This window comes from Tauraco erythrolophus, chromosome 12 (genome assembly GCF_009769465.1).
Source record: "Tauraco erythrolophus isolate bTauEry1 chromosome 12, bTauEry1.pri, whole genome shotgun sequence".
NCBI classification, from domain to species: Eukaryota; Metazoa; Chordata; class Aves; order Musophagiformes; family Musophagidae; genus Tauraco; species Tauraco erythrolophus.
This window is the reverse complement of record NC_141476.1, coordinates 3,975,694-4,119,872: the sequence shown is the minus strand read 5'-3', so window position 1 is coordinate 4,119,872 and position 144,179 is coordinate 3,975,694. Positions and strand designations below refer to the sequence as shown.

General features: G+C 40.7%; 1 protein-coding gene across 1 annotated transcript; it reads right to left on the bottom strand.

The window, feature by feature from the left end:
- Positions 1-54,293: 54,293 nt before the first annotated feature.
- CNTN3 (contactin 3) lies at positions 54,294-107,853 on the bottom strand. Its single transcript, XM_086619315.1, has 19 exons — positions 107,763-107,853; positions 94,039-94,242; positions 93,630-93,732; positions 92,459-92,643; positions 84,250-84,386; positions 81,862-81,991; positions 80,491-80,641; positions 70,176-70,303; positions 68,594-68,769; positions 64,718-64,835; positions 63,775-63,933; positions 63,532-63,681; positions 62,717-62,787; positions 61,535-61,769; positions 61,251-61,366; positions 60,453-60,639; positions 57,022-57,134; positions 54,967-55,135; positions 54,294-54,394 (listed from the first exon to the last, which is right to left on the bottom strand). The coding sequence occupies exons 1-19, from the start codon at positions 107,833-107,835 to the stop codon at positions 54,294-54,296; spliced, it is 2,706 nt and encodes a 901-aa protein (XP_086475441.1). The 5' UTR covers positions 107,836-107,853.
- Between the last annotated feature and the right edge of the window lie 36,326 nt (positions 107,854-144,179).

Below are 144,179 nucleotides of genomic sequence, written 5' to 3'. Positions count from 1 at the left end.
TATGGAATAACATGTTCCGGAAAGAGCATGTGGACTTGGACACTTGCAGGAACAAAACAAAAGCTCTTGAAAATGTACAAAAATCCAGATACGTTGAAAGTCAGAGTGAGAACTGAGCAACAGCCACTTTTACGGGATGCTCAGAGACTATAAGGGATGCTCACTTTTTTTTATAGCTGTGAATTTCTGAAATATATTGAAGTTGATATGAAATACATAGCATTTACAGTTAGAGGCTTTGTTGATCCTTGAAATAGTGGTGTTCTTTGGCTTGTTAATCATCCAGAAATAGCTACAGTGGCTTTCCAGGTACAAATATCGGTCATCTGTATGCTTGTGAACAATCTTTCCTGCTTCAATGAAAGTTTATGACTGCTGACCTGATTGTATAGCTTCCAAGTAGATTTAGTATATATTTTTTTCTAGTACAGGAAGTGTCCTTTACATATGCTTTCTAGAGAGAAAGAGACAAATATCTTTTAGTCTGTGGTTGTGGAGAATGGAGCCATGACCAGACTAAAAAAATCTTGCCCGTTGGCTGGGTTGCTGTAACCCTGGGAGCACGTGCTCTGTGCCACTCCTTTATCTCATCAGACGTCTGGTATGTTGTCTTTAAGGTGGTGCATGGGAGGTAAAGAACAGGTGATCTGTTGATCCCAGGGATGGAGGTGTAGGGTTGCTCCTTTGCAAAACACAGGTGGATTTAGGTCTAGAAACATTGCTCCAGCCTCCAGTTTTCCCTGAGAGGTCTGAGCCAACAAGAAGGTACACGCTGTGTGGTTTTAGGTGGTATATTAGCAGGTAATTTGCATCTGCAGCTAACTGGGAGCGACACGTTCTGTGTCCGATTCTGCCTGGGAAAATCTAGCACTGCAGCTCCAGAACAGGACAATCCTTTTCCAACAGCCCGTATTTCTACTGCCTCCTTCTGCAGAAGATGGAAACTAAGTAACATTTTCTTTCTTTATTTTTTTTCCCCACGGAAGTAGGTCTTGTCCAAAACCTCATTAGCTGTTGCATCTATCATGTCTTTAGGAAGTACTTAACAGCTCTGGGCCCTGCAGGCTCATCTCAGTTAGTCCTTTTTGTGCTGAGAAGGGATTACCAGGTAGGACTGTGGAGTGGAAACAGTTTGCCAGCTTCTCTGGACTCACAAAACTGTGACTGGTCAGTGATTCACACTGAGAAAGCAGGACAAGCTGCTGATGTGGCTCCCCCAGCCCCACCTGCCCTTGCAGCCAGCACCAGAGACACTCTGCATGGTTTAATTGGATTTGTAGCTGCCTGCTTCAGCTGATGTCTTCCTCACCAGCTCTGTAAGGGCTCTCCAGACTTATATTAAAAACATGTATCTGGATTGTTAGTGCATTAAAATTGCACTCAAGGGAATGAATTAACTCCATAAAGGCATTTTGCACTCCTCAGCCTGGCTCCTGCTTAAGGGCAAACTGCTGCAGACTTTTTTGGGGACCAGGTACATACAGAGACTTGAAAGATCTTGGCAACAGCAAAGCAGGAAAGCACACTTCCACTTACGAACGACCTTTCATTACACTCCCCATGTCGCCTCAGCCTGGCCCTCTCCACTCTGCTATTTTAGCCAGGTGTTAGCAAGACAAACCCTTGCTTGTTGCTAAGTGGCTATTTCCAACCACCACCATCAAGTCAAGACGGTGGGTGGTTTTCTTCATGGATTTCGTGAGGGCTATAGCTGGTGAAGCTGTCCAGGAACAAAAAGAACCAAAGAGCAGCCACCTGGGTATCCTTTTTATCAGCCTTTCCTGGTACCTTTTTAGCAATAATCTGAAGGAAAAATAGTTTAAGGGTAAGAAACATTGAATTAAAGAGATAATACCATAGTAGGTTGTTGATTACAGTCTAGCATCGAAACTAAAGGAGCATTGTATTAAATTATTGTCATAATTTCAATTCTCTTTCCCCAAAGTGTCTCATTAAAGGCAGGCAGGTCTTTGCAGTTAACACTGTCTTTTCCCTCAAGAGTCCCAGCCTCTCGTGAGCATTCCTGCGGGGATGTGATGGTAGAGCCGTGGCCTGGGTTCGCGTGCCGCGGAGGCAGGGCTCAGTGCTGCTGTGGGAGGATGAGATGGTAAAGCCGAATCATCTGCCTGTGTGGAGGATGCTCTCCTACACCTTCTGTACGTGAATGGTTTAGACAGTTGGCAGAAGGTAAAGATTCGATATTCTTTCAGAGACAGTCATTTAGAGGGTTCGTAATAATACCAGCAAGTTTGTGAAGTAAATAGCCTTTAAAAATATGGAGTTTCAAAACTTTTTTTAAGGATTATGTTTTCGTCCTGCATCTCTATAGATGTGGCAGGGTGCCCATGGGGTGAGAAGTTGGGCTCCAAGGCCACGTTGGATGAGGCTTTGGGCAACCTGGTGTAGTGGAGGGTGTCCCTGCCCATGGCAGGGGGGTTGGAAGTAGATGATCTTTGAGGTCCCTTCCAATCCAAACCATTCTGTGATTCTATAAGTTGCAGGATGCCCCGTGGGGGAGGGTATGGTCCAGAACTAGCTGGAAGATACAGTCACCAGAAGTCTTACAAGGGAGTGGAGAGTAGCCGTATTGTGCGTGCTGGAAAGGTTGAGAGAAGCATCAAAACTGTGGGGGTTGCTGAGCAAACTGGAACTCCATCACTGTAATACTCATTTGTCACTAGAAAAGCAGTTTCTGTCTGTACGTAGTGATTTTTTCATATTGACTTGATAAAACATGTTTCCCCAAAAGTGTTGCTCGTGGAAAAAAAAAAACATTTGCAAATGTTACACAACAGGAGTTCTATTCCCCTAAGTGCCCTGTATCTGTTTCCCCAAGAGGGTGCGACTAGCTGTCAGTTTGATACAACTTCATAGCAATATCTAAATTCCTAAATTGCTTACATGGCCTTTGCTGTGATAGAAGTGTAAAGATGAGGGACGAGTTAATCAGTGAATTGCTAATTTACATTTAATCAATAACATCCTTAATAAGTACATGTTATCAAAGGGAAATCTATAAATTGCTCTGCTATACCCTGTTACTACGTACAGCAATCAACATTCACACTGTTAATAAAATATATTGAAATTTTATTGTCATGTCTTGAAATAAGCTTGTATTCACCTCTGGCTTGAGTTATTTCCGTTGTCTTCAGTTGATATGATGAGGGACACTCTTTTCAAGGCCTTTGCATCATGCTTTTATTTCAGACTGGAAGGTGAATTTAATTGACACTTCTCTGATACTCGGACTTGCCTCGTCCACGTGGCTTACACATGAATTTTCAATTCAATTTCAACCTCAAATGGGAACAGCCACAAATCCAAACACCTTGCTGAAGCTGCACAAAATGAATTATGTGGATAACAATATTTCATCAGTCTTGGAACTCGGCTGTGTTTTGTCCAAAGCAGTAAAACTGTGTAAATGAATTGCAAAGTCACCATAATATTAATGACTTGTATCTCATCCTTTAAAAGCAGGATGACAGGGGGCAGAGGAGAGAATTGCCTCTCCCCTTGGTGGAATTTTTAGTTTATTTAAACCTACAAACAGATATTTTATTTTTTTTTAAAAAAAAAGCTTCATAGGATTAAGTAATTTCAAATATTTTTCTGTCAAATTTTTTTGTAAAACACGAGAGAGCAATAGGATTTGGGGATACAGCCTCTGCACCTTGGGATCTGTCTGCTTCCTTGTTGTAAGATTAAGATGCTTTTGGGTTGGGTTACCAATGGAGCCAGGTGAGGCTCAGCTGTGGCAGCAAATGAGGCTCCTTGAGCTAAACTCGCTGTTGTTCACCCATTAGACTAAAACCTGCCAAAAATCAAACCAGGTATGTCGAGAGTTGGACTGGTGGAGTGGAGCCTCAGCTGGGCTTCTAAAAAGATCCAGTTTTGGCTCTACTGCAGCATGGCAAGAGGTCTTTGGTTGGTCTGGACAAAGGTCTGTCTCGTGAGGAATATTTCTGAATTTCAGAGAGGCAAGAAGGAAGAACCCCACAGGAAAGAAATAGGAGTTGAATAAAGTGCCTGGCCTTGCTCAGCACGCTGGGCTCTGTGGTTTCTTGTGGAAAGGACCCCCTTTTCCATGGCAATGGGGACGGTTTCTGCGGGCAAGGGGGGAGCAGGAGGCTGTGCCCTTCTTGCTGTGTAAGCTGCAGTGAGAAAAGCAAAAGTTAAGAGTCTGTCAGGGTTGAGTTCATAAATGCTTTGGCAGAGGCATCTCCCAAGTGACCCTGTGGTGAGAGCTAGTCCCCTCTGGCCTTCTGCTCCCTGGATTTTCTATTCTTTATAGGCTTTATTCGAAACCTGTCATTACTCCTGGCCACAATGGGCTTTAGGTCAGTCTTGGGGGTCTCTCGCAACCTTTGTGTTCAGCCAGGAGCTTGGGTCAGCTCAGCCACAATTGGCTGTCTTGGCTGTGACTGCCAACCTTCTTTTTTTTGCTTATTTTCCTTAAATTTCTCTCGCTTCAGCCAGCCAGCCCCATTCACTCCCATTGGCACTACAATTCCTCCCCACCTCAAGCATTTTTGAAGAATAAGCTTCAGAAACAAGAAAGGAAGGAAAAACAAGAAAAGAAAAAACCTCACCCCTCGTTTGGTATTTTAAAGCATTTTGATCTTGGTTTTCTTTAACTGCAGTTTCAGATTTTTGTAACGAACTGATCTGGAATACCTGTATGTAGGCTGGAATCGTCAGGAACTCTCTGTGTTGGCTTTCATTTGCTTCTTCCCATGTTAACAGCAGAGGAAGTGTTGGCATCGGGTTCTGATGGAGCGGAGCTGAATCCAGACTGTGCTTTTGAAATTTGTAGCATTAAAACCCTCCTTGGGGCATACACACTGGATTTAGCAGAGTGCCTTGTTGTAGTCAGCCTACTCAGTTAGCAGCTTGATGACTATGTCTTGTGCAGTAACATGCTATAATACATAGGAATAATGCTGGAAATGTGGTTTCCTTTAAATGTTTCAAAGCGTTGTATCATCAATAATAGTTTCTTCCTGCTTTTTCTGATCCAATCCCTAAATTCAATAAGGCTTCTATGAGAGCCAGTCTGACCCGCACGTGATTCTGTATCAGACAAGTATCAGTTGTTCTCTGTGCATTCCTTTTGCAAATGATTTCCTGGATTAGCTGAAGTTGTTTGGGTTGAGGTTTACAGAATACAGCTTCATATATTTTCTAGAAATTCTTATCAATGTTTTCTTGATACTTCATTGAGTATATTTCATCACTAGATTCCCAGCTGTGTTTCTAAGGACTATGTACAACGAGGACTGTGATGTAACAGCAACATATAGTTCTGAATGTATGATGCAAACTCTGGGCTTATAGTGGAAAAAAGTGATGTTACTCATAAACGTTAAACATGTATTTTCAGCTCTCACATTACAAACTTACACTGGCAGCTAAGTGGATTGCAGTTGTGTAAATGAAGATGCATTCAACCCGGTTTTGTTTCTGTCAGCCCACTTATCACACAACCTTAGGGCATAGATGAGAGTATTCAAATATGATGTAGGGGATGTCATGCTAAATCTGGAATTTGCAGTGGGAATCCTGCTGCCACCTGCTGTCAGCCAAGAAAGCAGTTGTTTCTCTTTGCGGCACAAACAAAATTGTGATTTTGACCTATTTTAAAAAAGTTAAAACTTTTAATTTCCAAATTTTTACTTATGCTAACCATCACATTTCAAGCTCTTTGCATTTTCTCCCTTAAGAAGACATTAGTTTTATAACTTCTATTTCTAATTTGTTTTCTTATCATAACAGGTCTGTTGAACATCTGTTTGGCATTTCATTTTTAATATTTCCATAAAATGCAAGTGCGGGTAAATTGCAGGGTGTTATGTTGATGGCTTGCATTTATTGTAGGCAGGATTTGGGGAAGTGGAAGGCTCATCAGCAAGTGAATTTGAGTATATTATTTTGTATCCCAAAGCATTTAAACACGGACTTTAAACCAGACAGATGTTGATATAGAAGGAGCACTTTGAACATGACTCAGAAATGTTTGCGTCTGCAGTTATGTTCCGGGCTGGCGCATCGGCAGAGCGAGCGTGGGAGCCTCTGGGGTAGACGTACGAGCTGTTGTTGTAACGAGCAGTGCGTAGTGTCAAGTTTTCAGAAGTACATAGTTGGTATTTGAGCCAAAGGGTAACTCTGGTACCTTTTATTTCAGGCATCAAGTTAAAGTGTGAACAGGAGTCTATGCGTATGCAACTTGAGAGCACCTGAGTCGCCCAACTACTTTCAAGTTCCACTTTCAAACATGATCTTGACGACTTTGCCTGTTTATAAAGGTCTTGCTGAGTGAATTATATCATTATAGGTACGCTTTCAAGACCGGTTATGTTGCTTTAAAAGCTTGTCCAGGAGGTGCAGATTCCCTGAACAGGTATAAGCTGTAACTGGGAGAGTGCTCTTATGTTGTAAGAAGTTTATGCTAGAGCTCTGCTATAGCTTCGCTTTTATGTGGTTACAAACCACATCTTTCTAGTCAAAACTGCTAGACAGTAGTGGGTTTAAACCTAGACCAAGTTTATCTATATCAAAATTAAGACTCCTGGATTCTGGTTTACTTATTTTTGGAAAATAGATGTTACGTTCCTTGGGCACGTAAGCTCATTTTGTAAGTAATTTTGAAATCATCACCCTAGAGGTCAGTAAATCTGGAGAAAAACATAGCCCTGGATTTCCTTGCAGTCCAGCACTAGTGGGACACAAAGTCAGTTGGACCTGGTCAGAATTTTTTCCCTGCCTGCCCTTCTGATGAAAAGGTAATGCTGCCCAAATCCTGCTATCCTGGCAAAACAGTGATAAATAGCACAAGAAAGCTCTGCAGCCTCTTAGGAGGGCAAAATATTTAGATAAACTTCAGGCAATTTTCAGCAGAGGTCCAAAACTCAGTGAGGTAACCACTGTGGAAAGCTCCTCAGCATCCCTGATGAAATCCATGCTCAGTTATCCAGCGGAAGAGAGGTCTCGAAGCTTGACAGTTCTAGAGCATTTTTAGAGAGACACCAGAGCTGGTGGAAATCTGAAAGACTTGAGTCACATTTGGTCCACTGAAAGTTGCCTTCTTGATGTCTGTTTTGAAATATTTCCATAAACCCTGTGAGGCCTCTTGCTAGAGTGGAAGGATGTTTCATCCCTCAGGCTGAAGGGCTGGTGGAGTCGTCGTCCATCAGCAGTGCCCACGAGACAGCTCTTCCTGATGAGCTTCTCATCAGCAGCCGGCAGCTGCCTGCTGGGTGAGGATTTTTGTCGTTGTTTGTTTTGTTGTGATGCATTAGCAGCGTTTGGTCAAATTTTTTCTGTCTAATACGGTTGTTCATCATTGTTTTCGGGATGACGTTGCAGCTGTCCTGCCATGCTGTTGTGGGTGCTGTGCTCCTGCCACCGGCACTGCTGTCAGCGCCGTGGTTGCCAAGTGATGACACCGAGGGGCTTTTTCTTACTTATGGAAAGTGGGTCTTTGTGGAGAGATACAAACGTAGCTGTGGTTGCATGCAACCTGCGTCCTCGAAACTCCCCTCTGCACTGTTTAGTCTCTGAAAAGTCTCGACCTGCCTGTAGGACTGACTCTGGTTCTTACTCACAGGAGCAAAACTGCCGTACCAGTGATTCAAGGAGTAGCAAGATTCAAGGCTATTCGTTTCATGTGTGCAATAGTTACCTTTTAGTCAATACAGAAGTCTCTTGCCACAGCCCTAATTGTCTTCAGATTGAGGCTTTCCTGCCCTTTGCTGTGGTGCCATCTCGAGTGGCAGTGGGAGCACAGCTTCTGTACCGGCTCGTGTGTGGGAACAGCTTGTCTTCACATACTGCTTAAAAAGAGCTCATTTACCATAAGTGATACGTGCTGCTCTTTGGGCACCACTGCTTTAGAAGAGAGTCCTAATTATAATTCATCAACATACGTAGCCATACGTATGTGGAAGGTAGAAATAGCATAGCTAAAATCAACTAAGGCTCAGCTGAGCGTGGTGGCTTGCGGTGGGTATGTACCCTGTGCAGATCCCCACTGGGTAGGCAGGAGAAATCTTGAGCACAGGCAGTGTTTAAGTTTAATATAGTGTTACTGCTAATGAGCAGTTATCCCTGTTAAATGGTCAGGAATTGGGCACCTGTAGTTAACAGGCACAACGAGTTTGCTTAAGCTGCTTTGGGTTTATATCTCAGTGAAAGCAGTATGTGGTTCCTGGTGTTTTTCCCATTTTCAACAGTGACAGCAGATCCCTGCACCAAACATGTAGCCTTACACTCTCCTGGTGCTGCATAGGTTGGCATCATCAGTCGTGCATATACTGTGTTGAGGCTGTAATGTATGTTTTAGTATTTATGTGCCTAAGGCCTGTCATTTAAAGCTTGGCTTCCTTTTTTATCACTAATTCTCAATATTGAGGAGCACTTATTCCATCTTTTGAACAAAAAAGTGGTACGTAAATCCAGGAGATGAAAACGGCATGTGATAGCAAGTGAGATTCAGCGTTGAGTTTATCCATGAGGCTGATGGGTGGGTGTATGTATGTATGTATGTCCCGTTCTGCTCATAGCATCACTCGCTGTCCTGGGCAGGACATCAGCATATACCTATACTGGGGATTTTAAGCTAACATGAACTCAAAGTGCTGCAAATCTGTGTTGAATTCTTCTTTTTGGCATTATAGGCCTGATCTAGAGCTCCTTGAAGCCGTTGAAAAGAGTGCCTTTGACTTGAGCAGATTTGGATGAGACCCTGAAATCTGGAAGAGCTGAGTTCTTTTGTGTAGTTATCCTAACAAGTAAAGCTGAAACGAGAGAATACTGCTGGTGTTATAGATGGAAGGTACTATTTACACAGAAAAAGAATCTTCTTTTTCTTTGCCTTTTTTTGCTCTGATTTCTGATGGTCACTATAGCAACAGGAACCAAAGAGATGAAGGACTGCAAAACATGCACTTCACTATGACAAGTTCAATTTACAGCCAGCTCAGCAATGTAACAAATCTATGTCACACTTAATGAGAATCTATGCAGCAGGTATGGATCAGCGTAAGATTGCGATGTGCTATGAGGTAGGGAAACCTGAGGTTCTATATATTAATGAGTCTTCCTCATTAAAGACACTAGGATGGACTGAAACATTATAATTAAGCCTGGACTTTTGTCAAAGCGGCCCTAGTCTGTCATGGATAACATAAATTTTACATTTAATTTTTTTTCAGCTCGCCTGGTTTTGGCACTTTGGAGGGTCTCTGGGTATGACAGTGAGGGGCACGCAGGGCACTGGGCTGCAGCAGGACTGCGGTGCAGCCTTGGCACGAGCCTCAGCTCGCGCTCAGACAAGGCTCCACGCAAGTGGATCAGCTGCCTGGATCCCAGGGGGATCATGAGCATTTCAAAAAGCAATTCATTTGTACAAACGACTAAACTGGAAAAAAAATAGCTCAAAGACATCACTTGTTTCAAAGATGAAGGCAGTTACAATGAGCATCCATGAGTGCTGAGGCAATTGCAGACTCCCAGTGCTGGGAACATGGCAGGGCTGTCCCGAACAGCAGGATTAAGATCTTGATCAGACTTGAAAAATCTGGCTTTTTTTTTTTTTTTTTTTTTCACATTTACCAGACTTTGATTATCTTGCAGATTTAAATGGAAGGCTCTTTAGTGTAGGAGCTGTGTCACACTGCAGCAGATGAACTCTCATTTTGGTACCCGGCCAAAGGTAACTGGTTGGCACGTGGTTCCCAAGTAGTTCTTGAGCATTTAGGTTCTTTCCCATGTTAGGACTAAAAGTACTTAATGGGGGAAAGAGGGAAAAAAAAAATAATTGCTCATTTTGAGTGAGAACTGCTTGGATTTAGGCTTTCTGTGTAGTCACGGTCTGGTTCAATGTAATTTTTGTTTAATGCTTTGTTTCAGACAGTGTCTGTAAACTGTACATTCTGTTTTGGCACCCAGAATAGATAGCAGCAAAATAATTTGAGTTTTACAAAAAGAGACTGCAGGCCAGTGAAAGGAAAACTAGCTCTTGCAGGGTACCTGCTAAAGAATCACAGCTCACGAGCTTTAAAAAATGCTGTGAAATAATATGCTTCCCTGGTTACTAAAGCTATTTGTGTTGGAATTGCTCTTAAAATATTGAGTTAAAATGTACATAAGCCATGGTGGTTTTTGTTTTATACTAAGCAAGTTGAAGTGATACAATCAGAATGGTTTTTGTTTCCATTTTGCTAATTGCTGAGGCTATGGTGTTTGCAATGACAGGATGTTTATTATCATAGCATTATGCACAGGGCAGAAATGTGCTGGGAAGACATTGCCTCACGTTGTGCTGGGGGGCAGCCCAAAATGGTAGGTTGCATGGGATTTTTTGGGCTATCCATCTTACACCATAGAGCTGTCGTGGGCTTTGGTAGAGAATGGTTCTGTTCAAGGAAAATCAGATGTAGGGGTGGTCGGGGGGCCACAACCCCAGCCTGAGCCCCAGCTGCACACAGGTACCCGCGCTGCATCCATGAAGGTGGGGCTCCCCGACTGTGCTGAGACCGCTCGCCCTGGAGGCCCTTGTAACAGGAGGAGAATATTTCATCAATTATCTGTGTTTCTGCACCTGGCCGTGCTGTTGAGTGCAGCATTGAGCCATTTCAGCCAGTCGCTGTGTGCACATGAATACGTTTTCCAATGGCTTTGCAGGGGGGTGAGGTTGTGCCCATTGCACTCGGCCACCCAGGATTAGCCTCCACCAACAGCTGGTATCTGGAAAAAATGCTGTGGACATTCCCATTCCTGTTATTCCTTTTACAGGGAGGTGCGTGGCCACAGTAAGTCATCCATCTGTTCTCGTGGCTGCGTGCCGGGGTCCAGGTGTGCTGCTCTTTGCAGAGCAACTCAGAAGCGTTACAAAAGGTGGACTTCCACATGAAAAAGTCAGTACAGTTGGATTGTGGAAGGAATAAAAGCACCTTCGGACACCAAGATTATCTGAGCTGTGTATTTGCATGATATATAAGGCCTAATATCATGCTGGTTATTGTATAAAAAAGATCTCACCCAGTAACCTTTTATTATTTTTTTTCTTTCTTTTTTTTTTTTTTCCCCCCTCCTGTAAACACCTTGATTTTCACTTTGCTGATTAGGCCATTTTGTGCATTTTTGACTATTCTCTCCAGCACATCTCTCCTCTCTGTCCAACCCCCTTTTCTCCGTGTACTCCCCGTTGCGAATGCGAGCGCTACGGATCAAGAGGACAATCAGCTGGAGAACAATATGACAGCAGGTGGGTATTATTCGCTCTCCTCAGCTGTGACTCAAATATGTGTCAGTTGCCAAACAAAAACCTGTTTCAGCCTAGAGGCGAAAATAGATTGATACGTGGGTAAATCTGCAACAATAGATAACTTTTTTTCCCCCCCTCTCCACAAATCCGCATTTTTTTCTCATGCTGCTTTTATGGATCCGATTCCTAGCAGCTGTAACTTCTGTTCCTGGAGAACGTACAAGGCTTTGTTGAACTAGATCAAGCATTATTGTTGCAGTAATTACTGTGATGGAGCAGCTCAATACTGTACTGGGTTACGCATGCTGCTGATGTTATGGCTTACTGGTAGGACTGTACTTGTGCAGAGTCTGTATGGGGTAAGGAGTATCATCAGAAGATAGAGGAAGGAGATTCTGTCAGAACAGGATTACACCAGAAAAGGTTTAAAAGGTTTGCCAGGCAAGCCAGCTTGCCTTCAAACCATCAGTCTATCAAACATCAGGAGCTGCGTAAACCGGATCAGCCTGATCCCACATACAGCCTCTTTCTTGCTGTCTTAACACTATCATAAACTTAACAAACACTAAACTGTCTCCTCTGGAGCTGTTGCTAGTCAGAAGATGCATGCTGGTGTGACTGTGCACTTTGAGTTTGGTGTTGGATGAGGGAGGAGGCAAGAGCATCCCACCATCCTGCTGCTGTGTCCATCAGTGCTGCTCTCCTTTATCTCTGCTCTGTAACTTGGCTTCTTTCCGTTTCCGTGCCTCGTTTGTCTGCACAAGTGATACTGTTTCTCAAAATTTCTGGTCAATTCTTTCTGCCCATGTCTGTGCAACCTGTGATGACAGTGACCTCTTCTCAGAAACACCCACTGCGCTGACCTCCCTGTCCCGCTCAATGGAGCGGCCAAGGTGCATTTCGCTCCGGTTGACCTTACCACCTCATCTCTACTTGCTCACATTTTCCACTCCAACACACTCAGACTCCTTATTCTCCCTTTCATTTCTCTTCAAAACTCTTCTCCTTCCTATTTTAATCTTAGAATTTTTCACGTCTCCTGCTTCCCCTTTTTTCCTCTTCATCAGTGCTGCTGCTTTTCTCCCGTAGGAGAACCTTATACTTTGCTCAGAAATGTTCCTCTTGCCCTTTGAATTAATAGTTTGATTTCCTTTCTCTTCTCTAGTCCGTGCCCTAGTGAATATTTGTTGATTTTACTTTGAATGCTCATTAAATAAAGTACTTAAATAAGCACTGGAGCATGGATTGGGACCCCAAGCCTCCCCTGTCCTGGATGAATGCTCAGAAGAGGGGCCTGATGATGGTGATAAAAAAATAATAAAAAACAATTCTGGAAAAACAAATCTTCAGTTATCCTATATAAAGCAGAATAGCTTCAGCACAGCCTGCAGGCTGGCAGCCAGGGCAGTCTTCTGGGAAACAGGAGGTATTTTGTGTCCAGCAGCAGAGACGAGAGAACGGAGCCCAAATTGCTGAGCTCCGCTGTCCTGTCTCGCCTCCGCTGTAACGCACCGCTGATCCCTCTCCCCCTTCTCATGTTTAAAGAAAGGTCTTTGATCCATGCTACGAGGAGTCTGCTCAGACCTGCGTATCCTGAATGAAGCAGTTGGCTCTGTGCGCTCTACATCCAACATCTAAACCCCCTTCCCCACTTGGCATTGCCTCCCAGCTAAGCAGGCAGCTCCTGCAGGTCATATTTCTGGTTCCCACCTGTCCCTGTGTGTTCTCTTGGGTGAGTAGCTCAGGGCTGTGAACCCCCAGGGAGTACCCAGGTGGCTAAAATGTGTGTTGTGCAATGCCAAACCTGGGGCAGATGAGTCCATCCTGGATCTGGTCCCTGTGAGGGATGTTGTGCGAAGTTCATGGTCTGGGTTGGAGGGAGGCTTAATGCTCTCTGGAGCCTCTTGGCTGCGGATGATGATGTTCCTTGCATCACAGTAACGTTGGTCAAGTTAATTGGCTGGATGGGTCTTAGCTTCTGGCTCTTGACCCTAAGGACCCAGTGCAGGGCTGGGCACCCAGCGACTTCTTCGTTGTCTCCAGTTGTGTCATCTGCTCAGTAATGGCAATATAACCTCTCCCCACAAACGCAGCCTCACATCAGGAGCTGTGTAATCTTTCCCCTCCCAGGAGCAAACCCTGTAACTACTTTAAATCTGCAAGGGGATAAGGAAGGCTCCAGCTGTGGGGTCTGGGCGTTAAGGCGGAGAGGTTTGTGGTTGGAGCCACACACAGCATTTTGAAAATCCACCTTCTACTATCCTCTGTCCTCTGCTCTTATCTCTGCTTGACGTTTTACCTTTCCTCCGTTGTGATCTTCAGTCTAAAATAATTGAAAAGCAATATAAACTGTCTTATTTGTCTTAGAACAAGAGTACCAGCTTGTTCTACCCTTAAATTCTCTGAGGACTTGAGGGGAATTTTTTCGCAATACTCTTTTTTTTGAGTGAGCAGTATAAAGTTTTCTAATGTATATAAAACTTTTGATTGCTTTCTGTACTCTCCAAACAAACGATCATGCATCCCTCCAATCTTTCACTCTTTATGGGATATCATCTTGTGCCTCTTCTATTTTAAGGATTTTTTTTAGAGCAAGCGCTCTGTCTCTGCTCTGCTTTCATCTTGCCAAAAGCTCGCTGCATCCTCTCCATGCCTCAGGCTCAGGACTTGGCATACCTTGGTTTTCTGTGATACCTTTTCAGATCAAAGTAACTTTGTCTTGAAAAATGGAATAGGTACTGAATTTGTTTTATTTTTAGTAGGAGAATTAAAAATTACAATCCCAGCATTAATCTAGATGGAACGTTGCAGCTGAGTTATGCTCAATGTCAAGATTTTGAATTTTTGTCCCATTTCAGGAAGAGTCCAAAATGTCACATTCTCATAGAATGAGAAAAGCTTTGAGATATTTGTTTCTGAAAAACACTTTTCAAATTACTCATATATTTCACTTTCCTTAATTGTTTGCTTATATCGGAATACGTTAACCAAAACTTATGATGCTTTTCATTTATTCTTGAGCCTCGTGTTGCAGTTGCGTTTACTTTTAGCTAGATAGTTTAAACCACAGATATATCTTGAGATCTTTGGTGCATTGTCATAACAGCTTTATAATATTTACCAAAGTAAATTTCTTTCTTATTAAAATGAAACAAACAGTTTGGGGTATCATACCTCAAGGTTTGTGATTTGTTTCTTCATTTGCCCCTGGTTTATATTGCATGAAAATACAAAACTCCAGACTGATAGGGGATGAAGCTGGAGCAGTGGTTACTGTCCTCATCTCTCCCACCAGGTCTGGAAACCCCAGGAAGCCCCTAAAAATTAAAATTAAAAAAAAATCCCAGATAGTACCACTCAAAAAAAAAAAAACACAACCAAAAAAGCCTTCTTGGCCTTCAGCCTTTTCTCTGTCCAAACCTGGGAAAAGCAGATAAATCTCACGCAATTTCTGGATGCTAAGTTAGATGAAGGAAGGAGCCATCAGAGCCCGCATCTTCACCAGCTACTAAAAGTGTGTGTAGACTTCTGATCTCTTACACCTTGTTTTTTTTTCTTCTTCTTTTCCTGTGGCTTTTCCTTTAGAGATGGCTAAGCAGGATCTTTGCCCCATAAAGAACACGTGAAAAAGAGAAGCTGAAAATGAGCCAGGGAGCTATGAAGTGGAATAGCAAAACGGTGAGGTTTGTTAATCACAAGTAAAAGTACTTAGGAGTGCAGGAAGAAGACAACTGTGTAAAACCAATCATTCAATCAACCAAACTACCCTGTGCTTTAATGGCATTCATTCAGAGCCACTTAATAAAACCGTTAAATTAACAACTCAAATAATAAGTAAGTCAGCTCGAACAAGTGAATTTTCAGCAGGAACGTGGACAGCTAAAATAAGCTCAGCACAACAACGTACCGCAGCCATGAACAACCCAGCCGAAGGGAAGTGATGCCTCTAACCCTTGAGTTGCTGGGAAATAGCACTTTTCCTGGTCTGCACCGAGCCTTACAGACCATGGATATAAATGTTTTGTGGGCTCAGAAGTGGGAGCAGCTGTGGAAATGGCGTGAGCTGTGAGATGGAGGTCCCTGGGCACAGCGAGAGCAAAGCCAAGCGGTGCAGAGCCATGTCTTTGCAGCATCTGGCACGGTGCGGTGCAGGTGTGGTCCTGTGTGGAAGTGGGATGTGGGGCAAGGATGGGAGAGCGCTCAGTATGTTATGGGAAAAGCAATAGGCACGTGGATCGGGCACAGCCAGTGTAAAACTGGCTCAAAAAGGGGCTCAAATTCAAGAGAAGAACAAAAGATATTTTGGCTACTCTGCTTGGCATCTGCCTCTGCAAGGGGAGAGGAAAAGCCTGGAGGTTTGGCAGAAAGAGGTTGCAGTGATCTAAAGGAAGAGTTTAAAAGAGGAGAAGGAGGAAGGGATGGGTTTTGGCAGAAAGTCAGAGGATTTGGTCAAAGTGCAGATACCGGTGGAAGCGAACAGAGGAGAGATGGTGGTCACCTTTGGTGACTTTCCTTCGGTGCAGGGCAGCCTGTGAAATCAGCCACACAGTTGTGCAGCCAACTTCCATAATGCAAGTCTGAGCTGTGCAATCCCTTGCATTTCCTTAATGCCTGTGTTCTCCGACTCCTGCGATTGGGTGAGGAGCTTTGTATTATTTTGAAGTGTGCTTCTAACTCTCAGTAGTAGATGAAAACCTGAACAAGGTAGTCTAAAGCCAGGAGGCAAATTTAAAGCAATTGAAAAGCATTTAGTGAAAATCCTGATAATTTGAGGTCTTCATTAATTTTTTTTTATACTTCTCTCTAGTATTTAATTTCACCTCTCAATCTGTCTGGAGCCATCCTATTTTACCCATGCAACATCCATTTGACTGTAATTATGGTTGTGTCATTCAGCTTATGTTCCACCCCCTTAGACATTCTTTTGGCAAGGGGAATTTTACATAGAAAGTGAGAGTTGATCAGCAGCCAGATTTGAAGTATCATGGAAGGATACCGAAACTGCTTGATATTCCTAAGAACTCTGGCGGCTGCTTTATGTGCGTTTTAAACCATGCTGTGCTTGATGACCTTGTAATGATGGAGTCTGAAGGGAAACGGAGACTGAATCATCACTTCTGAGACTGATGGTTTCAGCAGAGGCGGCTGCTCTGAGCGCGGTCACGGAAAAATAGCTGTTGTTCAAAGGTCAGTATGTGGATCTGGCACGGGGCCCAGACACCTAAAAACATCTGCGAAGCTGCTGTGATCGCTGCTGCTCAGTGGGATGCGGGAAGAGTTGGAGACGTGGAGCCAGACGTGCTTTGCCCCCGAGGGGCTGCGTTTGAGAGCTGTGCCTTCCCACCCGCGGCTCTGGGGGTGTCCCAGGAGTGACACTGACACACAAACGGTGTCGTTAGCTGATCAGAGTCAGGATTACTGCAGAAATTGAAATCAGAGGCAGTGGTGGGGGAGGTGTGTTGTGTTACAGTTGAAGAACTGAGTCCCAAACCCTGGTCGAGGTTCAGGCACCCAACCCCAGCTGATTCACAGGTAGATCTCAGCTGCTCTGTGAGACCGTTTAGCATTGCCCGTGTGGCAGGGTAATGGGACACTGAGGTACCGAATGGAGCTCAGTCTCAAAAACCAGCCCTTGATTCTGGCATCTTTGGGAGCTCTGTGTTGCTGAGTGCCACTCACCCCCACATCGAGAGAAACGGCTGCTTTATCCTGGACTGTGGGCAGCAGCCTCGACCTTTACTGGGATCTAACATGTTCCTGGCGTTTTTCAAATCTCTCCCTTGAGCTCCCAAAATTGCCTGATGGCATGATGCCACCTCTAAGCTCTCTGCCAAGCAGATGAGTTGCCAGCCTCCCAGGTGCCTGCCGAAAGGCCATACTGTCCCTCCTCGTGCCAGCTGCTCCATCCCATACCCCTGAATTCCAGAAGCCCCGTAGCTTCCTAAAGCCCTGTGCAGGGAGAGCTTTGTGCGTGCTGAACCCTCCATCTCTGAGCCTGGACCCAACACGAGCAGTAGGGCAGGTGTTTGGGCAGAGGAATGAATTGCTGGTGCAGTGGGGCGGACCTGGCAGCATCCCAGGGAGAAAGCAAGAGCAGGGAATTGGGAGCAGAGTCCCCACAAGTGCCAACAACATGCCTGAAGGGAGACCAGCTGCTCAGATGGGCAGCCAGATGCCAGGACCTCCAGAGTCCCAGGCAGCCACTGGGAAAGGCAAAGATGCATCACCCTGAAGGTTTGTCTTTGGAGATGCTGGCTACTCTCTGGTCTTGAAATTAAACAGCCTGTTTTTCAAAAGATAGCTGAAATATTTTGGATACTTGCTTATATAATTAGCTGCTCTGGATACTGTGGCTTAATTATTCTGGATTCCACTGTTAAATAATTAGAGCTGTCTTGTTTACTAGCAAATTTTCTGTTTGTTGCTCCAGGGTGATTTGTTTTATATTAAATTAAGTACCCAGGGCAAGTAGCATCCAAGTATCCCAAATGCCAGCAAAGAATTGGTTTTGTTTGTTTTGCCTCTGGGCAGTTTTGAGATGTTTCCAGAGTGGACACTAACTGTCTCTTGGTTTAAAATATCTCTCTCTCCCTAAAAAAAAAAAAAGCTTTCTTCTGCTTTTTTTTCCTAATGTTTTCTCTTTAGTTCTGTGTTGCCTGAACTGTACTTGGAATAACTTCCAAGCTGGAGCTTGACTTGAAAACTTTGTCTTTGCCCCTGCACTGCTTGGATAACACGCAATGAGATTTGCTTCCCCCTTGGGACGTGTGGTGTTGGCTCTTCTATCAATTCATCGAGTTGACTGTTTCTTTGTGTTTTGGGATTGCTGTTGCAGGCACAGCTGCTCAGGAACACTTTGATGAGATTTGTGGGGAAAAGGAGGAAGGTGAAGGGAGGGCCAGGAGTCAAATCGTAGGAGTCAAAATCATTTTTTACGAAGGTTGTGGGTGGAGAGGAGAGTCCTCCTCCCACCTCGCTGCCCTTGCGGGCTGGTCTCCATCTGTGCCGTTGGGGTGGTCTTGCTCAATGTGGTCTCCATTGATCATGGGGAATGGATGAGTTGGGGCACAGAGAGGTAATTACGTGGTAGAGCAATTCCAAATCCATGCTCAGGTAGAGGGGAGCGGTTTCATGGAGCTCTGTGTGCGCCTGGTCTTTGGGCTGGGAACACAAACCTCTGCCTTCACCTTCCTGCTGGGCATCGGGCTCCTTTGACCTCTTCCCATGCTTCTGCAGAATTAGAGCAGTCATTAAAATATGAGTATTTTTTGAAGAACCCATTTTTTTATCACCCAGCCAGCTCTGACTATAGCTCTCTGTTGACAAAAACTACAAGTACATTTTGTCAAGAATGTTTTTTATTTTAGATGAAGAGAAAAACAAAGCAAGAAAAGACATAAGCAGAAAGGCTTATGTCCCTCATTTATAAATGTCTGTGCAGAAAACAGTGTGAGAATAACATGACCACCGCCCTTTTCTGCCAAGGCCAGAAGCTGGGCTTTTGTACCAGGTGCAATACATGAATCAAAGACGTAGTATTGACACAGAGGAGTAGGAAGAAAAGCACTGCAATACCACGCAAGATTCCCTTTCCCTTGCAGTGGCCAGCACCTGCTGCTTCTGAGAAAAACACAGGGGATTCTCTAAGGGATTTTTTTTTTTTTTCTCCTCCCACGTGGAAATTTGTGTCACCTTCTTTATTTTTTTTTTTTCCTTAATCCTCTACAATATCTATTTAGATGTCTGGGAAGCAGGAGGAACACATGTCCTACTCCGGTAAGACTTGGCAGGGAGTTCAGAGTTTTCTAAGCAATGTGCTTACTCAGTTATTTTTAGCACGTTATTACCAGGCTGCTTTGGTTTATTTAATGTATGATATTGACTCCTTCCCCAGCCAGCTGTGAAGCTGCTCTCCCTGCCTGCCGTGGAGCTGGGCTTGTGGAGCTTTGCCGGGGAGGAGCTGCCTGCTCTGGGCTGCTGCCAAATGGCAAGAGCATCACTGATGCTCCTTTGTGTTTTGCCAAGCCTGATACTGGGCACCAGAGACCACTCTTCCTCAGTCTCTTGATAGAATTTTCCACTCTCAGGTATAACTTTCTGGTTTCTGGATCCCACTGATGTAGCTGTTAGAGCTCCCAAGCAAAGTCCTGGAGAGTTACTGTGGCTGCGCTGAGCCGGGATAACTGATTGCCTGTGTCCTCTGCCCATGACAAATACAGGCTCGTACCCCAGTGAAATACGTTTATGTTAACACATTTTTCTTCATTTGCATTGGACTAAAAGTGTTGGTACAGGCAGCTTAGTGAAATGTAGTTGCTTGTTAATCCATGGCAACTTAATCATGTGTCTGGGCACTAGCTGTACTGGTTGGGTAATTTACCATGGCAGATATTTGTTGCATTTATGGTTTTCAGACAACTGATACCGTTTAGTTGGAAGATAAACATTTCAAAACCACACGATGATTTAGGAGCCCTGGGCAAAATGTATGGGAGTTGGGTATCTATACTCGTTTAAAGATCTTGCTGCATATTCCTATTTCTAAAATGTGGCAGTGGGCCAGTTTTCATAGGTATTTAAATACCGACAGATGCACTTACAATAAAAATCCTACTAGGTGACTATCTGCAGCCTTAGACTTTTAACTACTTTTATATACCTAGCATTTAAAAGCTTAATTTTCCAATCTCATTTATTTGAAATTGTTTAATGAGTCTATGTTGCTTTTAACAACTCAAGATCTTAGTTCAGACAGGTATTTCTAAAAAAAGGTTAAGAATCATCATCATCAGGAAAAGACCCTGAAATTGAATTTATTTGAAAGGGCTTTTTGGAAACCATTCCCTTTTCTGTAGCAGAAACTTTTAAAAGTACAGCTGCAGAAAGTGATGCTGATAAATAAAGAATGTTTCTGCCACCTGTGTGGCAAAAATGAGCAAGGTGTGCTTTTTCCCTAGAGGTAGAGAGCTTGGGCAGAGATGCATGAGCTTTTGTGCTCTCCATCTCCAGTGCCAATGGATCCATCACTGGATGGATCATTGGACAGCTGCCCTGGACAGAACTGGGATGAAGGTGGTGCACCCCATGGGAGATGCTGGTGGTGAGAAGCACTGCTGCACCCCTGCACTGCCCAGAGCTACCGAAATTGCCAAGGCTGGACCTGCTCTTGCAAAGAGTTTGCTTTGAGTTTGGTGCCAAGAGGAGGATATGCCTCAGGGAGAGAAAAAACCCTAAAGTTGAAGAAAACCAAGTGTTTTGGGCTGTGGATGGTTTTACATGTCTTTTCTGATCTGCGGAGTTGGGAAAAGACTCTCTTTTTGGGTTATAAACTTCTGCCCCGTCGTGTCTGTGAATTTCAATAGATTGTTACTAACACTAAGTAGAGAGAAATGTGACTTTTTTATAGTTGTTTATTTTTTAATCAACCCTGAGTTAAGCCTCTGCATACATCTGTCATCAGAGATCTTCTTCCTTTTGCACTTAATGGCCTTTCCGCTGCCAACCCAAAGATTGACTCTACAGGGCTGGCATTTCTCCAGTGTCAGTTTTTCTTCCTGTCAGCTTTTTTCTTCTTTCATTCTTTTTTTTTTTTTCCCCCCTCTTTGGTGACAGTATTTCTCTGTTTAGTTTCTTTCTGTGCTAGACTCTTCCACCCCGAAAACCCTGTGCAGGGATTTGCTGTGCATGCTAAGGAGAGATAGCAAAACATGCTTGAAAGTGGCTTTAAATGCTCAAACACATGGGGGACATTAGCTAGCAAAGGAAACGTTTTACTGTAAAGTAATCTACAGTTCAGTGAATTTACAGAAATAAATTTGACTGCAAGTTAGGCTGGAAAGGTATAAAAGCGTGCTGGAAGGAGGGGTTTGCCAGAGGAAAACTGCATAAATGGCCACTCTGGAGAAGGAAGAGGGCAAGGTAGCAGCACAGTAGGATGTTGGGGGGAAATACACACCTGTGCCTCTATTTAGTAGGGTCTGTTGGATGTATCTATAGCACTATTTTGCTTTTTATTCCTCTAGGACAGGCCATGCAAAGATGTTCTGCTCAGTGGACTGGGAGCTTTGGGAGAGTGAGGACTGGCAGGTGATTTGTGTCTTCCTGCACTGGAGCAGGGTCTGTACCAGCGTTTCCAGTTGGAGATGCGCTGGTAGAGAGTCAGAGGTGATGCACAAGCCAGCTCAGGTAATGACAAACACGGGGACACATGACATGGATCTTGGGCTTAATTTCATTCCATGTTCATACACCAGTGCCATTCATTCATACATCAGGGTCCAGGAACCTTTTTTCCCTTATAATACCTATAGCAGCATTTGCTGTTGGCAGCTCAGCTCTTCGCTGCTCCGGATGCCTGTTCCAGTAGGCTGAAGTATGCTTGCACGTCCTGTGGTCCTACCTCCTTCCTGCTCTGTTCTTTATATGACAAGCCTGACACTTGGACAGGATCTGGACGGAGGATCTGTCTCCTGTATTGGTCCTGGATGTGGGAGACTTTTAGGGTCTGTTGAGTCCGCAGGGCTGGAGCGTGTGTACCTGAGTTTTCTGCAGCCCGAGTCTGTGCCGCTGCGTCCTGGCACAGGGCACGGGGCTTTGCAGCCTCCACATCATCAGCTGGGACAGAACTGTGACGTTCTTGCCACGCAGAGACCACCGGTCATGAGGACAGCAGCTAGAAATGATAACAAGGCATCTAGGGGAAACGGAAAAAGGGGGCACCTTTCAGATTTTCCAGATGAAAGGTCCGAGTACTGCTCGTATCCGAGTTTTTCTACCTGCTTCAGACAAGGTAGCGAGCAGGCTGACAGCGTGAGCTCAGAAGACACCATGAGCTGTCAGCATGCTGATTCACTCTGACAATAAAAAAAAAAAGTCTGGCTTGGACATTTGCCTCAGACCTTTTCGACTTTGCTGTATTCCGCAGGGCAGCCTGTCCGGAGCTGCGCAGATGCAGCAGTGCCGGTGCTGGTTCAGGCTCAGCGTGAGCAGCTGTGGCTCTCCTGCCTTGACAGAGTTTGTGTTTTCCAGTGATCAGATTTGGCCCCAGCTTCCCCAGCTCCGTGCTGTAGGAAAGCCACAGGCAGGAGACGTGCTGTTTAGATGACACGGAGTTGTTTTCTAGGAAAGGCGCTGTAGTAAGTGCTAGCAGCTTTATTGGATGAAATTAAATGTATATCATCCTAAATGATGGCGGTTTGTAGATCTTTACTTTGGCGCATTATGGAATTTATGGAGTGTAAAACAATTTCGGAATCGACAGCGCAGAGATCGGAAAACGCTGTTGTACGTTTGGAAACGCAAAGCGACGTGCCAGTGTGGTGCCAAGGGGTGCTGCGGGGTCCTTCCCTGGCTGTAAGGGAGAGCAGAGCGGTTGTGGCAAACTGTGACCGTCCCAGTGCTCTGCCAGCTCCGAGAGGAGCAGCTTGGTCAGTGCCCATGAACCATCCAGTGAATGATTCAGCTTTTAGCTGTGGAAGTGCTTAACAGCCCTATACAGTTCTGTAAATATCATGACCTTACTGGGGAGCTGAGGGTCCCAGGACAAGGCGTGCTGGTGGGGCCGAAGCTGGGACACCAACCATGTGTCTGGCTGCCAGGTCCAGTTTTAACACCCATTCAGTCACCTCTTGCCTTTGCAGATTCCTTCTTGGCTGTCCTTGTAACTTAGGGGGAAAAAACAGTTATACACTGATGGAGATGGTTTGAATTTGGCCACTGGGAGATGAGGGTTCTGCTGCAGGTGCTCCTGGTAGTGGGAGTTTCTGTCTTGCACTTGTTTAGGTTCAGGTGATAAAGCAATGATTCCCTCTAGTATTGCATGGATGGTCTTTTTTTAAACAGCAGCAGCTTTCCATTTCCAAAATTGGCAATAAAGTATTCGAAGTGTGGGAATTTATGGAAAAATGGGAGTGTTTAATCCAGACAATGAGAACTGGCAGCAGTATATTGAAATATTGGGCTGGTATTTTCGTGCAGATAAGGCTATAGATAAGAACAAAGATAAACTGATTTTTCTTAGTATCTGTGGCAGTAAAACCTCTTTTCACTAGAAGACTTTCTTATTCTCTCAGAAACATGGAGATAAAAGAAGGCATGCAAAATAACTCAGCAGAGTCCTCGCTGCAGCCCAGACCCCAGCAGATGGGAATGGGTCCTGGTGGGGCGAGGAGAAAGGGTGAAGCCAGTGGCGTGTACTCAGCAGAATGGAAAACATTTTAAAAACTACTGATTTGGGACTGTCCATGGGGTTATGATGTGAACATTTTGGCATTAATAGAGAATTCAAAGACAGTTGCTGGCAGAAAGAAACTTAAAATAGCCCAAACTGGTAAAATTAGCAACAGTGGAGGAAGCAGCAGAGATTTCAAAAGCAGGCACTTGGGAAGCAGAGACAATAAAACTCAGTAAACAAAATGCAAAGCTGTTTTGGAAGGTGGTTAGGCTCTTGAGAGGTGTTTCCACTGTGGAAAGACTAATTCTGCATCTGTTAGTGCATTTGAAATGGCCCAGGGCAAGATTCAGAGGAGGATTTTTAGGCATTGCAGCTTAGTTGAGTGCAACAGATTTTGAGCCTTTGTAGAAAGCACGTCCTCACCTTGAGCCCGTAACTGCCCACTGTATGTGGTGGATGAGTTTTCTTTGATTTATTACATTTAATTGGAATTAAACAAACAAATAGGTCTCATGTTTTCCATGGCTGTGCTATAGGCAACCTCCAGCCTTCCACTTCCAGCAGAACAGTCTGGAAACATGGAAATACTCCATTTCTTGATCAGCTTTACATTACCTTCGACATAGCACTTGTAGGAGCTTTCCCTGAGTGAAATCTCAGTTCAGGATTTTCTTTTCTCAGAAGCGTTTCGTTACTGTAAGGATTTACCTTGGAGAAGAAGCCAAAGAACAGTTTCTTTCAAGTTTGGACAGTAAACAGGTTGTCACAAGCAGATTTCTCAGTAAGAATAAATTATTCTAGCAAAAAATTATACAAGAAATTAAGTTGGTGTGAAATGTGGATGACTTTTTTTTTTTTTTGCCCCTGTTGACACTATGTAAGGAAGAGGCTACCTGAACATGCAAATTAAAATGCTTTTCATTTATATTTTTCATGGTGGACTTTAGTTGCTATTTCCTTTTCCATTTTCTAGAATGAATGCTTTCACTTCTTCTCCACCTGAATATTTGCATTTGTGTTTGATTTCCTAGGGCCAATTCCCCAAGCCGTATCCCAGACCTTGCTACCCTTGGTCATGCAGAACAGTGTCTGAATTCCTGAACTGTGCCGTCCATTCCGCTGAGGCACTTTATAGAGGCATCATTGCAAGAAAAGTCTATATTTTCCCTGTCCATCCAATTACCTTTCTGAAGAAAATAGCTTTTTTCCTAAAGTCTTTAAAATAAATTAGTGTAAGGCTTAAATTGATTTTTGTGGGTTTTTTTGGTTTGTGTTTTCGTTTTTTGGGTTTTTTTGTTTGTTTGTTTGTTTGTTTTTGTTTTGGTTTTGGGGGGTTTTTTTGGTTGTTTTTTTTTTTTAAGGCTGTCAGCTTTAAGATTTATAAAAAAACCCAGAGCTTATTCTTTGGCAACAAATTGTCCCTGTGACAAACCAGCAGTTACCCATGGTAAATTATTCTCCAAGAAATCATGGACATAGTCTCATTGCTTGACTGGAGGTGGTAAATGCAGAGTTTAATCCCTCAACTGTTTAAAATTATTTGCATGGATACACAACCATACGTGTACGGCAGTTTGGATTGCCGTGCCTTTCTATAGGTGCTTGCAGCGTGAGCTGACTGCTCCTCGGTGCTGGACAGCAAGGTTGATCCTCTCTTTGCCTTCATCCATCTTTACTTTAATGTTTTTACTTCTGATTGACAACATATTGCAGAACGTTGGCTCTGAATCCAGCGCTTTCTCTGAATTCCTGCTGCTGCCTGGAGCCTTTTTGAAGGCTCCTCCAGCCTCACCCTCCACATCTCCAAACCCCAGCGTGCTTAAAGAGGACTTTTACGAGGACATAGCGTGAACCCTGTAGTGCGTGGCGAGGAGGTTGAGTATCGTGTGCTTGCCTTTGGTGCGAGGTGTGCTTCCAGGAGGTCGTGGCTGTGGTTGTCACTGTGGCCCCCAGCCACCACATCACGTGCCTGAGTGCTTCCTTAAGAGCGTTCTTCACCTACAGGTACAAAAGTCTAAATTTAATGAATTTCTGAGGCTTCACTTTCAAGAGTAAAGGACCCCACTTAACTCTGAGTGTCTGGCTGTAACACCGGCCAAAGTCAAAGCGGTTTGATCCCTACATTGAAAGCAGCTTGACCAGTCCAGGTTACAGATGGGTCCAGTGAACTTCCCAGCGATTCTGCTGTTGTAAAATTCCCTGAACAATCCATAGTTGCTTACATTTACAATTCGCTTACTTGTTATTATTATGTTAAGAATTAGTGAAGTTGCTTGAGAATAATGTAGTTAAATTGCATTACAAGCATGGTTTTGGCACTGATTCTGAGGTCTTTATGTAGTTTCCTTGAAACATAAAGTTTTTCTGAGTAGTTTCCTTGCATTTAATCAACTGTCTGCCTGAGCACGAACCTGAGTTTTGCAGAATCAAACCCTGTATTTTTGTTGTAGGCTTTGAAACTGTGACATTGCCGTATGTGTTGCATGACAGCTGTCATTTTTATATTAATAGTATAATCTATTGAGAGCTTTGATATAAACACTGTAATTGATGTGTTTATGACAAAGAATTGTAGCATTTAGTGCCGGAGGGTTTAGCACTGCGTCTGAGCAGCAATTCTCTAGCATTCCCATTTATTTCTCCCACACTCGTGTTTACCTTGTTTACCCACATCCTGGAACGTCAAGTGCGGGACACCTCAGTGCAGGCCACTGTGCTTAACAAGATGAGATTTAGCTACTATGCCTAAAAGCAAATTCCTAGATGGAGTGGAGATCTATGCTGATGCTACTATTTTTCTTCTGAATCAAGTGGTTTCAACACTGATTTTTTTCCTTCTGTTCAAAGGATATTTCAGCATGCCTTTGAATTAAGGTGTTAGCTGGTTGGTGTCTTGCTGCAGACCCTGGAGTAACTCAGCGTGGCAGAGCTGTGGAGCTGCAGTGTCCCAGTGAATTGTCAGTGTTTTGGTGGAACGGCAGGAAGGTGGGAGGTGGGTAGGGCGCAACCTGTCGATCCCTTTTTAAATACTGTTGAGAGCAGTTGCATTGGGAAAGCGGAGTCAGGGAAGTGAATGTTGCATTTGCTGCAGTTACAGCTCACATCTCACCCGGATCTAGTCTCAGGCTTGCTCCCCAACTCACTTGCCATGCCCATTAAACACATGTAATAGTCTGTAGGCTATCTCTCCAGTTCCCAGGGGTGGGAGCAGAAGAGCAACCCCGAGGTGGTTTGGGAATCTGCTTCTGACCACCCCTTAGTAGAGAGTTGCCACTTTGCAGTGGAGACAACGGTTTTACTACTTGAGGGGTACGATAGCCAGCAGCAGCCAGCGGCATTCCTGGCTGAGCCCGGGAATGGGGCCCAGGAGTGCTGCTACAGTTCATCTGAATCCTTCATACGAAGTGGCGGTTCAGAAGCAATTAGGGTCCCTGCCAGAGCTTGGCTGCAGCGGTGCGGAGGGCACTGCCAGGGAGGTGACAGGTCTGCTCTCTGTTCGTGCCCACCAAATGCTCCCCTGGCTGGTGGGAGGGACCGTGGCCCGCTGCCACCGTCCCCAGCAAACCAGAGCCCAATTATGGAGCGCTCCTGCCATGCTCCATCCCAGCATCATTGCACAAGCGGATGTCAGGGATGTCCCCCTATCCCTTGCCAGGAGTGGAAAGGTGGCCAAGAGGAGCAGAGAAATGTGTAGAGATGTGACAGTACATGACTTCCCAAATGCTCCAGCCAACGTAACTGCGCTCAGTTCTCCTAATCACGTGTGTAGTTTCTGGCACCCTCTCCAAAGAAGTATGTTTCCAAACACAGGCTCACGGTCAGTGGTACCATCTGTTGAAAAGGGTATTAGCTCCATTTGCATGCCCTCGTGCCTAATTTGCAAATGCAAAAAGTGACCCAGTCGCACATATGCTACTGCAGGTGAGACTCGGCCTTTTAGCTTTCTGAAAATGAAGCCACAAACGGCCACAAATTTTGATGGTTTTCCAAAAGATGTGCTCTCTGTACCATCTCAGTGCTGGGAGTGGGCAGCCCTCCTGTTCAGAGGGAGTGTTGCTGCTACAGCCAACCTGGCATCACACAGCATCGCCCTTGCACCTCCTCCCAGGCGTGTGATTCTCGTTGAAAGCGATGTCAATCAAAGTTGATAGTTTCTGCACTATTGTGACACCTGCAGATCTATTCAGAAATAATCTACTGACATGCAAGTATAGGTTCCTAACTCAGAAGGGAGCAAAAGAAGGAACAGAAAATTGCCTTTGTGCTGGATTTAATGTTTACATCTCAGACTTTGCCAAATAGGTTTGTTATTTATAGCAATAGCAGCAGTAATATTCATCAGTTGCCATGGACATCCGAAGCTCACCAAATACAACACTGAACCACAATCTGCACTGGAGTCATTTTAAAATGCTTTCATGCTGAGTGAAATAGTTTGTATTAAATTTAAGAGTAAAATGCTAGGTTTCTCTAGTGCTGTTTCTGGAATTTCAGATATAAAAATGGAAATACTTTATTGGAAATTTAATGGGAAGAGCTGTATACAAGAACTCTAAAGAACTTATTGTCACTAGGCAGCATTTATGATCACAATTTACTGTGCTTAGAAAGCAGAATGTATAATGAGAACATCTAGAATTCCATTAATAAGGATATATTTTTGAAGAGCTGAGAAACTAGATGGAAAATAAAATTTTGTAAGTTAACGTGTAATGGAAGTGTGTTTGGGGTCAGTTACTGCCTTCTGCATTTTTGGCATCTTTATTTGAAGAGGTCAGTCGGTGTGTCTGATGCGGAGGGTAATCACACATGCAGACCACTGCTCTGACCAAATCCTCCAGTTCTGCATTTGGGGAAGCAATCCTCGTTTCTGAAATACCAGACCTCCAAAATATTGCTAGAGATGCAAATCTGTCTTTGTTGGGATAATTTGGGGAGTGAAAAGACAGAGCAATTATCCGAGACTTTATAGGCAAAGCCTGTGAAAAGGGTTGAATCTGGGCAGGGAGATCTCAGTAGATACTTACTGGTTATCCATTGAAGCTGGACTTCCCCTTCCCCAGCCCAAAGAACAAATCCAGCAGTAAAAGAACAGCTGAAAGCTGTCAAGCTTTAATACCTATAGATAAGGTCATTCCTTAGGGGAGACTTGCTCAAATGCATAATAATATAACCAGGAACTGTAAAAGGCACCGAGATATATTAGAAGATAAAATAAAGCAGACTGAAGTTCAAACACAGAAAAATCTAAGCTTTTGGAAGGTAAAGTGTTTCCACAGATAAGTAGAGGCTCTTGAGTGAGGAACTGCTAGAAAGACCTGGGAGGCTGGTTTGATCTTTGGGGATTAGAGTTTTAAGACTTACATGATATAGATTATGGAAGAGGTGGGTTGTGAGAGGAGGGGGCCCATTGGAGGTGAAAAATCACCTGCAGGAGTGGATCTTAAGCCCAAGTCACTTGCTGCAGTGGTTGCGGGGTCTGAAAGGGCTGGAGGGACCGAAGCATCGCTTTGGCCAAGTGGGTGAGCTGCAGATAACTGGAGAGCTCCCCAAGAGCAACCCTAAAAAAAAGCAGCCTACTGTTTTATCCTGTGGATAAAAGTATCTGTTTTGAAGGCATTCCTCTACTGAGCCTTTTGGATTAATGTTGTTACTTTGTTGTTGTTGTTGTTTTTTGTCTTTGAGTTTTTTAATACAGCATCATATTGCAAATCCCCGCAGTGGGACTATATTTTGGGGTGAGCCTGGTCTGAAAGCTATGGCTGAGGACAGCCCATGGTTTGATAACGTGACAATACATCCATCTCCACTGGGAAATGAGTCCAGTGCTCTGCAGTTTTAGCTGGCAGGGCTTAGTTAAACCCCTTTTACCCCTGTGTGTGTGTGCCTGAAGCAAACTCTAGCACTGGATTTTCGTATCACGTTAGTGGGTTCATCCTCTCTCATGGCTCGGATCGGGTTGTGTTAGTACTCATCTGACTTTTGCCAGGCTGTGTTCTTCAACACATTTTGCATTTCATCTGGTGTTTGTGCAGGGGCCAGGAAACCACAACCCATAGTGGGGGAACTGGGCTCAGCATCGCCGGCCGGGCTGGGAGCGTTTGCTGGTCGCTTGGGGTGATTGGTGAGAGCACCAGCAGTTTGCAGTCAGGACATAAGTACTGTTTTTAGAGGGGAATCTGCTGATTTCTGAGCAAGCTGAAGGCTGCCAGGACCTATCAGCACTGGGATGGGAGCGGGTTATGCTTTGGAAAAGTAGTAAAGGAAGAATTCAAGGATCAGTCTTGCCAATGAAATGTCTCAACTTAGTCTAATACTGTAAAATTTTAACAGTTCAGTGGTTCAAGACACAAAAGTGATTATGAGCTGGACTCGGTGAAAATGAGCTTCTTAAAAGTACTATTACGTATGCAATTGCAGAGTAAGGATTGTTACAGCCTGTCAATAAAACTTTTGGTACCGGCCTTTGCAGGTTGCAGATTGCTCATATTATTATCCAGGCTCCTTCCTGCTGCCAAAACAGCCCGGGAGCTCGTCCTTCTGTAATAAGTTTTCTCTTTTCTTCATCTTTACCTGAATGGAGGCTTGACAGTTCTCAAATAGACTTAGATATACTGCAGATATTTTATAGGTTTAGCATGTATTGTTGTGCACAATGTGTAATTGTATTTATTTGCCAGCAGTAAAGAAGTTGTAGGAATGAAAAAAACCCACATCACTGCTGTGTTCTCGTCCTTTTCATGCAAGGCGGTGTGGGAGAGATTCCTTTCTTGAGATAAAATTGCAACATATGAAATCCCACACTGAGCACTTCAATGCACTTTTACAGGCAAAACGAAATCGAACAAGAATGGGAACAAAACTCACTGTTTCTTTTGTTGACTTTTGCTTTTTGGTAAGGCGTTTTTCGTTTACAAACTTTTGCCAGACAGAAGCAATGCGGGAAGTGAAAGCAAAGGGAGAACTGTTAAAAATAATTGTCTGCATGCCCTTAAAAACTGGTGTGGTTTTAGTCCTTCAGATACTGTTCCTTTTCCCTGAAGTGTAGGGCAATGTGGCTAAATAAACTATCAGGATTATTTATGATCATCGGAGCTACCGCGTTAGTGAAACAAGGAGAAAACACGGTGCAAATGATCCCGCCCTCGCTGTGCTGCTGCGTCTCCTGAAAATGTCCTACTGCACTTCAGGGTGTCTTTGGGCTGCAGAGGACCCCAGCAGGAGACGTTTCCCTCCCTTGATCCTGTTTGTAGCCATTCTTCCCAAATATGAGCACGTTTTGTCTAGACAAAGCACACTTTTGACTCCAATTTTAGAGCTCGCCTAGTTTCAGCTTTTCTGAAATATTTAGCTTAGCTTTCTGAAGGCAAGGAAACTTTGGCTCTATGGAATTCAGTAAAAATTGGTCCTGTCTAAGCAGGGATGCTCTGACTCTAAAAAAAAAAAGGTTTACTGAAACCTCTGTGAAAGTAGAGGAGTCATCAGTGAGTTATTTTAGGGTAGCACAACAGCGATGTTTTGTATTCAGAAAGCTTAACTCCAGCAGAAAAGTTGGGGAATTATCATTTGCAGATAAATCTTGTATCTAAATTGTACTTCTTGGCTGCTAATTTTACTAATTAAAATATCTATCACCCATGCACGGCCTCAGACTGATTTAGAAAAGGAAGATGACTGACTTTAATTTAATGAGGAGTTGTACACGAACCGCAGATTCTTATCTGAACGGCTGTGCTGTAATTTATCTCTGCGCTACCACCGGAATGTGCCGTCGAGGGAGAGATGTTAAATGTGTGCTGAGTGCAATTGGACAATAATGCACATTTTTACAGAAGTGTGTGGTGATGTGGTCACTGAGCCACGGAGTGCTCTTCTACATTGGAGGAACGTGTGTTGATAGGACAAGGAGCAATGGTTTTAAACTAAAAGAGGAGGGTAGGTTCAGACTAGATGTGAGGAAGAAATTTTTTACAATGAGGGTGGTGAAACATTGGCACAGGTTGCCCAGAGAGGTGGTAGATGCCCCATCCCTGGAAACATTCAAGGTCAGGTTGGATGAGGCTCTGAGCAACCTGATCCGGTTGACGGTGTCCCTGCTTACTGCAGGGGTTGGACTAGATGGCCTTCAAAGGTCTCTTCCAACGCAAACCGTCCCATGGTTCTGTGATTCTAATTCATACGTTTGCTTTGGAGCCTCAGACAGTGAGACTGCAAAACCTACAAAGCAGTGTTTGCCTACAGCATTGCAGCTCAAGTACGACGGTTTTCATGGAGCTTCTCATCAGATTTCTGTTCGCGTGTCTCCTTGGAGAGGAGGGAGCGGAGGAGAGGGGCTGTCAGCAGCAGAAGAGGTTGCAGACATCCGTGGGAGTGCTCGGTAGGAGACGTGGCTTTGTAGGAAGCACGGCGCTGCTTTCCCCGCACAGCAGCGGGGCAGAGGCGCGAGATGCCGTTCACCTCGGCAGCAGGACATCGTTGGCGCTGTGGGGAAGAGGCCACCCTGTCTCCCAGTGGGGATTTCCACGTGGGATACCCACCTTTATGCCCTTGCTGGCTTTAGGCACAGGGCAAATCCCCTGTGTTTTCTGCTCTGCCTCTGCATTCGAATGGAAACAGCGTTCCCTGTTCACTAATGTGCATCATCAGTCTTTCAAAGATGCTTGATTTCTGTTTGATTCTTAATTATTATAATAGTTAAGGCACTTAACATGCTTTAGTGATTTACTCCATTTAATTGGATGTAGTGATTAGAATATCTTTTATATTGCCCTCACTGCGGTTTTAATTTAAGATTATAATCTCATGGTCCTTTTCAGCTCCTCTAGCTTTCATTTAGAAGCTGCTTTTTCTTTTCTGATTTCATTTTGTTTATTCGTTTTTCCTGCTGATTCAGTAAACATGCTTCTAGGATGATTTCTTTGAGTGTGATAATAAATTCTTTCGTTTAATGCAGACACTAATGCATTAAAAAAAAATATGAAAATGATGCATGAGACTGTATGCAGCCTCTGGAGTTGTCTGTTGCATTTTGCAGTCATTTATTAGAATTAAAAATAAATAAACACATAAATATTTTCTTGATGGGGCCAGAGGGAACATGAAATAAGGAGAAGGAAAATGATAAAAGTAACATCCTCCTTGTGTGTGCTATGTCCTGCCTTAGTAGATGGGTGATGTACGGATTAAAATGTTAGTGTTACGACCCCGTGTGTGAGATTTTTGGTATTATGACCCAGTGTAGGAATTGTTTTGTTGAAGGGAATTGAAGTCCAAGGGTGTAGGTTCGGTCCCCACTGCCCTGTGCTGGGGGCACCAGCAGAGGCACTGGGGAGGAAGATGGAGAGAAGAGGGTGCTGGGAGCTGGGCTGAAAACCCTAATTTTGTGTAATTTGAGAAATGAGCAAGCCCTTCTCTGGGGGGAGAATGGTGGATTCTCCACATTAGTTGGAAGTGTAGAGTAGCATCTTCTCTTTTTCTCTTGGTGATGCACAAAGTCACACAGATAATCCAGCTGGCTTGTCACTGTAGGAATCTGTAATATCTGTATTTTGTCTCCTTTATAGTGCCAAATCCCAAGTGTGCTCCATCACTATCAGTGCTCCTTTCAAAGGGAAAGGGCCAACACAGACACGGGCAGAGATGATGCTCAGAGAGTTTACAGGTCCAGCAGGAGAGAAGCGGTTGCTTTGTAAGAAATTCCCATTTGCTATTAGGCTAAGAGAGCCCAGAGATCCATTTTACAGACTTTTCTGTGCCCAGAGGTTTGGCCACCTGAAAAACATGGAAGCACTTTATCTGCTTTCTCTTCACCAGCACAGATACTGTTATTTCAGCACCAAGCATGTGGTTTGCTTGAATTCTGACAAGCTACTGTTAAAAAAAAAAAAAAATCCTTATCCTTAAAATGTAACAGTGATCATCTTCAATCAGAATAAAAGATTTGGTCCCCAGTGCAGTGCTCCTGATCCTGCCCAAAAGTGGCTGCTCAGAGAAGGCAAACAGGGCTCGTCACCCCCTGTGCCCCTCCAGCTCCTCTGCCAGCGGTGCTGGGGGCTGGAGATGGCTCAAAACAAAGGGCCTCTTCCTTGTTCTGTCCAAGACAACTAATTAGGTGAAAGCTGAGGGTACATGCAGGGCTTCAGAAACAGCCTTTGATGAATTAGTTATTTAGCCTGTCTGATGGCACTCCTGTGCCACTGTGCTGTATCACCTTCCCGGATCGTGTGAATGCACCTTCCGAGCCGGATCCTGGTGCCTTCAATCGCTGCTAGCTGAACTTTATTCTAGGAAGCATCCCAGTGAAATCAATTAGGTTTTGTGCAGAGCGAGGTGCTGCTGAACACGATTACGGGTACCAGAGCCCGGCGCTGGGTGACCACGGCATCGGCTCTGACCGTACGGAGCATCGCGGTGCCCAGCGAGGGAAACGGAGACTGTCCCTACGTTAACATGAAATATTAAAATGGCTCCAGTGTTTGGAGCTGCCAAGAGTTGGGCCTGTAATATGTGTCCTAAAGCAGTCAGACTGGTTTTATGAGTGCAAAAATATTAGCAAGTCATTGGTTATTTAAATGGAATCATTTAGGGCTCATCTGGCTAATGAGGAAGAAAAAACCGAGCCGAACACTTCTTTTCAGTTTTACGGAGACGTATGGGATCAGCTGTTCATGGAGAGCTATCAGTGTACGTACCTCGTTAGCTCCCTTGTGTAAAATTCCTTATCTGCATCTTATTAGTCTTTCATTAATTAAAGTTACAGAATTCAGTACTTTTTGTTAGCTGTTCTCTCCGCATGAAATTTGGCTAATTCTTCTACTATTGGAAACAAAGCTCAAAGATTGAAGTTTATTCTTCCTGTGTTCTTTCAGTTATTTATTTCATATCGCTGTCATGCATGGATGAATTTATATGATGCTCTGATGACCTTTAGAAATTCTTCTGATTAAATGCTGTTCTACTTCATTATGACATTTCTGCACTTGTACTACCAGATTTGATGTGTACAGCTTAATAACACAACCAGACATGAATGCTAATAACTTCACAATTCATTGCATTGCTATTTTTTAATGTAGATGAATTTTAAAACAAGTTTCTCTTGCTGCAGGCTTACATGAATCATATAAATTAGAAGGTAACGAAATAACATATTAGCATTTGTTAGCCTGGATGCACAAATTCTGTAGTAACCATTTTAATATGTACTACAACTTTTCCAGCCTCAAGTTTAATATGTACTACAACTTTTCACCCTCGATTTTTCAACCAACATCGTAATTGAATTGGTTTCCTTCTTGCCTAAGGATAATGACTTTACACTGATGGAATCGTTATTAGATTCTAAGGATTATACTGATGTTGCCTGTTTTACATAGAGCTAAAAAAAAAAAATCAAAGTTATTCAACTGTAAAATACTTTTACACAAAGGCTACTGTAAGTCTGAGATAGATGAACTAATTATTATGTTTAGAGTTGTTGTTAATATCCAGCATCCATAACTGGAGCAAACTTCTTGACGTAGCTCTGTGTGGTGGATGTGGAACGCGTTTGGAAAGCCAGCCCAATTGCATGTCCTTGAAGTCTGGCAGGTGGCAACTCGCTGTTGTGGAGCTGATGCTGTGAAAGCATGTGTTCATCGAGGCAGGAGCTGGCTCCCTGCAGATGTGCACAGAAATTCCTTGGAAGCTTCCTAATCCACAGGCACATCCTCTGGTAGTGGGACAAGAAGCAGAGGAAAAGTGGGAGAGGGGAAAAAAGAAGGCATTACCTAGGGGACAAACATCTTTACTGGTAGGGACCTGGTCATCATTTTGGTTTGTGTTTGGAAGATCTGCCTGTGCTCCACCACGTCTTCCTAAGTGTTAAAGCAATGTTTTACCTGGCCCAGGATAGGTGACAACCAGCTCACCAGCATCTGCCATTTTCTATCTGCACATCCAAGCACCACTTTGCTGTTCTTGGATGTATGGAGAGAAAAAATAGTCCAGGTTAAGCATAAATGATAGATTTCTGCTATCCTGAAAAACATCAACATTTCATGGGTGATTACACTTTAGGCTGCAGAAATAGCTGTTGAATTAATTGATTTTACAGTTGCTTCCTGATGTGCTAAGTGGGTGTTGGTCAGAGTGGACGTGTCAAAATCACATCTTCAAAAGTCTCAGTGATAAAAGACTTTTACCTATATCTTTTGAGTCATCAACAATTAGAATACAATCTAAATATGTGCAACCTTTAATCAGACAAAAGAGGAAGAAAATCTTTACTATTGCCTTTAAATATATTAAACGTTTTTGCAATTTTTACTTGTCAAATATAGAAGTATCTGGAACTGAAATTAAGCAAGTAGTCACTGACTTTTTTTAAAGCTGGAAATCAACCTCAATTAAAAAAATATTTTAAAATCATGTTTCTTTAAGCATCCATTTAAAAATCACTTTAAATCATAGGTGAGAGACCAGTCAGCACAACTTCAACGGACTGCTCTTCTGCATGATTTTAAAAAGCCTTCATGCTTCGTTACTGTGGATGGATGTCACTTCTTAGGTCAGGAAACATGATTGCTTTCCCACACTTGTGCTTCAGTCAGTTTTATTCACTACAGAAAACAAGAATAAGGAGCAGCACCAGTTGTAAAGTTGCACTTACTCAACTAATTGTATACGGAGTGGTCAATACGTGAAATCAAATGCTATGTCCGTGGTGCATTAAGACATTATCAAACTACGGTGCTTCTTGGCTGCTTTAATATGCCTCGAGGTATAGCACACCACTCGTTACCTGTGGTTCAATAGCTTCTTTAAGCTCAGATGTAAACATGTCTTTAAAAAACAAAAAGCCGACCCAAAGCTAATAGAGCTGCATTGAATTCATCTCAAATACATGTTAAATTTTCTTGACACCATTACCCTTTTCCTTTGGAAACTTCAGAGTGTTCTTGGCTAATAAAAAAATAGGGGAAAAAAGCTTGTAAAAACAAACCCATCTACTTTCAACCTTTTGCTCTTTGTCCTGAGTATTCACAGCAAAGGAGACAAAATCCCATCAAGCTTTCTTTTCAGCATTACACAGTGCTTTATACTGTTTTCTATGCTCGTGTTTTTGCCTGTAACAACAAAACGGAGTAATTAAGGTGGTTCTAGCAAAGTTAAATCAAGATGATACAAGATCCCCGGATTTCAACCCAGGCTCTGCGACTGATTTATTAAACAACCTGTGCTAAATTGTTTAACCTATTTGCTGCTGCTTCTCTGTCTTTAAAGTGAAGGCATTAAGCCTTACCTGCCTGTAGCATCAGTCACAGCACTTGTTGACTTGTATTTGCGTGTTGCTTTCGAAATGCAGCGCTCCGTAATGTCATAATGAAGTAGTAGTTGTACTACTACTGAGAGTAGCACCTCCTCTCTTCTTGGCTGACAATAATGTGCTCAGGCAACTCAAAGAAAACATCTCTTTGTGCCACAGACAGAAATGTCCCTAGAAAATCCTGAGGCTATTTCCAGCTGCTCAATGGTGTTGATATGGACCTGGCTCATCCTTTGTGAGGACAGAGTGACACCACGATGCAAAGCCACTGGTGAGTCACCAATGAGCTTCAGCAGGATGGGAACTCAGCCACTGTCTTTTAGTTCAAGGTCTAAGTCCATGGCTGCACGGTGCAGAGCAGGCAAGAGGGCACGACCCCACAGCCCTGGTGTCTCTGCTGCTTGTATAATTTTCGTGACTGATGTCAACTTTGTTTTTTGTAGAAGAGTAAAATCTGTTGTTGTTGCAGTAAAACCTCATTATAGACATGGTGTTACATTTCATAAGGGATCAGTTTGTGAAGCATCTGTTACTGCTCTGTCGGAGAGGGTGGAGAGCAGAATGGCAGAGAAGCTTTAAGTTGAGTTGGGGAGATCAGACGTAACTGGCAAGTAGCTGAAGACTCGTCATGTGCTGTAATTAAAGGGCTACTGTCAAAGGCCAGAGAGGCATGAAAACGTACATTCCTCAGCTGCTGTCCCCTCTGGTGAGTTCATCGTAATTTTCAATCTTTGGTGAAGAATTGAATTGTGAGATGGAAAAGGGAATGTCTTATTTTAGCGAGACCTCAGTATCTCTTAGTGCTCTTCTGCAGGGATCCAGTCTGCACAGGCATGGGAGGAAAGGAGCTGGGTCCTTGATGTATCGCTCAATCTCCCACATGATCTTAAGGCCTCTCTAGGGGATCCGCTGACAGCAGGAGAGGGCAGGCTGGGTACCCTGGTCGGTGGACATCAACAAGCTAATGTGCTCTACCACTGGGTTCACCTATAGCCATGACTGGAATTTCCACTGGGATAGAAGCTCAGCTGGGTGGGGATAATCAAGGTAAACATAGAGGTTTCCAGGATGGATTTCCTTGGCAGATGTCAGATATCTAGGAGACTTGAACGTCTTCTGCTTTGGTAGCTATAAAGCCTCAGAAACGTAAGGAAACTTGGACCTCAAGCTTAGAGACAACCTTTTCCTTGGCACAAGTTATCCCAATGGGGAGAGGTATCAAGTGTGTCTAATGGACAGATGTGCTCCTATGGAGACACGTCAACGTTGGTTTTTACTGTTTAATGCACACAGTTTAGATGGCATGCATTAATCATATTCCCATTGCCTTTGGTATGTTAATGGGAGAAATAGGCTCTTGGTTTCTTTTTTTCTTTTAAAAAGAGAAACCGGGTTAGATATTTTTTTTTTTTCAGGATGCGTTATATATCAGCAGCTAATGAAGAGGAAATAATGATGACTCTGCACTGTAATATGTGTTAGAACACTAATTAGACTATAGCAGAACTGCTTATGGATGTCTTTTAAACACCTGCTTGGTAATTTTCAGCCCCATGTGTTACTCCATTTAACAATGCATACATGATGGGAAGACAGAGTTGAGACTGAAATATGAAACACAGGACACATCAACCTCCGTTTTTGGTTTTTGTTTGTCCAGCTTTACATATGTTTCAGAAAAGGATAACGTGGATGGTCACTGAACAGCCCATTTCATGGCCTGGACTTTCTATTGCTGGTTGCAGGGAAAGGGAAAGGAGTCAGATATGTTGTTCCCTAATTTCTCTGTGACCGTACAAAGGCGTTATGGTTTCAGGGCAAGAATTCTTGATTCAGGCTGTTGTCTTGCATGTATACTAGGCCAGAATGTTATGTATGGCGTCTCTGACATTTGCTTATCATTGATTTAGTTTTTGAAACTATTAAAAGCTGTACATCTGCAAAATTATGTTGGCCTTCAGTTTTAAAGCTATATTTTGAAGTGTTTTTCTTTTACTGTAATAAGAAACCACAAATATTTCTACTCTATATCTTATTTGCTTTTACATTTTTGTCCATTATGTAAATAATTGAATTAGAAACATGAATAACAAATGTGGAGCCCTCAACCTCATAGCCTACAATGAGAATAATAAAAGAATCCAAATTATAAAAGTAGTTTCCGTATTTCTGTGATGTGCCAAGGCTTCATTTGTGGACTTTGAACTTGCACTAAAAGAACTAGATATTGTCAATAACTCGTTCATAAGAACGTCAGTCCTAAGATAGCAAGTGCTTGCTTTGCATTTTCATACACAAAATATTTCTAAGCTGCTTCCATATTACAGTGCTCCGCAGTGAAAACTGTTGGCCTGAGAACATTTATAGTTATGCTAAATGTTATATATTTATAACATTTTGTACCATCTCATTTTAAACGTCGTCCGTGTGGCGGTACCCCATAGGAAAGCAACTTAGGGACGTGGCCACAGTTTCCATACTTGTCTCTGGAATGAAGCCCACTCTCAGGAAACGTCTGCGTGGGACAGCTTGGTTTGTTCAGGCTGGAGCACGTTGGCTGAGGTTTGAGTGATCCCTGCCTTTCAAACAGCGGGACAGCACACGTGCAGTTATTTTCAACCTAAGGCTTAGTGGGTCCCTTGTTAAAGGCTATCGAATTTTGATGGTTTCATTCCGAATGATAAATTGAGCTTTAAACCGATGATGCAAAGTTGCCATAGAAAATCAAGGATGTGCAAACATTTTAGTGGTCTCAGACTAGTGCATAAGAGCACTGATTCAGTTTGTGACTTTTTTTTTTTTTTAAACTTCTGTAATGACGACTCCTGGAGAAGTTTTGTTTGCTGGTTATACAGTCTTGAGCCTTATTGATAATGATTCCTGAGTATTCCCCAAATAATGAGTCTCTGTGGTGCTTCAGCTTCTTTTTTCTCGCTCCTCTTTCCAAAGGCAATCTTCCCTGACCGTGCCATTAACATGTTGTAAGATATGGAGCTGCTTGCACCTGGAAGCCTGAGCAGACCCCAAATGAGCATGCTAAAGGTGAGCAACTCTGATTTGAGCTTTTTAATTTTTTTTTTTATCTTAACCATGAAAATTTTCAACTGATGCACTAAATCCTGAGATAGTTGCACATTTAAACGCAGTATGACCACGTTTCTCATAAAATAACGCATTTAAAAGTAATATGCAATATTTCCATTTTATAGGTGTGTCAGAGGGAATTTTTTCTCTATTTTGAAATTTTGGTGCTATCTGCGGTTTTATATAACCCTATTTCTGGTGGCCATTGTGAGCTACAAATGTTTCCACCCTGTACGTAGGATCAGTTTTGCCTTACACCCAGGGATGCTGCTGCTCTGTGTAACTTCTGCTCTGTACCCTAAACGTGGCAGTAAATCTTGGGTAACAATGCAATACGCACAGAGAGGATATAGATGAAAAGGAGAAGAGTGCTGGGGAGGTTCAGGGGTGCCCATTGATAGTATTTGAGTCCCAGAATGGTACCAGGTGAGGGATAAGAGGTGAATGCAAAGTAGCATCAGATGCCATGAGCCAGCATGGTGGCCAGGTGTGGATTTGTTGAAGGGAGAGAGGGAAAAGGAGAATTGCTCCTCCTCAGTGTGCGATCTGATCCAGACCATGGTTCTGTGCTGTATGGCAGATGTATAGTGGGAGTCCTGGAGGCAGATAAATGGAGTCTTTCAAGGTGCTTTGGGACTGGGAGGGCTCTGTGGTGCTGGGTGACAGGGCAAACCTCCGAGACTTGGCAGTGTCAAACGTTATCGTCAACGGATGCCCCGGGGACTGCATGGATGAGGATGCCTTTGGGTAGGAGGCCTACAGGTGGGAAGTTACAGAAAACTTTCTCCATGTGTAAGACAAGGGACTTACCTAGATACAGAGAGCAGCTAAAAAAAACCTCAAACCCCAAGCAATTTTGTCACGATCATCAGGTGATCATCACCTAAGTAGTGGTCTCAGCACCGTCAGTGCTTGTGGAGGCAACGAAACAAAGTGTAAATGCATTCCCGCAAGGGGACCAGGAGGCCAGAACTTGAGTCTTCCAAAGGCCCAGGTGGGCGTTTTGCCTTGCTAAGCAGGTCTGCTGGCTTGGTGACGGCAGCTGTCCCTGCCCACTGCCCTGCGTCACACTGGCAGTGCCCCCGAGAGTAGCTGCTGCCAGACCTGAGCTCACCCTTCAATGAGGCGCTGAGCAAGCACGTCTAGGATTGGTGAGTAAGGCACGCTTATCTTTGAAATAATGTTCTTCTGAGGTTTGGCACTTTCCTTCAGTTATGTGAGAAACTGCCTCTCAGTACCATCAGAGGAAGAAGAGGGAGGGGGGAAGGAGGGCATCTTGAAAAAGGCCTTTTTAAGTCCCGCTGTATGCAGTTGTGCTGGGAAGGCTGAGGGGTTTTTGCCTCTGCTGTCAAGTGTTGGGGTATGTGTGAGATGAGAGCTGTCCTCACTTCTGTCTACTCCTTTCCTTACGCCTTCTGAAGTTGTTCTCCACCCCCAGAGGATATGGGACCATGTGCTGCCTCGCCAGTGTGTGAGATAAACGACCAGTCCAGAAGAACTGCAATAATAACCCTCTGGATGGTATCTACTCCTTTATGGGGTTGAATCAGTCTCTCCAGGGGTCCTTCCCTACTGGGTCCCCAGTGCATTTCAGGTGAATCCAAAGATCGTAGCTTCTATTGCTGTTTAATTGCTCATCTATATCAGCAGTATACTTAGGCATAACCTGTATCAATCAAATCACAAACCCAAACAAGCCAACAATCATTTGAGTCCTTTATATATTGGCAGGCAAAAGCAAGCACTCACCTCTTATCCGTGCTGCATACATATAATTTTTCTGCAGCCTTCATCGGCGCCAGGAATTCAATAGCTGAGACCAACATTTATGTCAGTAAATCTAGTGTGTAGCTCTGCCCCTTTCCTGAATATTCAAATACGCTGCCACATCAGTGGTTCTCATTTGGAAGATAATGACAAGGGTCATAATTTTATTCTTTATCTCCCACTTCACCTGCTCCTGAGTGCCGAAGGGAGGGAGGAAACGGCTTACTGGGGAGCTCGGTGGTGTTGATGACAACCTTGCAATGCTCGACCGTTTGTTGAGGTGTCATGGGAGGATGAGGAGGAGCGAGAAGCTTAGCTGAGCATCCGTGCCTTGCAGCTCTGGCTGGTGCTGGTGAGGTGGTACCACCGATGGTGGTGGGAAGGAGATGATGAGCGTTAGCCCTGCCTGTCCCTCCAGCCGCACGGTGCAAAGCCAAACGGCAGAATTGCTGTGTCAGGTAGGAAACCTTCAGCCTGCTCAAAAATAGGTCTGATTTCTGAAGATGAGAAAGGTTAAAATTGAGTTTAAATGTGTCGAACTTCCCTCAGGGCTTTTTTGTGAAAAGGACAGTGGGTTTCGTGCAGTTGCTTTCCACTCGCGCTGCATTTACGTGCCTAAAAAGATTCAGCTGTCCTAGTTCTGACAAGTGCTAAAAAGCTCCTGTTAAGGTCACCGATATCAGAGATGTGTCTCTCATACAACATCCCAGTGTATCGGGGCCACCGTCACTGGGAAGGGGGGCCGATGTCAGACACTGTTTGCTACAGACGGGATTGTGACCCTGACGTCCCGGCACGGCTGAGCCGCCGCTTTTGTCACCTCTTCCTCAGCAGCGCCGTGTAACGCCGCTCCAGCTGAGAGCAAAAACCCTCTAAACATGCACGACCTTTAAATTCGAGCTACAGCTAAAAGATCTGCTGCTAACTAGGAGTCTGGGGGTGCTTTCATGTGTCTGAGCGTTCAGGGAGTAGATGTAGCTTAACGTGCAAACGCAGGGCTTCCTGCGGAACGCCGCTGCTTTTCCACATCTCTCGTTTCACGCTGGTGCCGCTCTGTGCCCTGCTGTTTCTGGGAAAAGAGCCTCTCGGAGGAGAAGTTTCCCACAGACAGATGTGGTAAAAAAAAAAACAACCCAACAACTTATAGTTTAATTTCTAAAATGCATGGTGTCTATCTGCAACCTGGCAATCGGCATCTTCTCTGCTGCTGGGGTTTAGAAAACAGCCGGCTGCTCCCTCTGTTTTCTCTTTATGTGTTTGTCCTCATCTATTTAAGCGATAGGTCCTGAAGTCGGGAGCCAGGAGTCCTGCCCTGCCGTGGGTGTGCAGAGCAAGATATTTCCTCTGTGAACAGTGATGCACCTTTTGGCACGTTCATTTGAGCATCTCTCTTCTCTGCGTTCGAGTTACTGTGCTCGCGTAACGGAGATGTTCTGCACGTACAGGGAAATAGGTGTCCAAATGCTTTTTTTTCCCTATGGCTGATGAAAAATGCCTCAAAAGCCCATGTACAGCAGCTGTCTGGCAGGTCACTTCCCACGAGGTTACAGGTGGGACATGCCACCGGCGGAGTCCGCTTGCTGCACTAATGTTTATCTGGCACTTCAGATACCTTCCTTGAGCCGCCTGGACGTCATCATCTTCTGTCTTGAAAGCAATGTACAATGCATTACTGATGGGTGAAATACAGAAAAATGTTTGATGTTTCTCTAATACCTTACACTTTTATTCTCTTCTCATTTCAAGTATTTCCCATTCTCTGCCGCTACCATATAATTCAACGTTTTAAGCATATTGTTGCTCACAGTGTCTGCTTATATTTTTAAGCTTGTCTGGTTATTTTGACAACAAGAGACATCATAAATTATGTAAGCAATTTCTCTCCTTACAAGCTGGTCCCAGCCCTGTGCTGCCCCGATAAGAGCAGCGAGACAGAAGCTGCGTTAGTAACGGCAGGACTCGTGTGACTGCACTTCAGCTGCACTGTGACCAGAGAATAGAACACGTGGCACGTTGGAAATGAATTGAAACTGCATAGAATAGGAGGGGGAAAAAATCCAGATCCAAGCCTGGCTGTGGTGCGGGGCTCCTCTGAGATTTGGGAAGTGTGATTTATGGCGGTTTAATCTTGAAGCTGTGGCTGTGACCATGCCATGGGCTGTGTGTGATGGAGCTTAGTTAGCACGTCAGTCCAGGTCTAGAAATTGGGGTACCTTCATCTCTAAAAGCATCCTAGATGTGGAGCTGGGAGTTCAGGCAACCGTGGGCAGTGGTGGGTGTAAGAGAGGGCTCTAATCCATGAGGCTTCAAGAAAATCAGAGATATTGGGTTAAAACCCCTTGGGGAGAGGAGAGACCTGAACCTGTCCCACACTTCCTAGCATGTGCTCCAATTAAGTAGGAAAGCAGCCACAAGCAGCAGCATCTTGGGTCTTTCTTGATCTTGAAGAGCTGGAGTTCTGCTATTTGCTTGAAGGAGAGGGAGGTGCTGGAAAACGATGCCCCACTCCTCGTCTTGTTACCTGGTCTTTTATTAGACTCCACCATGATGTTGGTATTCAGAGGTCACCCTCCTGACCCTTCAATCACCTTTTTCATATTAACAATCATTACGGACTAATTGATAATCTCGAGGACTGGCAGCAGTTATCCGGGACAGATGGCCCCTGCTGGGACACCTCCGCCTCTGATAGCTCCAAAACATAAGTCTCCTCTTTTCAGGAAAGCCTGTACCAGATGGGTCTCATTTAAAGCCTGGCCTTTCTCATTTCTTCCTAGAGGATAGCTAATTAACTGCAGAATGGATAGCTCTGCTCCTCTGAGGGCAGGCAGAAGCGGGTGTTTGATACGGAACCATTTATGGGTTTGGTTCCCGCGCATCAGTGAGAAGAGATGATGAACTTGTTAGAATAAATATTGATGAGTGTATTGAACTTCCCGTTATTCTGAATTTACCAGAGCTGGCTAAAAAGAGGCCAGTTCTTGAGAAATACGTTGTGAACCAATGTCTCTCTTATCTCGTTTTTATTACTGCTCTGCAATGACCATCCCTAAGTCAATTTGTATTATCTCTCATCAGTCCTATTAGCAGACTACTGCCAAAATCTGTGGTCACAGCTGAGGAGCTCAGAGAGCAGCTCGGAAGAGGAGGTTGAAGTAAAGGTCTCATCTTGCTTTTGGAGGGCTCTTTGCACCAATCCAACTGTTTCTGGCAGTCGTTTCCCAATCAATAGTCGGCTTTGTCATTTGGAGTTTGAACCTTTGGCTTATTTGGTTGGGCTCCTTCTGGTCCTTGCTTTGCTGCTGGGAGGAGGCGTCAGCCCCAGGCTGCAGTGGGACGCTATTGTCTTCTTCCTCTTGTGCATCAAAACGACTCCGAGATATTCTTCTCCTTCAGGCAGGAAACCCTGAAAACTCTGGATCTTTTTAATTAGATGTATTACAAACTGTGCTGATTGCCAGCCTTGGCCCTCTTCTCTTACATGAGCTATAAAATACGACTTCTCCTCCCCTCCCCAATTGAATTAAAAATGCCCTATTTTTATACGCTCTTTTACAAGCGTGTCTACATGGTAGAAATGAGGAGTTCTGGCTTATCTCATGTTATGTAAATATTTCTGTGCTTCTAGAATAAAGTTTTTCTTTCCCTTTGATCCAGCTTCCTTGTAGTCAGTTTAACCTTCAGAAAGAGTCAAAAGAGATTCATGGAGATTGCCACTGGCATTATTCCTGAGGAAAATTTGAGAGGGAAAAGAAAACTCAAAATTACTGATATAAACAGCTTATTTAGAAATGGATGTGTAACTAAAGGAAAAGGTTGTCTTCTGGTGTCTTTTTAAGGAATTTTTTGCTTAAAATAGCTGGGAACAAATGTAAAAATAGTATTTGCCATGTTTGCATAGTGTTACAAGATGAAAATGGTGCTTTTCCAGCAGCCTGGGAGGTGGCTGTGCCCCATCTCTGTGCTGTGGGCAGGATCTCCAAACCCCATCCCATCCCCTGGGCTGTGCTGGAGGGACAGGGTATGACCAGAGTGGGATGGCTGCAGGACTGGATCCACAGCATTCCCCTGGCACACGCACTAACCAGTGGGGACCCTCACCATGTCCGACACGATCCTGTTCAGCTGCAGTTGTTGAACAGCGTCGATGGAGAAAAGGAACTGTTGGAGTCTGGTTATACAGGATTTTCTCAACAAGCGGATGTTCCTGGTGAATTACTTTTCTTAAAATGTTAATTATGCTTCTTTAGAAGTATGCTGAGAGGTGAAGCAGCTCAGGTCAGGAGGAGGGAGTGGGAGACTTGGGAGAAGTTGCAGTCTCCAGCGTGTTTTGCTCGTTAACCTTCTAAGTGGAGGAGGCAGTTTGAAATGCTGCTGATGTGCTTTGCCTGCGGGCACTGAAATGGGTCTTCGAAATTTATATATGTTAATGCCATCTATAAAGTCATATATATGACTTACATTTATATGGGTCATGGGACAGAGCACCTTACAGGGACGTGGTTTAGTGTGGACTTGGCAGTGTTAGGTTAACGGTTGGACTTGATGATCTTAAAGGTCTTTTGCAACTTAAATGATTCTGTTATTCTATAGGAGCGTATACATAAGATGGAAAAGCTGTAGGTATGGCTGGAATGAGATGAGTCAGGCTCCTGGTGGTGAGTTCAGCTTTGGGTTTTGGCTGAACTGTGCCTGTTTTGGTATCAACTACTGTGAAGGTGAGGCTGGAGCTCGGTCATGCCCATGGAGACAAGAAGGGGATCGGTGTGGCTGGAGGGCAGGAGATGCACCCATGGCACCGTTGCAGGGAGCTGTGTGCCGATACGGCTTTGCTATGCCCCAAGGAAGTGGCTGGGGACATCTGCAAGGTCCCCTCGGTGCAGAAGCCCCCGCGTGCTCTGCGTTTGTCCGGGCTGTGCCATGGGCTCCTTCTCTGCCCGTGACACGGGGTTACCACCACGGTGCAAATGCTGGAGCCTCAGACTCTGACGTTTCTCCAGCCCATCTTTGAACAGGCTGTGCGGCACATGGGACTTCACCCCCTTCCAGCACCTCTTTAATGAAATACTCTCAGTGGTGTCAAGTGCTGCCGTGTTAAAACCCGGCCCGAATCCGAAACCGGATAATCACAGTTCTTTAGCGATGGTGGTCAACCTCGTAAATATGAATGAGTGGAAAATACTCTAAAATTGTGCTTGGGTTGATAGACAAAGATTAATATTCGTTGTAAATGAAAGAGAAGTGACACTTTGCATAGTTCATATATGAGAAGGATTCCTGGAGAAAACGAGGAAGATTTTACTGGAATTATTTTTATCCCTCCGTACCTTTGTGACTGGAGTTTTAGCTGATTGCTTTGGGCTGTGCTGGGGGGGGAAGGGGAGTTAACAGCCTTTCTGAAAGAAGATTTTAGGATAATTTCAAACTCCCACAAGAAGAGGTTGATTCTAGTCTTCACCTGTTTCGTAGAGATTTATCATTAGGACCCAAGCACTACTACTAATGGGAGGAATAGTTAAAAAAATGTTTAAGTAACAGTTAAGGATGATTACACAGAAGATGTAATAGTAGAGACGTTATTCGGCAGTATTTTGGGCAGAAAGAATGGTAGCAGAAGGTCTGACTGCACTCAGGTTTCTGTGCCAATGATGGCATCAGCATGATTTCCTATCTGAGAAAATGTATACGTGGGATTTATATAGGTCTTGTATACATGTTTGTATGGATGTTTATCAGGTCAGCTGCTAGTACCTCTTTGAAAAAAAGAGGGCCTATATTTTAAAAACTAAGGAGAGGACAATGTTAAAGTGATGGATGTGAAGGCAAGAAGGAACCACTGCGAACCACCGCTTTGGGTGTCTGCCTGAAGCCTTCTGGTAACTCTTCTGGAAACACGGTCAGAAGTAAAACTTGGCTGAGCTTTGTTCTGCCTTGGTCCTCTCCTATTTTAGAAGGGCTGATGGATCAGTCAAAGTCTGCTGAAATTGGGGTAAGGGTTTCAGAAGCCCTGGCTCAGACCCTCAGCACTGGATACTCTGATTGTTTCAATATAGGTAATTAATGGTACTTTATTTTTCGTGTTTCCAAGGCAACACCAAACCTCAAGACATTGTTTTCCAGTACATAAGCAGAAGCTTTTGGCTGCTGCAGAAGAGTTTCCTTTTGTCTTACACAAAGCTGCTGTAAAGGTACCAAAACCATAGTCGATTTACATCCTATATCCAAAAAGTAATGCCGATCAGATGCAGCTGATGGAATGATCTGTTCTGTGGAACAACTCCTTCAATCAGCTGAGAGCTCTGCTGTTCAAATAGATAATTAGTGTTGTGACAAGTGTAACTTTAAATGCCTGAGTTCGGTGGCAATGTTAGGAAGTGTGACAAAAATTAAATTATTTGTCTGCTTTAACCGTGGCCCTCCTTGGATTGCTAATGAGATGAATGCTTGTTAAACACATGTCCTTTCTGATAGACTCCTTTACAGGTCCTCAGTTGGGAAAATGATTTATTATTTGTATCATAAAGGGCACGAAAGAGAGGGCTTTCCATTATTTTCTCTGACTCGTTTCTTTTTATGTCTTTAGCTGATGCAACAGGTCATTGCTTGTGTTCCAGCATGAAACAGAAAGATCCTCTAAAATGAAATCACCAGGGAGAGCAATCCCAATGAACACCTTTCCTGCCCGTCGATATTCCTTCTAAATTAATGGGCACGAGGAGCGCATTTAGGTGCTCAGATCTCAGGGGAGCATTTGCAGTACCTTGTCTGGCGGTGACAAAATATAAAATAAAAATCAATCTGCACTTCTATTTAGGGCTGCAGAGCAATGAGTTCAGAGTGCCTGAGAATAAGTCCCTGAGCTGGGTGCTCTGAAAAGTTGCTCTTTCCTGATGGACAATTCTGAGATGCCCCCCTGTCCTAGGAGTTGCTTTGAGTTGAAGTTATCATGGGCCGAATTAATGAACGTCTTGAGATTGCATCCTTTCTATTGGCTCCTAACGAGATGCTTTTGAATCTTCCTTTTTCAGCATTTGCCAATGCCGTGATGTTCTCCCACCCAAAGGGAATTAATCGCCGAGATGGAATGAAGAGCACAGCACAGAGAGCAGGCATGGTCCAGACCTCACAGGACTAATTATGCTCTTAAAGGGTAAGAAAATAATCTCAGGCACATTGGGAAGGAAGTGTCTTAGTAACGCTACACAGGGTTACTGGCATGTCTCCTGTATTTGTGCATTTAAAAAAAAAAAAAAGAGACTTTCCAAGCTAATTCTTGACTAAAAAGATCAGCAAGGAGCTCAAGAAAAGAAATTTATTACCAAATGAGTTTATCAAGTTTCTTGACCCTTAGAGATGGGGAAAAAACAAAGGGACTTGCACATGAAGAAGGTCTTGTGAAATTCTAATAAAAAACCACTCTCATGCACAAACTGAAGAGTCTCAGAGTTCAAAACCAAAGCAAACGAAGAGCGTGGCATGAGTTGCAACAAGCGCCCTCGCAGACGCTGCAACACGGCAGGTAAAGCCGATGAAAAGGACCCAGGAAAGGAGAGGGGAGGGTCTGTTTATAGAAGTATCGAAGTGCTGGGGAGGGAAACTTTTTGATGCACCTAATGAGAGGCAGGACAGAGTCAGAGGACTGGCAATACGCAGCCACCGTCAGCAAGAGGAAGACATGAAAATACTCAAAATTAGTGACAGGCGAGGGTTATTGTAGCCTGCTACTCTCTGTAGTTGTGGAGAGCGTATGTACGCGTAGGCGTACGTGTGTACTCCGAGGATATCTCCTAGAGAGAGCTGTGTTCCTCTGGCAAAGATGAGGCACCTGCTACGCCGGTCAAGGGCTGCCAAGAGCAGCGCTGGGGGATGCACTGGTCTTTGGGAGGGGGGCCAAGGGAGCATCCATCTGCAGCCCCTTGTCCGGCAGCCAGTGCTCCCTGATGGAATGGTAGTGACTGGTCCCACTGATGCTAACGAGGTGTCGGCATCCTTAGCTGACCTCGGGAAAGACTTCCAAGCTGAAGGTGAGACATTAATAGCACCTCTGAGAAACAGCTCCCGTGTGCGTGGGGTGCAGGCAGCCTCCGCTTCCTGGGGCTGTTGAAATAGATGTTCAGCTTGGAAAGAGACAAATGTCCATCCTTTCTGGTAGGCTGTGTGTCCCGCCTCCCGGTGAGAGCCGGGCTGTGCGCACGCCAGGGAGGCAGCTACGAACCGTGAAAACTCCTCGCGGAGAAGCTCTGTTCCAAGAGGCTGGGACTGACAGCCAGAGGTCCGGTGAAGAGCTCCACCATCTCCCCCATCGTGCCGCAGCGTGCACGACGTGTGCATCACATCTGAAGAAACAGCAGTGCCTCTTTTGATCAGATAAAACAATAACGTGCATTCAGTTAAATCTCTGGCTGCTAAACATATCCTTTTTTATTGCTTTTCAGGAGTTCAAAACATTAGCATAAAACAACCGAGGAGGTTGTTTTTCCTAAGAGGGCGAGTGCCTGTTTACAAAGTCATTTTATTTTCACAATATTCCATTGTTATTTATTTCAGACAGAAAGCTGTCAGATTAATGCACTCCCTCATGCAGGACAGCTTGCTTTATTGCCTGTTATTAAGATATAACATATATAACCTGACAGGCACTGCCCACGTCTGCATTCCACCAGTGAAAGGCAAATTAAGTAGAAAATGGAGATCTCCAATATTTCTTAGGGCTAAAGTGGTATTGGTTTATAACTCGTTTTGTATTCATAGGAGATCCTGCATGTTCGCAACGTATCGGACAGAGTAAACTGTCCAAAGAAAAAGGCTTTTTTTAATTCTTATGCCAGCTAACTCTGAGAAATTCAGGTGTTAGAAGTACAGGAGTCATCAACAGGTGCCACATTACTCAGGTGGCACAAGAAACCCTTTAGAAAGCAAATATTGGGGAAATAGTGGTGCAGGGTGAGGAAAATTTAAACCCACACCTAAAATAACCCAACGAACAGCCCTTACCCTCCAGACCTCCAAATCCCAAACCACAGCACTCCTGTTGCCTCTGGTACTGGCTTCCAGCAGATGCCGTCACAGCTTCCAGAGGAGGAACATGCAGTTGCAAATGTTTGGTTGGTGTTTTTTTTTTTTAAGCTGTATCAAATTCCTTTTACTTTGGTGTGCATACCCAGCTGGTGGGAGGACTCTCGTGTCCTTTCTCCTTTCCACAATGGGTTGAGTCATGGTTCCCCCAAAAAAACCCCAGCGAGTCACCCAGTTTCGTGTTGTGGGAACAGTTTCCAGAGGAACCCTGCAGAAGCCTCCGTGGTGGTGCCGCTGTGGGTGCTCGCCCTCCTCGCAGCACCAGCAGGGAGCTGCAGAAAGGTCCCCCCCAGGGTCTCACCTTCCTGTTCCTCCTCCCAGCTTTTGGCTTTGCTCTTGTGGCCTCCAGCATTGCTGAGCAGCCTGGAGGACTACAGCTACATTTTTAGGCAGCGTATCGAAAAAAATACACTTTACAATAATAGTGTTTTCCTAAAATCTATGACTCAAGCCTGCTATTCTTTCCTACTGGATTTCAAATAATAGGAGTCGTGAGTGATAAAGTGCTGGCTATTTTTGGTGCAAGTACAAGTGGAACGGCAGAACTACCTTCCCCATCACCAGCAGTTCCATACAAGCGATGTTATTCACATCTTTTCTTATTATTGATTTTTTTTTCCTTGTTTTTCTCCCCAGGACAGAATTTCTAAACTTGGTTAGCCACAGAAGCTGCTCTGGAAAAGCCTGCAAGAGGTAGGTTGGCTCAGGGACACCTCGCCTTATCCCTTAATGTCTCTTCACCTTTTCCTCCTGTACTTTCCCAATAACAACTTATTTTTTTCCAACTCTCCCTGGAGAATCAAGTCATTTTATTAATTAACCTGAATTAACCTGAGATGAGGAACAAAGAGAGGGCAGTTTAAAGGACGACTGATCTGAACGTTGAGGGGGGACACAGAGCAAGGCACATGTCCACCTACAACCATCTGAAGGGGAAAATCTGGCAGTTTTGCTTCTTGCATTACACTTGTAAACGTGTTGGGATTATTAACCCTTCCTGCAACATCTGGATCGTCTCCCTATTAACGCAGGTAGAAGCTATACTTTAAAAGCTTAAAATATATAGTTCTGTTTTCCCAGTGAGAAGGTTTTAGTGCTAGAAAGTCTGGGGCTTTATGGGAAGCTGCAGTCTGTAAGGAATAGGCAATTTGCAGGGGAGAACAGGCCATGCAATTTAATGCTAAATAGTGATATACTAAATAATTATAACCAACTAACTCTTCAGCATAATTATGTTGGTTTTTTTTTTTCATTTCAGAGGAGAGGAAACAGCCTAATTGGATAGATGGGAAAGGGAGGGGGCTCTTTGTCCATTGTGCTGCAAACCTGCAGGCAGAGTTATTGCTCAGAAGCTCAAGCTGAGCCTCGAGTCCCTGCCCCTGCCCCGTGCATGTCTGAATTCTCTAGGGCAAGACTGGGACGTATTTATGTCCTTAATCCTCTTCTCCCTCCTGCCCTGCTTTCCATAGAAACAGGCCTGGGTATGTATGTTAGGATTTTAGTCTTAGCACAGTAAAGCTACGGTGAGGGAAACCACTCCTATCCTGCCAAGAAGTGCCAGTTAGCAGAAATACTATGAAGAACGTAAGACAAGGATTTTTAGATGCAGTAAATCCCCGTGCGTGCAAATATATGACATAGACAAGCAATACTACTTTGAAATATTTCAGTATTCCTCAATGTAATAAATATTTTATTAGAGTAATAGAAAAAATGCATACAGATAACCATAGGATACACACACAACGGGAAGTTTAAGGATAAATTTCAAACTTTTCAATATGAAACAAGGTACTCGGTACATATCTCATGGAGATATATAACTAGAAATTAAATAATACAATGTAATCGCATTAAAATGGCAATACAAGACATGAACAAGAATTTTGTGGAACAAGAATAGAAAGAGTCACCCTTTGTTGCATGAAACATACTATATATTTACTAGTAACACCTGTTTTTCCATCTCCCACCCGCCCCCCTGGTTTGCAAGTGTCTGAAAACATCACTGGTTAGCCACATTGAAAAGCAACTAGCCATTTATAACTATATATGTACAGTATATACAGATCTTGCTCACTTCAACAGTTAGCACATATTTTCATCTGGATGTGACACTAATAAGGTAATTTGCTATTTGAATGCATATCAAGGTATTTTTCCTACAGTGCTACCGTAATTTCATTAATCCTGGTTCTCTCCCTTTATAGTTCTGTGTGTTGTAATAATACTGTGAGATTTAAAAAAAAAAAAGTCTTTAAGATGTGCTTTATGTCACATGAACACTTGCTCTACCATGCATGTAGACAGCTCTCTAAAAGGTGTCTAAAAGGCTGATTTGACTAAATTCACAACTACAGAAGTCAAATGTACCAGGTTTAATGTCTCTTTAATATATTGCTATGAAAGAAAGCATAGATTTCTCTGTAATAGCAAGCCTGAAGTGTCTTTGTGTAATTTTTTATTCTAACCTATAGTATTGCCATAAACTTACCAGAATCATGTGACAGTAATGGGGTGGGTTACAGCGCCAGACCTGGTGAAAATAGTTTTATATTGGTTAAAGAGCAGCAGGAAGGGGAGTTATGAATGTAACACTGAATTAAGGATGAGTTTAGAGTGCAGTGCAGTAGACAAAAAAAGCAAGATAATCTGGGGCTGCATATTTGGAAGCACCACATCAGAAGGAAGGGAGGTGGTAGTAGTAGTCCCTTTTCATAAGGCCATGGTGCAACTGCATTTCAGTAACGCTTACAACTGGGCACTTCTGTTTTAGTGAAACACGCTGACAAGAGTTCAGAGAAGGGCAAGAAATTGATCCTGAAGGTGGGAGAACTTGATTATAAAGAACCTGGTGGGGATATATGGAAAGTAACTTTGAAGTTTATTGATGGAGAGGAAGGTCAGGTGCTTGAAAAGGTACATAAATGAATGCTGGGATAAAACTGAGAGCCGCCTTTGAAACACGGCTGTGAAAACATTTCTTAAGAGCAGTAGTGGAAGCCCTGCCTCTTGGACACCCCAACACGGACTGTGCAAAACTAACATCTATACTGTGCCTTTTCTCTACCTTCCAGCTTCGATTTCTTGCTAAATTTAGAATAACTTATGTAAAGGGCAGTAAGAAAACGGATCCAAACGTCCTGGATTATGACACTGTCTTAAGAACAGCCACTTGGTCGATGTATTTTATCATCTGATTGAAACACCGTGTCTCTGATTCCATCTTTCATATGCAGAATGATGTTATCGCCACAACATAGAACGTGCCCAAAACAATTCAGTGTCACTGCAAAAAGGGAGTTTCTCACTGAGCTAAGCTCTTCCTCGTAACTCTGATCGTAGTGCCACTGCTGTCCCTCTCTTTTACATTGTGTCTGAAGTATGTAATATGTAAACTCCTTTGGTTCAAGTATTAAGGCATTTTAGATTCCCTTTTAAAGGATTTGCTAAACTTTACATGATATTTTTACTTCAACCTACAGTGAAATATAAAGAATTTAAAAACACGTCAGGATAGAAGAAAAACATGCATTAACCACTGCAGTTGTTTTTTTTAAAAAAGCACTTTTCTGTAGTAATGGGTTCTTTTTCTTTTCCCAGCAAATGAAAATGTATCATCACAACACTGAATTAAAAGTCAAGGAAAATATTGTTGGTAAGAAACTGGATACACTGAAGATGTTCAAGGCTGATGGACCAGAACCTCTTGCATCCATACCTGTGACACATGAAAAAGGTCAGGATTAAATGAAAGCATGAGTATCTGCTATGCCAAATATTACTCCTCCTAGATGCTAAGCAAAAAGAACTGTAAACTTCTATTTCTCCAATTAAAATTTACAAAAATACGCTAAATATTTTTGAACTAGAGAAACGTACTGCAAAATGCTGACACTATACAAATGGTCTTTACTTTCAAAGTAGTAATAAAAAAAAAGGCAAAAAAAGTAACGTTTTTAATACCAATTTACATGGTAATTTACCAGTTCAATAGAATGAAGTTTGTCATGCATAAGGGCATGAAGACTGTTAATTGCTTTTCTTTTTATTACCTTATTACCATACAAGTATTAATTTTTTTTTTCTTCTCCCCATCAATAAGGACTCACTCCCTGCACAGACAAGCTGTGACAGCTGCTGGGGTGTCAACTCCAAATTCCGTAACAATTCTCTGCATCAAGGCAGAGACGTGCCTCTCTACGTGGTGGCAGGCATAAAGGAGGTGCTGGTATTGGCTGGGGACTCTAAATAAGCATGTGACAAAATAACAGTGGTCCAGCTTCAACCTACTGGCTAGTCTGGGAATCAGGATCTGATCACTGCTAGTGCCATCTCCGCCATCAGTTGTTGCTTTTACTTCTATAATGTAATCCTCGTTAAACTGGAGCAGAAGTTCAGCTGTGGTCTTGTCTGTGCTCAGCACGTTGGCACTGGTCTGACTGCTGGTCCTGTACAAAACCTGCAATGCAAGCAGAGAGCTGTGTAGCATGTCATTTCTTCCACTTGGACCTGCCCTGCCATTTTTATTGGTGTTTAATCTTAGAAACAAGGTTTCAGTCTTTAAAAAGATGGGATGGGAGAAAAGATCAGATTTTCAGCAGAATTACATTTAAAGAAAAAAGGTAACATCAATCAAGCTCTTTTATTCCAGCTTTAATCTAAAATGGCACAATGTATAACGATAACAATGAATAATATATCCTGTTGAGTATCTTCATAATGTATTGTTCTATAAATTACCCCACCATTTGGAATCTGGCACTATCTAGATCAGCTTCTTAAGCCAATACGTCGTTTGGGAAGGAGAGAACCAACCAACACTACAGACTCTGCTGGAAGATGTTCTGCGAGTGCTGAGTGATTATTCTGTCGCAAAACTTAACTGCACGGGGTGTCCTATGTGTCAAAGAACGGGAGCGACCTCTGAACATCACAGCCAGACTCTGCTCGATGTGATCAGGGAAGAGGAAGGATTTAAGAGCAACATCAGCCTCTCTCCTGTCCTGAAGGCTTGATGAGCCCAAAGGGTCCCTAGTGCCAGCGGCGAGGCTGGGCACAAAGAGAGGTATGTCCTGGTGGAGCTTAGAAAATACGTGGGTCCACTGCGTTCACCTGGCAGAGTTTCAGGAATTTCAAAAGCAGGTAGGCTTGGGAGTGTCCCATTGCAAAAACCAGCAATCCCAACTCCCCCCATATCATGGCAATAATGATGAAGTAGAAAAAAAAAAAAAAAAAGCAAAGTCACTGGAATTACACACAGGCTGCCACTCTGGAGAAACTCTCCAACTTTAAAAAAAAAAAAAAAAACAACTTTAGTTTGCACTGCACTTGCTTTTTGGGATAAAAATGACCCCCTAAGTGCTTTACTTCAGTAAAAATTAACCAGCGTTATCAAAATTCAGCTTATCCTCGTGTACTTAGGAACGTTTGTTATCCATAGGGGAACCTGAAATTGTTGTGGGAGACAGAGTATGCAATTTGAAACTCTACATGGTGTATTTTTAGGTCAGCTACTGTCTATGAAACGAGGTGCCTTATCTAAGCTGTAAACATGTATTTCTTGCCAATATAACTCAAAGCACTGCACAGTCACATCTTGAACATGAATCTTATATGCAGGATGTGGGATCCAGCTGTATCAAGAACATCCTCAGTTCTTCTCTTAAACGTATTTAAGGTATATGACATATTTAAACAATATCTGTACATTTGTGCACTGATCAGATTCAGAGTAGATGTAGCAATGTAATTTCTATCAAGGCAATGAGGATGTCCCACAGTAGGCAAGAAGAAAAAGGTTTAAGAGTATCAGTTTGATATACGTAGTTCTAATAAATATACCCAGCAAGAAATGGAAACTATACCCATCAGCTAAATCTTGGATTATCTTATATGCTTGGTAAGCATTATGTATTTATAGTAAGTGTTATGCATGTAACAAGTGTTGTATAACGTCCATGTTACAACATCCAAGTGTTATCCAAATATGTAAGTGCTATATATCTATAGGGTGTGTTATACATGCGGTCAGTGTTATACATGTTACAACATCCAAGTGTTACACGTTTGGATAAGTGGATCCCAAGAGGTGGCAGCAATGCCTGCAGCTCCTGGCTTTGTTTGCACGAGGAGGAGAAGGCGTTTAGTGAACCATTAATGGTAAAAGGACCACCAAAAGGTTTATGAGACATTGTTAGAACATGATTTAAATCTACAAAAAGGAGACACTGCTGAAATGGTTTAGATGTGGTATTGTGCATCCTGTGAACTCACTGCCTTGCAAATAGACAAGGAAAGCAAACTATGGATTGCTTTCAGGTATTTTTTTGGTCTGTTTTCACTTACCTTATAGCCAGTCACCTCGGACTCGTTCTCCATAGCTCTTACTTCCTCCCAGCTGAGGATTACTCTGGAGTCAGTGACATTCCACACAACATTTCCTGGTGGTTGACTGGGTGCTTCAAATATATAATGAAAGTATGACTTTAATTTAATTGGCATTAGTGATTTATTCCACAGTAGGAAATAATAGTTCAGGTAATTGACTGTCATTACATGTCGGATGCAAAAGGAACTCTCATGCAGCCTCATCGTTTGCACACTTTATGGTTCAGAGACTAAATTGGAAAAATGGAAGGAAAACCAGAATGGCACATAAATGTTATTTCTGAAGTTGCATTATCTGTTGATGGCTCTTCATTAGATACAGCCAAACAAAGCATATGTCTTAGGACATGGGTGATCAATTAGAACAAACTCTAATGAAACCAATGATGGCAACAGACAATTTCTTGTTTTAATATATTGCTAAGAATAAGCAAATGCTTCATAATAGAGTATTTGTTAGACAAATGTAGTCTTAGTGAATATTCAAATGTACACGCTATGCTGATTTACTTTAACATGTCTGTAATGTAAAAATATTTGACAGGTTGTTTTTTTTTTCTTTTAACTCAAGGCGTGATTTTCAACTGCAGTCTGTTTCATTTCAGTATCTGCAGTTGGAACAATAGTGGGCTTTGGCCAACAAAATCTATTGGGGTTTTCTTGTTCATTAACAATCTGAGACTGTTACTTTCAAAAGGAGCAGTATTCCTTTGGCTGTACACTTTAATATATCTTGAAACTGCCAAGCTTTCAGGGAAGGCAAAGGTAAGCACAAACCTCTTAAGATGCCTCAAGTTGCTTTCCCAGAAAATGGGTCATGAAGTGACATAATCGACGATTAAAATCTTTTCTAAATGTGTTAAGGAAAACAATTTACTGTTGCTGTCACCTAGTGGAGGCAACTGCTGCTTAGGTGGACATGCTTTGATGCTGAAGGTTCCAGTGTTAAAAACACTGACAGTGGTTTTAAACACTCCTCTGCATGTGCTTATGGGTTTTTTCCTTCCCACCCCCTCTCTTATTTTCAAACTCTTTCACCCAGGTAGCTCCCTACCTTCTTTACTTGAGCAGTCAGATCAACACCCACCTGACTGTACTACTTAACACAAAGAAGACACAAATATGTAAGAGCGAGACTTAAAAGAATTATTCTCAAGTCAAACAAGTCACAGATACTTTTTTCTGCAGTATTTGCCTTGCTCTATATACTAGAGAGGATCTAACCTGATGCACTAATAGCCACTTTTTGTAAATGTAAGAGGAGATTTTTACTCCTGAGAATTGAGTATTACAGCACATATGAATAGTTTTCACACTGAGATATTAAAGCTGAATTTCCAAAGAAATGAGTCATTCTTTTAAATTCACAACAAAATATTAATCTGACATCTGAAAAAATGAAGAGTAATTATATATAAAAACCATAAGCCTCTATCTGCCACTTGACTTACAGCAATGATTCAGAAGGCTCCAATTCACTTCACATACCCAAATCTCCAATAATCTTAAGTGTTCAGAACTGCAGAATTTAATTTGTAATAGGTCAGATCCTGAACCACCACGTCACGTAATCACCATGTCCAGTGTCAAGCATGCAAATAGCTACATGGATTCTTTCTTTGAGACTCCTCAGATGCTTCAAGTTGGTCATGCACAGTAGTATTTCTCTGAATTAGAACCAATGGACAGAACATTCTGTTGTATTTTAAGACCTTCTAAATACAAAATAATTTTAACATCTTGCCTTATAAACTTAGGCAAGTCTTCCCCAGTTATTTGCCATTTTCGATAGCAGTATTTTATAAAACAAAACTACTATTTTGGGCTAGGAACATGAAGATTTATTTCAAATATAAAAGCAAAGATACTTTAATGGTCAAAGAATAAACACTGAATTTTCAATCTTGAAATATACTGCCAACTGAACTTAAGTATTTGTGTTTCTTGGTATGGTTAATAGTTCCTAAGAAGTAGTTTGTATGTCATGAGTGTGAATGCAAATGCAATGTGCACAGCAATCCTTCACAGTGAAAAACACATCAGTCACAAACATTCAAGTTAGTTAAGGTAGAAATGGGGATTGATCAAAAATCACACATTTGAATGAAAAATGAGTTTCTACTGCAGCGGTACAGAGAGTTGTCTGTTAGTTCAACTAGTAGATAGCAAAATCCCTCAGATTGTCACTGTACTGCAGTGGTTTTTGCTCTCTTTATTCACCAGCAAGATACATGGATGTAGTGCAACTATTTTTTCTTTTTAATTATTCCAAATAGGAGAGATCTTGACTAAGGGCCTGATCCAGCTCCTGTTCAAATCAGTGGGATCAGGCGCCTGTCCAGTTTGCTTTTGCACATCTCAAAGGCAGGTGGTCACTAAAAAAAGGACTGAAAAATCACTGAGCTGACCAGGCTAGCGCAACCTCTAGTGAGCAGCCAGTAGGCACACGGCTCGTTAATTGGAGAAAACTATTCATCACATGTCAGGTACAGGCTACAGGCAGCAAGTTCCTTGGTATCAGCCAATTTCTGGTAACGATGCATATAAGATATTTAAACTCTAGCAAACATAAAATAATCTGAGTTGGTTTAAGTCCTTGGTGACAGAGTGTGACACTCATTTCTGCATTTAATCATTTCTGATAAACTAGCTTATTTCGTAATATTGATGATGTGACTACTTTTGGTAGAAGGACGTTAAGACTATTCCAGGGAATCTGACCTTTCAGATAGATTTAATTGTACCTTCTTGTGAGTCTGACAGAAGTACTTCAAGATTGATGATCCTGATTCTGCGTTGTATTACAATGCAAGAGCATACTAAAAATATTTAAATTTGTAGACAAAATAGTGCAGCCTTTGACAATCTGTTCTCCAGCTTAATTTCTCCTTTTAATAGGAAAGTGGCCTCTTGTGTAATTTGTTCAACAGGAAACAATGTGCATGAAGGATTGTTTTGCATGAATTGTATGAGGATCATTGCATTTCAAAAGCCATGCCCTAGAGAACTTATAAATATGTTATAAAACCCTGAAAAATTCAACAAGTCTCTCTTTTCCCTTCCAAATAACAGAAATTTTTCTTTTAAAATTCTTCCAGTCACTAGAAGAATAATAAAGGTTCTATGCAGAAATCATATATCTTACTTCAGCTCCACTGACATAGTCGAGTTTTACTTACTCATCCTGCTAAAGTAGCAGAGGGTAGAAAATGGAAGATCTATGCTCGATTTCATTGTGTTACACTTCTAGTCTGTATGAAAATTTAGGTCATTTATGTGTATTGTGAGTCTCAGGAACACACCTATTTTTCATTTGCTTGCCAAGTGCTTACACACCATTATGTCTCTCACCATTATGTCTCTCCCCACTTTAAATCCAAGATACTTACGTGTCTTTTTTGTGGTAGCATTTACTGTGGCACTAAAGGGACCTGCTCCAGCACTGTTGTAAGCACGGACAGCTGTGTAGTATGCTAAGTTGCTCTTCAAACCTGTTATTCTTATTGATGTCTCATTCCCTGCAGCTTTCACTCTATTTGAAGATTCTTCTTTTCCACCATTATTCCAGTACCTAACCTAGTAGATATAAACCAAAACCATTTAAAATTTTGCATGGAATGGATTGTTCACCCATAGCATTGCATTTGACTCCTTTACGTGCATTTTTTTTTCTCAGATGAAAAAGGTAGAAATACATTGAAGTTTCAAAAATATGTTTACTACGTAAAAAAAATTCTTATCTATCAGCCTTTCACGCTTGCTGCTCTTTTGAGTGCGACTGTAGGAAAAAGGAACCTGAAATATTAGATCTTGCTTGAATTAAAAAGATGACAAGAGGAAAATCATTACTTCATCTAAAAAGTAAACAAGTACAACTCAGAAAACTGTATCTTACAAAAAATCGTGTCTTTGGAAGCAAATGTAATTCTGAAAAAATACGTCAGTTTGAAAATACTGTTAAGACAGATGCATGATTATCAGCACAGGAACCAAACACGGTTTCATTCTGTGTTCTTTGTTTTCAGAGATACTTGAAAGAAAATACTGTTCTTCAGGGTGTAGGTGGGGCAGGACGAAAGCAAGATACGTGGTAATCTTTTGTGAATTTGTGCTGCTGTCCTACAGCCTGCATGGCCCTTCTGGCTCACAACCCTTTACAAACGGGAGCGTATTTTAAAGGAGCTTACCTCGTAGCCCAGCAACCTTCCGCTGCTCATCTTCCAGGGAATGGCCTTCCAGGAGACCTCGATGACTGAGGACGACAGACTCGTCGCAGATACTCCGGAGGGTGCTATGCTGGGCTCTGGATTCGGAAATCAATAAATGAGAGATGAGCAGCACTGGTGACTGTGGAAATAAAAACATCTGTATTCAAAGCAATCTCATTTAACTGTCGCTGTATTCTCTGATGAAACATCTCATGTTAAATAAACAATCAGCTCAATCATCGGGAGATAAATCAATCACATACCTTCTTCAGCTGAAAAAACTGTGGTTACTGAACTAAAGGGCCCTTCTCCTTTATTGTTATAGACACCAACTTTGACTTCATATGGCGAAAAGGGCAAGATGCTTTCATTCCTAAAGACGTATCTGGGTGTATCGGGAGAGGTGACAACAGTCTGTATCCATGTTGTGGTGCCAAAGGGGCGGAAAGCAACAACATAGCCAAATCCTTCTCCATTTTGTAATTCTTCAGGGATGGGCTGTGAGAAAAGCACAAGATGACAGAAGTCCGTGATGTTACTTAAAACACTGGAAATATTTTGCAGGCTGAAAATACCGACAGACAAATGTACACGACTGTAACCAGGTTCTGCTACTGCATTTGGGATCATTCCATCAACAAATTAACTCTGGTACAGCAGAGCAAAACGTTTTCCTCTGAATGTGTTTTAAGGTTTGTACTTCAAGAAGAGAGCAACTTTCAGGTGTGTTCCTTGTTTTCCAGTAAATATACTGTTTTAAGACACTCCTCAATAAATAACTTTGTTTTCCAGTTTCTGGTCACAATACATAGCCATAAAAAAATTAATAATTGCTTAGCCAATTACTATAGAATCACAGAATGGTTAGGGTTGGAAGGGACCTATAGAATCCAGTACTACCTTTGTTCAGTGGCTTATACCTTCCTCTGATGTGATTATTATTAGGTAACCACACAGAGCAGTATATGTTTCTAATAGTATGTGAACATTTTTTAACTCTTGAAAAACAGGCTAGGTAATACACAGCAGTACTTGAGCGTTTGCACTGGCAGGCACACGCGTCCAGAGTTAACGGTAAGAAAGCAAGAACTGCAAAGCTGCACTGAAAAGAAAAGCAGCATCCTGGGCTCATTCCGGGCTCAACCTTTGAGCAACACCCCTTCTTCTTCCCCCACCCTCCTTCCCCCTTCTTAGCTAAACGTTTCTTTGAGAACAGAAGCAATCTCAGACAAGCAAACTGCACTTCCTACTGATTGCTGCCTGGCACAGGAACACGGGGGAGCGCAAGAGGGAAGGCAAACGTGCATAGCTCACGTTCCAGAACGTTACCGAGCACATATACATCCTAGATGAGAAGCGGCTGCAGCCAGGGAAATTCATCTTTTAAGCAACGTTTGAATGAAAGCAATCATTCTCTGAAGAAAACGGCTTGCCAGAAAACTTACATCCCATGTTATGACCAGTTCAGACCTGCTGCCTCCTCCCCCACTGACTTCAGATGGGGGAATTTCAGGAACTGTGAAAAGGAAACGTATAGCTGTCTACACAGGGTAGATACAAGAGACGACATCACATAACGTTAACCTCGTGCTCGGAAGCTAAGCCAGTTGTACTTGTATTGCTTTTGCAAATCGAGGTAAATGCTTTTGAGGCAGAGCGGGCAGTCCTGGAAAGCCCCGACACCATCCTGCACTCACCTTGCTGCTTTCCGATGGTTTTCTGAGCACGTGGAGAACCTCACTAGCTCACAGACTGAACCCTGCACGCTAATGCTTATGAACTTCTAGAAACTAGAGGCCTGCTTCACTTTTTCTAATAGGGTTAACTTATGCAGATGTATTGGGCAATGGCCTTATTCCAAGTAAACTCCTGGGGTTTTAATTAATTGATGCGTTCTTCCGAGCCACATGCTTGTTACGTGGAAGGTGTAAGCTGATCAAACACTAGCAATGAAAAAATGCTGTCAAAGTTAACCTCTTTCCATCCATTAGTACCTTCAGACTCCGCAGCACCGCCTGAACTGACAGACTTTGGCATACTAAATAGAGCATAAATGTGTTTAGATGTTAATGCTTCTGTGATGTTCAGTAATGCAACACAAACTGTCCCACAACTAAATGCAAAAATCATGAACAAACCAGTTATAGGCTTTCTATTCAATGGTAATTCCAGTCTTTGAAAAGAGGCAAGGATATGAACGCTCCTTTTTTGTCACTATTTAAGATTCTTGAATTAAAAACAAATAGAAGAACCCACTAACCTGCCTCTTCAGTTCTTACTTTTTCTGAGGGTAAACTAGGTTCTCCACCTCCTATTTTGTTACTGGCAACTACGCGAAATTCATATTCAACCCAAGGATTTAAATCCACTACCGTGGTTGTGAACGTTTTTCCATCGATCACATCTGGAACTATTAAAAACAAAAAGAAAAAAGAAACTAAGAACATGGTGTTCCTGGTCTTAAACATTTCAGCAGAACCTGTAGCAAGAATTGTGTTTTTACCTGTTGTAACTCGCTGCCAGCCAACTGAGAAAGGTGTCCTTGCTTGTATGGTGTAAGTGGTTACTGGGCTGTGATTATCTGTGCCTTCTTGCCAGGAGATCTGAGCCGTGGTATCAGTTATTTCATCCACTTTCACGTGTTCAGGGGGCCCAGGTGAGCCTAGAATCAGATTGAAAAACAGATGATGTTTTGTAAAGCCAGTGCCCTGGAAATCACTAACATAGCAATATGGATTCCGATTTTATCAGCGCCGTGGGAGGAAGAAAACAATTCAGCTTGGAATAAGAACACTTGTAATTATTGTTTTACATTCACTAAACTTCACTCTGCTAATCTAATTCTGACATACTCTGAACTGCAGCACAGATGACAGGATGCTGTTTGTTTTTGCAAGACCTTTGTTCAACATGATCCCTCTATCTTTCCAATGTCTTTTACTTTAGTCCTCGATGTCCTCTTTTAATCTACTAATGCATTTCTGTTGCCAATTTGTTATCTACAGCTGTTTTACTGTGCACTGTACTGTAGCCATTTTTCAGCACAACATCCGATCAGCACCCCGAGCAGCAATTCTGTCAGGTGAGGTTTCTGCTGCCTTCCAGAAAAACCTGATTCTGGGCATCCTGGCAAAAACGCTGGGTTTTGTCTCATCTGCACCAGAAAAGGGAGCTGAAGTAACTCCTCTTCCCTCTCATCAGTGGCTTGAACGACTGTCAGTGAGAAAAAAAGCGAAGTCAAGATTTATTTATCCTTCAGCTCTTAATTTCTCTGGGAAAAATTAAGTTTCGTCCAAAAACTGAGCTAAGATTCTCCCTAACCACAAGGCAGAATCACATAATTCAAGTCATAGATGAACTGGGTTTTGTAATCTCCAGTACCAGTTGTTCCTGTAATCTACAGTATACAAAAGTTACAAAATATGGTAATTGAAGCTGAAACGTACCTCGTACGATAAGGTCTGCTGCAGATGCTACGCTATCCACTTCTGTCTTCACCATACAAACATATTTTCCACTATGTTTCAGCTGGATGTTTCTGATCATTAAATCTCCTGATGCACTCTGTCAAAACACCAAGTTCTTATTAAAGGAAATGTACTACCTTGTAATTTAATATTAAGACTCTATTTGTAAATGGAAAAGAAATCAACCAAAAAAAAAAGTTGCTCAAAAATGGGCAGACAGGCTGCAGGACAGCAAGTTATGACCCATCAGCTACTCCATGGTAACTGTCTGTAAGCATTTTCCTAACAAACATGGGTGGTGTCCCTCTTTTATGGGAGGAGTAAGCTACAGCAGTGTTAGCTTGTACTGGGAATTGTACCTCCTGAATGCTGTTGGGAACCATGAGGAAAGTCAGTGCTCTGTGACCAGCCATTTGTTTCAAGGCTGTAAGAAAGAGAAGAATGTAGTTTCCATGGCTATTGACTGATCTGTCTCCTAGACAGAAATTTTAAGTCTCGTTATCACAGACTTTCAAGGAGTTCAAATCTCTAAATGACAAAGCTGAATTTGGTCCATTCTACAGGTTATTGCGAGCACACTTTTAATTTAAAGCTCGCAAATTTTGGGCTAAATTCAATGATTTCACAAGTCTAAGTTCTATTCTTTGTTCTTCACTGAATATTTATTCTTCCCCCCCCGGTCTCTCTCATGTCATAGCACACGGTTCATCTCCTGTATCAAGGGAAACATACATAAAACTTGAGTGAGAACTCTAACTTCCTATCACGTTAGGGCTCCTTAGGTATACTATTTATTTTCTGCTTCACTGAGCAGAGAATTTGATACTAAACCTTTGGTAGCCAGTGTCACTTCAAAAAAAAAAACCCTCCTCTTTCTGTCAGCTGAATTACTGCTTTAACCCAGTTCATTGTATTTTCCAGGTGAAAAATCTTGCAGTCAATTTTTAAAAGGTTTGTGTGTGGTTTTTTTTTTTTTTAATTTCTTGCAGAAGCAGAGTTTCATTTGAGGACAGAACCCTGTTTTGTGGGTATTTTCATCTGCTCTGGCCACATAACTGATTCTTGGGCACAGTAGTTTGGGAGAAGGAGGAAGACAGGATTCTAGAGTTTATTTTAGTCTTAGAAAAAAATTAACAACCTTTCTAACCTTTTGATTACTTTTTTTTTTGTTTCATGCTCACACCCACTATTTCAGTGTTAATGATGTCTCACTTCTTTAGTCAACACAAATTGAAAACAATTCTGCTTGATTCCCTCCCATGTGCCTATAAACACAATGCCTGGTCTTCGAGGAAAGCACAGATGTCACCATTTGCAGGACAATCCAGTGCCAATTGCTTACAATACACTACAAGTTGAGTTGAAGGCAATCTAAAAATCCATCTAACTTGATTGGAAGTGGATATTCAGGGAATGACCAACAGCAGCAGCGCTCTCACAAGCAAATCATGTTCTATATGAACTTATTTTACCAAACCAAATTCAAACCATCTCAACAAAGGGGACTGTCAAAAAGGGTAATTTTACTTGAACTAAAAAACGTAAATTAACACTGCATTTAAATTACTTGTGGATATTTTGGGGAGGAATCCCAAAGCACTGGGGAAAACACAGAAACCTGCAGCAGCAAAGAGTTCTACTGCAGAAGGCCCCCTTGCCTCCCACGGCTCTGCAGAGCATCAGTGCTATCCAGTCTTGCCTCGCCAGATCACATCTTTGTCAGTGTGGACAGGTCCAGGTGACACAGTAAGGTCACCTTCCTCTCTCCACGCTACACAGAATACAAATCCAGAGTAGTCCATGCAGAATGGACAGCTGCTGAAAGTGCTTTTGCTTCTCCTGACTGCATAACAATCTCCATACAATCTCCATAACAATCTCTGGGCTCTATAAGCAGGTGATACCCGGAACAGTTTAAAGGCAAGCTGTTCAAAATTTTGGAATCTGCTTGGTTTGCCATGCTTTTTGTATAAATCACCTGTCTAACAACAACAACAAAAGAGCAGTAAGACAGTGTTACATCCTATATTTTTCTAACCATCTGGAAGACCAGGTGGTGGTCCCATAACGTTCCCACTATCTACTACATGTCGGAGACCTCAGGCGTGCGTGACAGGACCACATCGTTACACAGAAATCTATCAATTGAAAAATTATTTTCCTTTTGCCATGATTACGACCAAGAAAGCTGAAGTTATTTTTGTACAGATATTTTCATTTAACAAATACACACTGCAAGTGTTGGAAGGCTTATAACATATTTATGCTTAGTTACTTAACATGACTCTCATATAAGTCCCAATGAAATTATTCCGTTGACCTTAATGTGATACAAAGCCCATAAAATAGTTTTGTGGCTCTCTTGGTAACCTATGAAGTTTTCTACTAACGAGCTTCAATCCCTCTTTACACAAATACCTGTATGTCTACATTGCATAAACCCATCTAATTCTGTCCCTCGTGACAAATTTCCAAGTAAAACGTTCTAGATGCGTAGTTCTGAGTTAGCCAATACTTACGCTGGGTTTTTCTTCAGTACTGACTGAGAATTTTTAGTGAGAAACTACTTCTTGATACTTTTTCCCTCAGAGGGAAAAAAAAACCACCCAGAAAAGGCACCTAAACATGGCTTTGATTTGGAATTATGCCTGTGATTGTTTTAGGAAAAGCTGGAATTTTTAGTGAGAAAAACCACTGCGTTTTCCAACCAGCTTATGAAGTCTTAATTGAGCCAGTAAAAATGTCAGATTCAGGTTTTGGTATGTTTTTAACCTTTCCTTTCTAATATTACTATTTGTATATACAACCAGAGTACAGCTGGGGGGAAATATTACTAAATAAATAAAGTCCATGTAGCAATACTGGAAGGTAACGGGCTATGAAATCGGAGCATTCCCATTACAGCATGACAGATGGTCAGTTTGTAATTCTCAAAACATTTCTGTGAAAATGTACATGATCTATGAATATCTCATGGCTCCTACAAGGAAATCTCATCATCTCCGCATGCACTTGTATTTAATCAGTTGCAAACTGCAGAACAATCTGTGTGTTTGGTGCCTACTGATTAAACGCTAAATCTCTCGACGTTTTATAGGCAAAAAGAAAAAAGTTAGGTGCTGAAATCTCACAGTTTCACAGGCAGCAGTGTCTAACCCACAGCTATTCCTCTAGAGCAGGAGATCTGGCAAGATGCTGTGGAAGGAGACTTTATGAAGGCTTATAATGGCCAGTTTGATGCTGATGCTCAGCTGTTTGGTTTGTTATCACTTGGCCGTGGATTGCACCGTAATAAGGCCTTTTGCTGTAATTGATTTCATTCTCTGGATACATCCTTCATCTGCCTTAATGCTTTACTTTTCATGCTTTGATTAGAAGGCTAAATTCTAAAAAGCATTAATGTCACTGCCCCCAGCAACATCTCTGCATCCTGTGTAGGCAATATTTAATGAGCTATACAGCTTCTCACCCAGGAAGGCTCAGGCAGAAAGTTGAGGGATACAGGAGGGATACAAGTGCAGGAAAAATATGGAAAGGGGAGATTTTTTTTTCAGCTTTAGGCTGAAGCTCACAAAGTCTGCAGCAAATTCCTTCATCTGTCATTGCTGTGTTTCATGTGATCCTGGGAAAATCACGTGGGGTCAGATGCAGATACACAGGTAGGCACTTGCAACACTTCACATCTAAAAGATAAGGTGCCTGTACAACGGGTGATGTGCAGCAAACTAGCTGGAGGATTTACCTCCAACATGGAAGAAAATTCTACACCAATAAAAGAGGAGAAACATCCTAATTCTACCATGCTGAAAAAAAGAGAAAAAGTAAGCCTGTCTCTGCTGCATAAGGCAAACTCACCCCTCCAACCTTCTCAAAATGAGAAGCGTCTGTCTTGAAGTCAGTGAGCGTTCCATTGAAATACCAGGTGAAGCTGATGTCCAGTATAGGATCGTGCTGAACCTGGCAAGGCAAGACGACACTTTCTCCGACAGTGACATCCATGTTGGAAGGTGCCAAAGTAATCCTGGTTGGCTCTGTTGAGAGCAGAAATATCAGTTATCGGATTCCTGTATTGCTGAGCTTTGCTTGCTACTAATATTCTACCACGTTCTTCAAATCTGATTAGTGACAGTCATTTCAAATTATGCAGCTGGACTATAAATGCTGCTGCCTGACCCCTCTCGTTGGAGCGTTGTGTCCTTGCACATTTACCAGTGGGAGCTACTTGACTCTGAAAGGTAAATTTTAACCTGCTGTGTACAGGCCAACATAAACGCACAGCAATGAAATTACCAATTTGAGAGCGTGTGTGGTTCTTTCTCAGCAATAACACTCGTGTTTTGGAGCAGGAAGCTGTAGTAGCAGCCACTGGGAAAATTGAGAGCTAATAAAATGTGGAAACTAGAGGGAATCCACATAGGGTGGAATGCGTTGGGTATTTGGGTCCATATATCATATGGAGCATAAACAGTGTCATTAAGAATTGCTGCTTGTTATTCCAGAATCACACCACTAGAGAAAAATTTCAAGTACTGTAAATACTGTAAAAATAAAATTTCATTCTAGAAATCTTTTGTATATAATTCTATTATTTGTCTACAAAGGGGCATGGATCATTTAAGAGCACAGACCATAAATGTAAAGCTGTTAATTCACTGAACACAGTAATTCTGTTTGGATCTGAGAGATATATAGGATATGTAATACAGTAGGATATTAGATAATTCTGAGTTTGGAAAATCGGATATTCCAATCTTTAAAAAAAAAAAACGAAACATAATGAGAAAAGATAGTTTTCAGCTAAACTTCACAGACTACTCTTCCTTTTAATCCAGTGTCTCAGCAGCGAGGAATGGATGACTTAAGAGGAAGGGGCAAGAACCCTTTTAACAGCAATTATGTATACAATTCATTTTTGAAAGACTGTATTTTACTGCCCGTAGAGCCCCTGAATGCTCCTGCAGCTGGAGTTTCTGCCACATCTTTTTCCATAAGCAAACGGCATATAGTTCCTCAAGGGCTAAACAGATTGTGGATCGGAACACAAAATTACCTCAAATAGTTTTTAACTGCCATCATTTTTTACTCCCCCAAATTTAAAAAACCCACCAAAATTTAAAAGCATATTGCATTATTATTTCAGATAAGCGAGAGAGGGGAGGAAAGTGTTCAGAACTCCCTCACATTGGAAGAGTGACTTGGTGAAAGAGAGAAAAAGCCTCGGTCTCTTTCCTCTCAACTGATAAAAGATCTGTAACAAATAGCCTTTTATCTTTATATATTGTTAAATATGGAACTTCTCACACTCTCTGTTTTCTACCACATTTAGTATTTTTTCAATAAGCAAACTCAGACTCTACATCACTGCAGACTTGTGTTGCAGAGTTTGCAATTCAATTTACGTCACCTCCCAGATGACCCTCCGGTCCAGCTCACCTACCTGTAACTATTAGGTTTGTTGAGCCACTGGCTGTTCCAAACTGGTTTGTTGCCAAGCACGTGTAGCTTCCAGCATCAACTTTGGTCACGTTGGCTATTCTTAGTCCTCCATCATTTAATAACACGATTCTAAAAAGATGATGAAGAGATTTTAAAAGTTGCAGCATTACTTTGTAGATAAAACGCTGTAATACTCATTCTGTTCCCTCAGATATAACAAACTGCATCAATTACCAACCCCATGTTTGAAAATTTTGCACCCATACACTGACAACATACAACAAATTTGAACCCAGCTGTATATTACTCACCATTTTGGACATCAGTAGAATCAATGTTTACGATATATGCGTGTGCATATGTATGTCTGTGTGTGTGAGACAGAAATCTCACATTAACTCAATCTTTTTCAGCTGCATCGACCGAAACTAGAAAAATTTTCAACGGTGTTATGTTGTTTACCTCATGCACTCTTGTATGGTAACTTTGAACTACGTGTCTATCATTAGTCTGATGTTGCAACAGGATTTTTCCGAAGCAATCCACATTTTGTCCTCCTCAGGATTCCCAGACACAATCCTAACACATACTGCATGGAAGTCAATAGCTCATTTGCAAAACTGACTCTCTGCAGTAGGATTCAGCCCATGGAAGTATAAACTCCGTATTTGTTTAGAAAGCAAACTGAGTCTTCACACTGTTGCAGACTTCTGTCTCAGTTTATCACTGATGCTGAGCAGGAGTGATCTGCAAACATGGAAGAGGTATGCTTTGTGGAAGGACTTGAAGGAAAGAAAATTCCCTCCACCCCCCACAAACATCACCAGTGAGAATCATGCCTTAAGGACAGATAGCATGGAACAAACCAGAAAGATCCTTACAAAAGTTGTGGACAAAAGACAACTTGCATTACTGATATAGACAGAACACCACCAGCATCCCAACAGTAGAGATGACATCCTAGACAACTGCACTACAGGGATGTAAAGGTAAGGCTAATATGACTCCCTCTTTCCCTATTTCTGGTTTTCCCATCTGTCATATACTTAGATGCAGGACCTTCTACCAGGTCCTCCCTAAGATAACCTGGAGCAGCTGTATAACCAACTGTATATAAAAATGTCCAGAATAATGAACAAAAAAGTAAACAACATTTTCTTGGTACACCTAATTCTATCTGCAATCACATCAATCCATTCCAAAGGCACCAAATGATTCGCAGTGAGCCTGTTCTGTCGGTTCCTCAAGCACTGTAGCTAGAAGGCATTTTGGAAGTGCCCCAAACACCCACATTTAGCTACACAGAATTAACAGACAGCAAACAACATTAACACTCCAGGTGAACCTCTACCCAGATTAGTTGGAGTCTTACACAGTTGTCAGAGTAAGTAGCAGCTGAGGAGGCAACAAATGTCCTGAAGTTTAACATTGCTATCCTTCCCCTTCTCAGAAGAGTCAGGAGGATTTCGCCTTCTCACTTGCACGTTCTTCATTATTAACCTGCCTCTTTATTCAGTACAAAATTAATTAAATACTCACTCCTGCTGCTCTTTTTATTTCTAACATACTTGAAACAAATTAGTGTCAGTGGATCTCCATCATTTGTCCCAACTTAGATTCAGTTCTCTGTAATGAAATGCACATTACAAAAGGCAGATGGAGAAGTTCACTGTGTTAGGTGGGAATTGCCACACTGTCTTCTCAAAACTTGTCCCAAGCATGGGATAAGCAGGATGCTCACTGGAAAAAACAGGTTTCTTGCTCTTCTGGCATTCCCAAGCTGCATCTATCGGCTCAGTGTGAGCAGTTCTCCATGTGAAATCCCCTATGTGCTGCGCTGGCTGATGAAGGATAACGCAGGCTTGAAACCGTAGCACTGGCTGCAGGGAAGTCTGGAAAGACTTTTAGGACTGAGGGCAGGCATGGCTAAGACACACCTGGTGAATGCACCACCTTGGATCCAACAGCACTGCCAAAATAAAAGCTGGCCCATAAAAGGTATGCAGTAAGCTGCACTGTCATTAATTATTTATATGGATTTATATTATAAATAATACAGTATTACAATGTGTTGGTTTTTTTAAAATAATTTGTCTGAATCCGTATTTCAGAGGATAATTAAGTTGGGAAATAAGGGCAGCAGAGCACGACTCTGAAGTCTGATGGGTTCACTGATCTTATCCTTCCCCCTGAACTTCTCTGATCCTCCAAAACCACGTTCATGAACCGCAGACCACATCACTGGGACCAGTGGCTCTGCAGTGATGTTGCTCCTTTCCCTGAATAGCAAGTTCACCTGATCTTCAAGGCCGCATGGAGACTGCATCTGAAACGCCTGACAGCAGGAGCCTGGAGTCCTTCCACAGCTGCACTGATGTTACAGCACTCTTGACAATGAAACATACCCCAGAAATAAGCACAACTTTTATTTGGTTTTCTTAATTATTTTGAATTGCATTTTATGTTTTCTTAAAAAAAGGTGTTGCAACACTCAGCGTTGTACCTGAGATACGTTTCCTTTGGGCAGAGGTGATACAATAATGAAATTAACAGATGCAAATTCTAAGCGATAACAAGTCACTTTGCTGTCTGTCACAATGACAGACAAAAGCATCTTATTTGGGGGAGAAAAGAGCTATAAACAGATACTTTCATCACGTTACATCTGGAGATAATTGTCTTTGAATCTTCCAAAGTGTACTGAGGTCCCTGAGCCAACGCGGTGGCATTTGAGGCACATTTGTAAGGAGAGTGTGCTTCATCAGCATCAGCACAGCTGACCTCCCCGAGGCTTACCAGCTTGTTCTGGAGAATTCTTAAGAAATATTTGGCTGCACTTTATATTAGATGGAGCATTTATAATTAATTAACTCTTACAATATGGTCTATAGGTATTTTAAATGTGTTACAGACATGATTAATACTTTTTATAGGTAATTATAATGACATCAATAAAAGGTGTTAAAATATATCAATTATGGTTGCAAGCAAGCTACTGAGTTGTGGGATGTTCTAGCTGTCTGTGTATTTTCCAAAGGTTTGTATTGCACGATCTATTTTGAAGCAGTTTCCAGTAGAAAAGATGCAAAACCAAATAAGAACCCAACGATGCTGACAAAGCCCAAGATCAAACAAAGGAAAAAATACGACTGGGGTATAAATCAGAAAATGTCTATTGTTTAATTAAAAATGAATCACATTTAGAGTGCTCTGAGCTATCAGCAAGTGTAGCTTACCTAAAATAATTAAGCAACAGGCTTATTAAAAAATCAAGATATAATTAAGAATCAAGGTGGGTTTTTTTCAGAATTAAAAAACAACCAACAAATCAATTCTAGAAAAAAAAATTATTGTCAAAATAAAATCTTTACTGGTAAATCGAAAGGAGAAATGCTTTACTTTTTCAATTACAAAAGAGTAAATGCAGCACGCCTATGAAAACACTAAACCCAGGAATAGCTCTACTCCTTCCTGCTGAAACATTAGACAAACTGAAGCTTTTAGTATACTTAGAATTATTAGATATTCACACAGCGCAATAGAACAAGTCTAATGTGGCTGGCCCACTGCCAGGAAGCCATCGAGATCTCTGACACAGAAAAATAACACATCCTTTGGCATTCCATGTATCTAGAAGAGTTTTTCCCAATGCATTTTGCTGAAGGTCAGCAATTTTCAGAGTGAATTCCATTTGCGACAACCTGCACTGAGAAATGGCAGAAACTTTTAGCCCTGTAAAATAGAGATAACTGGTGGAATAATGCTTTGGCACATACCATTTGCATGACTGGAGACTCATTTAGGACCTGTTTGGTCATCAGATCAAAAACATCACTGACAAAATCATCATCTCTCGCTAACTCTTAAGCAAAACTGTGGCAAATGAATCTTTGAGAAGATTCTTTTTTTTCCAATAGTCAAAAGGATGGCATTAAAAAACCCGACTAAACAAACCTACAACAGCCAAATGTCTTAACTCATGCCCGTGCTCTTTGACTGAGGTCAACAGAATGGGGAGAGGGATTAACCCACTTCAGGGTTCTTGACTTGAGAGGACCACGTTGGTAAAGCTATGAGAGTTCTCCTGTCCCACCCAAACTAGGAGCATGTGTTTGGCATTACATGCCTTCCAGACAGCTGAGGGGCTTCAGTGGTGTTACAGTCTCCATTAATTCTGCCCAGTATGTCAGGTTCTACTCATGACATTATAATTAGTTGTTAGTTATCTTAGTCATAACCAACCATGGAGAAATCTAACTGTGAAATGAGCACACGTACTTCTCATACTGATGGATTATTTTACTATTGTTACAGACTGCACCAAATTTTCCTGTTGACAGATACCTAAAACAAGTATCATCTGGGACTAGAAGGCAAGTGGTGCTCCAGGATGCCAAGCTGAGATCTGTCACCTTCAGTATCAGTAGTGTAAGACCAGTCAAGCTATTCTGCATTCACTGTCCCCACACCTACTCGCTCGGAGAACTGGGACAGCATTATCTAGAGGTTTGCATAGTTTTACCTTACTGCCCAAAATCCTGTTGAATTGAAATGTTGGTGCAGTACCACCATGACTGAGGGCCAGAATACGCCTCAGGATCCAAGACCACAAGGCTGCCACCTGAAATTTCGTGTCATTAATGACACTGTCAATGAAAGCAAATTTGCTCGTCTTCCTGTGACAATCCTTTATTACTAAAATAACAGACATAATCAAACTAAGTAATCACTGCCTTTTTTATCAGATTATTCAGCAGAAAAGCCAACTATTTAGATCCTTATTGATATGATTATAAACATAAACATATTGCTTTTCAGTTCATAACACTTCAGTACAAAGGAACAGTGGAAAAGTGGGTCAAAACTGCCTTTTTATATATCAGTCAAATTCCAACTAAATTAAACCAGATTAATTAACAAGAAAGTCAGCAAAAAAAAGCTCCTATTGAAGTACTGGTAAGTAAGTGCATTACTTTCCACATCACAGCATTTTAAACTGTAGCGCAAAATGAAATAAAAATACTTAATTCAAATATTAGGGATGATAAAACCAGTAACTGATACTTCCAAGAATCATGCAATGTTTTGTCAGGAATTATTTCTCCTCTTTGCTTTCCCTCTTAGTTTGACATCACTTTGCCACAATAAAAGATGCTAAACCTGGAGGCTTTAAAGACAATTCACTGGAATGTCTTTTAGTGAAGTTAAAGTTTGCAGCATCTTTCCATTCTTTTCTAGCCTTGGTAAATCTAGAAACAGGAATAAAGGTGGATTTGTTTACAAGAGAACCACCACTCCACAAGATCTCAAAATCCCTATTCCTTGTATTAATCTGTTTCCAGTCAGGTGCCTGAGCCAGAAGCACAGGACCCACTACAGCCAACATGCAGCAACTGTCTAGTACTAGATATCAATTAAAAATCACAGACATACATAAAACATTTAAAGAAATCTTTAAAGGGATTATCTAGGTTGCAGCATATTTTGATGAGTTAAACAAGCATCAAGTGTGTTTAACGTTGGTTAAATGTCTAATCCTCCTTTTTTTTGAGGATAAAACAAAAATAAAAGCACATCCATCTGGAGATGGAAGTGTCTCAGGCAGCTTTTCAGCACAGGAGGTGGTTCATGAAGGCAACTACGGTTTGCACCCTCTGCTCTCTCTACCCAAACACCCTGGGAACTATGGTCTGCTATGAGTAGATGCTGTTCCAGATTCATTTGGTATACACAAAACCTAGTTGTGGCTTAATAACTGCAGATAAAATATACTTTAGAGAAATTTTTTGAAGGCCTTATAAAATGAGATGGTTGGTAAAGAACAGCCTCAGTAAGCACAAGCTGCTCCCAGTGTGGTGGTACAGAGTGTAACCATAATACAGGGTGAAAACTGCCAGGTAATCAGGTACCCTCAGTACCTGATCTGACAGTAAAGACGAGAGAATTCTTGCTAATTCTTGACTGTTATGCTCATTACATCGCCCAAAATTATTTATTTCGAAGGTCAAAAACTGCATTCTGGTGGGAAGCATTTCTTCCTTCAGTACCCAATTAATTTAATTCCCATTTTCAGTCTTTCCTTCTAAATGTTCTACAGTGACCTCTATGCTTTCACTTCTCTCTGCCTTCCACTGCTCTTTACTGTCTAGTTCTCTTTATTCAAGATATTCTAAAAAAATTTCACACATTTTGCAAAACTAACATGAAGCAAGATTGCATTCTTCCACGCTCAGTGATTTCTCAGTCCACGGCTCATGAATCCATTTTGAATTATATTTTCTTCCCTCCACAAGATGTATCATATTCAGCTCATTTAATTAAAATTTACTGAGTCATTATCCAAATCTTCTACATACTGAAAACAGCACCATTTAAAAATAAATTAAGAATACAAGCAACAGTGCCATCAAAGTGAAAATCCTTCAGGCTTTACTACAGTAATGTGGTCAGTATTTCCAGCAAAACAGAAGTTCTCTTATGACAAAACACTACAAATACATTGAAGTAATGGATTATTTGTCTTCATTGCTATTATTCAAACGGGAATTTTCTTAAAACATACTGATTCTATCCATATTGCTGCATCTTATGTGACACTTTCACTTTTACAGCTGACATTTAGGCACTAGTTCTATCCTGATGCTAAGCTGTTTGGCCTCTAAGCCTTCCACTAAGCCTTCCCAGTACAGGTATGGTCCAAACCAGCATGGTCTAACCACGGCATCTATACCAGGGTATTGATGGAATGTGCTGGCACATCCTCAGAAGAGGACACACTCCAACATTTTTGTGTGCTTACAAGAAAACCAAAACATTACATTGTTCCTGTTCTCCACCAACGCTGAATAACTCCACTACACCACAGGGAGACCTACCAAAATCAACAAGAACACGGTTTTAGCTACTCAAGGGCAAATAAATTTGGGAAACTATACATGTATTTATCCAGTGCAAGAGCTGTTCCCTTGCAGGAACTGACTTACAGAGACAAAATAACTTGCTGCACTCTTCGAAGACTCTGATTTCCCCGTTGCTCTTTACAAGCAAATGGCAACTGTAAGGGAGGAGAACATCAGTCTCCATCTCACACAGTGTCTGTCTCTCCTAAGGAGTGCTCTGTGCACCTGAACCCTACCACAGGTCTGAGCTCCAAACGTAACGAAGCTCATTCTGCCTCCCCTCTCTCCTAGGTAAAGAGCACGCTGGGCCTGTGTGGTCAGCACGACTTTCGGGAACTCGTTCCTCTCTTTTTCTGCAATTAGAAAAGGCACCCCCCCAACAGACTTCTCCATTTGAAACGTAGTTAATGGCTGAAAAACATAGTGCTAATTGGAAACCCTTTCCTGAATTGCAACAATTCTAGAACTCCAAGAAATTCATGAATTGCAATTATTCATAGCCGACAGTAATGAACGCCAGTGCTTTCTGCAAAGAATCACATTTCTGCTTTTTTTCTGAAGGCGAGTGTACGTTATTTAGATTAATTCAGGATTATTGGCCTGTTATTATATTTCCTCTGTAAACCATTTATGGTGGGCTGTCAAAAGTACAGCAGGAGCCACTTTGGACCATATCTTGGAAACACTTGGACTTTGCAGAACTGAAAGCAGTAATTTCATAGAATCACAGAATGGTTTGGGTTGGAAGGGACCTGAAAGATCATCCAGTTCCAACCCCCCTGCCATGGGCAGGGAAACCCTCCACTACACCAGGTTGCCCAAAGCCCCATCCAACTTGGCCTTGAACACTTCCAGGGATGGGGCAGCCACAGCTTCCCTGGGCAACCTGTGCCAGTGCCTCAGCACCCTCAATGTAAAAAATGTCTTCCTTGTATCTAATCTGAATCTCCCCTCTTTCAATGTAAAGCCATTGTCCCTTGTCCTATCGCTACACACTGTTGTAAAATGTGTCTCTCCAGCTTTCTTGTAGACCCCCTTTAAGTCCTGGAAGGCTGCTGGAGGGTCTCCCTGGAGCCTTCTCTTCTCCAGGCTGAACAACCCCAACTCTCTCAGCTTGTCGTCATAGGAGAGGTGCTCCAGCCCTCAGATAATCTTCATGGCCCTCCTCTGGACCCATGCCAACAGGATCATGTCCTTCTTATGTTGGGGTCCCCAGAGCTGAATGCACTGCTCCAGGTGGGGTCTCATAAATCTAAGCAGGCAGCATTGTGTATGCTCAATACATTTTCAGAAACTGAACATTACTTTCTTTAGCCTGGTACCATCACTACGAAAACTACTGTGGTCCCAGTGAAGAAAGAGCTGCACAGATGAAGATGACAGCAAGTGCCCAAACCTTTTGGGTACAAGGAAAAAGCTCTAGCCTTACAATGGAGCAAATAATGGTCCCAATTGCAGCCTCCAAAAATTTTAATCTGTCTGGTAGGATTTTCTGCGTTCAGAAGTTCCAAAACAAAACCATAACACGGTGTTTTACAGGAAGAGGACTGGAAGAATTTCACCTGGTTCAGAAATAGGTTCTCGATGACAGGCTAAGCTTTGTGCAACCTAACACAAAGTCCTGGAGGAGCAGGGGGACATTCACGAAATCACACCACGTGCCATGGCAATCCTGCTTCAAAACCAAAGCGTTCAGTTTCCTCAGTCTCATGTCTGGACTTTTGGACACTTCAGCGATACTGTTAGCCCTGAATTACCCTAATGAACACAGGGTGATCGCAGAGCGTTGCAAGAGGAACACTGGCAGTCATCCCATCCTCACCGCTCCCAGGCAAACCCTACGACCTGCTGCGGCTCTGGCTGTGACTGCAGTCTGTATCCAACTCGGATACTCCAGCAACTGCTTGGAAAGGCAGTAATCCCTAACGCTGGCGAGCTGCAAAGCAAAATGGCTGCTCCAGAGCCCAGAGAGGTGCACTTCTGCATAGCTCAATTACACAATTTAATCAGTAGGCTTGTGCAATTTTAGTTTATGACTAATTCAATAATGCTTTAATGGTTACTGCTGGAAGAAATATTTACATGTTGTTGGAAGTCAATAGCTGAGGATATAGGTGAATCACAGACGCTTCACCGAGAATTACCAACACCAAAACACATTCACTATCATGTAAACACTAAAGAAACAGCAACCTACGTTATGGCTGGCATATAAAGTTCATGGTTGCTTGAAAAACACCTGAAAATGCATTTTCATTTGCTTTTCCTGTTTTCATCTCAACAACATGCACATGAAATTAAGTACACACATGAAGAAGTACATTTATAATGAGTACACGTCTCATTTTCTTTCACACACCTCTTAGTTCTCGAAGTCATACAACCTTAATCTTTTCAATCACTGAACTGACTAGAGATCCATTAGTCACGCTTCTAAGTATTTTCATCGACCATCCCTCATCTACCTCTACCACGCATTTCTGAGAAAAGATGACCAGCACTTCACATAACATCCAAGGCAATGAATTTTTGTAATGGTATAACAAATTTTCTAGTTATTTTCTGTTCTGTCTCATGCATATCACTACTTTATTATTTAACTGATAACGCACACTGAGCAGATGTTTACACCTACCTGTGCCCAGTGATGCTTGCATCACTTTCCTAAGTGCTTGCAGTTAATTTACAAGGCTTAGATACAAGTGGTTTTACTGTTTTGCTTTTTCTTTCCAAAGGGTATTACACATTTGTCAATATTGATTTTCATCTGTCACCATTCAGCTCAAGTGTTTGGGTTTATGAGTCTATCTTGCAATCACCTGGAAAACCTTGCATAATTTTTGTGTGTGTGTGTTTGTCACAGTTTGTCACAATACTGAGTCATCTTTGTAATAACTTTTCCCATGTAAACACACACAGTACTAGAACAGTAAAAATAAAAATATTACAAGAGTAAAAGTGCTATTCTGGACCTCCCAATTATTAACTTTTGCCAGCTGCAAATTTTTTCTTTTTAAATCTCCTTTTTTCTCTCAGCCACATTATCACCATGGCTGTAATATGCCTCGTCTGCCTCCTTGCCAGCATTTTCAGAATATTTTATTGAAGGCTTTTAGTACTGTTTTGTAAGCTTTGCATTTCCAGTTTTCTATCAGTACCTGCTTCTCTCTAATCAGGCCAAACTCTACATTAAATTGAAAATAAAAGTTAGCCCTTGAGCTTAAAGAAAGCTGTATCCATGCACTCTCAGGGCTCGGATACAATGACAATTAAAAGGCAATCAAACAACTCCCCTCAGCTAGACAGACTTCAGATAGTCTGCACAACTATTTGGATCTACAGACCACATTATTGCATAGAAAGACATAAACAAGCTTTTTTTAAGATTAAACCAAATAAACCAATATAACTTGATACCTTTCATTTTCGTGTAGCTGCTCACCTCCCTTCTTCCAGGAGCATTTGGCCTTAGGGGAAGCTTTTGGTTTGCATTCAAAATTAACTGTGCTGCCTATTTGAACCTGGATCAGTTTCTTCATTGGATTCTTGGAAAAATCTGGAGCAGAAGCTAAAACAGAAGGGATAGGATAGTACTAGTGAAATAAAGCACTTCTAATTATATTAATGATACTACTATTTAGCACTTACACAACTCTTCTTAGATTCCAAACATAATTAAACCCATGAATTAGTTAGTTCAAATGGATCTTTTACTGGACAATTCTGCATTTCTCCTCCTTACACTGGTACAAAGCGAAGGTCTCCGTTGTGCAGAGCACGTCTCCTAACGAAGCACGCCCAGAAGATGGCAATTACTTCATCTGAGCTGACGCTCACTGAACCCAACGAGCGTTAAGCACTTGCCCAACTTTACGCTTTGCTGAACGTGAGCGTACATGACTTGCCCAAATCCAGGGAGGGCAGTCAACACCAACAGTCTCATTAAAACTCAAGGAACTAGTTGGCTTCCAGTTTTGTGTGGGAGTGCAGTGTCGGATTAGATACGTTAGATGACATCAAATTACAGAGCAGCTCGTTCTCAAGGGGCAGAGTCTGCGTTAGGTAACAGTTTAGGAAAGTCACACGGCTTCTATCCAGAGCAACACTGAACTTTTGAGAGGAAATCCAGTATTTCAGGCGACGAAGGCTGAAGGAGCAGTCTGCTGACTGACTGGAACCTAACAATAGAAAGGAAACGGCTCGTGTCCCCAAAACACACTGCTCTCACAGGCTTAGTTTTCACATCAGTCTATGCTGGAGGCAGAAATCGCACCAGCGTGGGAGCACACAAGCGCGGCACTTCCCTCCAACGAATGGATGTCACTATTTCACACTCAAGCACGCACCGTTGGAATGCCTGAATGACAACCCCTTGTGCTCTGGATGAAGGGCTGCACACAAGAGCATCCTATTGCTTTTAAACGACACGGCTCCCCGGCAGCTCGGGAGCCGCAGCGCAGAAGGTGAGCGCTGCCTCCAGACCATGGGAGCATTTTTAATCTCTGGGCCTGTGTCCAAGCCCCCATCTCTGCTCTTTCCCTAATTAATAATTTAGTTGTGTTCTGTTTTAAAGCAATGAATGACTGGACTGCAAATCCTCTGGAAGCAGATGAGTTAACCCCTGGCTACTGCAGAGAAAAGGATATTAAGTGGACAAAAATGTTTTATTTCAGTGATAGCATCTGAGTGAGTTAAATCTGAGATCATGAAGAGATGGAATGAGGCAGGTGGAGGGTGTGTGGAGAGGGAGAACGAGGTTTGTGTTTTAGTGAAAAAGGAAAATCTTACCTACAACCCTGAGCTCTGCACTTGAATAGATGACACCATGTTTATTTTCAGCTATGCACTGGTATCTGCCAGAATCTGTCAGATTTAGATTTGATATTGTAAGTGCACCGTTTTCAATTTGGATCCTTCCCTGAATATTAAGAAAAATATCTTTATTGATGATATATTTCCTGTGAAAAATTTAAAATAATTAAGAAATATAAATAGGACAGCATAAACACAATAAATGGGGTGAATGTAACAGCATAATCATGAGAACTGTTCCAAAATAAGTGACATGACCGCATCATGGTATGGCAACAGCGATCGAATACGGAGACTTGGCAACACAACGTATGAAATCGATTCTTCAAACTTGCTCAGTTTCACAGAGGCTTTGCAATCTCAAATGCCTTTGTATTTCCGCAGAAATATGGACAAAATCACACTAGGCTCCTCATGACAGACCACAGTATCCAAACTATACAGATGGCACTGGCATTTCGCACTATTTAGAGATTTCACACATGCCATTTGCTAATGAGCTCTCTGTAATACTATGCAGAAAAAATTCCAGCAGTCATTAAATGGAAGACACATATTTAAGTGCCTTAGAGCCCACAAAGATACTGAAGCATAGGGATCTTCTCACCTTGCTTATTCTTGGAAAGCTATATGAATTATGGTAAGAAGAGACTAATTCGAAGGATGGAGTGGTATGAACTGGTGAGAAAAGGAACCAGTGACAGAGACAAAACCAAAGGAGCTTCTCCTTTGGGGAAAACCAGAGAAATAATAACAAACCAAAGAACAAACTATATGCTCAAAAACCTTTTCTGTTTTTTTTTTTTAATCTGGATGTGGCTCACTAGGCTGAAGGCAATGGTACTTACTCTTTGCCTTTTCTTAAGAGCATGCACTTACAGTTGGCCCCACTGCGGAGTGACTCCAGCTGTCTATGGGCCAGCCAGGACAGATCAGCTCAGCTCCTTCCTTGACAGGTCCCATCCCAGCTTATTGCAAAGTGCTCAGTCAGTTAGACAAAGGACAAAAGCTATCCCAAAGAGGAACAAGCCTGAGTCTCCATGTCTTGAGCCTCTCTCTAGCATCCCAAGCTGCTCTTCTCACTCCTCCTTACAAAAGATTTGTTTATGGAGAAGGGGAGCTAAGCAGAACAACTCCAGCAAGAGATTTTTGTGGAGGAGACTCACGACGAAGGAGGATTATTGCAGTAAAGGACCTAAAGACCACTGATGACAATACACACAGAACGCCCCTTCTGATGCCTACTCAGTGCCGGCTTTCAAAGAGTTAGCCCTACAGTTTACAACCCTTAAATATTTCCAGAGTGTCACACTGCTGCCCTTACACCATGGCAAAAGGTGGGACATCAATGCTCAAAAGTGGAGAAATGGGAAGACTGAATGAGAGAAGGTATTTTTGTACTTACTGAGGTAAAAAAAAATGCATTACTTGAGTGACGTGTGATATGGTAACAATGCTCTTAAATCACCGAGATGAGATTTTGTACTCCCTCACTTAACCTGTCCACAAAACACTGCCATTCCTTTTAGTGAGCATAACTATAGCACTCTGAATGGTAAGAATTGTTTTTCAGTGCTTAGATCATTTTTCATAGCCATCCACTGAATTCACTTGGGCAGCTGCTCTTTCTTCTCCGTCTGTGAGTGTCAACGTTGAGCACAACGCATTGGCCAAGGGCAAAATACCTTCCCACAATGGGACTGTGCCCATAGTTTATATTCCTGATTGCCTGAACTGGGCAGTTTTCCCAATGAAGCAGTGAGAATTAAAATCAATATGGGTATCGGATGCTTTTCCGTGTTTCTGATCCGGGAGAACACGTATTTCATCTTCCAAGTACAAAGTCTTTTCCCTGTCACCAAATGCATTACTTTCCATTAATTTACTTTAACAATTGTATCAAAGCAAGCCTATGTTACATTACTGTTTATATTTCACTCTTTGTGTTAAGTAATGGTGAACTTTTAGGACTTTTGTCTTTTTTCATCAAGAAGCTTGAATATGCTTTCTTATTACCTCTAAGGAAATGCCTATGGCAAGTATAACAAAACCATTTAAGTCCTCTATCTCTCATTTATGGTTCTTAATGCATAACCTTAATTAAACTTCCTTCTCCAGCCTTTCCTTACATGCTGATTTCCATGGTTTTATCATTGCTTTTAAATCTCCTTTTAGCTGGGATATTTTTGGACAACATAATTTGTCTGCATATTTCTGGTATTGCAGCTTTTGAAGTTTCCATCTGGATGCTCTTGACAAACATACGAAAACAAGTATCAAATATTTCTCTCAACTAATATTACATGGATTGTATGAAGCATTGTTAATTTTACATAGCATCGTGTTTTCAAAACAGAATGTTACCTCTATTGACAGTTGGTCTCCGTTCTTCAGCCACCTGTACGACGGCTTGGGCTTCCCACTTGCTCTGCAATCCCAGTATAAGGTGTCCTCCACAGCAACTTCAGTATCTTTTATCGTCTGGATCCAGTGAGGTTTTGCTGCAGATGAAATACACATCAACAACGAAGACCCTAACAAGTTACTGTCCCATATCAGAATCAAAGCGTTAATTTGCACGGCACTCATCGGTCTTCTGCATGGACTGGTTTGTACCACCAGAGATTCTCAATGGTTCTGCTTCAAGTCACCTAATGAAAGAAATTACTCACTCTTCCTTTTATACATTTTTATTACAAGCAGTAAACCAAAAGAAAATTGAGAGTACAGATCACTAAAGCCAAACTAGTGAAACCAGTACGAAACTCACTAATGATTAAACAACACAACTTTGAAATTGAGGGAAACGCAAGATAAAGAAATCAGTGGTGATACTGGAATTAAATAATTAATGTAGCTAAATCATCAAATTAATACTGAAGAGAATCCTTTAAGTCCTAAAAAAGATGTAATGGTATGTCAGCTTTTGTTCTAAATACCATTTAAATTGTTTCCTAATGCTAGTCAGTACTTAACTGGATGAATACATGGATATATGAGCCTGTTTTTGAAAGCATTAGTTATTAGCACAGCATGTGGTGATGCAAACCAGAATATGGCCTTAAGGAAGTCCACAAAATCACTCATTTTTGTACAAATTTGTGATGTAATACCATACATCCTTCAGAATTATCTAAAAGACAATTAAAACTGTACAGATACAGTTTAAAACATCTGTTACAGCTTTCATAGAGTAAAAAAAAAAGCTCCCTTGGCAAATAAACATCACTGCATGAAAGACAACAGTAGTTTATTCTTTAGTGCTATTTCACACAGCAGCACAACACTTTTGCTGCTAATTCAAGTGACTTTTCTTAGAATTTATTCAATGTACTAGGAAGTTTATAATCTCAATATATGCTATTTCTCCAAGAAAAGATAAATTCTGGACACTCCATTTGGAGAAAACAGGCAGGATGAAATGTGGTTGCAAATATACAGCTAAGGGCAAAGGAATTTTCTGGAGTCGATTTGATTACCTTAACGATTTTCCTACATTGTTAATTTAGGAAACTCTCCTATCATTCTCATATCAGAACAACTAGTTAAAAAAAAAAAGTCCCTGATGATACAGGAAAATATCATTATTTTGCAGATGAGTTCTGGCAGCTCAGAAGGTCAGATTAATTCCCGTTGAACTTCCTACTACAATGGAGTTACAACAGCAATTAATTCAGACCAGGGAAATTAATGACTCGCCTATGGCCACAAGGGAAGTCTGCGGCACAGCTGAGAGCTGAACCTGTTCCATTGCCACAGGCACAAGACCAGCAGACCAACGTTTGGATGAGGGCTGGTACTCATTTCCTTTAAAAAGATTCATTCTTTTCTAGCACACAAATTCTCTCTCCATCTTATGTTCTACAATACAGCAATTAAGATCACAACATGATCACATACAGTAACACACTTTTATGATAATGAGGATTAGTACTATATATGTTTTATGTAGAAATACTCAGGATTAACTCCTCACAGAAGAACTTTCTGCAAGGTATTCATTGAGATATTAATGTAGGAGGTATTGGAATTCAACCAATATTTTCTGACAGCAAAACCTTCTGTTATTTCTTTTGTTTTGCACATCTCTCATGCCCCATGGCAATTAATGCCTTTCACTGATTTGGGGATGATAATTGTTTTTTACAGTCTCTTTATCAGGATCAGCTCTGAAAGACGGGATAACCTGATCTTTGTGTCAGACAAATGCACTATCTTACTGATGCTAATTCTGGTTCAATCTCGAAAAGCTGATGTTGTGACACTGGCGCTTAAGAGCCACTGTTTCACCTCACGTTGTCATTTGGCATATTTGCCCCACATGTGTCAAAGAGATGAAAGCTCAGGACTCCACATCAACATGCTTCCTGCACTTTGCACACCTAAATATTTATGCAACGAGCAACAGGGCGTGAATTATTGATGGATCCATACATGTGCAATATTTCACATCTGCTGCCTATCTCCACTTGAGAGTAGGTTAAATAGAGTCTATTTTCAAGTTCAAGATCTTGGATTCAATTCCATTAATAGGAAAAACATTGTCTACGCTATAAATCATCATTTTAGGACTCTTCATGTCAAACAGTCTCCATAGGAGAGCTTCCCAAGTCTCCACAGCAGATATGATAATCTGGGTCTTTTTGGAAAACGTGGGAGCAAGACAACCACTCAAAACAGAAATGAATAGAATAGAGAGCTTCCTAAGCCACAATGTGAGAGATTTATGGTGCTTGTTCATTCAAAAGAGAGCGCTGACATAGACTTTAGTGATATCCTTGAAGAAGCTTCTTTTTCTCTTCAAATTACTGATGGAGAAATTCAGCAGAAAGAAATATATCCTTTTCAATCTGCCGCATCTCAAAGTCTTTAAAAAAGGCTGCATAAGTATTAAAAACACTCTGAAAAAGAACAATTCAACTAACCAGTTCAACATTGAAAAGGCAGCTAAACAGGGGCAATTCCAGCTGGGAATATTCCACTGAATACCCTGAATCTCGGCCAAGGTGAAGAAGGTCCACCTTGCAGCAGCTGAGAAAAGCACAGACAGAAGGTCACACATCGTAGATCTACACACCCTCTCAAAACAGAACACGACTTTCCAAGCCCAGCCCTGCCCTTTTTATTGAGCTCTGCCTAACTGTACCTAAACGATTTTGAATACACAGCTTTATTCCTCTTGAGGTCTATAGTCACTGCTGGGCAAATGTTACCTGCTTAGAACATTTGGTTCCACCACCACTGCCACATCTGTGCTCCTGAAGGAAGACGAATGACTTGGTAACAAAGCCCCATTCTCTCATGGAGCTACTGCATTGGCTTGATGTGTAACTTAGATCTTCCTGAGGAGACACCACTCCTTCCTCCTTAAGCAAGGAATACACAAGCAGGCAATGTATTTTCGTTGAGATGAAAAAAAGACTTATGTCCTTAAATTGACAGGTTGGAAATGAGTTTTAATGGAGTTTGTAATGCAGGGTTTGAGATTGTGACAGAAATCCATACTGTGTGAGAATATTAAAAATTCTTAGCAACTTGCTGTGCAATCTTCATGAAAGATTCATATAAAGTTCCCTTAGGACAAAATACTTGTAGGCAACTGATTTTTTCAAAGAAGGTTAGCCGTCAGCCTCATGGTCAGTCACCTGGAAAAGCACCAGCCTGTATTTTGTTTGCTTCAGTTGCTTTTGCCCAAAATATTCCTTGCAATACTTGTGGTCCCACAGGCAAGAAGTGATACAAGTGTGTAACTTCATAAAATTTATCCCAGTGAGAAGACTCAGTCATCTTTTTTTTTGGTGGCTACATTCACCCTTTTCTTCCAGCTAATTAGGCCAGGCAGGTCTTCCTGAAGAAAACTCTTGCTTCGTTACATTCTAGGGCATCCCTCTAGGCCATAAGGAAAGGAAGAACCATTTTTCGAGACTTTTAAGAAATCCTTCGCGATGACTGCTCTGGGGGGTTGCATTTGAAGACCAAATGCAATGAGTGACTGCAACAAAGCTCTTGGAAGCAATGGCTGAAGAAGTTGACACTTTTCAGAGCCTGTGCTGAGATCTAAATTGTAAATAATTTGTGGCATAACACACATGATGCATGTCAATATGTATTTTTATATATGATTATGTGATTTCCTTCAGAGTAGGAGACTCCAATAAACATCTCCTTCTAATTCTGTAAGCCACAGGAATAGCATGAAGGAAAGGCAGATCTTCAGGCCCATGCCTTTTGTCTAGGCACTGCTCTCTCCCAGAGAGTACTGAGCTCTGCCATGCCTCTGCTTGGAGGCAGAAGACTACGTGAAGCTCCAAAGCTGTCCTTAATTGGGGCTCGCACATAAGATGCAGCCTGCTTATACTCTCACCTTTACTTTGAAATTAACAGTATGAAAGCTGGGATGGAAATGTCCCTTGAAAATACCTTTGGATAGCTCAGTAGTTGGGTGATTGATTCAGAGTCAAAAGGAACTTTCCATAGTTCAAGAGAAAGCAGCTATGAAGCATACAGGGAAAAAACTAACCAGAAAATGCAACCTTCATTTTTCTAGGTAACAGAGCTGAAAGTCAGGCTATGACACTCATGCTGATGCTTACGGCAGTGATGAACCTCGTTTTATCTCAAAACTCCAAGTGTCTTTAAGCATGAGTCACTTTTTTCTGATAAAACAACTGGGCCTAGAAAAGCATCTAACACAGCCCTGAAGATGTCCACTATCCGACTTCCATCCAAAAATAAAAACGCTCTCAAGCAACAGGTAATTGCTACAGCATTGGGGAAAGTTTTAGGATGTAAAAAATATGAATAATTCTTCTCTTTAGCAAGGCAATAATATTGTTAGACAGCACTGACAAACTCTAGGTTGATCAAGCAACTCCTCGATATTACTGAGTCATTTATAGTGGTGTAGTTAATGTTTTGAAGACACCTCCGTGAACAAGATAGAGTCAGGCTATCAGACAAAAGCTTTAAACAGTGAGGCTCTTCCACATACACGAATAATGTCGTTTCACTATAATTTTGGCGGTACATTATTACCAAAATAATTAACAACATACATAAGAATTTTTTTATATACTAAAAATTTAGATAAAAGTCTACGTATTACTGGGGGAGGTGTCTGTCTTTGCTTTCACAGACCACCTCTGCAGAACAAACGGAGAAGAGCAACAGCAGAACTTTTTCTCCCTATTAAACATTTCAAATTTGGTACTGTCAAGCTTGAGTTCCATTATATCAGCATGTGCTAACTAAGAATATATTTTCTTCAATTATGCTTTAAATTAATTGCTTAACGTATCTCTACTATGTTACATGTTTAATTGCATCTTAAAATACAAAAATGTAATTGTTTCATCTCTTCTCATTTTTCCATGCCATGAAACGTCTGCATGGATTCTTTCTTCTTCTATTATCTCTTTATGGAAAGAATTAATAGTGATAATAAATGAATATACTAAAAAAGTGAAAGCAAATTATTTATATATTCAGGTTTTATATTAAATCAAAGTCAGATAATCTTGTCCTATTTTTAGCACATTCTGAACTTCCCTGAGGAGAAAAATGGCATTAAACAAACGTTGGAACTGTACAAAGGACAAAAAACTGAATATTTGATGACGGGCTTTTCTTGATAAAATCCTTCCTAAGGAAAAAAGGAAGATTAATAGTCTGTTAGTAACGTTATGAAAGAACCAAAAATATCTGGTTTAGAGTATCTATTTTAATTATTGACTTCAACTATGGGTTGAGACTTATATTTAAAATCCACAATGAAATTAGAAAAAAAAAGACTCATTTTATTTCTCATAAAGAGAGTTACAGATGTGCACAGAATTTCTAAACCAAATTTATAAGCATTCTTGAGAAAATGACTATGGATATGATTAAAGTTGAGCCTATGTTCAAGTGCTTTGCGGTTTCAAGACTATAATTCAGCATTGGAATAAGAGAAAGGATAGCACAGAAAACATGACTGTTTTTTTTTTAATCAAATCATTTATGCACTGAAAAACCCAATTTTCAGAATTCAAATTCGACAGTTTCAGCTCATAAGACAAATCAGGAGAATAAGAGTGTTTTGCTTCATAGCACAGCAATGAAATGTTTCAAGCTTTAGTTTAGGACTAGCTTTACATTTAATTTACAAAGAATCTTTAAAATCTGATGAGAAAGGAAAATCTTCTATTTTTCAGTCAAATGGAAAATTTTTGTCATTTTTTTTCCCCCGAAGAGATTTTTTTTTTTTCCCCACATTAGTTCACTAAGACAACTTGGAAAATGTTCCAATGGCAAAGTCTTCTCATACTCTTTCCTGGGTAAGCCAGAAATGTGCTTTGTACTTTTGAGGACAGAAAAATAGATGTTTTCATTGTTGAAATAAAAAGGGATTTGTCCATTTGTAACGTGCGTATTTTTCTGTATATGATTAGCAGACACGTCTTACACTTCTACCAATAAACTGTTTTATCAGCAGCCAACATCCACTAACACCACCACGTAGATTTGAGACATGTTTGCCAGAGTTGGTACCTTCTGGCAGATGGATGGTTTTTATTCTAAGTCTTCATTATGCTTCATTAGTTTCCCTCAAATCCTCATCTGCTTTTTGAACAAATTCCTTAAATATTGATCTTTCATAGGAAGACTGAGTGGCATATGGTTAGATTTCTTTACCAGACAGATTTCTGAGTTTTGATACCAGATGCCGAGACAAGCCATCAGAAGATGATATCTTCAGTTATAGAACATTATTAAACTACAAACAGAATTCATATCCCTCAAATTATCAAAGAACTGTTAAAATGATCCTATCCTCAACACCGGCTTGTTGGCATTCCATTTGCAACAACAAAGCAAGTAACAAAATAAGAAAGATTACTTAAGTCTACTCAATTCTGCAGAATGGGTTTCATTAAGCAGAACAAATGAAATGAAACAGTTGGAGTGCCATTAATGCCATTACAGGTCTCATTATTCTTTTTAGGATAAACATCCGTATTAGGGATGAATCTAATATGGGCAGACATTTATATCAGAATATGAACTCCATTTGAGGGTTCAAATCCCTTTCTGGATTTGTAATGAAAATGTTCACACTGATTTACTTGTCACAAAACTGCAACTCGTTTGCTTTTATTGATTAGCAACATTTATTATTTCAGCTCTGTGTCCTTTAACGAGCAAAACAAAACTTGGAACGCAGGTCAAATACCTCAAGGTTGCCCAACGTCGTAATTACATTACAAGGACTAATGAACAAATCTACTCTGTTTTGTACGCAGGTTACGCTGATGTGTCTTACATCTGCCCTGATTTAAAACTGGGACAGGAATACTGAGCCCAACTGATGCACAAACCACAACTTGCTTGAAACTTTTCAAGCAGCTAATAAAAGTCAATTTATAAAATCAAATGCGCAGTGCCAAATTTGGAATGATAGATGACACTGGCAGATGAAGGATCTCAGATCTTCAGCCCTATGTTATTAATAGGATTTCTCAAAAAGTCATAATCACAACTAGTGTATGGAAAATTCAGGTTGTTCAAAGTCCCCCGTCCAACCTACACTTGAACAATGATGATGGGGCACTGATTCAATGCAACTATTAATTTGGAAGCTGAGAGGGGAGAAGTCTCTTTTCCTTCCTCTTTATCAAATCTGTTGTGCCTTAAATTAAAATCTTCATAGACAAAAATCTACATCGCAGCAATCTGTGTGTTGTAGTGAACAGCAGCCTCCCAGACAGAAGTAGTAAATGGAAAAAGCATTTGCTCGAAGCTGCACAGTAGCTATGCTCTGAGCTTTTTTATACAACTTAAAAAAAAATAATCTTTGCTCAAATATTCCTGTATGAGGAATAGCGTTCCAAAGCGCAGTCTGAAACACTCTTTAAATTGCCATTTACCTAAAGAAAATTATATTTGCTGAGATCTGGCTTTAACAAAAATTGTCAATTACCACTTTGTTGCGAATCACTCTAGCTTTAAAACACCACCAACGACCTTTGCTGATATTCATTTCACTCTAAAGCCTTAAATGCACAAGAGACTCTGTTTCCAGCTATTAAATTTCATGTTATTTCATTTCCTATGTTGGATTATATTCTCTCATTTATTTACTCATTTTAAAATAAAATTGGCCATTTTGAAAGCAAAGGATTGACAATATCCATCAGTAAGCTCTTCCTAAAGCAAGATGAAATTTGCATTTCCTGTGAATGCGAGGCCTAAATGATCCCCCAAATAAATCCAATTGACTGAAAATCTAAGGTTTCACCAATGGACCAATAAGAAGTGTTAAAAAAAAAATTAAAAAGTCTTTCCCTCATAGAAAAATAAGCACAAAAACTTCCTACACTACTCTTAGCAACCCTTTTGAGCCTGGACATTTATTACAAGCATTATGCAAAAACCTAGTGCAGAAGCTCTCCTTCTCTGCGAGTAGTTAAGATGGCACAAGGTTTTCAAGCACGAATGCTTGATGGTATTGCAGAAGCTGAACCCCAAAGTACCCTAGAGTGCATATCTCATGTGTAAAGAAGGGTGGGAGAGAAGGAGAAAGGAAGTTTCCTACCATAGTAAGTGAGACGTCCTCTTGCAATGTTTTTTCCTCTTGAGTTTTCAGTAATACATTCGTACAGCCCTGCATCCTCTTGCTGGAAATTAGGTATTTCAATCATGCCATTGGATTTCCTCAGCTTTATTTTACTTGGAAATGGCAGCCCATCAGTTCTTCTCCAGTTAATCTGAGGCACAGGGCTAAAAAGAAAATAATGGGATTTTAAACAGCTTTGCTTCAAGTACTTCATTGTCAAAATTAGATACTGAAACTGGTACACAATAAAACTCAGAAGTGACTAAAGGCTTGTGTCAAAAGCAGTATTCATTCTGTATATGACAGATGGTCAGACACTATGGCAACTGATTTGCATGTGCCGTTCTGTTTCATACGCTATTATTTGTGGTACCAAATTTTTCACGAATATCTGCGTGAATGCTCAATGATTGTAAAATTTCTTGTAAATCAACACTGGCCTCCCCTGAAGATGGGTGAGATTTACCAGTGACTTCCATGAAAGGAGAATCGAGGCAAGCCTTTTGGAATTCCCATCCCAGAAGAGCCATTCGTTCTCCAATTTCAACGCTTCCCCTCACCTAGCCGGGGAACCAAAGCAATAGCACGCGATGAAGTTATCAATCTCACACTCAAAATTACCAGCACCTGACAAAGCTGTCTGCAAATAAACCGCAAAGTGGTAAGTAAATACATTTACAGAAACATAAATGCTTTCTCAGATCATTTGTGAAGGAGAAAAGATATCAATTGTGTGTGAAATATCGTTCAGAAAAGGAATGCATTTTAATCTTTATTTTAGCTATAAAGAAAGAATAATATTATGAAAGCATCAAGTACGTATAAGAATAAAATTCAGGCAAAATTCTTGCTGACTTCAACAACAGTTTCTTCTACAAAGAGTAAGCAGAGCTAGGTCAAAGGATATAAGATCAGTGCAGTTTTGCATATTCAAGATAATTTGAAATAAAATGCATATTCCTGTGTTGACAACATATACATTTTAATTCTAAACAAAATTAAAAACTACTCCAAAACTTTGCCCTCTTATTCTACGGCAATAATTGTGATGATAAAAATAGGGTCTTTAGGAAACACCACGAAAACAACTGCCAGAATGATGAACCCTTACGTGCTTCACCTTTCAGTATGGGTGAACTCAAAAACTTACTTTCCTAGTGCAAAGCATTCGAGCTTCACGGTGGAGCCTTTAGCTGCAGGAAGTGTCTCAGGAAACTGAACTTCTATTTTGGGTTCATATTCTCCCATCACACCTATATGAGACAATTGAAAAAGGTAATTTTTAATTTTTAAAGCCTTTTTTCTCTCTTTAGCATTACATCACATTAAATTCAAAACCAAGTTTTTCTCTCTCGCATTCCGTTTAGAAAGAGAAGCATAGGGACCTGACAGTGATTTCACTGGAGAAAGGAGAGGAAGAGGAGCAACTCAAAACTGTTGATCTTTTTCTAGAGCAACCAATATCCTACAAATGCACGAAAGGTTACACTGTAAGAGGCAAAAACGTTCACTGATGACTAGATGTGCTATTTACTGACAGTGCAGAAGGGAAGTCATACCATCCGTGCGCAGGACGAGAGGAGTTGGTGACCCAAGAACTTGGCTGTTGGTCACAGTGCTGGTTACAACACAGGTGTAATTCCCTACATCTGACGGCTCCACTTTGGCTATGTAGAGGTGACCAGTCTCTTGAGACACAAATCGACGACTGTCCTCTTGTACAAATGATGGATATTCATTGAAGATCCAAGCAAATGACAATTCTAATTGGTAATAAAAGAGAAGTAAAGATGTTTGGTAGGGTTTTTCACTCTTTTTTTCTTCTTCAAAGATCAGTTTATTTTATTATTTTTACATATAATACTGTATTATGTAACAAACAATACCAGACAGCTAGTGAAAGAGAGAAATTAATTTGAAGGTACCAGAAATAAGCAAAACAAAAAAAACCCCAAACCTAAGCATCTTTTCACCAAAGCCATATCTCCTCCAGCAGAAGGAAAAGGTGAAAGGAATTCAAAGTGCTCTACGCAAGGATGATTTTTTTTGATCTACTCTTTTTTTTAAGGCTTAATATGCAGAGAAAGGGGAACAGACAGCAAAAATAAAACCGAACTTTGCTAAAATGGAAACATTATGCATCTAGTAGCTACTTAAGAACTCAGAAACTTAGCACACAGAAACAACACAGGTGTATGCAAGTGAAAGGAATTTCAAAAGAAGCTTAAATTCCCAATAGGGCTCCCCACTCAGTAAAACTATTTTTTACATACAAAAGCCCATAAAAATTCCTTTAAAAAAAATATCTCTGAATTGGCAAAGTAGCCTTCACTACCATTCATTACGGTCACTTGAAAGGAAAACCACACTTCAAAAGACAAACTAAGAGATTTGGCAAAAACTGCTTTGATTTTTTTTTTTTTCCTGAACACCACTTCAAGCTCTGTGAGCCGAATTTTAATTGGCAAAAGCCCCTTCCTGCGCAAGGCCATGTGGTTGTCTCATTCATATCCTACAGAATCAAAGGAAATTAATTTTTAATAGCTTTCCAGGCAAGAAATAATTTTTCACCCAAGTGCGGCTCAGCTGAAAGTTTATAAAAAGATTACAGCTTCTCCAAGTGTTAATTAGAGACGATTATAGCTTGATTGACCTGCCTTCACGTTAAAATATCTTGTAGCATTTGCACTGCCCCTACAACATGAAGATCACCCCTTTTGCACAGGTTTAATTTCAAAGTGCATAAATTTGGATGCAGTCATGAAATGGAGAGTAGGCATTTTCATAACTCTCGTTGACGATGAATATGTGGCCCAGGAAAGCACTAAGCCAACAGGACAATTTAACCCAACGTAAGATTGTGTGGATGAAAAAACATTCAATAAATGAAATTATTAAAATATTTATGGACTGGCTAATGCAAAAAGGGCATCAAATAAAATGGCTTATCGTAATTGCATTTAATTTTCTTCTATCAATATTTAAACTCCTTCCATTAACATGATTTTGTAGGAGTGGTGTGTTATGAACAATTAACAGTCTCAGGACTTTTCTCAAGAGTTAAATTTTTGTCATGTTTGGAAATATTTATTGTTGAAAACAGCCATCTACCCTTCTGGGCTTGCAGCGTGTCTCCTCAGCTGAAACAATGGCTTTCTCTGGGTGTTCCTTCATACAAAACACAAGAGGTGTAATTAATTTACCACAAGGAAGGCCAACGAGGATTTGCCAAGACAAAACAGGGTAGTTAGTGCAGTGGGAAGTAAAACCCTGTCATCTACCCTGACTTCAGCAAGACTTGAGTTGTGCCACAAGAGTCTCATACAAAAGCCATACTGTGCACAGTTCTGGCTGTGGCCTGGCACTATTCAGTATCTATCAGCCACTTCAAATAATAATAATAAAAAAAAATTAAAAGGGAAAAAATAAAAGGAAAAAAAGAAAGACTATGCCTGGAGACTTTGAAGGGGACTACAACCTCTTTGAGAGAACAAATTATATGGTCTTGCTACAGGAAAGACTAGAAAATAAAGCATAACGTCATTTCTCAGAGCAGCTGGATAAAGACAGTGACCATAAGGCTGAGCAAAAGGCTATAAACAAAATTAGGTATCAGTTCAGGAACTGTAAGAAAAAAAATAATTTGCATTTTCAGCTCTACATCAAACTCAGACATCCACAAGACACAAAAGTGTGGGAAGCCAGACTTTACTGGTATTTATGGAGCTACTTGTTTTCCTTAGCTCAAAATATTATTTGATTCCTAAAAAAAAAAGGAAAATAAAAAGAAAAAAGATATTATTCAAAACATTCAAAGGGGATGGACAGAACTGGATACACAGCAGGAAAATAAGCAGCTTGATTTAGTTCCTATTATATTGGGTTAAGTCAAGAGTAAACTCATTGAAATCAGTCATTATGATTATGAAAGCCACGCAAAGCGTATTCCAGTTTAATTGGATCCTTCAATAGCCTATGAATAAGCACTCCTGGAAACCCAATTTCCCATTCAACATACATTTTCATCGACTCTCTTAAAAAAGGAGCAGGGTGTTTCTTTACCAGCACCCCACAGCCAATGCTTCATTTTATATTTATTGTACTTTACAAAATTGTATTCTTATTTTCCAAAAAAATTCATATTCAACAACTTGTTCTGTGATTTATTTTGTTTATACCATTTGCCTGTTGCTGATCCTAGGGCACCTCAAGGGACATAAACTCACTTCCTTTCTGTCAATTACAAGTTTTCAGTTGATTTTCTGTTATAAATGGGAGTAATATGTCTCTCCTGGGCTTCCTCAGAGATCTAAGCCTTTGCTTTCCAATGCATTTTTTTCCTTATTTGGCAACTATACATGGATAAGGTATTGGAAATTACAGTTATTACTCAATTTTTATTTGTTTACTACATCTTGGTTGGCTTCTCCTCTTTATTTTGCATTATTTGATTATTATTTACTGTACAGTCTACAAGCCACAACATGCCCAGCATGCTCATATTGTTCTAGGTGCTTTGTGCATCAAAGTGTTCAATTAAAAATGGCTCACAAAATTGCCTGTCACTTTTAAACTTAGATTATTACAAAATTCAACAATTAAATCAGTATCATTGATGATATGCCACAGCCATTTCCTGCCATCTATGAGCCTTGAAAAACATACCTTCACTTTCTGTGTAATAAAAGTTTAATATTGCTAAAGGAACATAAAAAGGGGGAAGCCCCACACATTTAATTGGGTTCAAAGTTAGACCTTAAACTTATGCATGAAAAGATTACTTTTAATTACATTACACATTTCCTCTAAGAGAGGCTGCAATGCATCAGTGGGAGACCATGGAATGAAACCAGGGAAATTTTATTTCTTGTAAACAGATAACAGTAGCTGTGGGAATCCAAAAGTATAAGTTAATTCAGGAAGTCAGCTAATCAAAAGGTTGAAAAAAAAAAAACCCTAAAAAAAAGGGCATACAGACCTACGACCGAAAGGAGGAGGATAATTCATAAAGTTTATTTCACACACTAAACACACAAATTCTGAAGGTCGTCTCCGCTCGTCGCTCCCCTCCATCGCTTGCTCCTTTTGTTTAGGATCACCACTCCCATGTATCTACTTAATATGTATCTGCTAGCCCTGGAATTCACACCTAAACGAGATTTCTAAAAGAGCCAAAAGTAAATGATGTGAACAGTATTGTTCTGAAACACATTTAAACTTGACTAGATTTCAATTAGTGAAACCAATGTTTCCATAAATAATCCTGAAATTAAAATACTTGATTTTGAGTGCATCAAGCTGACTGAAAAATAGTTAGAGGTTTATAGTTTTATTTTTTGTTAAAAAAAGAAGTTTCGTGTCAAACATTGATACCCAAATCTGTATTTTTTTCATACAGTTCTCCAATTCAGATTATACTGTATTCTGTAACAGAGATACAATGGGAAGCTGAAATATCCTGGTGTTTCCTCATCAACTGGCACTTACAGGATGGTGTATGGCTTTCAAAAAAACTGTTTGCAAGAAAGGAATCAGACAAAATTTAGCAATGACAGAAACTGCAATTAAAGTCAGGGAAATTTGTAGCAACCAGCTATTTTGAATTATCTACCTTAGAGTTAAGAGTAAAAGTAATGGAAAAGTAACACTGATTCTGAGAGGATAATGACAGATTCTGTAATTAAAAAAAAAAAAGAAGCAATTAGATCATCATTTGGCCCAGTTTCAGCTCAAACTGTGAGGAGATGACAGAAAATGAGAAAAGTCTCTTGCTTTGCAGATGAGCATCACTCAGGAAGGAGCAAGCTCTCGCGGCACAGGCACGAAGCAAGGGGGTACGGATTTCTGGGGCACTGATGTACAGGAACATCAGTCTGTCAGCAGTTCTGAGGACAACTCTGTCCAGCTGTCTGCACAGGAACCCTTGGGAAAGCACAACCAAATCATTTAAAGGCAGGAAATTAATCTGCATGAGGTAAAGTGCATTAAACTCCAGTGGACACTCTTAACCTGGACGTAAACCGTACTTAGCTCACTGCAGCTTAATCCTTAGAGGATTTCACTACTCTGGGTTTAGGTCACTGTACTTGTGGCTGTGGGTGCCCACAGGGAGTATAACACATTTTATCTTACATGCACTGCCTTCAAACTCCCCATTCACCACTTCTCCCTCTCACGTGGGCAAACTTGGCTACTTTATTTCACTGCCCCGAGTAGTCCGTCCATCCTTTGGCAAGCCACCACAATCAGCTGAAGGGCCATTCTTGGTGCCTGGACTTTAGCCAAAAACGAGAGGTAACACTTTAACTCTGCCATAAAATAAATCACACCTTTCTCATTTTTTGGGCAAAGATTAAAGGTTGCTTTACAAATAAAAATCTTGTGCAATGAAGGCATAAGACAAAGTTTTTATGTACTCCAATATAGGTTCCTGTAACATATGCGTAAACTAAATGTTATAATGTCTTGAGATGCCACTGTCAAAAAAGATACCATTTTGACAATGAAAAAACTCTTTAGAATTTTACTGGAAATAAATTGTACGTATTTTCAGGGGTTTAGGGCATATTCTGCAGCACAATAGATGCCCAGAAAATAAAAAAAGCCCTGTCCTATGTGTGTTCAGCTGAGAAAAACAGAACAAAACTCAGACTGCTTATTTCTGAGGAGGATCTTGAATTGTTTGCATGTAAGCAGTTATACCACTAACAATGCAAAACTCTAGCAGCAAACTTCAGAGTACAGTCTATCAACTGTAGGTTGGTAATTTAGTATTTGTTAATATTTTCTATATAAAAATAATGACAATTATAAACCAAACCTCTATAGCAGGGCTTGAATTGTGGCCACCAGGAGTAAGGTGAGACAATGAGTATCTGGTTAAAATAATTACAAAGTTTTCCCAACCGGGGAAAAAAAGTTTGGAGGTTAATAAAGGTTTCTTCAATTCAGCCCAAATTCTTTAAAATAACTTTCTTCTTTTGGCTGAAGACATTTTTTGTTTATACAAAATGTAAATTGCATGATGGGAATCTGAGTTCAGCTACAAAAAGTGAAGAACGTATCCTGAGAAACTCATTTTATTCCAGAGTATAATGGAAACACCCTGATTTGAAACTAATGTGTACCATTAATCTTTTTGGCATAAAAGGTGAATTATTTTGTAGATAAAATATAAAAGATGAATTTTCAGCATGCTGTGCAGGTAATTAGGCATGCAACTTCTGTGTATGGAATAACCCAAAACAATGAGAGTAGTGCAAGAGACCTATGTAATATCTTCCAATTTCAATCTACACATTTAATGAGAATATTGAAATGTTTTAGCTGAAACTGCAAGGTTCCTACTTCAGACTGACACCTAATTTTCATTTTTAAACAGAATATGGTAAGAGTCCCCTCATTTTCTGATTTTGAAATGAGCTGGTGTGATGTAAAAAAAGATGCAATTCCTTAAACATATTGCAGGATGAATTATATTTTTCTCTATTGTGCCCCCACCTACACCACAACCACAGAACTGGCCAAGTAGTAACTGCACACACTAGTTGATTACTTTTGCACAGCTGCCACAGGTGACAAAGCTCTGGTGATGTAGAACAGCCCACTGAAGGTCTGTCCTCCACACTCAACAATTTGTAGAGGTTTTTTTTTTTTAAGTCTTTCAAAGCAGCATCAAAAGCAAAGCACATAATTGTTAATTAAAACTAACATTTCTAAGCTCATCCTTGGGAAACACAGATGTTCAAGACTGGCAGTGTTATTTCTTTATTAATATCACAGAAAAACTCACATTAAGTACATTTCTGAACAGCACATCCACTGGAAAAGCAGGTTGGCAACATGGCCTTGCCCCATGTCTGTCTTTCCTTCCCCCTTCTCCCCCCTCCTTCTGTCACATGGGGGTTTGACCATCAGCCAGTGTTAAGTTCCAAACCGGATGTGATCTTGTAACATAAAAGTGCTCCTTAACTGGCAGGTTAAATGTTCCTTGGTGCTCCGAAGGAAATCCAGATGCTAATGGGAGAGTCTAACAAAATGCTTTTCTTTATTTGGGTTCCAGTGCTGAATAAAAACCCAATTTCACTTCCCTTGTAGCTGTGCGGGATGATGGATTAGTTCCTCTTTATCACATTTCTAAAGTAATTGTTTCAGACTAGCTGTGTCACTCAAAGTGTACTGGCTCTGATCAAATTGTTCATACTCTAGAAGTATGCAGAAAAGTAAGAAACTGCTTTAGGAAGCAACATTTAAATACATACCCATTAGCCATATCAATTTCAAATGACAAATTGTTCTTTTAATCACCTCCCTAGAACTTTACATTTAATTGCTCAGAGCATTTCTCACAACTCCGTTGTGCTCTTTCAATAGTTGAAAGTATTTTAAATTGCTTCCTGCCTATAATAATTTTGAGGACAAAAAGATCATAGTTTATGTTATTGCTCAACTAAAACACATCTGATTTCTTATAATGTTAAAATATTAGAGAGATAAACTAAGGGAAACTAATGGAAATACCCAAGAGTAAATTTTCAAAGGAATGTACTAATGTTTATAAAGTTGAAGTAGTAATTAGTGATAAACTTCATTTAGTAGTCTTGCACTCATTTAGGAGGAGGTACTTGGTAAACCCCTGTGAAAAACTAAAATTAATTTCAGTACTCTTAAGAGTGTAACGATCAGCTATGACTGTGTGATGGGACTGCAGCCATCTCCCTCCTGCCGCCTCCTCCTCCTCATCTATTCTGTTTTCAAAGAAAAACCTCAAATATTTCAGTAGAGAAGATCATAAAGTGTTGGAGAAGAAAAACACCCTAGTAACAATTTAGGGATAAAAATAATCTTGGTAGAGGGCTAAATCCAGTCATTTTCTCCTCTCTTTCTCCAAGACATACCGGATACCTGGCACTAGCTAGATTAAAGGCTTGACCTGAACTTTTTTCCTGCAATTCGGTTCTTCCTAATCTACCTCTCCCTCTTTCTTTCCATCCCTCCCACTTCTTCTAACCAACACTCTACCACCAAGAGGCATAGCTTCCCATTAAGAGATTCTTAACCCATATTTCTGCCTCTTCCAGTTTACTTAGGTTCAGGAAAAGGGTCTAACGGAGAGCAGGTATCAGCAATAAAGTGCACATCCCATGTTTTTTCAAGGTCTTCTGGAGCACCCACATACATGTTGCTGATGAAACTTATACAGTATTATTCCCACAAAAAGTCTGCTCTACTCTTTGCTCTCTGCACAACAGCCTACATTATACATGCTGCTACTAGATACACTCAATTCTTAGTGAATTTTTGGTGGAAACCAAATGTACTGCAGCCAGCAGGAGCCGATCCAAGCTTAGGCAAAACTCCTCCTTAAGCTGTAGGTGAAACTGTGCCCCTCACTGCAGACTATGGTTTGCTGTCACACACTCTCACCCCATGAATGAAAAGAATAATCTAGCTTTAAAATATTGAGATTTAAAAATATTGGTTTGTTTTCTGATTGGAACGCTACTCTAAAAAAGTATGAATATATACGAATGATTGAAGGCTAGAATCTTGCCTTGAAAACAAACTGATAAAAAGCTGCAATATTCCCATCAGCATTTTGCAATGGGCATTGGAGATGTAGTGCAAAATTTACGAGAGCTAATATTACTGATCATAGATGTTTCCAGGCTTTATGCTCTACTGACTGCCTGGCTATGAAGCTAACCTTCACAATCCAGGTATTTCTCTTTGTAAATCAAGACTTAAGAAAGGGATAGGATACCAAATATCTAAGGAATAAACAAAAATACTAATATATTCATATATTCAGTGTCATTAATGGGCATAATGAAACATGGAGCTAATAAAAGAGTTCTGGTAATTATCTGGAGTGGTACCTTGCTTGTCCAGTTTGCCCTTTCCCAAACTGGAATCATGCATCTTTTGCTAAAAGTTTCTAAGGCAAGTAATACATCTCCATGCTAGCTTAAAAACATGTACTGAAAGTAGCTGCAGATGTTGCACAAATATATAAATAAGGATATACTAACTTAGTCTGGTTTACTTCACCTGGAACAGTTTTATCAAAATAAAAAGTGTTTCAGAAAGACTGCATTTGATGAAGTGCAGAACAGACAGAGTGCCTCTGTAGCATTGGTTTGTTACTGGTGGTGAAAATAACGCTCTGACAGATAGAAATCTTTATAAAATCCACCTGCAAACATATATTATTGTCCCTCGTATGGACAAATCTAAGTCTCTCTTGGGTACCATTTGGTTTCAAACTGTCAGCTGAAATTTGTGCAGATGATGATGATGACACCAGCAGGAGTATTGCAAAATATATTTTTAAATAAAAATACCATTTCTCCTTGGCAGATTGAGAACAGCTCGAGAACTCTACGGAACCACTTTTAAAGGCCATCACTTTTACAATATTCAACGTACTACTCTCCTTAGAATGTATTTTCGTGCAAAAACCCCATAATGTGCCTACCACAAGTATGATTTATTGCTTATGCCCAGATGAGTGTCATCCACAAACTGCAACAAAAGCAGAAAGCAGAAGTGTAAAACCAGGATGCCTTCCACCTCCTGAAAACACACTGAGAGACAGTAGAAAATAAATGGAATTCTGGAGTCCTATCAGTTTGGGTTTTCCTTGTTTTAAGGGTATGAAATGTTTCCAAAGCGAAATGAGTAAAATTAATTCAGTTCATAGTTCCCTAAAAAATAGCATGTTGATACAGAAAAGGTACAATCAAAGCATCAAAATATTTCTGGCATATGAGATCTTCCATGCCATGCTATTCATGAAGCAGAGTCTTGCTGGAACTTGCAGGTCTTCAAATGGAAATACAAGAGACATGAGCAAAAACCTGCAGGTCTAAAAGCTAATTTGCAACAGACATGACATTATTCATTGAATGATTTGTCATACCAAGCAGTGCGCAATAAAACTGGGATCTATTTTTCCATGATCTAATATAATTTCAAATCAGTATGTCATAACTTTAAAATAATAAGCTATAAGCTAGATTGATCCCTATCCTTCAAGTACAGTCTCATTTATCAATTAAGTCAGTGTTTCTCAGGGTATGGTAGTAACACAGAGGACATAGTCTTGCTGCTTTAGTTATGTAGAAACATCCTTGCCACAATGCATAAAATAGGACACGTATTACACGAGGCTAATCATGAATATAAGTAGAATTTCCTTGCAATTTCCAAGCAACAGCTTTTCAGCTCCACAACCTTCTTGCTGCTTACTGAAGTTCTTGTGGGTTATGGTCTTACTACACACAGTTAAGAAGATAACAGGGAGTATATCCACCAACTTAAAATTAAGGTCTAGTTTTTCCAGGCAGGCTTGAATTCCTTGAAAAGTTTGAATAATGTCAAGGAAATCTTCACTTCTAGCATTAAAAATCATGTTTTTCTCTGTGTGTAAGCAGCCCTGAAATGACCATAGACAACGTAAAAGGACTACGCCTCATTGCTTTCTCCTCTCCTGAAGATTAGAATATACCTAAAATTAGTAACATTTTCTGAAATTCAAAATCCATGTCAGGTTAGTAAAACTGTGACTGTACTAAACAAATACAAATCATAATATCTAGCAAATAGAAATAGTATCTTACAACATGCTACATGACAATCACAATACACATAAAGTAGTAACAGCAGGTAAATCCCTAAAGGAACTCGCAGATTTGCTTTATTCAGGGCTTTGTCACTCCTTAGATACTGATTTTTGGAACAAAATCAATAGTAGAGAAAAATCATTTTTAGATCTCTGTATGTCTAGCCTTTTCCATTCTTGGCAGAACAGAAAAAAATTAGCAGTGCATGAATGTTTTTTAACTGGCTGCATGTTAATTATGTCCAGTATTAAGTTTTGTATGTGAGATGTTTGTTATATCGACACAGTCCTTTAAAAAAGTCAAAATAGCTTCAGAGTTCAGTAGAATTTAATGGTTACAACTGAAAAATATTATAAAAACTGACAAGCGATCTACATAAATCAGTTTTAGATGTCATTTTATCTTTTGATTATGTGAAGGAAATGATTTACTGATTTGTGGGGAAAACAGGGTATTTTAACAGGTTCCCAGTAACAGAATTAAAATTATATACAGAAGTATGGTCATGTGGAACGATGACAGATGACCATCTTAATTATCCAAAAATCACTGCTCGATTATCATACAACTTACATTATCTAAACATAAACCACAGCTGAATTAGTAAAATATTTGGTGAAAAACGTTCACACACAAAGCCAGTCATTTACTTAATCTCCCATTTAGTAAACCTCAAACAAGACTGCTAAAAAAGGGAATGCTGAAGAGGGAAAACGTGATAACTCCAAAGAAAATGCTGGAGTGGTTTGCGATACAGCTCTTGTTTCTTGACAGAAATATAAAACCGATCTGTGCACCCTCAACTGGAAATATTGAGCATCGTCTTCCTGCCCCTGTGCACCAACAGCCACCAAAGAAATAAAATAAAATGCAAGCTCAGCGTATGAAGTTCATGAAGTGTACGAAGGCTTGGGGCAGAGGGGCTGGAAAGCTGCCCAACAGAGAAGGATCTGGGGGTGCCGGTCAACAGCTGGCTGAGTATGAGCCAGCAGTGTGCCCAGTTGGCCAAGGAGGCCAACAGCATTGTGGCTTGTATCAGAAATAGCGTGGCCAGCAGGACTGGGGGAGTGATTGCCCCCCTGTACTTAGCACTGGTGAGGCCACACCTCAAATACTGTGCTCAGTTTTGGGCCCCTCACTACAAGACAGACATGGAAGTACTAGAGCGTGTCCAGAGAAGAGCAATGAAACTGATGAAGGGTCTGGAGCACAAGTCTGGAGCGGCTGAGGGAACTGGAGGTGTTCACTGAGATTGCTCCCAAGCAACAAGCGATAGGACAAGAGGACATGGCCTCAAGTTGCATCAGGGGAGGTTTAGATTGGATCCTAGGAAAGATTTCTTCACCAGAAGGGTTGTCAAGCACTGAAACAGGCTGCCCAGGGAAGTGGTTGAGTCACCATCCCTGAAGGTATTCAAAGACTTGCAGACATGGCACTTAGGGACATGGTTTAGTGGTGGACTTGGCAGTGCTAGGTTCATTGTTGGACTTAGTTCAACTGGTTGAACACTACGTCTTATCCAGCCTAAATGATTCTATTCCAAGATAAAGAGTTTCATTGGAAGTAGTTTCACTGTCGGTTTAAATGGTAGATGTCCATACCCTGACGGAACTGTAACTGCAAACTTCAAAAAGATAAAAGTACTGTTAATTGCATGAATAATTCGCTCCCCCTTTGAAAGGGGACATTCATATTACTAAAGTAAATATCTGGAGCTAAGATAAGCAAAGAAAAAAATACGCCAAATTATAGAAAGGAAGCAATTTCCTTTTTCCATACTATGACCTAGTATTTCTTCTGGGATGAACATTGGTTTCTATTGAAAAATAGAATGCTGTGTATGAAGGAATAATCACAATTTAATTGAGTCTCTTCTTGAAGGCTCGTAACAGCGACTGTAAGAAATAAGTGCAAATCCCCATTGAGCTAGCACGAACTTAGAAATTGCATGACATGACCCAACACAAGAGAACAATATTTTGGGGGCTAAAGGGGAAGAGAAAACAAGGTATTTGAGAAAGTTTTTAGGATTAGTGTTGTCTGAAATTATTTGATAACTCAGTGCAACAAATATGGAATCAAAGGGAAAAAAAAGTCAGATCACTGATCTGGAAAGGACTGAACAGCCCTCAGGGCAGATCAGCTGTTCCTAAATCATCCCCTGCTATTCCTAACAAACTACTTCTCCTTAATGGATGGATATTTTATCTAAGACTTACTGACCTGCATCCTACTGTGCCAGATCTAGAGGCACTGCATGCTTTATATCACTGTGCTATAGGTTTATTTTAGTGTAGAAAGAAGAGGAAGGACTTTTTCCACCTTGCTCCATGACTCCTGAAAACTTTAATGGTTAATCCTCCATCTCTCAGAAAGCCTCAAGGATTTTAAATAATTCTGATAGCAATTCTCAATTCCATTCAATAATTCCCGAAGCCCTCACAGCTCTCTCATTTTTGCATGAATAACACCCTTAGTGTAGGGGGTGTCAATCATATCCCATCTGCTGAATGCAAAAGAAATCCTCACCTCTTCCACATGTTGCTTTGAACCACTGTTCTTTGCATTATGAGCATTTTTTTCATCATCTCCTGTTTATCACCTCAAACGTAAACATTGCAAGACTCAGTGCAGAGTTGTAGTCAGTGTGGTGACCACCTCTGGCCACATACCCATGCATAGGATGTGAGTCTAAGAATGGCCAGGGTAACTCAGACTTTGGACTGCATATAGAAGCAAAATTTAATCATTCTAATTCTTACAGATAGCTGAGAGAATGACCTATTTTCTCAGCAGCTGAAAAGACAAAGCTGTTGTAAGGCTATAAAGATGATTTAACGGTATGTATCAGTTTAGAGAGAAAAATTCTGCAAACTCAGACAGTTGTAAAATTGCCACTTTACAGCTGTGTCTGCTTGGACTCTACCAAATTTAAGAGGCCGCAATACCTATATTATTGTATTCAATGTTTAGCTTGTATTACCTTGTCTTGGAAATCAAATCTAATGTTTAACATCACAGCCCTTCAATAGTGAGACTCCACATGAAAACAAATAAAACCAGTTACTTTCAAATATTACTTGAGGCTTAATAGCAATTAGTCAAAGACTGAAGATGCAGAATGAATGATAAAACAGACTTGCAACTTTTGGTACACCAAGAATCCATATATCTGGTTTCCCTGTCCCCCTCGAGTCAGCAATGTTTTGAAATTATGCCAGCATCATTACGTTACATTATCGAGCATCTTGATTGCAAGAAAACAGGCAGATAGTAGCATAATTGAAGACAACAATCTACTCTTTGTCTAGTCATAGAGAAAACTAGATTCATCGAGGCTCAGCAATTGTGAAATTGGGCAGAATTTAACTCCAGAAGATATTCAATTAGTTACTGGAAATATAATAAAAGTCAGACATGTTAAGTGCACAGAAATTACCAGGAGCTAGAAAGGCATTTGAAGGTAAAAGTAAATCCTCCTAAGTACTTCTCTCCCCCCTCTTTTGGTTCTCCCTCCCCGTCTTTTGTTTTCTTTCTCCCCGTGTTTACTTGGGGAACCAGGTTTCACTCTTGCTCTCTTGGAAAGATCCCTCTCTCCTGCCTTTCCAGGGAGATATTCCACTTTACAGCCCAGCCGCTCCGGTTTGAAGGTCCCTTACCTCCCGCCCGGGGGGGTGGTCCGCAGAGCAGCACGACTCCCTGCCCCTCTCGAACTGACACCGCGCTTCTCATCTTCGTCCTGGAGTTTTCAAGATCTGGTTTTGAAAGAAAGGTGAGCTGGATATTAGGAAACAGAAGAGACAAAATACACAGGAGTTGCAAGTTCTCAAACTCTATCGCATCTCTTAGCCGGCAACTAAGTTCCGCGATTCCAGTGGATCAGTTGCAAAAGAAATGGCTGTTCAACACCAGGGAGGATGACACAAGTAGGACTGAAGTGAACTAATTTACAAGAACCTAATTAAACAGATCTTATGGCTAATTTTGTTCTTATGCTAGGCTTACGCTACCCTAATTTTGATAACCAAAAAGCAGTCATAAGCATAACTTAAAAATAGGTCTTTAAGCCACTGTTTCTTCTGAAATAAAGGCTCTGATGAAAATAGCATCAAGATCCTACTGAGCTCCTCTAACCAACCGTAAAAATAATGCTAACGGAGCTATTCAGAAAATGGGTAGGTATCCTTTCAAACAGAAAAGAACCCCCTTGACCACCTCCCTGCGGCAGCATCCCTCGTAACATCGCCAAGCTCTGGCGAAGGCAGGCATATTGACCCAGTGCTCCCCTCCGCCTGGCTTCAGGTCTTCTGCCATCTTTTGCAGCTGTGTGAGAGGAGACAAACTACCAAGTATAAAGAAAAGCAAAATTGCAGAGCAGCACTATTTCATCATAAATTTATATTAACTTTCCCTCTAACTGGTGACTCAAGATACAAAGCACAGCCTCATTATATCCTTGAATTAAGCTAGATATAACATTCAACACAGACTAAGATTGCGGTTCTACACCAAGAAAGATTTTTTTTGATGAGTAAATAATGTATTTTTCCATAATGAAACCAGACAGAAAACAATTTTTAAAAAAGTTTGTTTATGACCTTGTAAAGGATACCAACACAGAGTCTTTAAAATAAGACTGTCTTTATAACAAAGCATAACACTAGTAGTAAGTTGACCAACAGTAGCTATTTCCCAAAATACAGTATTTTTTAATATTGAAAAGCAACAGCTGTTACAGTCAGAATACTGAGTAAGAGTGATTAGAATTTCGATGCTTCATTGAAAAAAATACTTCTATTGCCACAATAAGATACTGTTCTATTACTCCTTGTTACTGCACATAAAGCTTACAGGAGGGTTTCTTAAAAAGGCTATTTTCAGCTTTCCAACTAAATTTCAGAGCAGTTACATGTCAGGGTCTACGTTTTTACTCACACAGTAAGTTTGGGTCTTTCAGCTGCCACTTCAGAGAAGAGGAGATATGCTATTCTACACTAGAATGAAAACAGCTAAGCCATTTGCATTTCAAAATTTACAGGGAAAAAATAATCTATTTTACATATAAAATTACTTTAGACCCAATTTTGTCTTCTTACATCACAACCAGGGAGTGTCATAAATCTTATGCAATACCTATCATTTCTGTAATTAAGATGAACTGGTTTATCCTTGCTTTCCAAGCACATGCATTCATTTATTGCAAAAACAGACCTTGAGAAACTCAATTGTCTCTGCTGTGTGACACACCACACGAGCAGGATAGGAATGGGCTGGGAGCACCCTGGGAAGGGACATGACCTGCAGGACGTGCCAAGGCATTCAGAAAGGTACCCAGCAGGAACCCACCGCAGCTCTGCAGTTCGATCTGTTGCAATGTTGTACTGCAGAAGTTATTAATCACTGACTGCAGATGAAGACTGCTGTCACAAGGGAATAGTTTTTTTTTTTTGGAAACAAGCAGCAATGCAGAATCCAATAGAAAATGAAGAATACGAGACATACTACAATAAAAGAATAATTTTTCACTAATTAGCAGGAAGCTCTCCATCCTACCTTCTAGAGTGGTTTAAGTACCAGACTAATCACACAGCTGCAGAAACATCACCAGTAAATGGAGCTCTCTATTAGCATCCTATAATGAAATCCAAACAGCTGACCTGGGAAAGTACTTGCTGCTTGTATATAAGATTCTGGTCTGATGTTTAGGCATCTCTCTAGTGCATTCAGAGTATTAAAGGTCAAAGTCAGTCCTGTTTGATGGAGTATCAAGACAGACTGGTTCAGAAATTTGGTGGGTGTTTTTGTTTTTTCAGTTTTTGTTTGTTTGTGTTTGGTTTGTTGTGTTTGGTTTGTTTGGTTATGGTTTTGTTTTAAAATAAAGCCAGTATCCTCCCAGTAATAACACTAGGGAATAGTGCTGCATCTTCTAACAAAACTTGCTATTACATGAAATCATTGGGAAGAAACATTAAGTTCTCTGAAAACTGACAGGGTAAATAAAACACTGTAAAAGGTGGGCAAATAATGGAAAACATTGTTTACTTTTATAGATCAATTTGTATCTCCGAAATGAGAGGCTCTCATCCTGCTAAAATGTCTTAATAGATAAAACATAACTGGAAACAAAGAACAGGACAGAAGATGGTTTTGAGAAGCAATGAGTCAGAACAGGACTTGCTTTTCGATGCCTCATGGGATGACAACAGCCCGTTGTTTTGTTTGAAAGAAAAGGGCAGAAACATATATAAAGTATTTCTGAGTTTTATTTATTGATCTGTGGATTGTCTTATTCACAACCAGATTTTTGAAACTTCATCTACTTTCTCAAACTGGTCACCAAAATAAAATGTTTTGATTAGTTCATCTTGTCTACATCTTTCTACCTCTTACTTGCACTTCTTATGATTTATTATGTCCCATTTTCACCTCTTTTCATCTGAAATGTTACCATTTCAGTAGGAAACGAGCAACTTTATTACTTAACTCTACCAGGCAAAGCCTCTAGTCGTTAAATGCAGAAAATATTTTGGTAAAAATGTTAAAAAAAACTTGACTACACAAGGAAAAAAATCCAACTTAAATTCAATCTAGAACCGTCTAATTTGCAAATTAAGTGTTTTTACTGTCTGTTTATAGTTTGCCATATAGAAGGAAGTTTAAAATTAGCAACTGAGACTTTTCCGACTCCTGAAAAAGTATTTTCTTCTCCCTTCCCATGCTAATACATGTATTTGTCTCATTGCTTTAGAACCAGGTACATAAAGTTACATCAACTGAAACATGCATGCAACTGCAATAAAATGGAGCAAGAAAATGTAATTTGGCTTTATTGAAAAGTCTTTTATTCTACCCAAAAAGGAGAACAATGAAACGTGTTCTTCCACGTACAACGAGCAAGGATATGAAAACTGCATATTCCATTGGGTTCTCTCCTTCTATTTAATAAGCTAAGTTTTAAGTCTCAAGCATGTTGCTAAGAAAGATTTCAAAATACGGAGCAAAAGTAACACGATTATGATTTCCACTGCCTCTGCCCTAGAATAACTGTTTATGCATTTGCAACAGAAGCAAATAAAAGTTCCTTTGATACCCACAGCTATTAAAAGACACGGATTTGCAAATTCATGGCAGGGACAGAATACACTACCTGAAGCATCTGCAGAAGGTAAAACAGATCTTGTTCTCAACTGATGCCAACACACAAGAAAGAATTAAAACCCCACGATCTTCACCTGCAGAACACACGCCTGTTGTCTGCACTCACTGCAGTTCACTTCAAGTACCTTCCAAAACATTTCTTGTTTCTGTAAGGTTCCATAATCAAGGAAGGTAAGCAAAAGGACCGTGCAAGAGCAGATCGAATATTATGCCTATGCTTTGAAAAGACATAGAAATCATGTTGTGAAAAATCCAGAGAATTTTTCTGACAAAAGCTGCTCCAGACACACAACTCCTACCATGTGGCAGCACCAAGTTTTATCGCATTGTGCCAAGAAACCTGTGTGATGTTTCACCCCTAGTCACACGTGTCTGTACACACGACCTTTGTAAGATTAGTAGCGGCTGCTAGAAATCATACCAACTTCTAATAATTTATTTCTATTTTTTTAAGTAATGCACAGGATACATTCACTCCCTGGAGAGAAGCAGGATTCAGTAGGTTTCCAAGTCCAGTGACACCCAAGCATTTTATTACACTTACATCAATTTATATTTACTGTCAATGCACATTTACTAGTAATTTCACTATGTTTTGATAACTGCAGAACAAGGGTTCATACTCTACAAACATAATTGTCCCTTAAGAGCCACAAAAATATTTATTCCATTAGTTCATTAGACTCATTATTATTCAAAGCAGTAGAACTTGTTAAATGTACTTCATATATAAATTCTGTACTGGTAGGATGTTCGAGTACCTAAATGAGTCAGACAACCAAATCTTAACTGTTTTCTTGAAATGGTAATTTTGAAGTGGGGACTTTGTTCGATGTCAGCACATAATGAAGTACTAATTCACAACCTGCTCGCCCCGGTAAAAGTCACATTATTAAAAAGAAATTAAACACCAGCCTCTTAGCTCTTAAGAAAAAAACAGCATCCTCATTGTGTTGTAATAGCTACGTTGGTACTGACAGCTTCTGGAGAAAACAGGATAAGACAAATTTGTTTCTTTAAAAAAAAACAACCCACACCACCACAAAAAAAAACCACAACAAAGCTCTTCACCACCACTTAAATTGTCTGTGTGCACAAGCAAGCCTTCTTCCCCACCACTCTATACCCCAAAACTGGCTATACCGAGGCACTTCTGTGACCATGTATTCTGTAACTCTTTAGACAGATACCAGAAGCTGAATACAAACTTGGCATAATTTTAAGATTCTTAAAAATACTTGTATTCATTCAACAGAATAGTTGGGATACATAGCCTGTTAACCTGTGCACGCTGCCTGCAGACATGCAGCACTTGGAAAAGGCACAACAGGGCAGCACGTGGAGCAAGGGAGACTTTCTGTTGACTTCTCTGGGATTTGGGGCAAGCTTGGGAGAATCATGCTGGGGTGGGAGGGAGGGATGAGACCAGAAATTATCTCTGTAATCAATTATTGGTGGAGGTAGAAAGGAGAAAAATATTAACAGTGCAAAAAGTGAACATGACTCAAAGCACGCAAAGAATCGGGATGATTTGTCACTCCCGTGGACATTCACCAGCTACCGGGGAACCACCTTCACAGTTTCATTTTTGTCAAGCCGGTGTTACAGAGAAATCATAGTTTCACAGGAACCTCTACAAATCTCTTAATGCTGTGACACACTGCTGAATTTTCATTTTATAGTACGACACTTATCTGTGTGAAGGTAAGAGTACAGCAGGTGACACACACACCACAGAGTATATTTAATTTTTCCAAGGGAGGAGCAGCTCCAGCGCTGCTGGTATATTCCTGCAGCCCAGGACAGCAGCACTGCTGCCCCAGGTTGGTAACACAGCCCCCTGCCTAAAACCACCCGTGCCCGGCTATTTCATGCCCTGAAGGCTGCAGGACAGGGCAAGAAGAAATGACTTCCCACCCTCAAGGCATTTTTACTCACAACACTACTTAGACAACAAGTTTTTCGTTTGAAACGCTGCTCCCATCTCTGTTCACATTACATTAGTCTCATTCAGCAAAGCCCATCCGAGTCTACATCCCACATCCATAGAAACATTGCTAGTAATTTTGCTCAGCAAAAATTCATGTAGAGCAAGTAGGTGAGGGAAGAGACCCTGCAGGTTGTTTCCACTGCAGGAAAAGCAGAATATCTAATGAGCAAGAGGTGCAGGGACTAACAGGCTGCCGAAGCCAGTTGTGGTGAACAGCACCAACCAACAGCATCAAAAACTTAACTTAGAAAACTCTCAAACTCTTCACCTCCCCCTAAATCACTTGGGTGCAGCAAAAAATGAAACAGGGAAGAATTAATCGGTCTTATACCAATTAAGCAAGAATCATTTAAAAGTCACTCAACAAAGCCTGTGATACATAAACACAAATAGGAAAAGCATAGAAGAAATTGGCAGGGATGCATCAGTGTGGTGAACGCGAGATGCCAGCATGGAAAGGGGTAGAAGACTCCACAGCAATGAGGGACAAAGAGGCAAAGAGAAATGAGATGCTTTTGTGGGTTGTGAGGAACAGGAGACCAGAGAAAGCAGGGGGGAAAAAAGCAGTAGGGAAAAATTAATAGCATAAAAGTTGAGTCAATATCTGATGAGTTAGAATTTTTTTTTTTTTAAAACACGCTTTGCATTGGCAAAAATGCACTGTTAAAACTGGAAAAAATAGCATTGTAAGGGAAACGTATGTTTTGAAGGAAAGATGTTCTACAACAAATATTTCAGAAAATATGCCTTCCATAAATTCATATTATCTGGGAATTATCACTGAACTCAAGGCAAACACAGCACTGAACAAAGCCATTCAAGTAATTTAAGAAATATCTCAGGAGGGATAGATGTTTGCTCACGGAAATTATCCTACAGCTGAGTTCTCAGATGCAACACAGATTTGCCCCCTAAAGCTTTTCTAAAACAAACCCTAAGAATATCCTGACAGTCTATAAAGCACCTTCAGCACAAACCACAAGGCAAGTTTAGTGGTGAAGAACACCAGGCTATTCACCTTTTGATAAACAGACGGCTAAATGCTTTGCCAGATCTAGGTCTAATTACCTGAAGGTTTGTTTATTTATTCAGTAAGTGGCAGTGTTTCCAAGAAGACTTTCCTCAAATAAAGAAATCAATGAAAACCATCCCACAACAGTTCATTTTTGAAGCGCTGGGAACATGCTGATGACAACAGGATTTTTTTTCTGCCACTGACTTCACTCCTTTACCTTTCCAAAGACAGCCACCTTCCTTAAAGAAATAGATCCTTCCACAAATATTACAGAACATAGCCGGGATGTCACTAGGAAGTATTGCCAGGATACACATCACCAAAGTCTGTCATTTTCGCCCATCTCACTTGGTATGGAGCACCTGGCAAAAAGCCCCACTGCTTTGATTAGGGCCATGTGGACTACACCAGATGTAATGATGACAAATAACAGATAGAGCAGATGAGGAAGTGTGCTATCAACAGATGTCTCACCACAGCTGCTGCTTCATACATAGAAACACACTAACTTGCCAGCATGAAAATCTAATATTCACAGACCTTCAAAATATTTATGATTCCTCATCAAAATACGCATCCTACCTGGGTTAAACAAAACAATATGAAATGCACAAGTTTATGTAGAGCTGTAAACATAACACAGAATGCAGTTAACTCCAGCACAGCTAATTAAAACCACTGCTCCTGGAGGAAACCCTTACCATCCTTATGGAGCTGTTCCAGCTCTTCAGACTGAGCCTCCAGCTCTCATAGCCTGCAGACCACCTCTTTGAGGATCAGGCTCTCCAAAGCTCTGCAGCCCTGAGACTGTGTTTCTTGCTATGATTCAAACTCTGAAGGAGCTTTATCTGTTTCAGTCTGTCCCTCTACCACCAGCTCTGCAGCCAGCAGGCACACACAAAGGAGCAAGTCATCTCCCCACCCGTGAGGTACAACACTGGAATAATTTGCCCACAAGAAGAGAGCAAACTTTAACCTCTGATCTACCCTTGCCAAGGTCACCTGTGCCGTTTCCTTTTCCCAAATCAGATGGGTTTTATCTCTAGCTTCAGATGCTGTTCAGTATTTTTAACTTGACCTGCTGGCAACCCTGACGAGCTAACACTAACAGATTTTTATTTTTTGCTTTTATTTCAGTAATTCTCCAGTATACTGTTTCTCAACCTAAAACCAGATGAGTTTGTCAGGTACATCATGTCCCAACTCTTCAGTTTAATAAAACAAGTACAAGGGAACCTAGAGAAGATGACTCTCTGTAAGTGACTTCAGTAACCTACTTGAAGCAAGCTATACAGGGGATAGAGTGCAAGCACAGGAACTAACAGTATCATTTACAGAGGAATTCAGAGGAAATTAAGTTTAATTTTATTATTGGAGTTACCAGTAGATGAAAAATGCAGAGGCAGAAATAAAAGTAATACGTTTTCATGGTAGCACATTTGCCTGGTTCGTGTAGAGGAAGAACAGTTATTTTACTGTATTAACTGCTCACATAACAATTTTAAGAAAGATGTAAGTGAATTTTCCTATCTGACAAATAAGATAACTCAGACTTAGGATCCTGAATATAGCATATGGTACTGACATTAATTGCTCCTCTGATGTTAATATCTAACATTTCTGAAACAGGGATGTAATACACTTTTCCTTGGGTGCTCCACTACAACTGCAGCAGTATCTTGCTGAATACAAAGATGTTGCCACAGCGTAAAACAGATTCTAGAAAATCGCTGCAAACAGTTATGACTATAAATCTCTTGGGTTACTAGCTAGGATTAGACTACATTAACAGGCTCAGGAGGACAGGATAGATAAGAAAAATGATCTATTTCTATCCAGGCACTGTACAGCCATCCTAAAGTTGTAGCTTAATGGATGTTCAGGAGTTCATTTCCTTTACAGTAGCCAAAAGTGGCTAAAGCAGATGGTCTGCAGTTACTTTCTCACAGACTTTAGGGAACAAGGATGCAGTGAAATGCATTTCTTGCCATGATGTCATTTGTGGTTGACAAGCAAAACTGGTATTTTCTGTTGTAGGTAAGGCAGGGGAAAAAAAAACAACAAAGAAACAAAAAAACAGAACATCATTGTGATGCTGACAGTGGAGATGTTTAAAACAATAAAAAGTTTGAGATTCACACAAAAATGGAAAAACACAACTTGATCTCTAGGAGACAGGACATTGTGCAGCCCAAGCAGAAGAGTCATTTTTTGAATGCTGAAGCTGAAAGACAAACAATGAAAAGTTTCCCATGAAGCCATATCTCCAACCTGTGCACAAGCATGAGTTCTTAAAAAAAAATTTAATTGAAAGCTAAAAAACACTGCATAATGTTAGTTCAGTATTCTTGTGCAAACATATTACTCTGTAGTCCCCAATAAACTAAAACAACATACTGAGGTTGCAAACTCAATTATTTGGAGTTAGGAAGTGCCAGAATTAAGGTTGCCTAAGATCACTATATTGGCCAAGAAAACAAACCTGAAACAGTGAGATTTCAGCACCAAGGGATTGGGATGGGAGTGTGTGTTGGCCCCTGTTGGCTGGGGACACGTTGCAGCTGGGAAAGGCACTGAGGGGCATTTGCCATCAGCAGAAAAGCCACCAGGAAGGTTACACACATAGGTCCCATGAAGCAGCCACCCAGAGTGAAACCCCCAGCTCCAGAGAGCCCTAGGGAGTCCCAGTGCCACAGCCTCTCATGGGGTCTGGGATGCTTTAGCTTGAGATTTCATTCCTACGTGTTTCTGTCGTTTCTCACAAACCTTCATGCTTGTTCCTCCCTTCTCCTCCACAGCTACCCCTTCGGTCCTTTCTTACCCACCACTTCCAGCCTCCTCAACTCCTACCAACACTCCGGCTCAGCACATTCCTCAGCTTTTCTTAAAAAAAAAAATAAATCTCTTTAACCCCAGTCTCAAATCTCATTCCATCAATCCCTTACCCCTCAATTATGACCATGATATTAACAACAGTTTGGGCACACCCCCATGGTAAGACTTCACAGGCAGGGGAAGACGTAGAAAGGGATTTTCTTGCCTATACTTAAGGTACAGGGAGAAGGAGAAGCTGCAGTGAAGCTGGGAAGCTTCAAGGAGCACAGTTTGATGGAAGTGTTTCTTAAACAGCAAAGACAAAGACCAAGAGTCAATTCAACCAAAAGAGCCTAAATGCCATTTCAAAGCCATCCAGTCTCATTTTGGAGCTGCTCAGTATAGTGAGTTGATGTTTCATACCAGAGTTTCCTGCTATTAAAGCAGCCAGTTTCTCATCTTAACTGGTAATCTCTCCTTTCCTCAAGTGCTGCTAAGTATATTTCATTAGTTTTCGAGAGTCCGAACGTCAGTGGAAGGTGTCCAATTATTTTGCACCTACGGCGAGCTGCAGCAGGGATGGAGTGCATGGCAGCTCTTGCTGAGCACTGACCTCGCACTCCTGGTGGGACGTGTAGGGAAGCCTGATGAGCAGAGATGCTTGCAGCTGCTCCAACACACACAGCCAGGCACACTGCAGTGGTTCTACTTATCGATGACGAAGTGTTTTCACCATAAGCAACTTTCTTACACTTGTACCCTCCCAACGGACTTGCAGCAGCCAAGAGAAGAAGTTGCCAGAGCGAAGTGGAGGCACACCTCAGGAGCGACCACCACGGTGACCTGCAAGGCTGGCACCGGTTGTGCAGCAGCTCTTGGCAACACGCTGCCCGCTCGCCTGCCCATGGTGTTTTCACAAGAGCTTCTTGTGGCATCATTCCTTAGGTAGGACAATAACCCAAAGGCTGAAGTCAGATAAAGTCAAGTTAGAATTAAAACTCCAGACAGTTCAGAAGCAGCAATACGTTTCTGCATACTGGATAAGTGTTTGAAAGAAGGGTTACTGAGTAAAATTGTACTGCAATATCCTCTAACAGTTCCTTCTGATCTTTCATCTTAGAACGACAAGAATAACCTATGGCATAGCATAGATTCTCAAATCTAAAGTACTATAAATACCACCAAAACACTACTGTTCCTACAACCTCCACAAAACACATGCTCATTAGCCTGACCAGAAGTACAGACAAACCTACCCACTGCAATTAAGCCAAAATTTCATCTGCTCTGTCACACGTCTACTTCTGCCTCTCATATCCTCCATAAAATCAGAATGGCCTTTTTAGTACATGTGCCAGGGCTTCAGTCTGGTTACAAACCCCCTCTTCCAATATTAACCATTGCTTTGACCAAGATATAATAGATATAATATAATACATTCTAAAAACAAGCAGTATAATCCCCTTGCAGGTAACAAATCCCATGTTTTGGTTTATAAAAGCAGAAAGTGATCACTACACAATTAAACACAAGGATAAACAGATGATAAAATTGCATTCTGTCTTGCTCAGAATGAATCGGTATCTGATACTGCGTCATCTGGAGGAAGCACAGGAGACCCTTGCAAGCGTGACTTGGCATAAATTAAACTCATTAAACAAAGTAATGATTTGTGATGAAAATTCACTCTAACTTGATCTACTGTGACCCCTCATACAGTCACAAACCAGTGCAAGTCAGGGTGTGTGGTACACAACTACCACGGTGTGCCCAAGTGTCCTGCTTTCTACTAAGAACAGGTGCCACGCACAGCAGCCCTCGTCCGGCCTCCAAACCAACACCATCTTCTCACTGACACTGGGATGTGAGAAAGATTCTGCCCCTGCCATGGAGCCAGACAATTAGAGCAGAGTCTGGCCCCACAGCTTAGACACAAAGCTCAGAACTGGAATCTGCAGACATTCTTTTCTGTAAAGAAGGATTTATTACAAGGCAAAAAAGTTTCTCAAAGAAACAAGAGAGTAATTCCACTGAATCCCCATCAGAAAAGCTAGAAGAAAGAAAAATACAGGATGGATAAGACAGAATCGGCTTAAAGAGAGGTTATAGTTACTTTTAACTGGAAACAAGAGAGTTATGCATAAAGATGAAAGGGTAAATAAGAGTAGAGTATGTTATTTTGAACTGAAATTATGGAATACTAATAAAAAAATGTTACATTTTACTAACCAAAGCAGCTGAACATTCAAAAAAATTCTTCTGAAAGGAATTAGAAATAAAACCAGAAACAGATAATGTATTATGAAATTAGAGTTTCAAAACCAGCTGAATGCAAAGGATTGCCAACAAATGAAAAGGAAATGCAGAACATAACTGTTAATATCACATTATTAATAATCAAAAGCATCACACAACACACCTCTTTGGTACTCAGGAAGCAAGGGATGAATCTTACTGGCAAACTGTGAACAAGAGTTCAGAGAGCAGATGGGAAAAACGCAGCACTGTAGAACCAGTCTCTAAACCAAGAAACTCAATAAATCACTGACTCATTTGATTGTTTAACTTCATTACTGGATGAAATACTATTACATACAGTAGAAGTAATCAATATAAAAGCACTAGGAAAACTGCAAAAAAAATCATTGCAATGACAATAAGTTCATAAAGAGAAACTGCACTCGATGACATGACAGCTGCTGCCCTACACGCTGGGGTTTTGAATAGCTGTCCCTAGACACCAGTTTCAGCCCATCATCTGCAAACTCTCATTTTCTCCATCAGCTCTGCAAGATCACAAGGCTATCCACACTGTCTGCAAAGTACTAACACTATGCAAACAGTAATATGAAGTTTGGGGGGGGAGGTTGTTTGTTTTCTGAAATGGTGCCACTTTTGTACGACAAACATCTACAGACAAATACTGATTAAGTCTTAAGTTATTCCCATATGTCATTAACATTTAAATGTGGTTTAGCTGGTTTTGGGTACAGAAGTTTTGAGTTGCTTATTCTCTGCGGTAAGGAGCATTGGAAAAAATTCTCTATAACTTTTTAGTAAAAAGCTATAAAAATAAAAAAGTTCTACAGGAAGAAATGAAAGCATTTGAAATTTGAGTGGTAAAGAGGTCTTACACCTAACTGGCGAGTTCGTCATTCTAGTTTGCTCCATCCCCCAAAAGCTCGTGCAAACAGATTATCCAGAACACCTTCTTCTTTGCTCTTCTTGCAGCAAGGGAGCTAAAAAAGAAGACGCAGGGATCATTTGAGCACATTAACCTCCTTGGAAGAGAAGGGAACGAGACAAGATCTTTAGAGAATTGCATTCTGTCTGCCTACACAGTAATGGCATCACCCTTGAATGAAAGCAAAATTATGTGGAAGACTGTTAGTTTACTGAAGGGTCAAAGAGATGACAGCTGTGGCAGGCGGTGGTAAACCTTTAATATGCCATGATGTACCAATGTGCACACCCTTCAGTGGATGAATATATGTGGCTGAACAAGGGATTACACCTGAGCAAGCAACTGCGCAGATTAATAAATTCAGCATCAGACCATTCAACAACAGAAGCTTTGGGAGTGCAGAAAAACAGCTTCCTAGAAATACCTACTTGTTGTACTGCAACTTCATGAATAAAAACAAATATAATCCCAGTGCTACTGAAAAGAGTTTTATAGATCAAGATGTGTACATAAGGAGAAAACCCCTAAAACACAGTGGGACCTAAAATCTTTTTGTTGGTATCTAAGCAGAATCGTTAAGTGACAGATGCTCTATGTGCAGATTGATCTCCAGCCTAAGCCAAATTGCTCCACGTAGGGTGAAGTAATCCTCAAAAGTGTATCATTAACTACAATTTAATATAAAGCCATGGGCTGCAAAAATACAGTTTCATAAAAAAGAAAGAAGATCTCTCACCACACAGGGCTGAGAGAGGTAATAACAAGAAAATAAAACACAGGTACTGCATCTCTTTCTCCTAAGTAGTGAGAATTTCCTTGGTTATTAAATGAGACTCTCCACAACTCACAGCCTGTGCTCTGTCACCACTCACTACCATATTCCACTAGAAACACTTACGTAAATACATTATGGATACAAAAAACAAAGACAGAAGCACTGCGGTGTAATAGGAACAGTTCTGCAAGTTCCACTGCTTTGGTGCTAAGACACCTACTTTGCTCAGCAAGTAGTTACACCAACAGTAAACAGCAGGAAGCAAAGTAGGCAGGTTGGCAGCAAATCGGGGCCCTGAGAAAGTACATTTGAAGACAGATGACACACAGTGAAGGCATTTAAACAGTTATTCCCAATCCATCCCAAATCTGACATTTATTGTGTTGCAGCTATGGGTTACTTACAGTTAAAACTTACTATATATTTATATATTCATTGAGTATTGGTATAATTTGGTACATCACAAGACAACTGCACTTGCTCTGCACCCTTTAGCAACACCATTTTTTCCTACTGCAGAACTTGTTGCTGTAAAACGCATTCAGAATTATCATTTTAAGTATTTAATTCAGTTTGAGGAGGCTCCAAATACAATAGTTTTATTAGCCATAAAGGGGGAAGTATGACAGATAACACAGATGTATTTATGTTGGCCGAGACGTTTTTTATGTTTTATTTTGTAAGTTATAAAACTGCAGTTGAAAGATCAAAGCATTAAATTTCTACTGAACATTTCTATCAACTTCAATGGACTTTTCATCAGGCCCTTAATGGGGTATTAATGTAATGTAGATGTTTAAGTATTATCTTAGTATTATCTGTAGTACACTAATTGGGCTAACAAGATCTCATTAGGGTAATTCTGATAAACACAACAGGGGCTGAAAATCTTTCACTAGCAATGACTTGCTTTAATTTTTCAGTGAATATAAGCTCTGTTTTCACAAATAAACCATGTTCCAGACATTTAAGAACAGTCCTGAAGTGCAAAAATACTAAGGAAAGTCAACACTCTTCTAAAAGAAAAAAAGACTGCAAGGATTAAAATATTTTTTGTTTCGACCTTTACTAGGGAGAGGGGAATAGAAGGACAGACATGCGCGCACAGGAAATGCCAAAATTATCAGTTGTTTAGAGAAATTCTTGCACTTACAGAAGTGAAGTGAGCACATCAAAAGTCTCCTGTTAAAGACTTCAGAATTTAGGTATGAAGTCTAAATATCTAAAAATATAATGGGATCATATTGGTTTAATCTTTATTTTCTGTGATTAAAAGGAAACTTGTAGGTTTTAAAAGACTTAAACCCCCACAAACAACCCCTCCCAACTAAAAAACCTTCCCTCCAAATCCCACCACCAAAAAAACCTTACAGTGTAACAACTAAACACTACATGTGCTAAATAAATTCAGCAAAGAAATTATTGCCCTCCAAAGAACATCTAAGTTAGCAAAATTAATGTTTAACTACAAAATAATTATTGCTTATATGATATATATAATATATAAAAATATAATATTATAAAACTTAGATAGCTATTAGAAAAAGGAACAAGGGAGATCATGAGGATGAAACACAAATGGGCTAATAAATAAGCAGTCCGTTCCTCACTCACTGACAATCCATGAGCTTTGAGTGAACGCAGAAAGTTTCGTAGCAAAGCTGCTTTCACAGCAGGACTCTGGCATTAACTAATAAACGGTGGTGGACAACCAAAAGCAGGTGCACAACAAGGTGCAGGCAAAACTGCAGTTCCAGAAGATCCTTATTTCTTAGTGGTGGTCAACACAACACCCAGTTAAACCTCAGCTTGCACCTAGCTTTCTCTTAAGAGATTCCAAGTTACGTTCCAAGTTAAGACTTCATTGAAAGTGACACTTCTTAAGTTATAAGTCATAACATTGCAGGTAATTAAGTCTGTAAATTAAGTCTGCATTTTCAGCTGGGCATGTAGGTTGGCCTTCAATATTTTGAAGGAGTTTTGCCTAGACAATCTACTAAAACAACGTGAAAGATTTATTCTTCGTGAATAAACTACACTGAAAAATGACATAATAAATAGCTCCGGGTAAAAAGAAGATGGAGTTTTATATCTACATGTATCTCTATCTCTCTATCTACACATATCTCCAAAACATTCTTTATTTCCTATGCCAGAAAGTCTCTTCTCTCTCTCTCTCCTCACCATACTCCTCTCCTTCAAAAGCTATTCATGCACAAGCTTTGAAAGATAGTAAGAGACAAGCAGATTTACATAAAACAAAAAAGATAAGGTTGCTATGGGAATAAGACGACAAAAACTGTTACTTAATCCAACATAAAAAGGATGAGAACTGGAGAGAACTCAAATGGAATTGAAACTGTCACCTCAACTGATAAGGTTATGATCTGCCACAACTGCTTTTTCTCCCTCGTTTGCTCTACGCTTTCATGTAATTTCATCTTCTGTTCAGATACTATTTACAGAATACAATAGCTCAAGTTAAGATCCAAAAACTTTTAAAAAAGTATTAGAAGTAATATTTTCCAGCGTGTTGCTCACTACTGTCACTCACTTGTAAACTCTTGTAAAAGCTGAAATATGCCCAACCCGCATGAATGCTATGGATGCAGATCCAGAATTTGAGATCAATCTTTAGATTTTATAAATAAGATATGTATATTAAAAGATATTTAGCCATGTGATTTTCTTTCTTTAAACTGCAGTCTGCAATAAAGTTTTGCATGGGCTGGTAGGTAAATTCAGATTTAGTTTTTTCCACAGCTGCAATCAAAGGCAATTCTTACAAATTTTGAGGGCAGAAAGAATTGTCACACCCCTCCTCTCCCCAGAAAGTCAAGGCACCATTAATGTCAGTAGTTTATCTCAAAGAACAGTCTCTTATCAGAGCTTGCTGGAATCGCTTCCCAGCTAGCATAGAACATCACAAGAAGGAATGATTCTGACCCACTTTTAAGCTGTTGATACAGGATAAATTTTTCTTCACATTTTGAAAAATGTAGGGAAAATATATTTCCTTCCATTACATATCCCCATAGCTGCCTTGACTCATTAAATAATATGCCATATCATCTCCCTACACAGGGAACCTTGAAAATGAGAAACGCGATGAAGCCTCAGAAGATCCAAATCATAAAGTCTCTACCAATGGATGATCTCTGGTAACATAAAGACCAGAAAGTAATCTGGACTGAACTAGTTAAAAAATTTCTCATATAGACAGCAGAGTCTTAAAAGATGGGTTCTTATTCACACTTTAGCTCCTGTAAGCTATGCAAAGGCCTCCAAAAAAAGACCAGGGAGCAGATCTGAAGCTCCTGTGAGACACCATTGCAAGATTTATGTTGGGGTACATTCACATCAGTGTGACTCGAATCCTGTGTTTGGTACCAATCCAAGCTAAACAATTTTGACAGTCACTATTGGCATAGATGCCTTTTAACATGCTGACTATACAGCTGTAATATACAAAAAGGATATTACTATTAATATGCAAAACCATTATGCATTAAGATACAGACTGGCTCTGTCTGAATGCTGTAACTCTTAATGAAAACTGAATTTTAACAAGAGCAGTGTCATCACAGTAAGTGATGATAACTATTTTTCCCCCCCTACAAATGGATTCTCACCCATACAGAAACTCCTCACCAAAAACTAAATCAAAATTATTGAAAGTTTTTAAGAGCTGTATCTGTTTTGCACAGGGGAAGGTATTGTTGGCGTTCTGCCAATGCCCGAGAAGCCTACACTAAGAATTACACATTTATGACTGCAAATATACTCCTACGTGGGATTAGTTTCAATACAAGAGTGCACCAGAAACATGAGTTATTTCCTCATCTACATTAAATCAACAACATGTTGATGTTTGGTACACCCCTTGTTTTCAAGAAATACTGAAGCCAAAAAAAAAGCACTCTTGTGCCTTCAAAATGTTTAGCCACAAGGAAACAGCATCCCACTGTGTAAGTGCATACCTAGGAGATGGTAACAGATGCACCCATGGATACTGGGTGAGAGACTGAGCTCTTAAACAGACCGCACATATAAACGTGAGGCAGCACAGATTGAGACCACGTTCATTACTGTGGCCAGATCCTACAGCAGCACTCAAAAAAACCTCCAAACATATCCCAGACTGATGGGAAAATATGTACACTACTGCATCTGTACACCTGGTAGAAGAGAAAGGTACTGACTTTTGCTATCAGCTGCTTCGTAAAGATTTGACAAAAATTCAAGCCTGTTTCCAATTATACCGGATGACAGAATAAACAAATATTGTTCACTCATCCCATTGATTTTACAGGATCAGGGATATTTGGGATCCAGGGCAAGAGCAATGATGATATTAAAAAGTGGACTCTTCTCACACACAGTTTTCAGTAGGATCCCCTTTTTGCTCCTCCAAATCAATATGGGACAGAAGATGTGTCAAAACAGGAACCTGACTGACATCTTTTGCACATGCCCAAGCAAGAAAATCATCCACCACCTCATAAAATGGTATTCCAGGTGTGGAAAGCCAAGCTTTTCCTCTAAAGAGGATATTTCTACTTTCCTCGTGGCATGATTTAATAGCAACAATAAATCAGTAAGAATATGGAAGATTTGTTTTCTTGCTCTTCGGAGCATGCTCTTTCAACCAGTAATGCCTTCCAATTCCATAAGTCTCCTAAACTTAATACTAACGAAGAGCAGGGATGTAGATCCAATACACAACATCGCTGAGCCTGAGGGTTTAACAGTTTTTTTCTGTATTAGACAGAAAAAAAAACACAAAATGAAAAAATGAAAATGAAAACAATTAAAACTCTTGAATTGACATAAAGAAATACATATAACATGATGTAGTTTTAAACTCAAATGGACTATTAAAATAAGGAATTAGAAAGAAAACACCCCTGTTAGCAAATTCCAGTGTAAAGGGACAGAATAGGAATCAGGCTTCAATATCCAAATAGTTTCTGTATGTTACAGTAGTTTTTTGAGAGTGTGGGGTTATTTTGTTTGTGTGGGGTTTGTTTGTTTGGTTTTTTTGTTTGTTTGTGGTTATTTTATGTTTATTGTTTGCTTTTGTTTGTTTGCCAAGAGTTGTAATGGCTGTAAGAAGCAGCATAATGGCAGTTTTTTGTTTTGCCCTCTTTAGATAAAGCCTAGTCAAGGTAGTGTTAGGATACACTATTTGTGGTGGCAACAAGTTGGAAGCTTAGCAGAGAAAGTTAGTCCAAGCAGATTCTACAGGTCTCACCCTGGACATGCCGTTTGAAAAGTGTCCTTTCATCTCCTGAAGAAGAAAAATTTTATGCGTTTACACACACAGTTCTCCTTGTTTCATTTCTTTGAACTTTCCCTTTATTCACAGCTTGCTTTCCCTTTCAAATATCCTTCAAAAGTCATTTTTTCTCTTAATTCTCAGGAGAAACTTTAAAAAGATACCTTTGCAGGGAGAACAGAGCAGTCAGTTGTAGCCGTATAAGACACCTGAAAATAGTAGAAAATTATGGGAAAGCAAAAGAAACTAATACCCATGCTCACACTGGTGCTGCTGTGAAAGGCTGGGTGAGCAAATGCTCATGTGATAGGTGTCTACCTTATTTGTCTTAGATGTTCACCATATTCACCAGTTACTGCATCAGTCTGCAGCACATGGATCCTCCTGCACTCTGGAAACAAAGGAACTACTATCCAGCTTACCAAAAGAGTAAGTGAAATCAGCTGGGTCACTCCAGAGGGATGGAAGTCTATGTAAGAGTCCAGGGAAGTTGTAACACACCTGGAATCAGTTCACAACTTCACCACAGATGATGGCTTGGTTTTGCACTTTTAACAGTTTGTTGTTTGCATATTTCATCATCTGTATCTTTGAAGTTGTTCTTCAGAGTAATTTAAACATAATAATACTAAACTATGTGGTTTGAAATTCCTTTCCCAACAAGGTAGACGCTTCAAAACTCCATATTTATATATTTAATGCTAAATAATGGACAAAAAGCCCACAGGATCATTAGTCATACAGATAAGAAAACATTAATAAACAAAAACCCAAGGGCTTTTTTTTTTTCCATTAGATATTCTCACATTCCCACTTCGATGAACTGTGAAGATTCTCACAGGATAGACAAAAAGCAATTCCACATAGGACACTGCAATAAGGGAACTAGTTTGAAATACATCATTGGTAATGACAGAGAATGTCAAGGTTTATAAGCCAAGATCAGCAGCATCTCCATTTCTGGACCTGTGATGTTATTTTGTAACACTGAACTGCAGACAGGTCTTAAAAGAACTGTCTTTCTGCTTATAAACAGAGCATAAGAAAAATTGTTTTCCATGGAGGGTGATACCTGCTGATCTATCTTAATGATAGGTTAAAAGTAATATTCTCAAATCTGTTTAACAACTTGTTTTACACTTACAGTGTGCTCTTACTAAAATCCATCTTAAAATACATTCAACTACAGGATTCCCAAATGGATTTTAGAAGCGTGCTGTTCCAATGGTCCACTAATAATATCCAAGCAACTGAAGCAAACAGGTAATTTTAGCATTAAACACATGCCCAGTCTCCAAACAGCAGAATATCCCCATGTTGGGATTGAGACCTGTCACAGAGTTCTGAGTGAGATGGGTTAGGCAGGTGGAAATGCTCAAATTTCCCCGTTCAGCAAATTACATCTGGCTCAAACTCTTGTCTCTGCAAGTGCTGACTGTAACTCCAAGCAAAACGATGGCAATATAACAACGTTAAATCAGGGATATCTATATCAATTATGGGTGCTCAAGGCTTCCAAGCAGTCCTGCTCCATCAAGCCATGTGGCTTGTGGCAATGTGAAAAATAGCTTTTTTGCTTGACTTGCTGGTCTTCCAATCTACCAACTCCCCCTGGCTACTACACTGAGATTTGGGAAGTACCCTAATTGAAGGGAGAGGAACTGAAATAGATGCTAACAAGGGCTAGCACGACAAGCACAGAAAAAGGACAGTCTTAAACAAGGCCAGAATCATTTGCACTTCAAAAATCTCAGCAACATTTCCCTTGTTACTGCAAATAAAGTCATTGCAAATTAAGTATTCTACCAGTAATTAGCTGAATAACAAACATTTCTATACCAGCAAACTTGATGATAGTCAATGTCAGCTTCACTATTGAAAATAATGAACTACTGAATTATTGTTTGAGAGATGTGAATTGGTGAATTTGCAGCTAACAACATCCATTTCATACTGTGTCTCTTTCTGCAATTGCATTTGCATAGAACCACACACTTCTGACTAGATGATTTTTTCAGGAAGTCAGTTGGTACACTTGGTGTTAATACGACTTAACATAAACCTTCCCATTCATCCTGGATCCTTAAGGCTACCCTTCCTCATTGGCAGAAAACCCAAAACTTTCTTTCATCTAAGTTGCTTTTAATTATGACCCAAAAGAACTGAAGTGACATGAAAAAAATGTTAAGATTAAAGGATAAAAAGAATCCTTCAACAGACAGGTGAAAAAAATCTTTCATCCTTGTAGAAAGAGGTTATGTACTTCTCCATACGAACCACTGCCAAGGTCAAAGTGATCTGAGCAAAGCTTTGAGGGTGTTACACCAATAGTTCTGCAGACATTGCAGTTCACACTACAAATATTTGTTTGCAACTCTCCAACCGGTGATGTTTACAGATTTCTCCCTATTACTCTTCATAAGCCATCAGCAGTGCCTGGGAGACAAGGAGAACCCTGTGCTATTTAAGAGTTAGTCTACCCTCCTGGGGCTGGATGCTACCTCATGTGTTATCTCAAAGATTATTTTTTTCCATTTTTTAAAAAAGAGCATATTTAAATTCAACACATCAAGCTAGAAGACTTGCAATGCTTTGCAATATAAAAAGATACAACTTCAATAATGGTAAAGTGATTGTCATTTTTCAAAAGAACATTTTACTTAATGTTATCTATGAATGAAATATTGGGAGTTTCAGTCTTCCCCTCTTATGCTACCTGTATCTCACTTATTTGTTAAGATTCAAAGGATAACTTAAATTGTACAAACATAACTAAAAACTACAGCTAGATAAAGCTATTAGTCCTTATCTTTCTTACATCAACCGAAAAAACTTAGGGAAATTATTTAACAGATTAAAAACTAAGCCTTTTTTTACCATCAGTATCCATCTAGCACTAACATAACAATCACCTGTTCTGCTAAAAATAATGCACATAATGCCCATCACTAACAGAAGTGATTTACTGCATGAAAATTATTCACACATTTTAATTAAGTATTGCAATGTAAATATAACAAAAAATATCCAGAAGAAATAATAACCAGCAAGACTACACTTTGAAAAAAATCTTTAGGTAGCTAACGATTTTTAATGTTTGGATTTGACCTGTTTGTTCCCCTTTCCTCCTCATATCCTTCATTACACCAACTGATCACTTTTTTAAAAATGGTTTGGCTTAGTCTATATTTAAATTAACAAATGACGTATCTCCTTTGATTAACAGCTGTACTGAACAGTCAGCAGAAATTCAGAATTATGTATGAGAGATTCAGAAGCTCATACATACATCCTGCAACAACAAATCGTTTTGCTGACATTTACAATGCCAGTTTTGCCAGTTCAGATGCAGCAGTGCCTAATTGGCCTTACAAGTAATTCCTCAGCTATAACAGAGACGTAGCAGTAGATGTTACAAAGAGTGCACTTATATCCTTCAAGTCACTTTAAGACTACAAACACATATTGAACATCAGGTGTTTCCAGATGCAGCCCAAAAGAGAGGCACAGCCCTGGCTGGGACAGCTCTACTTGCCAGCTAATGCGGGATGCTCACAACTTCACACTCCTGCCTCATGTAGCCCTGCTGCTACACACATTTGCTGATGAAGAAGAGTTGGAAGCACAAAAGTGGCATCGAAGAATGCCACAACACGCTATCTTTAATCCTCCTGTAGGAAAACAGCTCCCTGCCACACTCTCCCTCGTTGTTCTGGGATTTTCACAGGCTCAAATGGAGTCACACTTACTGCATGGATTATGCCATGGCAGCAGGATGGGCCCGGCTGACACAGAGAAAGCATGGACCCAGCAGCAAGACAGTATCTACTCAAGAGTTAAGCACCAAAAAAATCTAGCTTTGCTCCCACCAGTTTAAAGGCGAGAAAAGCAAGTCCCTCTACTTCAACCAAGAGTTCTGTGCAAGTCTTGTACAATAGTGTCAGAAACACCCACGACCTCTTTCAGAAAGCAATCCCTAAAGCAGTCCTGCAGGAAAAATAATTCCTATTTTTATGTCTCTTGAGATTTTCTTTTTCTGTAGAAGAAGATTTGGATTCGATAGAGACAATACTAGCACATTTTACTTTACCAACTGGTTTAACAACGTGGCTTCCCTTTCTTCCCCTTCCCTGGCGACACCAACATGAACCAAAATGACCGAGAGTCAACTCCCGAGGACAGACCCGGGGCCCCTCCTCTCCTCCTCACACACACCTTGGCATTACAAGGGATGCTCAAGCAGAACGTGAGCTGAATGAAGAGATCATCAAGAAAAGCAATGGACCTCTGCTGCTGCTATGAGCACTGACCTTGATAAGAAAAATGACTCAGAAGAGCTAACGTGGCAGGAGAAAGACCTGAAAAGCAGGACAAGTTCCAAACACTGAGAATTGTCTGGTGGTGTAGGAAAAGCAAACCTCTGGTCTGATGAATTGGTGCACTGATAACACAGCACTGCTCCTCAAGAATAAACCCATTCTAAAGAACACAAAGTTTTGACAAAAGCTACAGCAATCATCCTCAGTTACAGCAAGAATGTAAAGTTTTCAGTTAAAGAAAAACATATTGCAGCTATTAAATCAGCATACCTACAATGCACGCTTTACTAGTAACCTCTAACATTCAAATATCTTCTGCTTGCTTTGAAACCATAGCCCTATGCAGTTAAGTTTGGAGGAAAAAGGTTATTTTAATTCATTCACTGTTAATATTCTGTATTAAGATACTTATTGCATTGGTTTCTAAACTCTATGTGACATTTGCATCTCAAAGTCTCTGTGGTTCTACTTCTCAAGGGCAGTTCAAATCTGGAATCTGTAGCTCCACACTGGAAGTTAGAGATTATTGTATATTGTTACCTCCGAGACAGCCAACAAACGATACCAGGAACAGCTGTTTCCACAGCAGCAGCATCTTCAGTCACCTAAATTCAGTGATTCTGGTTCACTCCCAGGCAAACTGTAGGTTCAGTTTTTCAGGTGGCAAGGTTTAACCTGTTAAAAGAACAAACAGAAAATTGAATTCCTTGATGATGCCTAAGAAATGGCTTCCTTGTTAATGTACTTTTTAATAAATACATATTGACAGATCCTCTAATGTTCCTCTTTTTTGCTATGACTTATCCCTCAACAGAAGGATACACACGCATATCACATTCAGGTATGTATACGAGGTGTTAGAAGTTGTATAATCCAGCAGAAGCAGAGCTGACCAGTAAGTTCATTTTGTAGTTCCTACTTCTCACAAATCCCCAGCATTCATTTATTTGCAAGAAAGAATAGTTTTAAAGGAAGAGAGAGTCCATCAGGTGCAATCATACACAAAGTACAGTAGTTTAATGCATTTGTTACAAGAACAGCTTGCACTGCTCTTGCCTTGCATACACTGTTCTAGGAACAATCTGAACATGTGCAGTAACTGATTTCATTAAAGCCATGTCTAACTCATTCCTTTTTTTTTATCTCTCATTTTCCATACTAGATCTGTACTGAATATGCATACCAGCATTGCAGAAATCTGAAGAGGAAGATCTAGCAACTGAAAAAGCCACCAGTAAGCGTGTCCCACTCAAGTGCATCAGGTGTAACGGCATGCTATGAACTCATTTACTGGCTTCCATTTCTACCGTTGTTACTGGCCAGATGATAAACAGTTTGCCAAAATCTACTAGCCTGGGTATTAACTATATCATTAGTTTACTTTTATTTTTTCCTAAAGCTTTACAGTAAATTTTCTGAAGTTGTATGATAACTGTGGTCTTTATATATTGTGCATGTCACATCCACAGCATCCTCTTTTTTCAGAGGAAGGGCAGCTGGGCAAAATTTGAGGTTCTGCAGTACACCAATGAGACCGAATGGTTCCTTCTGGAATTCATCTACAGATCAACGCACAGGAACAGCAAGGTTAAGAAAGCAACCATTAAATCCGAGAAGCCAAATCTGAAGTGTCTGAACTTGGTTTTACCACGTGATTTGTACTTCACACTGAAGTTTTTCAAACTTCTGTAAATCAAGTGTCTGAATTTCAAGCTAAGCACCCTAGAAAAAAGAGATCACACAGAGGATCACCTCTCATCCATCCCCACCCCATGATTCACTAGGAGAATTCAACCTCCCCCAAGAAAACATCGCATGGCCCTTTGCCACAAGATCCGTATCTTTTCTCATCCTGCAATCCCTGGCTCAAGCAGGGGATGCCATCAGCTCCTGCAGCAAGGCACGTGGCTCCAGCCATGGCATCCTCTCCTCTGTACCATCAGAGGCATTGCTTTCTGATTTTTTTTTTTCCCCACGTGTTTTTAAACCAGAAAATAAGCAAACCCAAAACCTCACGTTTCTCTCAAGTAATAGGTATTGATCACCCAGCAGGGATCTGCTGCCAGCAAAGCTGGTGCAAGAGGTACAGCAATTCCCAAGAACCTAAAAAAAAAGGGGGGGAGGAAGAATAGCCCACTCCCAGGCAGCTCTCTGGATCAGACAGTTTGAGGAACCACACTCAGTTCTCGTAGACTTAAGACCTGAACAAGTTTATCATATGCAGCTAAAACATTATTGGTTTCCCAAAGGAGTCGTGCAAGTACAATAAATTCTGGTAAGTTTCCATGTTAAAAAACCCACAACAGCACTTCAGCAACATTATAATTCTTGTTTTCCTGGAGCCAAAACAACTGCAGTCAGATGCATATACTGACAAGACCACAAAAAAGAAGGTAGAAACCTGTTTTGCGTCAGACCTGAAGTTCAAGACCTTTTCTGGTTTTTAAATTAAAAAAACCCAACTTTTTGTTGACACTGAAAACTTGGGTTTCGTCATTCCCCACCCTGTGTTTCTGAAGGCCACTTGCAAAACCTTCCCCTAAGGAATGTTATCCATGGGCAGCCAGAGACCAGAGGCAGGACAACCAAACACTCACCCAGGACACAGCGCAGCTCGAGGACCGGCTGCTCCGCAGCCATGAGGGGCAATGGCTGTGCCAGGGCCACCAGCCTGGCACAGGAGCACCTTGGACACCCCCAGCTTTGGGCTGCAAAGCTAAATCCTGCCTAAGCATCACCACCCTGGCCCATGGAAACTAGTGATTTTATAGCTGTAACGTTTGCCCTGAGAAGTGACGATAGCCAGAAGGGAAGGAAGGGGAGAGGGGAGGAGGTGAAGCAGGAATATTAAAGTAGGTCACTCTTATGTGTCAGCCTTCTTGCAGTCTTACAAGGAAGGAAAAAAAAACACACCACAAAATGATGGAAAAGCTAAATTAATTTGATTTTGTTCTTTAAGTGCTCTGGGCAAAGTAGAACATGATGGATCCATTTCAGGCCAGAAAAACGCATTTTGGTGGAAGCTAAAAAAATAGAAGAGTTTTATATGTGGGTCTAAAATCATAAAATACATCCCAACCTCTGCCTGCATTACATTTTAATAAATTTTAATATCTAAAAGAGAGGATGTAGTAACCAACTAGCTAACCTCATAAGATTTAAATTAAACACTTCATTTTCTCTCTGTTCTGTAAGATTTTGCTAATCTAGGATCTATTCCTGAATACCCCAAATTTCATTTTAAATCATGACACTTACAAGTGTTCAACTTCATAGCTTTCAGCAGGATAAACATATCCCTATGCTCAATCACAGGCCAGTTCTTTACAAAGGAAGATGCAAATTCATACGTATATCGATTTAACACCGAGCAGACACTAAAGTATAAAATTCTTGACGTTTTCCCTCAGTTGACTGTTGAGCAACAGCCTTCCCACTAAAGAAAAGAAGCTAAAAGGAGGTCTTCTCCACTGACACCATCCCAGTGCGCTGCCGGTAGGTGCACAAAGGGTTGCAAAGCACGAGACCCACCACGGGCTCCCTGCTCTCCCCTTTGGCACCAGGGTCACCTCTGCCAACTCAGAGAAGAATATTAGGCTGTTTATAGACAGACCCTCAGTGAATATTTGTCACTGGAGTAAGCTTGTTGCTTTGAAATTGCTCCAAGAATCAAGTACTGAGTACCACTGCAGCTCAGCTTTACTGTAAGCTTTTAAAAAAAAATAAAAGGTTATTGTATTATTCTAAAAATTAGATCCCCATCAGAGGTAACAGACAAAAATCCATTATACCAGAAAGGCTGCACTGAGTTATTTTTCATGATATACATGTTCCAACTATCTAGCACATGGAAATAATCTGCATCAAAGCTATTTGTGCTGATGCAAGGATGCAAATCAGATGACAATGCTGAGCATCTTTGTCACCTTTAGAGCTCCTAGATAACCCCAGTCAATTTTCAGATCATCCACATTCAGAAAGAGGGGAGTATAAAAAAATGTCAAAGCTCCTTGCCATTTGATTGTAGTGTTTCAAGTATGTCACATCTTACAAACGTAATGTAATAATAATACTAAAGAATAACTTTATGCACCCCTCATTTTGCAGAAGCAAAGGGGTAGATACACAACATCATTTTGGTGCTTTTGGAAATAAATTGACTCAAATTACCTCCACAGAACTTCAGTACTTAGTATGCAAAGGCCGGAAAGAATAAAAAGAAGCAGCAGCTGCAGTGGTTGGAAAAAGTAAAGAAACAAAGAGTAATACCCACAGAATATGTAAAAGGAAATATAAATGTATTTTTAAATTAGAAAGCTTCTTAGATCAGATAGTGCTCTGGTTTCAGGAGAAGCCAAAGATATTTCAAAACCATAAGAAAGTAAACCTGTGAAGCAGTGCTAACATACCAGAAAAAAAAAACACAACAGATTTAACTTCTTTAGTAGACATTTCTTTGACTTTCAGAGATAAGTAAGTTCTCATGAGTTCCTTCAAGAAGTCTGTTGAAAACAACCACAGGATAGCAATGAGAAAACCACCAGCCAAATAAATTACGTAGGATGAAAGCATGCACGTATAAAAAAAACTTCAACTTGATTTTTCATCCTTCAAAATTACCTTTCCAAAACCTATGCACTTTCAGATCATATAATATAGCAAGTGATGGACAAGAAAGTCTGAAAGAAATAGAAAGTCTAGGAAAGGTTCAAGAGTCAGTAATTTTATTCAGTGACCTTAATTTTTACCACCCAGCGTCAAGTGTAAAAAGCAGTAGCTCCCCAAAGGTAGAATTTTTATTTCTATATATAGAAATGGAACTTGTCAGATCTGGCTGACAAGTTCAACTTAAACTTTTGAGTATGTGCTGGAGGGACCTGTAGCGTCACTGAGTCTATGTTAATCAGAAATTCCTGGAACTCAGGAGAGCTACAGAGACCTAGAACTCACTTTTCTGTATTGATCACGACCCACAAGCCAGAAAATAAGCTAGAGTACTGGCACTAGAGGTCAGCATATCTTTGCAAAGGAAATTACTACAATCTCATCTTGACAAATTATGAGATTAACACTGTACTTAATCATAAAAGTCATCTCCATGGGGCATCATAAACTGAGATGCTCTGATTAGTGTGGAATACCTCTCGGCAATTTCAAGTTTTCATTTCTAGTTTTGGGGAAAAAAAATAGTTTTAAAATATCCATTTCTCATTCTCCTCAAAATGAAATTACTAGCTGTGGGAAATTACCCAGTCTACTTTGTTTCAATCAGAAATACTGAAACGGTAGACTCTTACCTTCCACATCACTGAACCAAGCCTTGGTCTTTCTTAGTCCATATTCTAAGGCTGACAGCAGCCAGTGCCATGACAAAAATATTCTGGCTTTGGAAAAGCAAGCATGTAGTTACCATACATGCTCAGTAAAACCCAAAAATATCTTTCAAAAGATGCTACAATCATAAGCTTTTGAAAATGCAAAAGAAATACAACAAAATTACTATATATGTGTTATATTTCCACATAATTTATCAGGTTGGTCTTTCTGGAATACTAGCTGGTCTCTAGACTTTGGATACAAAGATAGCCCAGTTCACTAGGATCTGCCTCTGTTCAGATGACTTCAAGTCAAAAGCACTAAAGATACAAAAAAAAAATATCAAATCAAGGGCAGACCTATCCAATGCCAGAGTTGACCGCAGATCTATTTTTTAAAATTATTTTATTTAAATCCGACTTACATCTGTTATTTGTTCCATTGACACAGCTACGGTGCCAGCTCAAGATGAGCACGTCTTTCTGAGTTCTCAGAAGGGCATTCAGTCACTTGAAGGAAATAGTTAATTCAACTTTGACATCATCCAGCAGGCAGATCTAGAGATTCAGGTATTTAAGCAGTTTAGTGATAGAGGTCAGAAAGGCTTAGAAAAAACAAAACACAGAAATATTACAGAGCTAGTACTGGTAAGGTGCTTCTGATAGCAATGCAAATACATCTAATATACCTGAAAGACTGTAAATAAACACCAACTGACTAGTTAAAAGCTAAAGCAGCATGAAAAAAGAATAGAGTTAAAACACCCACTAAGGTGGCTTATTCCAAATAAAAGTTTCAAATGGTGCTCCAAGGAAAATCGTGGTTCCTCTGACTCCTTTGGGGTCTCATTAGATCTTTGTTCCACAGCTGCATGGCAGCACCACTCATTAGCCAGCAGCCTTTGCAGGCAGCAGTTGTGAGGCTGCCTGTGGCTCTTCCTCAGCCTCCCCATCCCTACAGGGATATCAACAATAGACAAATCATCCTGATGAAGTTGGACTGTAAGTGTAAAAAGGAGGACAAAAGTTTTAGAGAAACTTCACCATTACCAAGCACTGAGTAAGATTAAAGGAAAGCAATCTCCAGCGTGTCATTAGCAGAGACTTAGTTAAAAGCGTCATTTTATTTAAAATTAATTTACAAAAGCTTAGAACAGGAGAACCAGTAACTGTAACTGTTCTGCAGAGTGTTTTATTACAACTTCTCTTGTCTCACTGCATTTTATTGACTCTTTCAGCCAGTCCCCTGCTTCACCTGTCCATCCATCCTTTGCACTTGATGTAAGCCTCTCCAGGACATGGACCACACGGACAGTTCTGGTTTACTGAGCATGTTCCCCAGCCCTGTACTCACTTCAGTCCCTCCTTTTCCCACTGGAGCAAAGAACATTTGTAGTCATTGAATGCCCACTCTCCCTTACAACAATCTTTCCAGAAACAGTGTCACAGAGCATCTCTACTTTATACCTCTTATTTGTCACGACATTAAAATCCTCTCTGAATCCAGCAAGAGGTTTACTGACCTCAGTATCTGCAGTTCTTCCCTTTACGAGCTACAACCACTAAAGAAAGCTGTAACTCAGCTGAGCCTTTCACCACAGGGAGTTATTCCATGTCAACAAAAGCAGTGAAGTTGCAAAAAGAAAATAATTAAGGAATGACATTTATCTTAAAGTCCTCAGGAATCCTACTTTATTTTAAGACCACCATCTTCCAGTACTCTGTATCAACACTTCAAGAGCTTCTTTATATCTAGCCAGAGGTGTTTCCTTCACACCACCTGCAGAGACAGTCCACCTTAATCCATTTTGAGACACCCATGGGAACACTTCACAGAAGAACCAGCTTTGCATTTTTCCTTAAGTTTACAGGAAAACGTTTAGCAGAGTTCTCTTTCAACTCTTTCAATTTAATCAATTACATGACACAATTTAGTTAGTAAGTTTTTTAAGCAACAGGAACTCCAGACCCAACACACATGGAAGACCTATTCTGAACACAGCGACTCAAGTTTGATATGTTTAGTTACTGTCATTAAAAAGTAAATTTATTTTTTTTTTTAGTGTTGGTACAGTGAAAGTGTTACACTGATAGAGCAGATTAGTCTTCAAATTCAAGATATAGATATTGAATTAAGGGGATTATATTACTCTTTTCTACATTACTTCAGGAAACATCTGCACATTGGTAAATATGAAAGTTCATGAGACAAGGCAGATTTGGACAAAAGTTCACTCTTGAGACCTTAAAACTTATTTTTATACTGCTTGCCTTTTCTATCCAGCCATTCATGGCTCACGATTAACCAGTTTATCAGAAACAAACAAAAATATTTGATATTTTCTTTCCATAATATTTTGAAAAGTTTTTTAGTTAAAGAAGCTGTCAGTACTAAAACCAAACAAGACCTCCACTTCTAGAAGAAACAGAATTAAGACACAGAAGAAACAGAATTAAGACACCTATTAGACAGAACACCTGCTCTGACAATATCACCTGCACAGGCACCAGCCAAGACATTTGACCTCAAACAGCAAGAGCAGGTTCTGTCCCGAGGAGCAGACGTGGAGGTTTCCTGCAGTGTTCATCTACATACAGCCTGTATGTCCCCTCGTTACCATCAACCTGACTTCCAGTTCCCAAGCAAAATCTTATCTTCAATGCCAAAATTATACTTCCAATTCAGACACAAGGAAAGGGTGTTTTTACAGTGTACCAAAACTTTCAGGCTGCAATATTTTGGTAAAAATTCTTTACCCGAAGTAATCAGGAATCTTGTCTATTTAGCACAAAAAAAAGTCTGAAATTCCCTACAAGTGTTATTATTTTTTAATAATAATAGTAATTAATAATAATATTCATATTCACCAGTCATTGCCAAAAATTAACCTCTGCTGCTATTTTAAATACCTCACTTATTACTGTTCTACAGACACATTTCCCTACACTTCCGTAGATTACTAAACACCTACCCACCCCATGCCATACAACGTCACTGCGACAGCCTCTTGCATTGCAAAACCCTGTGATTAACGCACTGTAAAGTTAAAATTGCAATACATCCTTCCTGACATGACCCACACTCTGTCCATTAATTCTTCCTTTCTTGGAATAACAATATCTCAAACCAATAACCAACTTCAAAAGCCTTTTTTTTTTTTTTTTCCAGAAGAGTGACCTGTCACAAATAAAGTATGCCCTCTGTTATTTTCAGGCCACTATTGCTATTATTTGTATGCCTGAGGCTTTTCCCCCTGTAACTTACCAATTTCAGACACTCTTTTGGTAACACATATGGGTCATCACCTTCAACCGGGCATCTCAAGACAGCTACTTCCAGAGGTCAGAAGTTCTTTGAACCCAAACACCGAGATTTCACAAATCACTTCAAAATAACGTAAGGCTCTAGAATTATGATGAATAACTCAAAGCTATTGGAAAAATCAAATACAAATTGGATGAACTATGCCCTGTGTAGCTGCAGTGGGGGAGAAGGGAAGGATCTGACTACCTGATTTCTGGTTCCATAGCTCAGATGACTACAACGTCTATGCTTGCATCACCAGCTCTCCAGGGCTGCCAGCATACTTGCTGACCATCACCATGGCAAGCCCTGGGACAGGAAGCAATGCTGCTGATGAACCAACCAGTACTTAGTCCCCGAAAATAAGACTGACCTTTGGCAGTTAGGGTTACTTTTACTAGCCATTCCTCATCACCATGTAAGGAGCCTTTTGACAAACATACAGAGAGTGGTCCCCGGTGAAGTATAAATAATATAGTATTTCTTTCAAAACACCTTTGGTTCCATCTACTACATGGATAATTTCAAAAGCTTCTTTTATCCTGCCCAAAGATAACTCATGACTTTCCATTCCATGCATCATTTCACTTTGATATTCCTTGGCCAGAGCAAAGTTGACCCATACATCTCGCAGTGTCCCAGCCATCACTGACATCCACCTCCCGCAGGGCACAGACTCACCTGCCCAGGGAGCCCCACAAATGCTGATTAGGGTTTGCTGACCTGTCTCCAAGGGTTACCTACAGCAATTTGTCAGCATCTCCCTCGTCATCAAAGTTTTAAAGACCGCCGAATTTCCAATAATCCTACTCCCACAGTAATACCACCTAGTTCAAATATCATTTTATAAGCAGAACGTGTCATTCTCCCTTATGCTTCTCCCATATAGAAGTGCAGTATCTACAGGGTAACAGGACAAATAATTTACAAATAGCTATAATCAGGGTATAGGAAAGCAACACTCATTCTACCTTTGAATAGGCTTCAAATCCCAGAAACTGGAATTCAGGCAGTTCCATTTAGCTGAACCGCAGCGTCTAGGGAGCAAAGAAACTCCACAGAGTAACAACACAATCTTCAAGCACTTGCAAAAAGCAAAACAGAAAACCCAACACAAACCCTAAGCATTTCCTAAAGACTCCCCCCAACACAGAAAGATTAAAAAAATTAAAAAAAAATGCTAACTATAGACAGACTATTAAATGCCACCAGGCAAACCAGCAACATAATAAATCTCCTTTTTAAAAAAGCATTGACAATGTATTACTCTGTCAGGGCACCGCAACTCAAAAGCATGCAAAACTCCCAAAACTACTCTCAATACCAGACTGCACCAAAATTGACACCACCAGGCTCCCACGTTTAACTAACTTTTCCTGAAAAAGAAGTTACTCTGATTTACAAAGCTCCCTGTAATAAATATTGCTGCTCTTAGTCCCCCAAAAAACCTCAGCAAGGTGTACACTCCAGCCTTTCTGGGCTCTCTCACTGCAGGAGACCGTGCAGAAACTCAACGTTTCTATCCTGTTAAACTTTTCCTTAAACTGAGAATTTAAGCTGCAATACATGAGAAAAATAAAGCATTTAATCACACAACTTTATAGCTGATTAAAATTAAACAGTCAGTACATGTTGGGCTTGGAAAAAAATTTAGAAATTTTGTAGGTTAAACAGTAAAACATGTTAGTTGTGTATCTGTAGAAACACATACATACACACATTTACAGCCAGCTATATATCAAACACAAATGTAACAATCTAATAACGTGTAGTAAACAGATAATTGCAAAAAAATCCCTTCCCTCATTCCAAAGGTCTCACTAATGTTCAAGTACCCACAAGAAGATTTATTCCATTTTAATGGCATTTTTGTCATATGTACAATCCAATACAGGCAAGATATCCTCAATGCATGACCAGCTCTTTAGTTACCTAAAACACCCAACCAAGAACTTAAAACACAACCTGTGTATTGCATTAATCAGGCATTCTCCAGAAAAAAGCAATACAGTTACTTCTCTGTTTCCAATGGAAAAGGGAAAAAATTCCCAGCAAATTGGAGGACAAGAGCCTCTAAGTGCCTGGGCTCCACCTGCCCCTCTCCAGTCTCAATGCCACCACTTCCCACAACCACTTGGACTCAACTTCGCTTTTTAATGGAAAACGCCTCCAAGATTCCATGTTTTAAAGGCTTTAATAATACATTTTAATGCAGACTTCTTCTGGCCAATTTACTCAGATCAGGAAAGGGCAGCCTTTCCTGCAGTATGTTTCAGAGGTCTGATGGTCAGATTTTCTGAAGGTTTTTTTATTTGTGGGTTTTGGGGGTTTATTGAGCTCTTTTGTTTGTTTGGGTTTGTTTTGGGTTTTTGTTTTGTGGGGTTTTTTGTTTGTTTTATTTTGTGTGTTTTGGTTTTTTTTCAAACCAGTAATTCAGCTTTTTATGTAACTTAGCAAGGAGCACTACAAAAGATAATGCATCAAAAATTCAAACAATCAACTGTATTACATGACTCAGATGATTGTCCTCTCCATGGGTCCTCTAGCACATTTGTACACTAACAAATAGATCTTAATTTAACATTTTACTATTACATTATACAATTGTTTCTTCTTGACTGATACCAAGGAGAAACTCCCTAGACCAAAACAGACACAAAATTGATGCAAAAATCACTGGTGAGACTGCTCCACATCAGCAGTGATGGGAAGTTTCTGCCAGTCTCACACACAGGTTTCTCCTTTCTCCCTCCACGCCAAAGCAAGCCAAGAGGAAGAGATAACCCACAGGCAAGCTCACCCAAGACAGACCCCACAGGTTTGTTTTCTGCCTCATAGCCAGATCAGAAGAGCAAGGAGCCCATGGGTGAACACAGGGGATCCTTTGTTGTATCTTCTTTAGCTATTAGACATCTACAGTTTTTGCTATGGTAGGCAAGGGTAAGGTGCCACATGTATCACTGAACCAGCAGTAAATCCTTGTTTTTAAGGTCAAAACATCTCCGAGTACAACAGTCTATAACACGCACATGCTACATAGACTTTACTGAAAACTCAACGCGTTGCTAACAGCAGTTTGGGTGGGGAAGCCAACAGCAACAGGCTTCTCTGGAGTCTTCTGCTCCAAAGCTCAATGCATCCTTCAAACTGCCTCCAGTGATGGAGGAGCCAAGTGCAACGCTGCATAGTGCTCTACATCAAGAGTTCCTCGCAGGGAATAACTCACATCAAACCATCTTACATGGTTGAAGATCATGGACAAACACAGCACTGGAGGAACGTGCCATCGCAGCCCCAAGCTGAGGCCACCCCCCGAGCTGAAGGACCAGCCCTGCTTCCACACACACTCCAGCCACACCACCAGTTCACAGCCTGACAGCCAACACGCAACGGGCAAGGAGATGCCTTGTCTCTGCTTAATTATAGAAGAAAAATTAACTCCCAAGTAGTAAGATACCAAGAGGTCAAAACGGCATAAATACTTCAAGTATGCAGGTAAACAAGGTAAGGTGAAAAACGTGAAATTTACGTTTTATATTCGGCCTTACCAGCCTTTTCTTACTCTTTTGAAATATCTATAGCCTGAGAATGGAGGAACTCAATAGAAGAATTCACCAGCTTCAGCAAGGAACTGAGCTTCAGGAGATATGGCCACAGGTACCCTTAATCTATCCTGTCTGTGATTATCTCACTCAAAGTCACATGCAAGAAAATAATCCCCTGCAGCATAGAGCACTGATGTGGAAGGAAAGAAAAGCTCAAAGTCACAGCTGAACAGTTATCGCTGAACCCATTTCAGCACTTTTTTCCCTTCTATTTCTTGCTTGAGACCAAGGCAGCTTAATCTGCATTGATGTCTATGAAGTTTCACTTTAAAAGTTATTCAGCCCGAGAGACTTTCCTCTCTTATGAATAGAAATAACATACTCAAATATTTTTATGCAAAGTTTTTTCAAAAAAGAAACTAGAGATATTGCCTGAAAACCTGAATACTGCATTTCAGCCTAATTTCAAACTAGTAGCAGAGATATTAACCCCAAAGTGAGATTATAACAGAAAAAAACACTTAAACTGAACTGGCAAGCAGAATAGTATCCATTGGAGAATATGATAAAGCTGTTACAGATGTTCAGTTATTAGTGTGGCTAATCAGCTTGCACATGGCAGTGCACTGCTTAACAGAATCAAACCATTTTATGGTTACTATTAGGATCAGAGAATACAGTATTTTTAAAAATTAATTTTAATAGAACACTTCCCCACCTCTTCCCACTCCTCACTTTGTCTTTTGCCCTATGCACTCCTGCTCCCCTTCATTACCATGAAATAACTCCAGAATTAGTTTAGATACACACTTGCTTCGTTAGCTCACCACTGGAAGAGGACAGCACCCAGACCCCTACGATGGAAAGTAAAGGGGAAGACAGAAGAAACAGGATGAAAAGTGACAGCAGGTACTCTCAGTTGTACAAAATTTAGATATTATAATTATTATTTAGGTATCCCTGTTACATCTCCAGGCAGGAAACCAAGTGTCAGCATAAGACCATAACTTGAAAAAAGCAGAATACTAGACATTAAATTTCAACTGTGTTTTCTTCCATTGATACTAAAAGAGAAATGTTTAGGCCTATCCCAACACTAATGAATGCAAAGAATAACCACAGGTGACCTGTGGCTACAGAACACAGGAAATAAGCACTAGACTTGGTAAACAAACAATTGTGAAACACTCCTTTTATTCTTCCCACATAAGAGGCCTCACTTCCAGGATTTTATTTTTTTTTTTAAAAGGGGGCTGGACAAAAAGCAGCATTTAAATTACTTAGCAAGATCTCTTTACATATCAGTACAAGGTTAGATGTGATAAAGACTACATTGGCTTTGCAGGATAAGTTTGACAGCTTTGGTTTAAAAAAAACCC

Coding starts and splice junctions, on each gene's coding strand:
- CNTN3 (XM_086619315.1), bottom strand. CDS start 107,835: ATGAGAAGCGCGGTGTCAGTTCGAGAGGGGCAGGGAGTCGTGCTGCTC. Junction 93,733..94,038: donor TCTCGTCCTGCGCACGGATG/GTATGACTTCCC, acceptor TGTCTCATATAG/GTGTGATGGGAGAATATGAA. Junction 60,640..61,250: donor GAAGGTTGCTGGGCTACGAG/GTAAGCTCCTTT, acceptor TATATCTACTAG/GTTAGGTACTGGAATAATGG.